Here is a 144,179-nt window from a genome sequence, read left to right as displayed (position 1 = left end):
CCCAAGTGCAAGTTCACTGCAGCACAGGAACGTCTCTTTATGTGCCATCTCTGGCTGCTTTCATCTGACAACAGCAGTTCTGATAAAAACTGGTGGTCCACCAACCCCTAGGCCAGGAAACACCTCATTCACCTCACAACTGCCAGATGCTGTATCTCCCAACCACGTTTGTACATGCAAGCCTCCTTGTCACACCAGATTCTGTACCCCACAGCATCACCAATCCTCATCTTCCCATGTGGATGACACCACTGTGCTGCTCCAAATCCCCAACAGGGCTCCCTGCCTGCAGCAGTGTTTTCCCAACTTGAACCCTTCCACCGACCAACCACCTCCACGGCTTTGACACATCCAAAGTCCCCCTACTTATGGCTCAGCTAATGTTTCTAAACTCACTTTCCACTTAAGTCAAACAAAAACTCTTCTATCAACACCAAAAGCAGGAAATCAGAATACCTGCCCTACACAGACGGCAACTCTACAAATCAACATAATGAAAACCCAACTGTAGCAGAAAACTCGAGGTGGGTGCTGTGCTGCTGTTGAAGTCTCAAGTCTCCTCTGCCATTGTTAAAAAGAGAAGCTAGAAGAAGGGATGAGGAAGACACCTCAGCTCCAAACTCAACGTGTCCTCCAGATGCAGTCACAAGACCCGAGTGAGAGTGAGAAGGGAATTGACAGGCGGTTCAGTCATACTTCCATGCCTATTCATCTTCATATTCCCCCGAAAATCAGCTCATGCCACTCTCTCATCATGTCTCCTGGATCTAAACCCCGCTTCCAGTGCCACTGGGAAACCTCCAGCCACTCTAACAAGATACATCATTTCTTGCTCTAAGTACTCAATATGCAGAAACTAACTAACAAACAAAAGTTTGGTTTTCAGCTGAAGACAATAATCTGGGAGAGAGAAAGACCCTGGAGCTGAAGGACCCTGAAAGAAGCAGAACTGTTCTCACTGAGGATGAACCATTTTAGAATGCCCTAAAACTTACTTGAGAGGTTGCAGGGGAAAGCCTAAAGAACACAGCTCAAACTCCACAGAAGAGAACTAGAAAAGTTAGTGCCAGATAATCTACCCAAAACAGCCTGCCAGGTTTTTCCTCGATAAGAAATATTTCTACAGAAAGATCACTTCCGTAGAAATGCTTTTCTCCTCTGAAGGCCTCCACGGAATGTGGATGCTGGGACCTCAGGGACAAGTTCACACAGTTTAATTTACTATGGTCATTTCTGAGGGCAGAAGAACTGTCCAAACCAAATGTATCTTCTGCCCCACCTCAGTTCAGCAATAGAAACTCTCTCTGTCTTTGATTCAGAACTGAAAAAAAACAAAACAAAACACAGCAAAAAAAAAAAAAAAAAAAAACCTAACACAAATAAGGTAAATTCTCAACTTGGAGAAATGCCTCAAAGCTGCTTGCTAAGCCATCCTTCACCTCTACTGACCAGCCCAGGGTTCCCTCAAAGATCCCTAAGGAACCACAGTTTGCAAACCACTTCCCTGAACCCTTCAGACTCCCCTGGAGGAGATGGCTCCCCTGCCCCTGCGGAACATGAGAGTACATACAACCATCAGGGGGCCATGTACCAGAGTCTAGCTTGGAGCATAAGAGAAAGGAGAGGGTATTTCCTTGGACCCAGAGAGGTCAAGGATCTAGAAACACAGAAAAAGACAGATGGAGCCAAGGCACTGTTTTAAACAGGGCCTCCCCAGTACCCCGCCCCAGGGAAGCCCGGGGATCCATAGGGGTGCTCATCATGGCCCCGACAACACCTTAAGGCCCTCTGCCTGGCATGCTCAGGGAGGGAAGGCCAGGCCAGTCAGTGTGGCCTAAGCCCTGTGCCCTTTTCTGCTCCATCTCCCTGGACACAGAACTAGGGAGGCCCCTTACTCAATGCTAGAGCCTCAGCTTCAAGAACACTGTTTGTCAACTCCCCCCTCTCTGGCCTATTCTACTCTCTGGATTTCTATCCTATCCCCAAAGGATGTACAGCCATCCCCCAGTACCCAAGGTGGAATGGTTCCAGGACCCCCCAAGGATACTAAAATCCAAGGACGTGCAAGTTCCTTATATAAAATGGCCTAGAAGGATGAATACAACTGTGCCTTTGTATCCAACGGTTCCACATTCATGTATTCAACCAAACAGAGGTGGAATTTTGGTTGTTTGCATGTACACATGAGAAATCCATGGATAGAGAAGGCTACCTATATACTAAATCATATTATATCAATTCACTCTTATTCCACAATAACCTCTTCCTAGGAAATGATATCAATAAAGTCAAAGAGGTTTGACTTCTGGGATGAATTGATGTTTTTCCCTGATACACACGAATTAAAATCATAATGACTACAAATGTAAAAAATGACCAATGTGTCCTGTAAAATAACATCTGCATGCAATCAATATGGCACCCCCTGGGAAAATCAGAAATTTGATGTCTGTGTCCAATATGGCAATCACCAGCCACCCATGGCTATTGTATCTACATTCATTATCATTAAATTAACCTGAAATCCAGATTTTGGTCACACTAGCCCCAGTTCAAGTGTTCATTGTTCAAGTGCCATATGAGGCTGGTCGCAGGTTTTCACAATGGGCAGAGGGGATGTAGAACATTCCCATCATCACAGAAGGTTCTACTAGAAAACCCTTGTCCTCTACATGCAGCCTGAAGACAGACAACTTCCCACATCACGGGAATCACCATGGTATTGGGAGGGGGCTGCTCTGAGATTCTGTTTGGCCCTAGGTGTGTGCGATGGATACTCACTGAGCCACTGTCCTTTCATTTCTCAGCTGGCGTCCCCTTCGCTTTCAAGGCGCTGGTTTACAGGGGGGCTGCCTGAGTTTGGGAGGAAGTGCCCTGGGATAACTTATTTAGTGTTTCCGTGTTCACATCGGGGACTACTTCCTGCTGAGGGGTGGTAGTTGAGTGCAGAGGGGGACAGAAGTCATATGTACGCCGAGCATAGTAGTTCCCAGGACTGCGGGGAACCCTGCTCTGTGCAAACCACCATGTGTTAAGACATGCCAACCAGCTCCACCCAGGTTACAGTGTGGTCCCTGAATAGCTGGATCGAAGCCTTCCCAGACACAGGAATTCCAGACTGTGTTTGAAGATATGTTCATTTTTAAGAGTGAGAGAGAAGAGTGAAATGGTTGACTGAAAGCTCAACGTTCAGAAAATTAAGATCACGGCAACTGGTCCCATCACTTCATAGGAAATGGATGGGGAAACAGTGTCAGACTTTTTTTTTTGTGGAGCTCCAAAATTACTGAAGATGGTGATTGCAGCCGTGAAATTAAAAGACACATATTCCTTGGAAGGAAATTTAGGACCAACCTAGATAGCATATTAAAAAGCAGAGACATTACTTTGCCAACCAAAGTCCATCTAGTCAAGGCTATGGTTTTTCCAGTAGTCATGAATGAATGGGAGAGTTGGACTGTGAAGAAACCTGAGCCCCGAAGAATTGATGCTTTAGAACTGTAGTGCTGGAGAGGACTCTTGAGAGTCCCTTGGACTGCAAGGAGATCCAACCAGTCCATCCTAAAAATCAGCCCTGGGTGTTCAATGAAATTATTGATGTTGTAGCTGAAACTCCAATTCTTTGGCCACCTGATACTAACGGTTGACTCACCAGAAAAGACCCTAACGCTGGAATAACTGGGAGCAGGAGGAGAAGGGGACAACAGGAGATGAGGTGGCTGGATGGCATCACCACCATCCAGCAGAGTTTGGGTAAACTCTGGGAGTTGCTGAACGACAGGGAGACCTGGTGTGGTGCCGTTCTAGGGGTAGCAAAGAGTGGGACATGACAGATTGACTGAACTGAAAGTCGCTCATTCGTGTGTGACTCTCTGCGACCCCATGAACTGCAGCACGCCAGGCCTCCCTGTCCATCACCAACTCCCGGAGTCCACCCAAACCCATGTTTATCGAGTAGGTGATGCCATACAACCATCTCATCCTCTGTCGTCCCCTTCTCCTCCCGCCCGCAATCCTACCCAGCATTAGAGCCTTTTCCAATGAGTCAACCCTTCGCATGAGGTGGCCAAAGTATTGGAGTTTCAGCTACAACATCAGACCTTCCAATAAACACCCAGGATTGATCTCTTTTACGATGGATTGATTGGATCTCCTTGCAGTCCAAGGGACTCTCAAGAGTCTTCTCCAACACCACAGTTCAAAAGCATCAGTTCTGTGGCACTCAGCTTTCTTCACCGTCCAACTCTCACATCCATACATGACCACTGGAAAAACCATAGCTTTGATTAGACGGACTTTTGTTGGCAAAGTAATGTCTCTGCTTTTAAATATGCTATCTAGGTTGACCATAACCTTCCTTCCAAAGAGTAAGTGTCTTTTAATTTCATGGCTGCAGTCACCATCAGTTTTATTAAATCATTCTGGAGATATAAGCATGTTCGTGAAGCAAATAGTACGACTGTTCCAATTTCATAATTTCCTTTTTCAGACGAGTGTGCACCCCCATGCACTTGCTATCACCCTGTTACAGCATAGTTGAAAGGTTTTCACAGACCACATGGACCACAAATCCTAAAACGTTTATTCTCTAGACCTTCTTAAAAAAAGCTTACGAACCCCTGCCTAAGCTTCTCAAACTTGGGTCATTTATCTACCACCCTTGAAAAATTTAGCAATCCACTGACACATTTCCTTGTCACATTATTTATGTTATTTGTGTTTAAATATATTCTTTGAAGTGGAGACTTCTTCTAAACACAGAACTCTAGTATTGGGCATAAATGAGCACTAAGTATAAAATATTACTAATACATATTATTAATCAAGTCTTACTAGGTGGTGTCTCCAGCTAGAGTTTCTTGGCCTGGGATCTGCTTGCTGTGTTTTGGAAAGAGATTTAAAAGGCAGATTAGTTCCAAAGCAGCACTTTGTCCTTCACATAAGCACTAGTGATTGTTATAGCCTTGAGTCCAAGATGGGCTCCATGGTGGGGGCTGTCTAGTATATTGTACATTGTGCATTGCAGAATGGGGTAGAAGATGTGTTTGATTTGTGTGTGTGTGTGTGTGTGTCTGCTTAGTCACTCACATTTCCGACGCTTTGCAACCCCATGAAAAGTAGCCTGCCAGACTCCTCTGTCTGCGGCCTTCTCCAGGCAAGACTACTGGAGTGTGTTGCCATTTCGTTCTTCAAGGGATGTTCTCGACCCAGGGATCAAATCCAGGTCTCCTGCATTGCAGGCAGTTTCTTTACCACCTTAGCTACCAGGGATGACCACATTGCTTGGGGCAGAGACAAATATTGCCCCAAGCAGGGAACCACAGCAAACCACATGAAGCTAAAGTCATCTGGGCTGTCATTACAAGCTCCATTCACACAAGTGAATGCATCCAAGTAAACTGGAGGGTGGAGACAATGGTGCCTGGAGACTCGGCTATGTGTCTGCCTGCTACTCTCGTGTATGTAGGAGTCATTTGTGGTGAGTGAGCGTGGCAAACGCCCTGTGATCCAGGAGGAGCCAAGGACCCGTCCACCACAGTCGGGTCCAGGGGACACTCTTAGTCCCACATGACTGGGTGCAAGACTTCATGTGCTCGGGCAAGTGGGCCTTCTGGCAGGGGTAGTCAGAGTAGCTGGTATTCCACAGCACTAGAAAACATCCTCCTTCTTGCAGTTGGTACAACACAGCTTCCTCTTGGTCTCGGCCACTGCCTGCTGCTTCTCCAGCTCCAGTTGCTTCTTCACCTCAGCAATGAGCTGAGAATGGTCCTGCTCCTGTTCTAGGCTCTGCCGCATCTCTGCCTTTTTCAACTCTGCCAGAGGAGGGGAGGGGAGAGGATACTGACTTCATCGCCCATCCCAAGCCATGGGTTCATTCACACCAGGTCAGAAGGTGAATCCTAACAGGTGTGAAACCTTGGGTCGGGGATGCCCTGGTCATATGAGCCCGTGCAGAGAATCACCCAGCTTCCCTGAGCTCCAATGTCTTCATCTGTAAAATGGGCATCCACCACGCTGACCACGAATGTAAGCATGATCATGAACGTCAGTTCTTGAGGATTCTGAAAATGGGGCCCTGCGGTGATTCTGTAGGAAGTACTCACATAAAACCTCTGAAAAATGTCCACTGAATTCACTTTGAAATTTATCATTTGTATAAGCTTTTTTCTCTATCAAATACAGAGTACCTATGATCTGTAGGCACTGTTGTAAACACTTTATAAATGTGAACTCTTTTAATCCTTACTCCAACCTTAAGGAGGTGTATACTCCTAGAATACCCATTTCACAGATGAGGAAACTGAGGCACACAGCTAAGACGAGCAGAGCTGGGGCTACAACTTGGATATATTTCTTTTCTGATGTGTTTAGTGGCAGCAGATCTAATCTTCCAGACAGGGCATCAGGACTGATCATTGGGCTGACAGGACAATGATCAAACTGCTCAGGCTACTGAGATTTCTCTCAGTTTTACAACAGGTCAGAGCTCACAAGCAGGAGAAGCTACCACAGTTGTTGTCATGAATTTGTTGCTGATGTTGGTATTTGGAAGAGAGGAAAACGGGTTTCTGCCAGCTCCTGCTTCATACCTGGTTTCTCCAGGTTAGACTCCCTAAGATGCTGTGTTCTCCCTAAGATTGGTAAGGCGGCCTGGACTACTTTTGACTGAGTGCACATTTGGGCCTAACTCTAGACATGCCAAGAAGTTCCTATCCAAACCTTTGTCAGTGGAGGCCAGGTCAGCAGCACTTACCCAAGTTGTATTTCATGTCCAAGAGCTCCTTTTGCTGCAGCCACTGGATATTCCCCCCCATGCAGTTATATATTTATTCCTCATTCAAATTCTCCATTATTATATTTTTTAATTTTTTTAAATATAAATTTATTTATTTTATTTGGAGGCTAATAACTTTCCAATGTTGTAGTGGTTTTGACATACATAGAGATGAATCTGCCACGGGTGTACATGTGTTCCTCATCCTGAACCCACCCCACACCTCACTTCCCATCCCATCCCTCTGGGTCATCCCAGTGCACCAGCCCCGAGCACCCTGTCTCATGCATCAAAAATGGACTGGTGATTCATTTTGCATGCGATGATATACATGTTTCAATTCCATTCTCCCAAATCATCCCACACTTTCCCTCTCCCAAAGCGTCTAAAATACTGTTCTATACCTTTGTGTCTCTTTCCCTGTCTGTCTCGCATTTAGGGTTATCATTACCATCTTTCTGAATCATATATATATATATGTATATATGCATTAGTATGCTGTATTTGTGTTTTTATTTCTGGCTTACTTTACTCTGTATAATAGGCTCCAGTTTCATCCACCTCATTAGACCTGATTTAAATGTTTTTTGTTGTTGTTGTTGTTGTTTTATAAATTTATTTATTTTAGTTGGGGGCTAATTACTTTACAATATTGTAATAGTTTTTGCCATACATTGACATGAATCAGCCATGGGTTTACATGTGTTCCCCTTCCTGGACCCCCCACCCACCTCCCTCCCCATCCCAGCCCTCTGGGTCATCCCATTGCCCTGGCCCTGAGCCCTTGTCTCATGCATCGAACATGGAATGGTGTTCTGTTTCACATATGATAATATACATGTTTCAATGCTATTCTCCCAGAACGTCCCACCCTCACCTTCTCCCTCAGAGTCCATACAATTGTTCTATGCATCTGTGTCTCTTATTCTGTCTCGCATATAGGGTTATCATTACCATCTTTCAAATTCCATATATATGCATTAGTATACTGTATTGTTGTTTTTCTTTCTGGCTTACTTCACTCTGTATAATGGGCTCCAGTTTCATCCATCTCAGTAGAACCGATTCAAATGTATTTTTTTTAATGGCTGAGTAATATTCCATTGTGTATATGTACCACAGCTTCCTTATCCATTCGTCTGCTGATGGACATCGAGGTTGCTTCCATGTCCTGGCTATTGTAAACAGTGCTGTGATGAACATTGGGGTACACGCGTCTCTTTCAATTCTGGTTTCCTGGGTGTATATGCCCAGCAGTGGGATTGCTGGGTCATATGGCAGTTCTAGTCCCAGTTTTTTAAGGAATCTCCACACTGTTCTCCATAGTGGCTGTACTAGTTTGCTTTCCCACCAACAGTGTAAGAGGGTTCCCTTTTCTCCACACCCTCTCCAGCATTTATTGCTTGTAGACTTTTGGATAGCAGCCATTCTGACTGGTGTGAAATGATACCTCATTGTGGTTTTGATTTGCATTTCTCTAATAGTGAGTGATGTTGAGCATCTTTTCATGTGTTTGTTAGCCATCTGTATGTCTTCTTTGGAGAAATGTCTGTTTAGTTCTTTGGCCCATTTTTTGATTGGGTCGTTTATTTTTCGGGAATTCAGCTGCAGAAGTTGCTTGTATATTTTTGAGATTAATTGTTTGTCTGTTGCTTCATTTGCTATTATTTTCTCCCATTCTGAAGGCTGTCTTTTCACCTTGCTTATAGTTTCCTTTGTTGTGCAAAAGCTTTTCATTTTAATTAGGTCCCATTTGTTTATTTTTGCTTTTATTTCCAATATTCTGGGAGGTGGGTCATGGAGGATCCTGCTGTGATTTATGTCGGAGAGTGTTTTGCCTATGTTTTCCTCTAGGAGTTTTATAGTTTCTGGTCTTACGTTTAGATCTTTAATCCATTTTGAGTTTATTTTTGTGTACGGTGTTAGAAAGTGTTCTAGTTTCATTCTTTTACAAGTGGTTGACCAGTTTTCCCAGCACCACTTGTTAAAGAGATTGTCTTTTCTCCATTGTATATTCTTGCCTCCTTTGTCGAAGATAAGGTGTCCATATGTGCGTGGGTTTATCTCTGGGCTTTCTATTGTGTTCCATTGATCTATATTTCTATCTTTGTGCCAGTACCTTACTGTCTTGATGACTGTGGCTTTGTAGTACAGCCTGAAGTCAGGCAGGTTGATTCCTCCAGTTCCATTAAGGAAACATTATCCTCAATGGTGAAAAATTGAAAGCATTTCCCCTAAAGTCAGGAACAAGGCAAGGATGCCCACTTTCACCACTACTGTTCAACATAGTTTTGGAAGTTTTGGCCACAGCAATCAGAGCAGAAAAAGAAATAAAAGGAATACAGATAGGAAAAGAAGAAGTAAAACTCTCACTGTTTGCAGATGACATGATCCTCTACATAGAAAACCCTAAAGACTCTACTAGAAAATTACTAGAGTTAATCAATGAATATAGTAAAGTTGCAGGATATAAAATTAACACACAGAAATCCCTTGCATTCCTATACTCCAATAATGAGAAAACAGAAAGAGAAATTAAGGAAACAATACCATTCACCATTGCAACAAAAAGAATAAAATATTTAGGAATATATCTACCTAAAGAAACAAAAGACTTATATATAGAAAACTATAAAACACTGATGAAAGAAATGAAAGAGGACACAAAAAGATGGAGAAATATACCGTGGTCATGGATTGGAAGAATTAATATAGTGAAAATGAGTATACTACTCAAAGCAATCTATAGATTCAATGCAATCCCTATCAAGCTACCAATGGTATTGTTCACAGAACTAGAACAAATCATCTCACAATTTGTATGGAAATATAAGAAACCTCGAATAGCCAAAGCAATCTTGAGGTAAATGCATTCTTTTTAATGGCTGAGTAATATTCCATTGTGTATATGTACCACAGCTTTCCTACCCATTTGTCTACTCATTGACATCTAGATTGCTTCCATATCCTGGCTATTATGAACAGGGCTGCAATGAACACTGGGGTATACGTGTCTCTTTCAATTCTGGTTTCCCCTTTGTATCTCAATCCTCAGCCTGTGGATCTGTATGGAGACAGAAAGACTTATAAAGTGCATCTGGGCGTTTGCTGTCAATAGGGCTTGGAAGCTCCAGCTATCACGATAGGGTTAATGTCATGTGTTGAGTCAAAGAGCGGGAAGCCTGGTCTCTGCTCGCCCCCCCCAGATGGTTGTCAGTTGGTTAATTCAAATTCATGAGAAATTCTGCTTAAAAAAACAAACAAACAAATAAAAAACAAATACCAGTGGTCCATCTTTTCTAAGAGATGCTCCAGTAAAAGCCATTTAAAGTCAAAAAGACCAGATTTTCAAAATAAATAGTACAGTGAGTGACCTACTTATGAACAGGTTCCATTCCTAGAGCATGTTCCTAAGTCCAATTTCTTTGTAGAAGTCCAACAAAGTTAGCCTAAGCAACCAACTAACACAATCAGCTAGATAGTACAATACCAGGTACATCACTGCTGCTTTTATGCTTTCTTATGGACATCCTGGGCTTGAAATAAAGATACTGTAATACTGCACTCTGTACAGTAAAGCACACAAAGCACAACGACTTGTAGAGGATGTGTGCGGGTGACGATGTACGCCAGGGAGGTGAACTAACTTACAGGATTAAACATGCAAACATTCACGTCTTTCAAAATTCCCAACTTGAAGGTTCACACATAAGACACTTCAGTTCCATTCAGCCCCTCAGTCATGTCCAGCGCTCTGCAACTCCGTGAACTGCAGCACGCCAGTCCTCCCTGTCCATCACCAACTCCCGAAGTCCACCCAAACCCATGTTCTTTGAGTCGGTGATGCCATCCAACCATCTCATCCTCTGCCGTCCCCTTCTTCTCCTGCCTTCAATCCTTCCCAGCACCAGGGTCTTTGCAAATGAGTCAGCTCTTTGCATCCAGTGGCCAAAGTATTGGACTTTCAGCTTCAGCATCAGTCCTTCCAATGTACGCCCAGGACTGATCTCTTTAGCATGGGCTGGTCGGATCTCCTGCAGTCCAAGGGCCTCTCAAGTGTCTTCTCCAACACTACAGCTCAAAAGCTTAAATTCTTCTGTTCTCAGCCCTCTTGTTATCCCAATTCTCACATCCACACACGCCCACTGAAGAAACCATAACCTTAACTAGACTGACCTCTGTTGACAAAGTGATGTCTCTGTTTTTTAATATGCTGTCAAGCTTGGTCATAACTTTCCTTTCAAGGTGCTGGGAAAGCTGGTCAACCACTTGTAAAAGAATGAAACTAGAACACTTCCTAACACCATACACAAAAATAAACTCAAAAAGGAGTAAGCATCTTTTAATTTCATGTCTGCAAACAGCATCTGCAGTGATTTTGGAGCCCAGAAAATGTAAGTCAGCCACTGTTTCCACTCTTTCCCCATCCATTTGCCAAGAAGTGATGCCAGCAGATGGCATGATCTTAGTTTTCTGAATGTTGAGCTTTAAGCCAACTTACAGAAAAATACATATGCATACGTGAATTAGAAAAAGACCTTATGGTTAACAATACCTCTGAGAAAGGGTGGAGAATGAAATATGAATTCAATCAAGACTGTAGATTTTTGTGTGTCTAGGCATCCATTTCACTTCATTCTAAGAAGACATGTATGCACTGTTTGTAAAATGAGAAAAGAAAAGTAAAACAGCAAGCTGCAAATTAATTTTTAAAAATAATGCCAAATGGAATGTGTCAGACCTCTAGGATACAGTGGCCAGGCAACCAAGGGGAAGTAAACAAATAAAACAAGGACTATTTTTCTCCTGTCCATGTGGCAAAAAAAGAGCTGGTGCCATGGAGTGCAGAGTAGGGAGGCTCGGTACATTTCACAGCCTGTCTGTTCTGATATCTCGTCCTCTTGGAAGACTGAGGCTGCTGCTGCTAGCTTTGCTGCTGCTTCTGCTGGTGCTGCATCTTCTGCATGTGCCTCTTTTGGGAGGACGTTTGAAACTTACTTGATGAGTTCCACACAACCTGCTGCATGGCCAGGGCAGTCTCCTTTGGTAAAACTGGCCTCTGCTTTTTCACTGGGTTTCTCATGCTCCTGCTGTTGCTGCTGGTGGTGGTGGTTGCTGGGCCGTGACTGTGCAGACGGTGCCATTGGTGGGCGTGACCCCAGCCGTGGAAGTTTGGGAGGATGAGTGGGTGAGGACCAGCATTTCGGGGGGAGACTGGCTGCCCACTGTTGTGGATGATGGAGCTTCACCTACGACGGAAGCCAACACATGAAAAAACAAAACAGAAAGTAGACGGGACTCAGGCTGACCTGCAGGGTCTCCAGGTCAGTGAGTTCTAGGTGACCATCCCAGGCTGTCATGCCAAGGGCCTCCCCATGAATGGGCATATCCTTGCTTCATATGCTTAGGCCACTTCTTCAGCATGTGCAACTTCAAATATCAGACTCCTTGGGTTACTCAAATGTGGGCTTGCTCACATTTGAGAAACTTGTCAAGGCCTCTGAGGGACTGAGGCCAACATGACCCACCCCTTGGCCTGGAGTTGCCCACCTGTTAGTCGATGACCCACTGGCTGAACAGAATCGCTGCAAGTACCTTGTTTCACAGTTAGAGTTCAGTAAGCACTTTGAGAAAGACTTAGCCAAAGTCCGTCTGGTCATTAACAGGAATCCTTTGCTTGGACAGGAAACCTACAGAGCATGTACCCCAAGGAACCAGACAGCCTCCCAGTGGCCAAAGCACTGAATACCAATGAACCACCCAGAATGAAGAGTGTTCCCTTTCATCTCTTCTAATTCCTTCCCGAAGAGTCTCAGTGTGGTCCTGGCAGTCTTGACACCTACCACTCAAGGGAACTCCACACCAAGGACAGAACCATCCCCAGCACAATGGTATTTATGGAGACTTTAGAAGCCTTGCTTTCGTTTTGACTGTAGTTCTCCATTTTGCATCTTTTATGCACAGCACAAAATACTGTTTTCCCTACTGTGTGCTAGTTAAGTTTCAGTTCCAAATTGAGTTCATTTTTTTTTTAAACAGCTGCTGCTTCAGATAAAAAATATATACTAGGGCAATAAGTGAACAAGCAGGTTTTGGGAATGACAAAAATAATGACTACGAGTGGCTGAGTTTGAAAAATGCTGCCTTTTGGAGTGCATCTACTGGGAGAAAATGAGCTATGAGAGTGGAGGGCAGGATTTCAACAGACAGCAGGGAAAATTTGGAAGAGAACAGTTTTAGCCAAGACATGCCCAGGAATAGGCAGAATTTTGGAGGGTGAGGTCAGGCAGTGAGAAGGGCTGGCCCGGGGGTGACCACAGGAGTGTTCATCTGTAAGCGAAGGGGTCCGTTACGACTGCAGGGGCCCCAGGCACTGGACAGATGAACATCCATCCCCAGAGAGGATTCCCTCGGGTTCACACAAAAAAACACGGATGCAAGTCAGCATCCTTGGTCTCAGACGATGTGCCTGGACATAAAACTAGGTTTAATAAGGACTGAAAGTGAGTTCGCTCCGTCGTGTCCAACTCTTTTGCAACCTCATGGACTGTAGCCCTCCAGGCTCCTCTGTCCATGGGATTTCCCAGGCAAGAATACTGGAGTGGGTTGTTATTTCTTTCCCCAGGGTATCTAACCAACCCACGGAAAGAAACCTGGGCCTCCAGGATTGCATGCAGATTCTTTATTATCTGAGTCACCAAGCAAGCCCTTAATGACAACACCTTTTTTGGGGGGCTCAGCATGCTTCCACTGCATGACTCCATGCCTGTCATTTTTAGATTTCTGTCACCCAGAAAAGACGTGAGTTCTTGATTATTCTAGGGGAAATTTTCAGTTAACTGTTGTTCTAGGAAAACCAAGGAGTGTGAAAGGAGAAGAGTGCTGACAGGCTGACTTTTCCACCCGAGGGGGGAGGGGGTCTTGGTGGTTACACAACTGACTGGCCCTCTTGCTCCTCCGGGGAAGAATTCAGCCCAAGGCCTGGGCCAGAACACAGGGTGGGACTGAGAGAAGATCTCTACCTAGAGTGAGGTTGCCCCCACCCGTTCCCAGGACAACCTTTCAGATATCGGTCACAGCCTCTGCCCCTTCCCCTTGCAGGGGCAGAAGTGGCTTTGAGCTTGCCCCTTTTAAAAGGCAGAGATCCCACAGGCAAGACTTCTAACTTGCAAAAGCAACGTTAGTGCCTCTCTTTTCTGCCATGTGATTAAGAAATATACTGTCCTTGTGGATAAGCTAGTCTGATACCTTCTTGGGCAGAGGGCAACCACAAAAAGGCCCTTTCTCCCTCTCATCTTGCAAAAGTAAACAACTGGCTTTGTAGAGTGGTAACTTCTCTGGAAGAGTCCCATTCGGGCTCTTTTTCAAATTAAAATAACAAACAAACAAACAACAACAACAAAGCAGGAGTATGCAATCTGAAAACTTTCCAGGCTTGACACACTTTGGGGGAGTTTTCATTTAGTCACTAAAACGCTTTAATTTCTAAAGGATATGGAAGGTTTACTGGGACGGTGGGGAGGAAGAGGAAAGGCCATGGAAAATTCCATTGGTCCTAAAAATTTTGGAGTATATACTCACCTGCAGTCTCAAAAAGAAGTGACTTTCTTAAAAGTCAACACTCCAAAGGCGAACCCACCCAACTAGCCTACTTATATCAGACTTTGGTTACTGTCTTGTACATTAAAAAAGGACTTTTTCAGAGAAGGCTGGAAACGACTGATATGACACATGTAAGTGGAGTCAAGGTCCTGAAGCGAGCTCCATTAGCCTCTGCTCTGGCATCTCTAGCTAGAAAAGCCATCTTTCGATCTGAGGATTCAGTTTCTCTGTATAAGCTGCACTTCTAACTGAAGATCACTTGGAGGTCACCAAGCACTCTTCAAAGCACCAGTCACTTAATAAACACATAAGTGAAATCACACCTTTGAAAAGATGCTCAACTGCAGAGTCTGACATGAAGCCAATTCTTCAAGACCGAAATCATCCTCAGGTGGCTCTGGATTTCAACTTCTGTGAAGTTCCTCTAACTGACCTATTGTTTCAGAATCATCCTCTACATAAAATTCCCACCACGTTCAAAGGATCCTAGAGAAACTTCCTTCCGACACCAGTGAGAGGAACAGCTCAGCTTCATTTTATCACCTGGAGTGCCTTGTATTTGTGGGGGGGGGGGGATGAGCTCTTTTAAAGCACTCATATGTTTTTTCCCGTTTCATTTCAACTGCAGGAAGCTCAGGGCCAAAAGGGAAGAGTGACTTTGCTAATTCTGAAGGCTGACATAGTTATTTCTGTATGTAAAATTTCCCTACATCTCTCACTATTTCATGTTCATTTTTCTCGGTGTCTTGATTTCCATTTTATCAGTATATCTGAAATCCTTTCTGGAAGCAGTGAAAAAATCCACAACTAAACAAACAGTCGACTTCAGAAAGAAAGGAATAGTTTAAATCTATCACTCATAGGAACACTGCCATCTGGGACCCAACAATTCCACAAACTTCATGGAAAAAATGCTACTCCTGTTGCTATCTGCAGCATCAGAAGTGGTCCCTCAAACCGCAGTCCACACAGAATTGGATGTTTCAGATGCCACTCATAATTTTAAGGGATGAGCAGGTGATCCATCCTTCCTGACCAACTCAACTGCTCTCTATCATCCTACCCTGCATCACTGAGAGATATTCCATCCTCTTTCAATGAATTCCAGGAACTGAGGTTCAGGAACAGTTCACAATGATACAAACTCAGAGGATAAAAGCTCAAAACCCATCCCCTCTCCTGCTTTAAGCAGTGAGACTAAGAAAACCCCAGGGCACACACAACTGAGAAGATGGGTCCTATCAGAAGCTGCCCATTGTCTGTTTTGTCACTAAGTCGTGTCCAGCTCTTTTGTGATCCCATGGACTATATAGACCACCAGACTCCTCTGTCCATGTAATTCTCCAGGGAAGACTACTGGAGTAGGTTGTCACTGCCTTCTGGGGATCTTCCCAATCCAAGGATCAAATTTGCGTCTCCTGCATTGGCAAGCAGATTCTTTACCACTGAGCTACATAATTAAAACAGGCTATCCGTGTATGTAACTCACAAAGTACAAGAGGTTTTATGGCTAAAATCTCCAACTTGTTCTTAGGCCATGTTTCTCCTGGGCTCTTAATTAATTCTTATCTTTCTTGGGCATATCAACAGCCACTTGCCAAGCCAGCAGAGAAATTCACTGACTGCTTCACCAACGGGCCAAATATCTTTTAAATCATTCCTATGTTCCACTGGTATGGATCTAACAGAAGCAGAAGATATTAAGAAGAGGTGGCAAGAACACACAGAAGAACTGTACAAAAAAGATCTTCACGACCCAGATAATCACGATGGTGTGATCACTCACCTAGAGCCAGACATCCTGGAATGTGAAATCAAGTGGGCCTTAGAAAGCATCACTATGAACAAAGCTATTGGAGATGATGGAATTTCAGTTGACCTATTTCAAATCCTCAAAGGTGATGCTGTGAAAGCGCTGCACTCGATATGCCAGAAAATTTGGAAAACTCAGCAGTGGCCACAGGACTGGAGGAGGTCGGTTTTCGTTTCAATCCCAAAGAAAGGCAATGGCAAATAATGCTGAAACTACCGCACAATTGCACTCATCTCACAGGCTAGTAATATAATGCTCAAAATTCTCCAAGCCAGGCTTCAGCAATACGTGAACTGTGAACTTCCAGATGTTCAAGCTGGTTTTAGAAAAGGCAGAGGAACCAGACATCAAATTGCCAATATCCGCTGGATCATCGAAAAAGCAAGAGAGTTCCAGAAAAACTTCTATTTCCGCTTTATTGACTATGCCAAAGCCTCTGACTGTGTGGATCACAATAAACTGTGCAAAATTCTGAAAGAGATTGGAATACCAGACCATCTGACCTGTCTCTTGAGAAACCTGTATGCAGGTCAGGAAGCAACAGTTAGAACTGGACATGGAACAACAGACTGGTTCCAAATAGGAAAAGGAGTACGTCAAGGCTGTATATTGTCCCCCTGCTTATTTAACTTCTCTGCAGAGTACATCATGAGAAACGCTGGGCTGGAAAAACACAAGCTGGAATCAAGATTGCTGGGAGAGATATCAATAAACTCAGATATGTGGATGACACCACCCTTATGGCAGAAAGTAAAGAAGAACTAAAGAGCCTCTTGATGAATTTGAAAGAGGACAGTGAAAAAGTTGGCTTAAAGCTCAACGTTCGGAAAACTAAGATCATGGCATCTGGTCCCATCACTTCATGGGAAATTAATGGGGAAACAGTGGAAAGAGTGTCAGACTTTATTTTTTGGGCTCCAAAATCATTGCTGCTGGTGATTGCAGCCATGAAATTAAAAGACGGTTACTCCTTGGAAGGAAGGTTATGGCCAACCTAGATAGCATATTTTAAAGCAGAGACATTACTTTGCCAACAAAAGTCCGTCTAATCAAGGCTATGGTTTTTCCAGTGGTCATGTATGGATGTGAGTGTTGGACGGTGAAGAAAGCTGAGTGCCACAGAATTGATGCTTTTGAACTGTGGTGTTGGAGAAGACTCTTGAGAGTCCCTTGGACTACAGGAGATCCAATCAATCCATCCTAAAAGAGATGAATCCTGGGTGTTCATTGGAAGGTCTGATGTTGTAGCTGAAACTCCAATACTTTGGCCACCACATGCGAAGTGTTGACTCATTGGAAAAGACCCTAATGCTGGGTAGGATTGGGGGCGGGAGGAGAAGGGGACGACAGAGGGTGAGATGGATGCATGGCATAACCGATTCGATGGACATGGGTTTGGGTAGACTCTGGGAGTTAGTGATGGACAGTGAGGCCTGGCGTGCTGCAATTCATGAGGTCACAAAGAGTCAGACACGAATGAGCAACTGAATTGAACTGGACTGATGTTCCACTGTAGGGTCTACCAACATGCCTGGGGTTTCTCAAGTTTGAAAGAAGCCACTGCTGGTTCAGTCTCTAACAGCAGTAAAGGGAGAACTGCTAAGACTCAGGCAGCAGTTCACAACTAGGTGAGATTTAGCTTTGTCAAGACACTTTTGAAGTCCTCCACTGGGTAGATGCTACTGACATCCGGTTGGTAAAGACCAGGGATACTGCTAAACATCCTTCAATAAACAGGACAAAGAACTGTCCAGCATAAAATGTCAATAGCGCCAAGGTTGAGAGGCCTTGGGCCCATGTCAGCTAAATGCAAATATGGCAGAAAACAGGCTCTGGTGCGCATCATACAATGCCCCTCGGATTTCTACAGACCTGAAGAAGAACTCAGCAGTCTGGTGCCGCTCACCCGGAAAACCTTACACTCTAGTAAGAAAATGTATTTTGAGATGCCTGGGCAGTGTGAGGGGAGGTAAGGGAGAATAAACTCATCAAGGTCTTTGAACTGGACGCTTTTCTCAATTTCAGCCCTGTCCAACGTCTTAGCATTGATAACCACTTGAGGCATGTAAGTGAACATATTGGAAAGGAAACTGCTTAGGTTCAAAATGACCTGACTGCTGGAAGCACCTATTACTTTCTAAGAGACTTCTTCTCCTGTGCTCAAAATCAACCACATTGGGTATCAAGAAGGTTAAAGGTAGGCAGGCCCAGCTCAAGTCCTTGTCCTGCTCAGTAACTAGCTAGGTGACTTGGAGATACCCCAAGCTTTGTTGTGCACACTTCATGATGTCTGAGGGTGACATGACATGTGATAGTATAAATGGCAATGTGGCATTCTAAAACCAAATCAAGAAAGCAGAAACTGATACAGTCACTTACCCTCCTGCTTGGGAGATGTTTCTTTGGGTTCCTTCCTAGGTTTTCAACTCTCCAGTGCAGAAAGGTCTTGTCTTAAATCTGTGACAAATCCGCTCTCTGAATCAGAATCCAGGCCCAAATGCACTCTTGGGGAGTCAGTCTCACCTTTTCCCTTCAGCTTATCCTTTGTGGGATGAGGAAAGAATTTTGCTTTGTCTGAAAAGTCCTTCTCAAGCTGGGGGCTCATCTTCTCCTTGACTGATCTTGCCTTTCTCACTGGCTGGTGACATGCTTTCAGCTCCTCTTCTATCTCTACTGGGTTTGCCAATTTGGACTTTCTTCTTTTCTTTCTTTTTTTTTTTTTTTTGAAAGCAGATGGCTCTTTTCCCATCTGAGATAACTGTGTGTCTTCAGCAACTTCTGGCTCATTCTTGGACCTCTACTCCTCATCAATGATAGGGTCACTTTCGCTACTATCTGACTTTTCTGTATTCCTGGAATCGCTGGGCTTGACAGTCATATAAACACCTTCTGAGATTTCATTTATGCCTACATTAAAAAAAAGAAAGAAAGAAAACAGGATGTAGCATGCTCACAGAAAAAGGAGCAGGACCAGAAAACCACAAATATTTAACATGCTCAATGCTGAAATTAAAAAAAAAAAATCACATTGCCTCACACTGTCCTGGTGGCATTAGCAGTAGACTTAAGTTGCAAGTGAATACAAGTGACAAATGGAACTTGCCTGGAGAGTGTTCCAGTTACTGACATTCAAAAATGACATTGGACAAAACCACTTGTATTTCTAATTTATATAGAGCTCAATCTTGGCAGCATAGGTAAGTACTGGGAAACATAGAATGGGAGGGATGGAAGGGAACACTACACAGGATTTGTTAAAACTGATCAATTTTCAATTCAGTTGAGTTCAGTCGCTCAGTCTCGTCTGACTCTTTGCAACCACATTAACAGCAGCACTCAAGGCCTCCCTGTCCACCACCATCCCCCGGAGTGCACCTAAACTCATGTCCATTGAGTCGGTGATGCCATCAAACCATCTCATTCTCTGTTGTCCCCTTCTCCTCCTGCCCCCAATCTTTCCCAGCATCAGGGTCTTTTCTAATGAGTCAGCTCTTCGCATCAGGTGGCCAAAATATTGGAGTTTCAGCTACAACATCAGTCCTTCCAACGAACACTCAGGACTGATCTCCTTTAGCATGGACTGTTTGGATCTCCTTGCAGCCCAAGGGACTCTCAAGAGTCTTCTCCAAAACCACAGTTCAAAAGCATCAATTCTTCAACTCTCAGCTTTCTTTATAGTTCAACTCTAGCATTCACACATGACAACTGCAAAAGCCATAACCTTGACTAGACAGACCCTTGTTGACAAAGTAATGTCTCTGTTTTTAATATGCTGTCTAGCTCCATCATAACTTTCCTTCCAAGGAGTAAGTGTCTTTTAATGACATGGCTGCAATCAGCATCTGCAGTGATTTTGGAGCCCAGAAATATAAAGTCAGCCACTGTTTCCTCATTTATTTGCCATGAAGTGACGTGACCGGATGTCATGATCTTAGTTTTCTGAATGTTGAACTTTAAGCCAACATTTTCACTCTGCTCTTTCACTTTCATCAAGAGGCTTTTTAGTTCTTCTTCACTTTCTGGCATAAGGGTGGGGTCATCTGCCTATCTGAGGTTATTGATATTTCTCCCAGCCATCTTGATTCCAGCTTGTGCTTCTATTTTACAGATTAGAAATAAAAGAGGGCCTGAGAAATCCCTTGTCCTGGGACACAAAGAAAACCAAGACAGAGAGGCGTGGCTAGAGACATGGATTCTTGAGTCACCACTTGGGCTCTTCCCACATATTCCCAAAGTGTTAAGTCTTTCACTCTTTCTGTCCATGACTCAAAGAAATAAGCCAAGCCTTAAAGCAGGGATTGCAAACTCACAGCGCAAGAGCCACGTGGGGCAAGCAGACGTGTTATTTAGGAAGCAATGATTTGACCCATTGCTTTCCAATCTTTCGTTATTTGTCGCTTTTAACTTAGAATGTGCTGGCCAATTCAGAAACCCGGAAGTTTCACACAGAAATTAAGATTTTAGGCTTGCCTGAAAGAGCAGAAGACCTGGCCATTCTCGGTCACAGGGCTTCAAGCCTGGCTGGGGCTGAGAACTACTGTCCCATTTCGGTTGGGGGAGCACTGTCTCCAGGTCACCCAGCTGCCCAGTCCACATCTTGCTCCCTGCCCTGAAGCAGAGTCAACCATCATTGTGCTTCTACTGTTTTTCTACTGGTAACTGAGTCCAGAGGAAAGGCACCCATTTCCATGTCTCAAGCAAAAGGAAAAACGATAAAACAACAGGAGTTTCCTACATATACAAGCAAAAATTGGCAAAAGTCTATTTCTAACAATAATTTCATTTAACCTGTTTGTATTTCCTACTCCCAATAGTGAGCGTCATCCATCTGTAGGTAAATAATCCGTTACCCTACAAACTTGAAAAGAGGAAATCCCCATCAACTCTGTATTGTCTTCATTCTAGAGCAATGGTTACCATGAGTGGGATCACGGAAGAGAAAATCGTAAAAGGGCAAGAGCCACAAACAGCCCAGCAGGATCAGGAGTGAACTATATCCACCTCCTCCAGGGCTCAAAGGGAAAGAATCAAAAAATCCAATCTGGTTTGATTTCTGGATCTCAGGGCTGGTGCAGTTGGTAACTAATGTTCGGACCCAAGAATGACAAGCATGACCACATTTGCTTGGATACTGGAGCCCAAAGGAGGTGAATTCAGATCCTGCTCCTCTGCTTCTATTAGTTGTGTGACCCTGAACGGGTGGACTACCTCTCTGAGCCTCAGTTTCTTCCCCTGGACAATGGGTTTGATAACATTATCAACCTTCCAGGACAATCTTTGCACAGTGCCGGGGGGATAGGAAGTCCTCCGTAACTCCTTATTGACAATAACAAATCGAGGAGCTAGACTAGCTGCCTGGAAGAACCCAAGAAAGATATGGACTGCATAGTTCATCCACGTCACTCAATGTCCTAACCAAATGAGCAATCCAGCAAGGAGTGCTTTGGTTAGACAGCCTAGGTGACATCCAACTACAGCTCCTTTCTCACCCAAAGGTCCAGAGCACCCAGTGACAAAGAAATCTGAAGATTCCTTTAAAAACTGTAAATAGAATGGCCACACGACCCAGCAATCCCATTGCTGGACTTACACACCGAGGAAACCAGAACCGAAAGCGACTCGTGTACCCCAATGTTCATCGCAGCCGTGTTTACAATAACTAGCACATGGAAGCAACCTAGATGTCCATCGGCAGATGAATGGAGACGAAGGCTCTGACCCATACGCACAATGGAATTTTACTCAGCCATTAAAAAGAATGCATTGGAATCAGTTCTAATGAGGTGGATGAAACTGGAGCCTATTATACAGAGTGAAGTAAGCCAGAAAGATAAAACACCAATACAGTAAATTAACGCATATATATATGGAACTTAGAAAGATGGTAATGATGACCCTATATGTGAGACAGCAAAAGAGACACAGATGTAAAGAACAGACCGCTGGACTCGGCGGGAAAAGGCGAGGGTAGGATGATTTGAGAGAATAGCATTGAAACATGTATAGTATGTGAAATAGATCACCAGTCCAGGTTTGATGCATGAGACAAGGTGCTCAGGGCTGGTGCACTGGGATGAATGACTCTGAGGGATGGGATGGGGAGGGAGATGGGAGGGTCGGGACGGGGAACGCATGTACACCCAGGGCTGCATCATGTGAATGTATGGCAAAAGCCACTACACTATTGTAAAGTAATTAGCCTCCAATTGCTATAAATTTTAAAAAAGAGGTAAAAAATAAAAAGAAAGATTAGAAAATATTTTAACTAAGTGATAATAAAAACACAGCGTATCAGAATTCATGAGATGCATGTCTAGAAGTGTTCACAATTTTAAATGCTTCTATTAAAAATGAATAAAAGCCTAAGGCAATGGAAAAAAGAAAAAACAAAAACAAAAACCTCCCTCAAAGCATTCAGCAAAGGCTACGTATAGGAAAGGTGAGGGATAGGTGTGATTAGCTCTTGCAAATTTCTTGCTGTCAGATCTTATGTTCTTGAAGTAAGGTGGTGGTCAGCTAACTGTGTTCCTGTAATCCTTGAGGGAAGCAAATATTATTCCCTATTCCCTATTTCCTGAAAAGATAGGTCCCAAGCTTGACGTTCACCCTCCATGGTCCTGGTTGGGGGGGAGGGGTCCCTGTGCAGGCTGGTTTTTCTAGTCATGGAGCATTCATCTAGCACCCACTCTTGTTACTTCCAGCAGTGCTCAGTCCTAGGTGGAAGAGGTAATTCTCAGTTCTCTGTGCCCTCCTCTTACCAAGGCCCCCATACACTGCCCAGCCACCTTCAATGAGGGAGCCAGGTACCCAGCATGTAGCTGACCCTCAGCCTCCTCAGTCTACCCAGTTGGAGAGCTGGGTCCTGTAGACTGTGACCCATGCAGATTGCCACAACCATTCGGTCATGGAGGTGGGGATGGAACACGTTGGCCATTGCTTTCAAACCTGGTCCAGACCAGTCAGTGGCTTCAGCAAGGGCTCTGGGACTCTGCAAGACACAGCCTGTTCCCAAGCTCCACAGTTCATTCCCCATCCCAAGGCCCAAGGGCCTAGAGGGCTCTATGGGAAGGCTGTAATATATCTCACTACACTCTGCTCAGAGGCTTTCTGTTGGTGGTATTGGGGTTTCTAATGCCACTAAAGGTCTTGGGCTGAGGTCTGCAGCACCGTTTTCCACCCTGCCTCTATTACAGTACCTTCCTTGATGAGCTTATTCAACTGGGACTAAAAGTTGGTAACTTGGACCATCACGGACCATTTCCAGTAGCCCAAGGATCACATTCTACTCTGTTTCTATAATGAAGGGATTTCAACTTCACAATGTCATGTGATGTAAAAGATTTCTTCTTCCTTTAACTGAAATATTTAACATAGAATAATGTCTCAATGGATATATATTGCAAACGAGGCTACCAGTTATTTATTCACTGCTGGAATTATACTTGATGTGTAAGGTGATTGAAACAATTATCATTGGGGTATAGTTGCATTACAATGATGCTTTAGTTTCTGAGTACGTATGTCCAAGTGAATCCATTTTAGGTGTACACATATCCCCTCGTTTTTGGATTTCCTTCCCATTTAGGTCACCACAGAGCAGAGTCGAGTCCCCTTGTTCTTTCACTTTTCTCATACTGTAACATTTTCGTAAATGTTAACTGGAGGTTAATTACTATACAATATCGTGATGGTTTCTGCCATGCATCAACATTAAGAAGCTGTAAGTATGAAATATGTAATTTTCTTTATCTCACATGTGAGAACATGGGTGCAGATTTTTCTACGTGAAATAGGAAATATGTACTTCATGTTTGAAAATCTACTTGTATAGTTTGAAAATCTACTTGTATAATTTTTCCATCATATATGGAATCTTGTCTGTTTCACATGTGGATATCTGTGCACACTTTTTCCTACATGAATGGGGAATTCCAGATAGTTCAGATATGAAAAGTTGAGCATATGCTTTCCTGTCTGACCTCTGAAGTTGTATCCATTTCCTATGTAAAAATCTCAATGAAATTTTACTGACATGAAGTATGCAATTAAGATATGGGAACCAACAGGAAATTGGAATTCTATTTCATAAAAGAAATTCTGGGCACCACTGTTTCTTCATGAAATACTTAATTCTTTGTATTTCTTACATAGAAAACAATGACTGTCCACCATGAAATAGGGAGATCTCTGTATTAACTGCATCAAAATCTAGGCACTAATTTTCCTTCATGAAACTTGAACTTCTCTATATTTCACATCTGATAATCAGAATGAACATTTCCCTATGAGAAATAAGGAAATCTCTGCATTTCATGTAAACCATTGGTTCTTCAGTCTCTGAAACACCTGTTTGCATTTGTGTCCCTGTGTGTTACATGTGTGTGTGTACACATATGTGCTTGTGTCACCTGTTCCTGTGTGTGTGTGTGTGTGTGTGTGTGGCCTAATGTAGGTGCTCAGTGTGAAACACCAGACATCCTAGGAGGCAGAGTGTGAGCATTGCATCTATCCAGGCACTTAACGTGAGTGTGCCCACGTTAGCTATGTGGCCGAGAGGAAGAGAGTAAGCAATGGTCAGGAGGAGCACTTTACTCCACTTGAAACACTTGCAAGAGGAGCTCTGCTTCTCTGGGAATTGCATCCGCAGGAGCACATCCTTAGCCGCTGGGGTGCCTGCTTTAAGCCGTGGGCCAGGGGAAAGGCCAAGAGCTGACAGACAGCAGGCCAGGGGCTCCAGGGTGGTTTGGCTTGGGGCTGCATTGTGGGGCCCAAAGAGCGAGCCAAGGAAAGTGTGCTGCTTCATCCTCAGAGTATGGCTGCATTCCTGACACTGCTCAAGCCTAAGGCACACGGTTAGGGACGGACTCTGCAGGCGGTGAACTTTGGTGAGGTCAGCGGTAACAGCGCCTCCCCCGCCGATCCCCACCCCCCACCAAACCCACCCACGCTCTGCCCGTGGCTTGCCGTTTAGATCCAAGGTGAGCACCTGTGTCCCTGACGTACCCACGAACCTTGTGTCACCTGTGTGAACCCCTGAGCACACAGAGTCGCCCGCTCCCCCAGTGGCAATTTCAAGCTTGACGGTGGCTGCAGTGTCACCTTCAGATTCCTTGCCTTCGACTCCAGCTGGCCTGGCTTGCCCAGTCGCTGGTCTGGCATATCTATACTGTTGGTCAGGCAAACGGCTTGTGTGGACCGGCGCACCGTGCACTGAGCCAAGTTGGGCCCCTGCGTGCCCAGAATTCCAAGGGGTGTGTCTGTCCCGTGAATGAACGCCTTTTGACTCCATTTGATTGGTTCTGTGATGAGGTCTGGAGGTCAGGGTATAGAGTTCAGCTCCTTCCCGCCACCATATGACCCGTGCGTGGTGGCACATGGTTCTGCGCATGCCTGTCTCCCTTTCCCTGCTCATTGGCTGTGGGCAAGTAACCAGTTGGTTGTGCCACGTAGACTGCGGCTGGTTGGCGGGCTTTGCCGGCCGCCAGCTGTGCTCTCACGTCCAGCTTCTTTGTGGCTCTGGGCTACGGCCAGAACACCATGGAGAGTGAGACGGGGCCAGAGGAAGGCGGCAGCACCCCGGGATCCTGGGTCTTAGTTGTGAGCCCGGGTCTTCTTGAGGGAGGGACCCTGGGGCCTACCAGCGCGGTGGGGGCGGCAGAGGCAATGCAGGCCGCAGGTAGTGCACCAGGCGAAGAGGCCGCCCTCTTCTGGGTGGAGGCGGTAGGGAAAGGTGCAGCCCTGGAGGAGGGAGAGTTGGCGGGATTCGGGCAGGAGTTCCAGCTGCTGGTGTTAGACATCATGGAGGAGGTGGAGGTGGTGGCCTACGAGGAGCAGGAGCAGGTGTCCTCGCAGGAGCAGGGCCAGGAACATCCAAGCCCCAGAGCCCCCAGGGATCAGCCCGCACTGGAGGCCCTGACAGCCCTGCAGCTGGAGCTGGATTTCGTGAATAAGAAAGCCCAAAGGGCCCGCGCTCGCCTGAAACACAAGAACTGCCAGAGGCGGAAGCTGCGTCTAGAACACAGAAGTGCCATCATCGAGGGAATCCGTGGATTCTGGGTCTAAGTTGTATCCCTTGGTGTGGTGCTTGTGATTTTTTTTTTTTTCAATCTGGGTAATTGCAGAAGCAGTTTAGAGATCTGGCAGTTCTGGTACAAAATGTATTTTTTGGATACTGAGTATTGGTTACCGTTCTGTGTATCTGTTCCCGATATAAGGTGTGATGTCCTTGCTGTTCTGGGTAGCACAAATTGCTACTTGGGCTTTATTTGCAGAGGTCCCAATCAGAATTGTCATTAGCACCAGGGACTCTTCAGAGAAAAGGCTTGTCTGGGATCCACGTCTTCTCTGAAAAGCTGCGTGAATTTGGCGGTGAGGTTGGGATGTGTAAATGCTCATGCTGCTTGTACGTAGGAGTGCCTGTTTTCCAGAAGTAAGCTAAGTTTCAGGAGGCTGAGATGGAGCTTAGGGCCTTTCCTGTTAGGAACAGAACCTGCTCTGGTAGTGCATTTATAGGCACAGCCTTGGGGCTTGTCATGCCTTCATACAGTCTGCGTTAACAGAAATGTGACGAGTTAACTCGTCGCAAGATGAAGTCAGACAGCGCCATTCTACACTTTAGGCTAGATTTGTCCTTCCAGCACTTTTTTCCTCTAGCATCTAGAGGCTCCTTGACCTAAAGCAGTTTATGAACCACCCTCAAATGTCAGCTATGATGGCTGACCAAGATGAAGACATACTTCACTTCATGACCAACTTAAAGGTCAGGCAGGGGACACTGATAATTGTGGGGGGAAGGTGACTGCGGAGGGGAGAGGACATGATTTACCCCTGAAAACAGGAAAGGACAGCTCTTCTGTAAAGGGGTTTCACACCCATCCACCCCTACCCTACTCCCCACACTTTGTCCTGGCAGGTGGAGGAACTCAGGCATCCCTCTCATCACTGCAAGATCACATTGTCCTTCTGGAAGAATAGGTATTTCCAGAATGAAGTGATTGTTAAGGATTATCTCATTAATGTCACTGGTAAGAGGCAGCTCCTTGGATTCGGTGGGTGGGGGCAGAAAAGTGTAGGTTGAATTGGAAAGTGATTTAGGTCTTTCTCCCATACTCCTTTTCCTGCAGGATATCGAGCATCTCATTCCACCCTAATTCACTGGAACCAGGGATTTGAACGCAAGGCATACAGCCGCAGGCACCATGACAGCAGCGTTAACTTCTTCAACTGGTTCTTTGACGACAATTTCACAGGATCTGACCGGATTGCTGAGGTAGGGTCCCACGCGGCCACTGGGCCAGAACTGGTGATGTATGTTGGAATTCTTGGCCGTGTACAGGAGGGTTCAGGGTCTGGCCAGCCCCGTGCTGACCTAGCTCATTGCCCTGACAGTTCATCATAAAGGATCTCTGGCCCAATCCCGTGTGGTACTATATGAGGAGGAAGGCTCTGACACGAGAGGTACTGGGAGGACGAGAGGCGAGGAGCCCAGGGATTGGGCACTGGCATAAGTGTTTTCCAGAAACTTGGGTCACTTATTTCACTTGTGGGGAAAGTGAGACTCTGTGGAATGCAGAGTAACACCATGGAATGAGGGAATCAGCAAGAGACAGCAGAAGTAGAGAACTGTAGTGAAAAACAGGTTCTAAGTAGAGAAGCTTGAGGTAGATGAAGTGTCCTGGTCAGGGCAATGTCACTCCAATTTATATCTGGCTCAGCTGCACATCTCTGAACTGGCATTCCATGACCAACAAGGCAACCCTCAGGCTCCTCTTAAATTGGGGGCCACCTACTATTGAAATCCCCTTTCTACAACGGTCTGCGAGTCTCCTTTCTGCTAGGCTGTTCCCCACTGACCATCATTTGATTCCATTTTCATCATCACACTTGTTTCTATTTTTGTTTTCTTTTACATTTTTTCCACATGCCACTCTCATTCTGAGAATACTGACCACTGTGTAGGATTATGGAGAATAGTCTTTTAACTTATTTATTTTACCTGGAGGATGATTACTTTACAAAACCATGATGGTTTTTTTCATACATTGGCCAACATGAATCACCAATAGATATACACGTGTCCCCCCAAATGCTGAACCCAACCCCCACCGCCCTCCCCTACCTGTCTTTCTGGGTTGTCCCACAACATGACTTTGGTTGCCTTGCTTCACGCATCAAATTTGCGCTGGTCGTCTATTTTGCATAAGGTAATGTAAATGTTTGAGGGCTATTTTCTCAAATTAACCCAGACTCACATTCCACCACGGAGTCCAAATTCTGTTCTTTATATGTCTGTGTCTTATTTGCTGTTCTGCATGTTCGATATCCGGTACCACCTACGTGGTCCTAAACTCCATATATTTGTACTAACGTGCAGTATTTCCTTTTTCTCTTTCTGACTTTCTTCACACTCTTAATAGGCTCCATATTCATTCCAACTCATTAGGACTGAGTTCAAGGCATTCCTTTTGAGAGCTGAGAAACATACCATTGTGTATATGTACCCCAACTCCCTTAACCCTTCATCTGCCGATGGCCATATAGGTTGCTTGCATATCCTAGCTCTTGTAAATAGTTGTACAGTGAAGATTGGGGTGCGTGGTTTAAAAACCTGTATGCAGATCAGGAAGCAACAGTTCGAACTGGACATGGAAAAACAGACTGGTTCCAAATAGGAAAAGGAGTACATCAAGGCTCTACGTTGTCACCCTGCCTGTTTAAGTCTCTATGCAAAGTACATCATGAGAAACGCTAGGCTGGAAGAAACACAAGCTAGAATCAAGTTTGCCAGGAGAAATATCAATAACCTCAGATATGCAGATGACACCACCCTTATGGCAGAAAGTGAAGAAGAACTAAAGAGCCTCGTGATGAAAGTGAAAGAGGAGAGTGAAAAAGTTGGCTTAAAGCTCAACATTCAGAAAACTAAGATCATGGCATCTGGTCCCATCACTTCATGGGAAATAGATGGGGAAACATTGGAAACGGTGTCTGACTTTATTTTGGGGGGGTCCAAAATCACTGCTGACGATGATTGCAGCCGTGAAATTAAAAGACACTTACTCCTTGGAAGGAAGGTTATGGCCAACCTAGATAGCATATTTAAAAGCAGAGACATTACTTTGCCAACAAAAGTCCATCTAGTCAAGGCTATGGTTTTTTCAATGGTCATGTATGGATGTGAGAGGTGGACGGTGAAGAAAGCTGAGTGCCGAAGAATTGATGCTTTTGAACTGTGGTGTTGGAGAAGACTCTTGAGAGTCCATTGGACTGCAAGGAGATGCCATCAGTCCATCCTAAAGGAAATCAATCCTGGGTGTTCATTGGAAGGATTGATGTTGAAGCTGAAACTCCAATACTTTGGTCACTTCATGCAAAGTGTTGACTCATTGGAAAAGACCCTAATGCTGAGTAGGATTGGCGGGAGGAGGACAAGGGGACTACCGAGGATGAGATGGTTGGATGGCATCACTGACTCGATGGACATAGGTTTGGGTAGACTCCTGGAGCTGGTGATGGACAGAGAGGCCTGGACTGCTGCAATTCATGGGGTCACAAAGAGTCAGACACGACTGTCCGACTGAACTGAACTGAACCGAACTGAGAGAGGAAATGTAAAAGTTCACAGACTCTCTCTCCTGGAAACTGACTTGAAAGGTTAAAGCTGTCTTTAGTGTTGTTCCGGGAGGCTAGGTTGACATATATGTATCTGTTTCTCTGTCCGTTTTGAAAGGAAACCCCCGATTTTGAGAAACTTATGTTGGAGTGTCCCCCTTTACCTAAAATAGAAAACCTAAGAAGGTGCTTCACATGAAGATCAATGGCCAACTAGTCCTCTCTGACATGAAAGTAATGAAGAGTGGTGTGCTGGTGAAACAGATCGAGAGGGAGAAACCAATAAACATGAAATAATTCTGAAGGATAAATAGAAAGCATCAACCATATATGTCTGTGTATTGTTTGGCCAGGTCCTCAGGACAGATACTTCAACTCCATGTAGGATTCTCACTTTAACGCGTGGGAATTACCAGACCATGGAGAGTTATAGAGGGGGTTAAGTCATATGTTGGGGTTGTGTCAGGGGACAAGTTCTTCCTGTGGGGTGGGGTTGGGGAGGAAGGAGAAGGAAGAGGAGGGGCCATTAACTGTGGGTCTGGCAACTTGACAAGGGAAATGTGGATGTTCATGGAAAGGGTCTGGTGAACAAGAGCCAGAGATCGAAATAGTGGGACACAACTTTGTTGGAAGGTGGTGCCCCAGGTATCATCACTGTTGGATATCATCAGGCATTTTAAGAGTACAGGACAAGGAAAAAGCCTTAACATTCAACTCACTATGAACCACATAGCCTCCTTGTGTATATGACTGCACAGTTCACCTTTTCTCAGAGTCAGCTTCCCAGGCCTAGGGTTCCAGGTAACATCTTAGGGGATGGGGCATAAAGTATATGGAGGGGCTGTGGCCCAGAGCAAAAGCGAGGGGGTGGGAAGGCAGTTAGGATATTAATTTCTGGCAAAAGTGACCAGGGGAAAAGATAAATCAACAGGAAACAGACAAACAAAAACAGATCCCATCGTGTATGTTTGAGCTCATGTGAACTCTGTTCTTTTTTCCAAGAACTCAGTTTAGGTACAAAGTCTGCAGGGGCAGAAGTCAGGGGAATGGGGATGTTAAACAGGCAAAGTCCAGCCTACCCAGCCGTGCACTCTGTGTCGCATGATGGCTCAGTGCTTAATATCCTTTTTTCCAGGAAGGCTTAAGCTCTGTGCCCAAGGCCCTCTGTCAGGCCTAGGTGCAGAAATAACATTTTTCCACAAACCCTCTGGTGACAGGGTCTATTCCTTGCTGAATGGCTCAGCACAGGCTGTATAAAACCACAAGTGGCCTTCTTCTGGGCTTTGTCGCTACTCTGTGGGCCAAGGGCCAGTGGGAACACCTGGAGAATACAGAGCTTACAGAGGGACTGGTCGAACTTAGGGTGGCCCTTTCCAGGTAGATGGCTGCTTTCCGGAATCACGTCCACCTCTGGATTGGGCAAAGGACAGACTGGCACAAAGGGAGTAGGGAGAGGTCAACGTTTGTCCTCTCACCTCAGATACAATGGCTCCAACGTGGGCATTTCTGTGGGTGATATTTCTGTCTCACATGGAGTTCTCACTCCAAAAATTGTCTCCCGACAGCAGCATCTCTTTGGAGGGCAAAGGGTAAAGGATGAACGTCAAAGTTCATGGGTTTATGTATGCCCCCTTCAAGGTGCACTGAATGAGATCTCCTGCTCAGGGCCAACTTTTGCATTTGAATATCTTCACCCTAGTATTCCCCTTCTACAGAGGAGCATCTACAGTTCCAGAAGGCAAGGCTTGTCGTTCTCTGGGTGCTTTCTGTACAAGCAGTGCAGCAAACAATGGAAACATATCTTCTTACTTTCTTAATCTGTAATCTTCAAAGGATCCTGGGGGCTCCGGCAGGCTGGTACCTGTCTTTCTCAGCGCCAGTTCAAAACAAAACAACACAAAGCAGAAACTATGCTGTAATAACTCTGCTGTGGGTGTGGGATGGTGTATTGGTGCATGTTTTGGGGGACATTAGACTGGGCTCATTCTAGGGGCTGCATGGTAGTTATCCACATTCAGAAGTTTTAGTAAGGCATTTCAAAGAAGTTATAGACAAGAAACGTTAAGGACAGGGTTCCCCAACACCTACTATATCCTGTCTTCAGTACCAGTGCTTCAGTACCAGGGGTGGCTTTAGCTCTAACCTGTCGTGGAGTGAAGAGTGAAGAGATAGTCATGGATCGGTTAGTAAACCTGAACTATGCATGGTTGACTTGATGGTCATTCTCTGGAAACTTGCCATGACATGTGTCCCCATGTCTTTCGGGCTTTCACTTGGGCCCTAAGGTCTAGGCGCTATTAGATTTGACTGCACACTTGGACGTGTTGTGTAAGGTTTTCTTCCACTGAATATCAATGCGTGTGAGACTTGGCGGATTACTGATAATTTCTTGAGCATTCTGGCTCAATCACCCTGAGCTGCATTTGTTTCCTGTTCCCTGGATATGTTCATGTTTTCCTCTGTTTAGAATGAAGATTGGGTGTCTCTGTTGTGCCTGCCCATGAATGTGAGTTGATGTTTCTTCCCGTGGGTCTGCCTATGACTCCTGTCTTCTTTGATGTGGCACCGATGCCTGTGCCATTATACATAGCTCTGCTGCAATAGCTATGTCAGTTCTTGCATGGCCCTATTCAACATACATGAATTGTATTGCTTGTATTCACTTTTGTTTTTTAAGTTTGTGTGTCTTTGTCAGATTGTGTGTGAATTGGATGATTTCTTTCATTCCTGGATCAAATGTTTCCAACATCTTGAATTGTGACTTTTTTTTTTTTTAAGAGATACACGATATTTGTGAACAGCAAGAAATGCTTTATTGCAGGAATAGTTAACAGTGACCCACGTTTGGAAACAACAATACCCACATACTTACAGAAATGCCCGTTGGGCAAGAATATCACTCGTTGAAATGAGAATATGAATCAGGATCACAAAAGGCAAAGATGTTGCAGGAATGCATCTGTCAGAAAATTTTTCGTCTGTCAGGAGAGATTTGGGGTTGATTGTTAAGTGTTCTATAAACACTGCTGCAGAAAAGGAGGACATTGACTATTACCACTTCTTGCAGTGATCGTTAACCTGACATTACCCATGCAGAATTTCTTCATGATTTTAAGTGAAGCATCACTCAGGCAGTAAGAGTTGGGGCTTGCCTTTCTGTGAATAGGAATTTGTTAAAGAATTCTTGTCCTCAGTGACCTTCTATAGCCTGGGGAAAGGGGCTTGCATGATCAAGTACAAGTTCAAAGCCCCTTGCTATTTCTGTGCTTTTTCTGGAAGGAAAGCACAGGGAATGGAATGATGCCAACATGATTGGCACTGTGAACCAGTCTGTTGTGATGGGAGTAGAGATCAGAGGCACACGTCACTCAACCGTCCACAGTGAGGACTTCCAGCCCTGCCAAACTCTTTGAATGTCAGTCCCCCTCATGAGAAAATCCCATTCACCTTCCAGGATTATCATAGAAGTAGAATAGGATGCTGATTTGATCAACTAGTGAGGGAAAAAAATAATAATAACTGGGCCAAAAAAAGAGGGGTGCTTACCAAAGTCCATTACACTGGACAAGTAAGCAATTAGTTGCACATATGTGCAAGTTTCTTTTCAGGATTGTTTGTGTGTGTATGTGGGTAGGTGGGTGGGTGAGCATGCACACACATGTGCGCTGACACAAATGTGTGTGTGTGAGCTGTCTGAACTGGTCTGGCTGGGGGATGGAAGAATGGACACTGAAAACGCGAAAGAGCTTGTGTAAGATGTAAAGATCATAGGGCAGCAGAAGCACTGACACCATGGAAAAAAGCCCAGGGATCTCACCGACAGAGCAAGCTAGAAGTGTAAACAGGCTTGTTAGTGTAAACATGGATCCCTGAGCAGAAAGGAGAGGCAAGAACAAAGCACCTGGGTGCAGTCAGGGAGGATGCGAAGGAGCAGAGAAATGGAGTGGGCCAGATTCCCAGGCACAGAAGAGGGGCTATGCACAGCCCCTAGGACACCCAGCTACAAAGGGTTTTCTGTCCTTCTCAAGTGCAGGACCATTCTATCCTCGACATCACCAGGCATCTGAGCACAGCTTGCCCTTTTCTGTAAGGTTTGGGAGACTGGTGGCACTGTAGCATAAGCACCTGCTACATGCAGTTTGTCAGTTTGAAACATCACTCCTTAAAAGGGTGTCTTGGGTTGATCCTCTCACCCCTCCCAGTCCCACAGGCCTGGGCTGATGGTGTAGGCTGGGCTGTGTTCTCACGGGGAGGCTGGATGAGAACAGAAACACTTTGAAAGGGCCTCTGCACGATCAATGGACAGACTTCAATTCCTCTGGCAATGGAGAGCCGTGGCCCTTGGTGGGGCGCTATCCTTAGCATCTCTGTATAAATTTCTCTCAACAGAGAGAATTCCATGTCTGTATCACATTTAGACATGAGGGCAAAAGTGTTCTATGTGAAGCATGGAAGTTGGTATTTCACATCTGAATACATGCATGTAGATTTCCTGAATGAAATACAGAATTCGCTGCATTTCGCCTGTGAATATCTCACCACAAACTTTCCAAATTGAGAATGGAATTCCCTATATTTTACAGTATGAAAATGTATGCACATATTAAAACATAATGTGACACACATGAGAAGCAAACTACTAAACGATGGAAAAGATAAAAGATATACTCGCTCTATATATCCTAGCAAATCAGCTCATGACAAAGTTTCCAAAATAATGAGTAGTCCTCAAGTAAGACCTGATGAAAAACTTTGTCACACTTTGTCCTAAATTCACCTGGTAACTAGGAGAGCTCTCAGTGTCTGTTAACTTGCTTCACACACAAGAAAAAAACTGCTCATCCTTTTATGAGTGTATGTGGTTTTGAAGTGAGACATTATCTCGAGAGATTCTGTTAACCTCCATAGACTTAAGAGACAAGGTGTTACTGTAACTAAATACCCCTGTACCCAACAACCTTGGGCCAAGCAATATCGAAACATTAAAGTTTAAAGCAGAGTATGTTTTACTGCAGAGCCATGCAAGAAGTGTGGCTTATGCCTTTAAAAATCTCAATCTACCTAAAGAGAAAAAAGAGCTACATATAGAAAAGTATAAAGCACTGATGAAAGAAATCAAACAGTACACAAATAGATGGATAAATATACCGTGTTCATGGATCAGAAGAATCAATATAGTGAAAACGAGTATACTACCCAAAGCAATCTATAGATTCAATGCAATCCCTATCAAGCTACCAGCGGTATTTTTCAGAGAACTAGAAAAAATAATTTCACAATTTGTATGGAAATACAAAAAACCTCGAATAGCCAAAGAAATCTTGAGAATGAAGAATGGAATAGGAGGAATCAACCTGCCTGACTTCAGGCTATGCTACAAAGTAACAGTCATCAAGATAGTATGGTACTGGCATGGAGACAGAAACATAGGTCAATGGAACGCAATAGCAAGCCCAGAGATAAATTCATGCACCTATGGACACCTTATCTGTGACAAAGGAGGAAAGAATATAAAATGGAGAAAAGACAATTTCCTTAATACGTGGAGCTGGGAAAACTGGTCAACCACTTGTAAAAGAATGAAACTAGAACACTTTCTAACACCGTACACAAAAATAAACTCAAAATGGATTGAAGATCTGAATGTAAGACCACAAACTATAAAACTATAAGAGTCCTAGAGGAAAACATAGGCAAAACACTATCCGACACAATTCACAGCAGGATCCTCTATGACCCACCTCCAAGAATAATGGAAATAAAAGCAAAAATAAATAAATGGGACCTAATGAAACTTAAAAGCTTTTGCACAACAAAGGAGACTAGAAGCAAGGGGAAAAGCCTGCCTTCAGAATGGGAGAAACTAATAGCAAACGAACCAACTGACAAAGAATTAATATCAAAAGTATGCAAGCAACACCTGCAGCTCAAGTCCAGAAAAATAAGCGAACCAATCAAAAATTGGGCCAAAGAACTAAACAGACATTTCTCCAAAGAAGACATACAGATGGCTAACAAACACATGAAAAGATGCTCAACATCACTCATTATCAGAGAAATGCAAATCAAAACCTCAACGAGGTAGCATCTCACACTGGTCAGAATGCCTGCCATCCAATAATCTACAAACGATAAATGCTGGAGAGTGTACGGAGAAAAAGGAACCCTCTTACACTCTCAGTGGGAATGCAAACTAGTACAGCCACTATGGAGAACAGTGTGGTGGTTCTGCCATATAACACAGTGAACCCACTGATGGGCATATACACCGAGGAAGCCAGAACTGAAAGAGACATGCTGCTGCTGCTGCTGCTAAGTCGCTTCAGTCGTGTCCGACTCTGTGCGACCCCATAGACGGCAGCCCACCAGGCTCCGCCTTCCCTGGGATTCTCCAGGCAAGAATACTGGAGTGGGCTGCCATTTCCTTCTCCAATGCATGAAAGGGAAAAGTGAAAGTGAAGTCGCTCAGTCGTGTCCGACTCTTAGCGACACCTTGGACTGTAGCCTACCACGCTCCTGCGTCCAGGGGATTTTCCAGGCAAGAGTACTGGGGTAGGGTGCCATTGCCTTCTCCGGAAAGAGACATGTGTACCCCAATATTCATCGAAGCCCTGTTTATAATAGCCAGGACACAGAAGCAACCCAAATGGCCATCAGCAGACGAGTGGATAAGAAATCTGTGATACATATACACAATGGAATATTACTCAGCCATTAAAATGAATGCATTTGAATCCCTTCTAACGAGGTGGATTAAACCGGAGCCTATTATACAGAGTGAAGTAAATCAGAAAGCAAAACACCAATACAGTATACTAACACATATATAAGGAATTTAGAAAGATGCTAGCGATAACCCTATATGCAGGACAGCAAAACAGACACAGATGTATAGAACAGATTTTTGGACTCTGTGGGAGATTGCAAGGGTGGAATGATTTGGGAGAATGACCTTGAAACATGTATATTATCATATGTCAACCCAGATCATATGCCTTATCATATCATATGCCAGGCCAGATTTGATGCATGAGACAAGGTGCTCGGGGCTGGGGCACTGGGAGGACCCAGAAGGATGGGATGGGGAGGGAGGAGTGAAGGGGCCTCAGGATGGGGAACACATGTGCACCCGTGGCGGATTCATGTCAATGTATTCAGAAACCACTTAGATATTGTAAAGTAATTAGCGCCCAATTAAAATAAATAAATTTATATTAAAAAATAAAAGTTACCTGAAAATAAACTACTTACATTTTCGTCAAAAAGAAAAAAAAAAAAAAAGAATGCTCTAGAACTAACAAGTCTTGGGAACTGAACTTCGTGCCATTCTGCCCCTTCAGTTTGGACTAGGCATCAGGTTTTTTTTGTTTGTTTCTTTGTTTGTTTGTTTTTTGACTACTGAAAAGATGGAGTAGATTTCCTTCCAGTCTTTACATCTACTTAGACATAATCTTTCACATTTTTTTAATGAAACAATGCATCTATTTCTGTTAAAATGTTTATTGTGAGCAAAAACCAACCAAACAAACAACAAAAAAGAAATTGGTGCCCAGATTTTCACATGAGAAACAGAGATAATGCCATCATTCATGCAGGAAAATCTGCACCCTGATTTTCACATGTGAAATATAAATAAGTCCATAATTTATGTAATGAAAACTGTGCTGTGATGTAGATGTTGGAAAATTTGTGAAATTCATATTTAATATAGGAAAATGGATGCCCAGATTTTCTGATGTGAAATACACAGCATTTCAAAACTTCTTGTAGTAATACAGACATGCAGATATTCATAAATAAAATACAGAGAATTTCATATATTACGCTGAAAAAAAAATGGCTTCCAGAGTCTCATATGTGACATATACAGAGGTGCATTTTTCATATGGGAAAATCAAAACCTAGAAATACAAATGTCACTCCAGTTATTTACGCAATTCATGTAGAAATATTGGCACCCAGATTCTCATGTGTGAAATATAGATTATTCTATATATCATGCAAGGCAGCCTTCATGCAGATTTTCAAAAGTGAAATCCAGAGAATTCCAAACTTCAATAGGGAAATCTGTGGCCAGATTTTCATATATGAAATATAGTTGATTCTATATTTGACTGCCTGGCCCAGATATCAATTTCTGAATCACGGAAAATTGCATATTTTATATGTCAAAATCTGACACAAATATTCACATGTGAATAACTGACATTTTGTATCTCACATGAGAAAATATGTCCCCAGATTTTCCAATGCAAAATATACAGAATTCCATATTTCATACTGAAGAGCTTCATGCAAGTTTTCTTGGGTGAAATACAGAGAGTTTCACACCTCAAGCATGAAAACCACTTCATATATGAAATAGAAATTTCTACATTTCTTTAGGAAAATCGAAGCCAAGTGTTTCAATTGTTAAATATACAGTATTTTGTAGCTCATGAAGCAAAGCCAATATCCGCTGCATCATCGAAAAAGCAAGAGAGTTCCAGAAAAACATCTATTTCTGCTTTATTGACTATGCCAAAGCCTTTGACTGTGTGGATCACAATAAACTGTGCAACATTCTGAAAGAGATGGGAATACCAGACCATCTGACCTGTCTCTTGAGAAACCTGTATGCAGGTCAGGAAGCAACAGTTAGAACTGGACATGGAACAACAGACTGGTTCCAAATAGGAAAAGGAGTACGTCAAGGCTGTATATTGTCCCCCTGCTTATTTAACTTCTCTGCAGAGCACATCATGAGAAACGCTGGGCTGGAAGAAACACAAGCTGGAATCAAGATTGCCGGGAGAAATATCAATAACCTCAGATATGCAGATGACACCACCCTTATGGCAGAAAGTGAAGAAGAACTAAAGAGCCTCTTGATGAAGGTGAAGGAGGAGAGTGAAAAAGTTGGTTTAAAGCTCAATGTTCAGAAAACTAAGATCATGGCATCTGGTCCCATCACTTCATGGGAAATAGATGGGGAAACAGTGGAAACAGTGTCAGACTTTACTTTTTTTGGCTCCAGAATCACTGCTGATGGTGACTGCAGCCATGAAATTAAAAGACGCTTACTCCTTGGAAGGAACATTATGGCCAACCTAGATAGCATGTTTAAAAGCAGAGACATTACTTTGCCAACAAAAGTCCGTCTAGTCAAGGCTATGGTTTTTCCAGTGGTCATGTATGGTTGTGAAAGTTGGACGGTGAAGAAAGCTGAGCACTGCAGAATTGATGCTTTTGAACTGTGGTGTTGGAGAAGACTCTTGAGAGTCCCTTGGACTGCAAGGAGATCCAATCAACCCATCCTAAAAGACATCAATCCTGGGTGTTCATTGGAAAGTCTGATGTTGCAGCTGAAACTCCAATACTTTGGCCACCTCATGCAAAGGGTTGACTCATTGGAAAAGACCCTAATGCTGGGTAGGATTGGGGGCGGGAGGAGAAGGGGACGACAGAGGACGAGATGGTTGGATGGCATCACCGACTCAATGGACATGAGTTTAAGTGCACTCCGGGAGATGGTGGTGGACAGGGAGGCCTTGAGTGCTGCTGTTAATGTGGTCGCAAAGAGTCTGACGAGACTGAGGGACTGAACTCAACTGAACTGAAAATTGATCAGTTTTAACAAATCCGGTGTAGTGTTCCCTTCCATCCCTCCCATTCTATGTTTCCCAGTACTTACCTATGCTGCCAAGATTGAGCTCTGTATAAACGAGAAATGCACGTGGTTTGGTCCGATGTCATTTTTGAATGTCAGTAACTGGAACACTCTCCAGGCAAGTTCCATTTGTTACTTGTATTCACCTGCAACTTAAGTCTACTGCTAACGCCACCAGGACAGTGTGAGGCAATGTGATTTTTTTTTTTTTTAATTTCAGCATTGAGCATGTTAAATATTTGTGGTTTTCTGGTCCTGCTCCTTTTTCTGTGAGCATGCTACATCCTGTTTTCTTTCTTTCTTTTTTTTAATGTAGGCATAAATGAAATCTCAGAAGCTGTTTATATGACTGTCAAGCCCAGCGATTCCAGGAATACAGAGAAGTCAGATAGTAGCGAAAGTGACCCTATCAGTGATGAGGAGCAGAGGTCCAAGAATGAGCCAGAAGTTGCTGAAGACACAGAATTGTCTCAGATGGGAAAAGAGCCATCTGCTTTCAAAAAAAAAAAAAAAGAAAAGAAGAAAGTGCAAATTGGCAAACCCAGTAGAGATAGAAGAGGAGCTGAAAGCATGTCACCAGCCAGTGAGAAAGCCAAGATCAGTCAAGGAGAAGATGAGCCCCCAGCTTGAGAAGGACTTTTCAGACAAAGCAAAATTCTTTCCTCATCCCACAAAGGATAAGCTGAAGGGAAAAGGTGAGACTGACTCCCCAAGAGTGCATTTGGGCCTGGATTCTGATTCAGAGAGCGGATTTGTCACAGATTTAAGGGAAGACCTTTCTGCACTGGAGAGTCGAAAACCTAGGAAGGAACCCAAAGAAACATCTCCCAAGCAGGAGGGTAAGTGACTGTATCAGTTTCTGCTTTCTTGATTTGGTTTTAGAATGCCACATTGCCATTTATACTATCACATGTCATGTCACCCTCAGACATCATGAAGTGTGCACAACAAAGCTTGGGGTATCTCCAAGTCACCTAGCTAGTTACTGAGCAGGACAAGGACTTGAGCTGGGCCTGCCTACCGTTAACCTTCTTGATACCCAATGTGGTTGATTTTGAGCACAGGAGAAGAAGTCTCTTAGAAAGTAATAGGTGCTTCCAGCAGTCAGGTCATTTTGAACCTAAGCAGTTTCCTTTCCAATATGTTCACTTACATGCCTCAAGTGGTTATCAATGCTAAGACGTTGGACAGGGCTGAAATTGAGAAAAGCGTTCAGTTCAAAGACCTTGATGAGTTTATTCTCCCTTACCTTCCCTCACACTGCCCAGGCATCTCAAAATACATTTTCTTACTAGAGTGTAAGGTTTTCCGGGTGAGAGGCACCAGACTGCTGAGTTCTTCTTCAGGTCTGTAGAAATCCAAGGGGCATTGTATGATGCGCACCAGAGCCTGTTTTCTGCCATATTTGCATTTAGCTGACATGGGCCCAAGGCCTCTCAACCTTGGCGCTATTGACATTTTATGCTGGACAGTTCTTTGTCCTGTTTATTGAAGGATGTTTAGCAGTATCCCTGGTCTTTACCAACCGGATGTCAGTAGCATCTACCCAGTGGAGGACTTCAAAAGTGTCTTGACAAAGCTAAATCTCACCTAGTTGTGAACTGCTGCCTGAGTCTTAGCAGTTCTCCCTTTACTGCTGTTAGGGACTGAACCAGCAGTGGCTTCTTTCAAACTTGAGACACCCCAGGCATGTTGGGAGACCCTACAGTGGAACATCAGTCCAGTTCAATTCAGTTGCTCATTCGTGTCTGACTGTTTGTGACCCCATGAATTGCAGCACACCAGGCCTCTCTGTCCATCACTAACTCCCGGAGTCTACCCAAACCCATGTCCATCGAATCGGTTATGCCATCCATCCATCTCACCCTCTGTCGTCCCCTTCTCCTCCCGCCCCCAATCCTACCCAGCATTAGGGTCTTTTCCAATGTGTCAACACTTCGCATGAGGTGGCCAAAGTATTGGAGTTTCAGCTACAACATCAGACCTTCAAATGAACACCCAGGATTCATCTCTTTTAGGATGGATTGATTGGATCTCCTGTAGTCCAAGGGACTCTCAAGAGTCTTTTCCAACACCATAGTTCAAAATCATCTATTCTTCGGCACTCAGTTTTCTTCAGCGTCCAACACTCACATCCATACATGACCACTGGAAAAACCATAGCCTTGACTAGACGGACTTTTGTTGGCAAAGTAATGTCTCTGCTTTTAAACATGCTATCTAGGTTGGCCATAACCTTCCTTCCAAGGAGTAAGCATCTTTTAATTTCATGGCTGCAATCACCAGCAGCAGTGATTTTGGAGCCCAAAAAATGAAGTCTGACACTCTTTCCACTGTTTCCCCATTAATTTCCCATGAAGTGATGGGACCAGATGCCATGATCTTAGTTTTCTGAACGTTGAGCCTTAAGCAAACTTTTTCACTGTCCTCTTTCAAATTCATCAAGAGGCTCTTTAGTTCTTCTTTACTTTCTACCATAAGGGTGGTGTCATCCACATATCTGAGTTTATTGATATTTCTCCCAACAATCTTGATTCCAGCTTGTGTTTCTTCCAGCCCAGCGTTCCTCATGATGTACTCTGCAGAGAAGTTAAATAAGCAGGGGGACAATATACAGCCTTGACATACTGCTTTTCCTATTTGGAACCAGTCTGTTGTTCCATGTCCAGTTCTAACTGTTGCTTCCTGACCTGCATACAGGTTTCTCAAGAGACAGGTCAGATGGTCTGGTATTCCCATCTCTTTCAGAATTTTGCACAGTTTATTGTGATACACACAGTCAGAGGCTTTGGCATAGTCAATAAAGCAGAAATAGATGTTTTCCTGGTACTCTCTTGCTTTTTGGATGATCCAGTGGATATTGGAAATTTGATGTCTGGTTCCTCTGCCTTTTCTAAAACCAGCTTGAACATCTGGAAGTTCACAGTTCACGTATTGCTGAAGCCTGGCTTGGGAATTTTGAGCATTATATTACTAGCCTGTGAGATGAGTGCAATTGTGCGGTAGTTTGAGCATTATTTGCCATTGCCTTTCTTTGGGATTGAAATGAAAATTGACCTCCTCCAGTCCTGTGGCCACTGCTGAGTTTTCCAAATTTTCTGGCATATCGAGTGCAGCGCTTTCACAGCATCACCTTTGAGGATTTGAAATAGCTCAACTGAAATTCCATCACCTCCAATAGCTTTGTTCATAGTGATGCTTTCTAAGACCCACTTGATTTCACATTCCAGGATGTCTGGCTCTAGGTGAGTGATCACACCATCATGATTATCTGGGTCGTGAAGATCTTTTTTGTACAGTTCTTCTGTGTATTCTTGTCACCTCTTCTTAATATCTTCTGCTTCTGTTAGATCCATACCAGTGGAACATAGGAATGATTTAAAAGATATTTGGCCCGTTGGTGAAGCAGTCAGTGAATTTCTCTGCTGGCTTGGCAAGTGGCTGTTGATATGCCCAAGAAAGATAAGAATTAATTAAGAGCCCAGGAGAAACATGGCCTAAGAACAAGTTGGAGATTGTAGCCGTAAAACCTCTTGTACTTTGTGAGTTACATACACGGATAGCCAGTTTTAATTATGTAGCTCAGTGGTAAAGAATCTGCTTGCCAATGCAGGAGATGCAAATTTGATCCTTGGATTGGGAAGATCCCCAGAAGGCAGTGACAACCTACTCCAGTAGTCTTCCCTGGAGAATTACATGGACAGAAGAGTCTGGTGGTCTATATAGTCCATGGGATCACAAAAGAGCTGGACACGACTTAGTGACAAAACAGACAACGGGCAGCTTCTGATAGGACCCATCTTCTCAGTTCTGTGTGCCCTGGGGTTTTCTTAGTCTCACTGCTTAAAGCAGGAGGGGGGATGGGTTTTGAGCTTTTATCCTCTGAGTTTGTATCATTGTGAACTGTTGCTGAACCTCAGTTCCTGGAATTCATTGAAAGAGGATGGAATATCTCTCCGTGATGCAGGGTAGGATGATAGAGAGCAGTTGAGTCGGTCAGGAAGGATGGATCACCACCTCATCCCTTAAAATTATGAGTGGCATCTGAAACATCCAATTCTGTGTGGATTGCGGTTTGAGGGACCACTTCTGATGCTGCAGAAAGCAACAGGAGTAGCATTTTTACCATGGAGTTTGTGGAATTGTTGGGTCCCAGATGGCAGTGTTCCTATGAGTGATAGATTTAAACTATTCCTTTCTTTCTGAAGTAGACTGTTTGTTTAGTTGTGGATTTTTTCAATGCTTCCGGAAAGGATTTCAGATATACTGATAAAATGGAAATCAAGACACCGAGAAAAATGAACATGAAATAGTGAGAGATGTAGGGAAATTTTACATACAGAAATAACTATGTCAGCCTTCAGAATTAGCAAAGTCACTCTTCCCTTTTGGCCCTGAGCTTCCTGCAGTTGAAATGAAAAGGGAAAAAACATATGAGTGCTTTAAAAGAGCTCATGCCCCCCCCCACAAATACAAGGCACTCCAGGTGATAAAATGAAGCTGAGCTGTTCCTCTCACTGGTGTCGGAAGGAAGTTTCTCTAGGATCCTCTGAACGTGGTGGGAATTTTATGTAGAGGATGATTCTGAAACAACAGGTCAGTTAGAGGAACTTCACAGAAGTTGAAATCCAGAGCCACCTGAGGATGATTTCGGTCTTGAAGAATTGGCTTCCTGTCAGACTCTGCAGTTGAGCATCTTTTCAAAGGTGTGATTTCACTTATGTGTTTATTAAGTGACTGGTGCTTTGAAGAGTGCTTGGTGACCTCCAAGTGATCTTCAGTTAGAAGTGCAGCTTATACAGAGAAACTGAATCCTCAGATCGAAAGATGGCTTTTCTAGCTAGAGATGCCAGAGCAGAGGCTAATGGAGCTCGCTTCAGGACCTTGACTCCACTTACATGTGTCATATCAGTCGTTACCAGCCTTCTCTGAAAAAGTCCTTTTTTAATGTACAAGACAGTAACCTAAGTCTGATATAAGTAGGCTAGTTGGGTGGGGTCGCCTTTGGAGTGTTGACTTTTAAGAAGGTCACTTCTTTTTGAGACTGCAGGTGAGTATATACTCCAAAATTTTTAGGACAAATGGAATTTTCCATGGCCTTTCCTCTTCCTCCCCACCGTCCCAGTAAACCTTCCATATCCTTTAGAAATTAAAGCGTTTTAGTGACTAAATGAAAACTCCCCCAAAGTGTGTCAAGCCTGGAAAGTTTTCAGATTGCATACTCCTGCTTTGTTGTTGTTGTTTGTTTGTTTGTTATTTTAATTTGAAAAAGAGCCCGAATGGGACTCTTCCAGAGAAGTTACCACTCTACAAAGCCAGTTGTTTACTTTTGCAAGATGAGAGGGAGAAAGGGCCTTTTTGTGGTTGCCCTTTGCCCAAGAAGGTATCAGACTAGCTTATCCACAAGGACAGTATATTTCTTAATCACATGGCAGAAAAGAGAGGCACTAACGTTGCTTTTGCAAGTTAGAAGTCTTGCCTGTGGGATCTCTGCCTTTTAAAAGGGGCAAGCTCAAAGCCACTTCTGCCCCTGCAAGGGGAAGGGGCAGAGGCTGTGACCGATATCTGAAAGGTTGTCCTGGGAACGGGTGGGGGCAACCTCACTCTAGGTAGAGATCTTCTCTCAGTCCCACCCTGTGTTCTGGCCCAGGCCTTGGGCTGAATTCTTCCCCGGAGGAGCAAGAGGGCCAGTCAGTTGTGTAACCACCAAGACCCCCTCCCCCCTCGGGTGGAAAAGTCAGCCTGTCAGCACTCTTCTCCTTTCACACTCCTTGGTTTTCCTAGAACAACAGTTAACTGAAAATTTCCCCTAGAATAATCAAGAACTCACGTCTTTTCTGGGTGACAGAAATCTAAAAATGACAGGCATGGAGTCATGCAGTGGAAGCATGCTGAGCCCCCCAAAAAAGGTGTTGTCATTAAGGGCTTGCTTGGTGACTCAGATAATAAAGAATCTGCATGCAATCCTGGAGGCCCAGGTTTCTTTCCGTGGGTTGGTTAGATACCCTGGGGAAAGAAATAACAACCCACTCCAGTATTCTTGCCTGGGAAATCCCATGGACAGAGGAGCCTGGAGGGCTACAGTCCATGAGGTTGCAAAAGAGTTGGACACGACGGAGCGAACTCACTTTCAGTCCTTATTAAACCTAGTTTTATGTCCAGGCACATCGTCTGAGACCAAGGATGCTGACTTGCATCCGTGTTTTTTTGTGTGAACCTGAGGGAATCCTCTCTGGGGATGGATGTTCATCTGTCCAGTGCCTGGGGCCCCTGCAGTCGTAACGGACCCCTTCGCTTACAGATGAACACTCCTGTGGTCACCCCCGGGCCAGCCCTTCTCACTGCCTGACCTCACCCTCCAAAATTCTGCCTATTCCTGGGCATGTCTTGGCTAAAACTGTTCTCTTCCAAATTTTCCCTGCTGTCTGTTGAAATCCTGCCCTCCACTCTCATAGCTCATTTTCTCCCAGTAGATGCACTCCAAAAGGCAGCATTTTTCAAACTCAGCCACTCGTAGTCATTATTTTTGTCATTCCCAAAACCTGCTTGTTCACTTATTGCCCTAGTATATATTTTTTATCTGAAGCAGCAGCTGTTTAAAAAAAAAATGAACTCAATTTGGAACTGAAACTTAACTAGCACACAGTAGGGAAAACAGTATTTTGTGCTGTGCATAAAAGATGCAAAATGGAGAACTACAGTCAAAACGAAAGCAAGGCTTCTAAAGTCTCCATAAATACCATTGTGCTGGGGATGGTTCTGTCCTTGGTGTGGAGTTCCCTTGAGTGGTAGGTGTCAAGACTGCCAGGACCACACTGAGACTCTTCGGGAAGGAATTAGAAGAGATGAAAGGGAACACTCTTCATTCTGGGTGGTTCATTGGTATTCAGTGCTTTGGCCACTGGGAGGCTGTCTGGTTCCTTGGGGTACATGCTCTGTAGGTTTCCTGTCCAAGCAAAGGATTCCTGTTAATGACCAGACGGACTTTGGCTAAGTCTTTCTCAAAGTGCTTACTGAACTCTAACTGTGAAACAAGGTACTTGCAGCGATTCTGTTCAGCCAGTGGGTCATCGACTAACAGGTGGGCAACTCCAGGCCAAGGGGTGGGTCATGTTGGCCTCAGTCCCTCAGAGGCCTTGACAAGTTTCTCAAATGTGAGCAAGCCCACATTTGAGTAACCCAAGGAGTCTGATATTTGAAGTTGCACATGCTGAAGAAGTGGCCTAAGCATATGAAGCAAGAATATGCCCATTCATGGGGAGGCCCTTGGCATGACAGCCTGGGATGGTCACCTAGAACTCACTGACCTGGAGACCCTGCAGGTCAGCCTGAGTCCCGTCTACTTTCTGTTTTGTTTTTTCATGTGTTGGCTTCCGTCGTAGGTGAAGCTCCATCATCCACAACAGTGGGCAGCCAGTCTCCCCCCGAAATGCTGGTCCTCACCCACTCATCCTCCCAAACTTCCACGGCTGGGGTCACGCCCACCAATGGCACCGTCTGCACAGTCACGGCCCAGCAACCACCACCACCAGCAGCAACAGCAGGAGCATGAGAAACCCAGTGAAAAAGCAGAGGCCAGTTTTACCAAAGGAGACTGCCCTGGCCATGCAGCAGGTTGTGTGGAACTCATCAAGTAAGTTTCAAACGTCCTCCCAAAAGAGGCACATGCAGAAGATGCAGCACCAGCAGAAGCAGCAGCAAAGCTAGCAGCAGCAGCCTCAGTCTTCCAAGAGGACGAGATATCAGAACAGACAGGCTGTGAAATGTACCGAGCCTCCCTACTCTGCACTCCATGGCACCAGCTCTTTTTTTGCCACATGGACAGGAGAAAAATAGTCCTTGTTTTATTTGTTTACTTCCCCTTGGTTGCCTGGCCACTGTATCCTAGAGGTCTGACACGTTCCATTTGGCATTATTTTTAAAAATTAATTTGCAGCTTGCTGTTTTACTTTTCTTTTCTCATTTTACAAACAGTGCATACATGTCTTCTTAGAATGAAGTGAAATGGATGCCTAGACACACAAAAATCTACAGTCTTGATTGAATTCATATTTCATTCTCCACCCTTTCTCAGAGGTATTGTTAACCATAAGGTCTTTTTCTAATTCACGTATGCATATGTATTTTTCTGTAAGTTGGCTTAAAGCTCAACATTCAGAAAACTAAGATCATGCCATCTGCTGGCATCACTTCTTGGCAAATGGATGGGGAAAGAGTGGAAACAGTGGCTGACTTACATTTTCTGGGCTCCAAAATCACTGCAGATGCTGTTTGCAGACATGAAATTAAAAGATGCTTACTCCTTTTTGAGTTTATTTTTGTGTATGGTGTTAGGAAGTGTTCTAGTTTCATTCTTTTACAAGTGGTTGACCAGCTTTCCCAGCACCTTGAAAGGAAAGTTATGACCAAGCTTGACAGCATATTAAAAAACAGAGACATCACTTTGTCAACAGAGGTCAGTCTAGTTAAGGTTATGGTTTCTTCAGTGGGCGTGTGTGGATGTGAGAATTGGGATAACAAGAGGGCTGAGAACAGAAGAATTTAAGCTTTTGAGCTGTAGTGTTGGAGAAGACACTTGAGAGGCCCTTGGACTGCAGGAGATCCGACCAGCCCATGCTAAAGAGATCAGTCCTGGGCGTACATTGGAAGGACTGATGCTGAAGCTGAAAGTCCAATACTTTGGCCACTGGATGCAAAGAGCTGACTCATTTGCAAAGACCCTGGTGCTGGGAAGGATTGAAGGCAGGAGAAGAAGGGGACGGCAGAGGATGAGATGGTTGGATGGCATCACCGACTCAAAGAACATGGGTTTGGGTGGACTTCGGGAGTTGGTGATGGACAGGGAGGACTGGCGTGCTGCAGTTCACGGAGTTGCAGAGCGCTGGACATGACTGAGGGGCTGAATGGAACTGAAGTGTCTTATGTGTGAACCTTCAAGTTGGGAATTTTGAAAGACGTGAATGTTTGCATGTTTAATCCTGTAAGTTAGTTCACCTCCCTGGCGTACATCGTCACCCGCACACATCCTCTACAAGTCGTTGTGCTTTGTGTGCTTTACTGTACAGAGTGCAGTATTACAGTATCTTTATTTCAAGCCCAGGATGTCCATAAGAAAGCATAAAAGCAGCAGTGATGTACCTGGTATTGTACTATCTAGCTGATTGTGTTAGTTGGTTGCTTAGGCTAACTTTGTTGGACTTCTACAAAGAAATTGGACTTAGGAACATGCTCTAGGAATGGAACCTGTTCATAAGTAGGTCACTCACTGTACTATTTATTTTGAAAATCTGGTCTTTTTGACTTTAAATGGCTTTTACTGGAGCATCTCTTAGAAAAGATGGACCACTGGTATTTGTTTTTTATTTGTTTGTTTGTTTTTTTAAGCAGAATTTCTCATGAATTTGAATTAACCAACTGACAACCATCTGGGGGAGGCGAGCAGAGACCAGGCTTCCCGCTCTTTGACTCAACACATGACATTAACCCTATCGTGATAGCTGGAGCTTCCAAGCCCTATTGACAGCAAACGCCCAGATGCACTTTATAAGTCTTTCTGTCTCCATACAGATCCACAGGCTGAGGATTGAGATACAAAGGGGAAACCAGAATTGAAAGAGACACGTATACCCCAGTGTTCATTGCAGCCCTGTTCATAATAGCCAGGATATGGAAGCAATCTAGATGTCAATGAGTAGACAAATGGGTAGGAAAGCTGTGGTACATATACACAATGGAATATTACTCAGCCATTAAAAAGAATGCATTTACCTCAAGATTGCTTTGGCTATTCGAGGTTTCTTATATTTCCATACAAATTGTGAGATGATTTGTTCTAGTTCTGTGAACAATACCATTGGTAGCTTGATAGGGATTGCATTGAATCTATAGATTGCTTTGAGTAGTATACTCATTTTCACTATATTAATTCTTCCAATCCATGACCACGGTATATTTCTCCATCTTTTTGTGTCCTCTTTCATTTCTTTCATCAGTGTTTTATAGTTTTCTATATATAAGTCTTTTGTTTCTTTAGGTAGATATATTCCTAAATATTTTATTCTTTTTGTTGCAATGGTGAATGGTATTGTTTCCTTAATTTCTCTTTCTGTTTTCTCATTATTGGAGTATAGGAATGCAAGGGATTTCTGTGTGTTAATTTTATATCCTGCAACTTTACTATATTCATTGATTAACTCTAGTAATTTTCTAGTAGAGTCTTTAGGGTTTTCTATGTAGAGGATCATGTCATCTGCAAACAGTGAGAGTTTTACTTCTTCTTTTCCTATCTGTATTCCTTTTATTTCTTTTTCTGCTCTGATTGCTGTGGCCAAAACTTCCAAAACTATGTTGAACAGTAGTGGTGAAAGTGGGCATCCTTGCCTTGTTCCTGACTTTAGGGGAAATGCTTTCAATTTTTCACCATTGAGGATAATGTTTCCTTAATGGAACTGGAGGAATCAACCTGCCTGACTTCAGGCTGTACTACAAAGCCACAGTCATCAAGACAGTAAGGTACTGGCACAAAGATAGAAATATAGATCAATGGAACACAATAGAAAGCCCAGAGATAAACCCACGCACATATGGACACCTTATCTTCGACAAAGGAGGCAAGAATATACAATGGAGAAAAGACAATCTCTTTAACAAGTGGTGCTGGGAAAACTGGTCAACCACTTGTAAAAGAATGAAACTAGAACACTTTCTAACACCGTACACAAAAATAAACTCAAAATGGATTAAAGATCTAAACGTAAGACCAGAAACTATAAAACTCCTAGAGGAAAACATAGGCAAAACACTCTCCGACATAAATCACAGCAGGATCCTCCATGACCCACCTCCCAGAATATTGGAAATAAAAGCAAAAATAAACAAATGGGACCTAATTAAAATGAAAAGCTTTTGCACAACAAAGGAAACTATAAGCAAGGTGAAAAGACAGCCTTCAGAATGGGAGAAAATAATAGCAAATGAAGCAACAGACAAACAATTAATCTCAAAAATATACAAGCAACTTCTGCAGCTGAATTCCCGAAAAATAAACGACCCAATCAAAAAATGGGCCAAAGAACTAAACAGACATTTCTCCAAAGAAGACATACAGATGGCTAACAAACACATGAAAAGATGCTCAACATCACTCACTATTAGAGAAATGCAAATCAAAACCACAATGAGGTATCATTTCACACCAGTCAGAATGGCTGCTATCCAAAAGTCTACAAGCAATAAATGCTGGAGAGGGTGTGGAGAAAAGGGAACCCTCTTACACTGTTGGTGGGAAAGCAAACTAGTACAGCCACTATGGAGAACAGTGTGGAGATTCCTTAAAAAACTGGGACTAGAACTGCCATATGACCCAGCAATCCCACTGCTGGGCATATACACCCAGGAAACCAGAATTGAAAGAGACGCGTGTACCCCAATGTTCATCGCAGCACTGTTTACAATAGCCAGGACATGGAAGCAACCTCGATGTCCATCAGCAGACGAATGGATAAGGAAGCTGTGGTACATATACACAATGGAATATTACTCAGCCATTAAAAAAATACATTTGAATCGGTTCTACTGAGATGGATGAAACTGGAGCCCATTATACAGAGTGAAGTAAGCCAGAAAGAAAAACAACAATACAGTATACTAATGCATATATATGGAATTTGAAAGATGGTAACGATAACCCTATATGCGAGACAGAATAAGAGACACAGATGCATAGAACAATTGTATGGACTCTGAGGGAGAAGGTGAGGGTGGGACGTTCTGGGAGAATAGCATTGAAACATGTATATTATCATATGTGAAACAGAACACCATTCCATGTTCGATGCATGAGACAAGGGCTCAGGGCCAGGGCAATGGGATGACCCAGAGGGCTGGGATGGGGAGGGAGGTGGGTGGGGGGTCCAGGAAGGGGAACACATGTAAACCCATGGCTGATTCATGTCAATGTATGGCAAAAACTATTACAATATTGTAAAGTAATTAGCCCCCAACTAAAATAAATAAATTTATAAAACAACAACAACAACAACAAAAAACATTTAAATCAGGTCTAATGAGGTGGATGAAACTGGAGCCTATTATACAGAGTAAAGTAAGCCAGAAATAAAAACACAAATACAGCATACTAATGCATATATACATATATATATATATGATTCAGAAAGATGGTAATGATAACCCTAAATGCGAGACAGACAGGGAAAGAGACACAAAGGTATAGAACAGTATTTTAGACTCTTTGGGAGAGGGAAAGTGTGGGATGATTTGGGAGAATGGAATTGAAACATGTATATCATCGCATGCAAAATGAATCACCAGTCCATTTTTGATGCATGAGACAGGGTGCTCGGGGCTGGTGCACTGGGATGACCCAGAGGGATGGGATGGGAAGTGAGGTGTGGGGTGGGTTCAGGATGAGGAACACATGTACACCCGTGGCAGATTCATCTCTATGTATGTCAAAACCACTACAACATTGGAAAGTTATTAGCCTCCAAATAAAATAAATAAATTTATATTTAAAAAAATTAAAAAATATAATAATGGAGAATTTGAATGAGGAATAAATATATAACTGCATGGGGGGGAATATCCAGTGGCTGCAGCAAAAGGAGCTCTTGGACATGAAATACAACTTGGGTAAGTGCTGCTGACCTGGCCTCCACTGACAAAGGTTTGGATAGGAACTTCTTGGCATGTCTAGAGTTAGGCCCAAATGTGCACTCAGTCAAAAGTAGTCCAGGCCGCCTTACCAATCTTAGGGAGAACACAGCATCTTAGGGAGTCTAACCTGGAGAAACCAGGTATGAAGCAGGAGCTGGCAGAAACCCGTTTTCCTCTCTTCCAAATACCAACATCAGCAACAAATTCATGACAACAACTGTGGTAGCTTCTCCTGCTTGTGAGCTCTGACCTGTTGTAAAACTGAGAGAAATCTCAGTAGCCTGAGCAGTTTGATCATTGTCCTGTCAGCCCAATGATCAGTCCTGATGCCCTGTCTGGAAGATTAGATCTGCTGCCACTAAACACATCAGAAAAGAAATATATCCAAGTTGTAGCCCCAGCTCTGCTCGTCTTAGCTGTGTGCCTCAGTTTCCTCATCTGTGAAATGGGTATTCTAGGAGTATACACCTCCTTAAGGTTGGAGTAAGGATTAAAAGAGTTCACATTTATAAAGTGTTTACAACAGTGCCTACAGATCATAGGTACTCTGTATTTGATAGAGAAAAAAGCTTATACAAATGATAAATTTCAAAGTGAATTCAGTGGACATTTTTCAGAGGTTTTATGTGAGTACTTCCTACAGAATCACCGCAGGGCCCCATTTTCAGAATCCTCAAGAACTGACGTTCATGATCATGCTTACATTCGTGGTCAGCGTGGTGGATGCCCATTTTACAGATGAAGACATTGGAGCTCAGGGAAGCTGGGTGATTCTCTGCACGGGCTCATATGACCAGGGCATCCCCGACCCAAGGTTTCACACCTGTTAGGATTCACCTTCTGACCTGGTGTGAATGAACCCATGGCTTGGGATGGGCGATGAAGTCAGTATCCTCTCCCCTCCCCTCCTCTGGCAGAGTTGAAAAAGGCAGAGATGCGGCAGAGCCTAGAACAGGAGCAGGACCATTCTCAGCTCATTGCTGAGGTGAAGAAGCAACTGGAGCTGGAGAAGCAGCAGGCAGTGGCCGAGACCAAGAGGAAGCTGTGTTGTACCAACTGCAAGAAGGAGGATGTTTTCTAGTGCTGTGGAATACCAGCTACTCTGACTACCCCTGCCAGAAGGCCCACTTGCCCGAGCACATGAAGTCTTGCACCCAGTCATGTGGGACTAAGAGTGTCCCCTGGACCCGACTGTGGTGGACGGGTCCTTGGCTCCTCCTGGATCACAGGGCGTTTGCCACGCTCACTCACCACAAATGACTCCTACATACACGAGAGTAGCAGGCAGACACATAGCCGAGTCTCCAGGCACCATTGTCTCCACCCTCCAGTTTACTTGGATGCATTCACTTGTGTGAATGGAGCTTGTAATGACAGCCCAGATGACTTTAGCTTCATGTGGTTTGCTGTGGTTCCCTGCTTGGGGCAATATTTGTCTCTGCCCCAAGCAATGTGGTCATCCCTGGTAGCTAAGGTGGTAAAGAAACTGCCTGCAATGCAGGAGACCTGGATTTGATCCCTGGGTCGAGAACATCCCTTGAAGAACGAAATGGCAACACACTCCAGTAGTCTTGCCTGGAGAAGGCCGCAGACAGAGGAGTCTGGCAGGCTACTTTTCATGGGGTTGCAAAGCGTCGGAAATGTGAGTGACTAAGCAGACACACACACACACACACACACAAATCAAACACATCTTCTACCCCATTCTGCAATGCACGATGTACAATATACTAGACAGCCCCCACCATGGAGCCCATCTTGGACTCAAGGCTATAACAATCACTAGTGCTTATGTGAAGGACAAAGTGCTGCTTTGGAACTAATCTGCCTTTTAAATCTCTTTCCAAAACACAGCAAGCAGATCCCAGGCCAAGAAACTCTAGCTGGAGACACCACCTAGTAAGACTTGATTAATAATATGTATTAGTAATATTTTATACTTAGTGCTCATTTATGCCCAATACTAGAGTTCTGTGTTTAGAAGAAGTCTCCACTTCAAAGAATATATTTAAACACAAATAACATAAATAATGTGACAAGGAAATGTGTCAGTGGATTGCTAAATTTTTCAAGGGTGGTAGATAAATGACCCAAGTTTGAGAAGCTTAGGCAGGGGTTCGTAAGCTTTTTTTAAGAAGGTCTAGAGAATAAACGTTTTAGGATTTGTGGTCCATGTGGTCTGTGAAAACCTTTCAACTATGCTGTAACAGGGTGATAGCAAGTGCATGGGGGTGCACACTCGTCTGAAAAAGGAAATTATGAAATTGGAACAGTCGTACTATTTGCTTCACGAACATGCTTATATCTCCAGAATGATTTAATAAAACTGATGGTGACTGCAGCCATGAAATTAAAAGACACTTACTCTTTGGAAGGAAGGTTATGGTCAACCTAGATAGCATATTTAAAAGCAGAGACATTACTTTGCCAACAAAAGTCCGTCTAATCAAAGCTATGGTTTTTCCAGTGGTCATGTATGGATGTGAGAGTTGGACGGTGAAGAAAGCTGAGTGCCACAGAACTGATGCTTTTGAACTGTGGTGTTGGAGAAGACTCTTGAGAGTCCCTTGGACTGCAAGGAGATCCAATCAATCCATCGTAAAAGAGATCAATCCTGGGTGTTTATTGGAAGGTCTGATGTTGTAGCTGAAACTCCAATACTTTGGCCACCTCATGCGAAGGGTTGACTCATTGGAAAAGGCTCTAATGCTGGGTAGGATTGCGGGCGGGAGGAGAAGGGGACGACAGAGGATGAGATGGTTGTATGGCATCACCTACTCGATAAACATGGGTTTGGGTGGACTCCGGGAGTTGGTGATGGACAGGGAGGCCTGGCGTGCTGCAGTTCATGGGGTCGCAGAGAGTCACACACGAATGAGCGACTTTCAGTTCAGTCAATCTGTCATGTCCCACTCTTTGCTACCCCTAGAACGGCACCACACCAGGTCTCCCTGTCGTTCAGCAACTCCCAGAGTTTACCCAAACTCTGCTGGATGGTGGTGATGCCATCCAGCCACCTCATCTCCTGTTGTCCCCTTCTCCTCCTGCTCCCAGTTATTCCAGCGTTAGGGTCTTTTCTGGTGAGTCAACCGTTAGTATCAGGTGGCCAAAGAATTGGAGTTTCAGCTACAACATCAATAATTTCATTGAACACCCAGGGCTGATTTTTAGGATGGACTGGTTGGATCTCCTTGCAGTCCAAGGGACTCTCAAGAGTCCTCTCCAGCACTACAGTTCTAAAGCATCAATTCTTCGGGGCTCAGGTTTCTTCACAGTCCAACTCTCCCATTCATTCATGACTACTGGAAAAACCATAGCCTTGACTAGATGGACTTTGGTTGGCAAAGTAATGTCTCTGCTTTTTAATATGCTATCTAGGTTGGTCCTAAATTTCCTTCCAAGGAATATGTGTCTTTTAATTTCACGGCTGCAATCACCATCTTCAGTAATTTTGGAGCTCCACAAAAAAAAAAAAGTCTGACACTGTTTCCCCATCCATTTCCTATGAAGTGATGGGACCAGTTGCCGTGATCTTAATTTTCTGAACGTTGAGCTTTCAGTCAACCATTTCACTCTTCTCTCTCACTCTTAAAAATGAACATATCTTCAAACACAGTCTGGAATTCCTGTGTCTGGGAAGGCTTCGATCCAGCTATTCAGGGACCACACTGTAACCTGGGTGGAGCTGGTTGGCATGTCTTAACACATGGTGGTTTGCACAGAGCAGGGTTCCCCGCAGTCCTGGGAACTACTATGCTCGGCGTACATATGACTTCTGTCCCCCTCTGCACTCAACTACCACCCCTCAGCAGGAAGTAGTCCCCGATGTGAACACGGAAACACTAAATAAGTTATCCCAGGGCACTTCCTCCCAAACTCAGGCAGCCCCCCTGTAAACCAGCGCCTTGAAAGCGAAGGGGACGCCAGCTGAGAAATGAAAGGACAGTGGCTCAGTGAGTATCCATCGCACACACCTAGGGCCAAACAGAATCTCAGAGCAGCCCCCTCCCAATACCATGGTGATTCCCGTGATGTGGGAAGTTGTCTGTCTTCAGGCTGCATGTAGAGGACAAGGGTTTTCTAGTAGAACCTTCTGTGATGATGGGAATGTTCTACATCCCCTCTGCCCATTGTGAAAACCTGCGACCAGCCTCATATGGCACTTGAACAATGAACACTTGAACTGGGGCTAGTGTGACCAAAATCTGGATTTCAGGTTAATTTAATGATAATGAATGTAGATACAATAGCCATGGGTGGCTGGTGATTGCCATATTGGACACAGACATCAAATTTCTGATTTTCCCAGGGGGTGCCATATTGATTGCATGCAGATGTTATTTTACAGGACACATTGGTCATTTTTTACATTTGTAGTCATTATGATTTTAATTCGTGTGTATCAGGGAAAAACATCAATTCATCCCAGAAGTCAAACCTCTTTGACTTTATTGATATCATTTCCTAGGAAGAGGTTATTGTGGAATAAGAGTGAATTGATATAATATGATTTAGTATATAGGTAGCCTTCTCTATCCATGGATTTCTCATGTGTACATGCAAACAACCAAAATTCCACCTCTGTTTGGTTGAATACATGAATGTGGAACCGTTGGATACAAAGGCACAGTTGTATTCATCCTTCTAGGCCATTTTATATAAGGAACTTGCACGTCCTTGGATTTTAGTATCCTTGGGGGGTCCTGGAACCATTCCACCTTGGGTACTGGGGGATGGCTGTACATCCTTTGGGGATAGGATAGAAATCCAGAGAGTAGAATAGGCCAGAGAGGGGGGAGTTGACAAACAGTGTTCTTGAAGCTGAGGCTCTAGCATTGAGTAAGGGGCCTCCCTAGTTCTGTGTCCAGGGAGATGGAGCAGAAAAGGGCACAGGGCTTAGGCCACACTGACTGGCCTGGCCTTCCCTCCCTGAGCATGCCAGGCAGAGGGCCTTAAGGTGTTGTCGGGGCCATGATGAGCACCCCTATGGATCCCCGGGCTTCCCTGGGGCGGGGTACTGGGGAGGCCCTGTTTAAAACAGTGCCTTGGCTCCATCTGTCTTTTTCTGTGTTTCTAGATCCTTGACCTCTCTGGGTCCAAGGAAATACCCTCTCCTTTCTCTTATGCTCCAAGCTAGACTCTGGTACATGGCCCCCTGATGGTTGTATGTACTCTCATGTTCCGCAGGGGCAGGGGAGCCATCTCCTCCAGGGGAGTCTGAAGGGTTCAGGGAAGTGGTTTGCAAACTGTGGTTCCTTAGGGATCTTTGAGGGAACCCTGGGCTGGTCAGTAGAGGTGAAGGATGGCTTAGCAAGCAGCTTTGAGGCATTTCTCCAAGTTGAGAATTTACCTTATTTGTGTTAGGTTTTTTTTTTTTTTTTTTTTGCTGTGTTTTGTTTTGTTTTTTTTCAGTTCTGAATCAAAGACAGAGAGAGTTTCTATTGCTGAACTGAGGTGGGGCAGAAGATACATTTGGTTTGGACAGTTCTTCTGCCCTCAGAAATGACCATAGTAAATTAAACTGTGTGAACTTGTCCCTGAGGTCCCAGCATCCACATTCCGTGGAGGCCTTCAGAGGAGAAAAGCATTTCTACGGAAGTGATCTTTCTGTAGAAATATTTCTTATCGAGGAATAACCTGGCAGGCTGTTTTGGGTAGATTATCTGGCACTAACTTTTCTAGTTCTCTTCTGTGGAGTTTGAGCTGTGTTCTTTAGGCTTTCCCCTGCAACCTCTCAAGTAAGTTTTAGGGCATTCTAAAATGGTTCATCCTCAGTGAGAACAGTTCTGCTTCTTTCAGGGTCCTTCAGCTCCAGGGTCTTTCTCTCTCCCAGATTATTGTCTTCAGCTGAAAACCAAACTTTTGTTTGTTAGTTAGTTTCTGCATATTGAGTACTTAGAGCAAGAAATGATGTATCTTGTTAGAGTGGCTGGAGGTTTCCCAGTGGCACTGGAAGCGGGGTTTAGATCCAGGAGACATGATGAGAGAGTGGCATGAGCTGATTTTCGGGGGAATATGAAGATGAATAGGCATGGAAGTATGACTGAACCGCCTGTCAATTCCCTTCTCACTCTCACTCGGGTCTTGTGACTGCATCTGGAGGACACGTTGAGTTTGGAGCTGAGGTGTCTTCCTCATCCCTTCTTCTAGCTTCTCTTTTTAACAATGGCAGAGGAGACTTGAGACTTCAACAGCAGCACAGCACCCACCTCGAGTTTTCTGCTACAGTTGGGTTTTCATTATGTTGATTTGTAGAGTTGCCGTCTGTGTAGGGCAGGTATTCTGATTTCCTGCTTTTGGTGTTGATAGAAGAGTTTTTGTTTGACTTAAGTGGAAAGTGAGTTTAGAAACATTAGCTGAGCCATAAGTAGGGGGACTTTGGATGTGTCAAAGCCGTGGAGGTGGTTGGTCGGTGGAAGGGTTCAAGTTGGGAAAACACTGCTGCAGGCAGGGAGCCCTGTTGGGGATTTGGAGCAGCACAGTGGTGTCATCCACATGGGAAGATGAGGATTGGTGATGCTGTGGGGTACAGAATCTGGTGTGACAAGGAGGCTTGCATGTACAAACGTGGTTGGGAGATACAGCATCTGGCAGTTGTGAGGTGAATGAGGTGTTTCCTGGCCTAGGGGTTGGTGGACCACCAGTTTTTATCAGAACTGCTGTTGTCAGATGAAAGCAGCCAGAGATGGCACATAAAGAGACGTTCCTGTGCTGCAGTGAACTTGCACTTGGGAAAGCAGGCATTGGGCTGGATTTTGCCTGTGGACCATCATTGGTTGACCACCCGACCTGAAGCACCCTAGTGTGTGAGGGGATGAAAAGGGAGGGTGGAGAGAAGAGGTAAGGGTCTAGAGATGCTGGTGAGTTGGTGCAGAGGCTGGAGTAGGAGAAGAACATCTCAGGGAGCCTGATGACTAGAGGGGACAGAGGGAAGGAGCCTCAATTGTCAGCATTTATTAGGGAGTGTTTCAGGATTATTCTAGAGTGTGAGCTGAGCTGGAGGTTCCTGGATGCCTGATCAGGACTGTGAGCTCACGCCTGTTCATTTCCCCCTGTTTGCACTCCACAGCCTTCTGGCTGAAGGCTTGTGTCAAAGCAGACAGACCAGCTCATTTTCTCATTCCTCATATGCCTGACGACTTCTGTATGTGCTCACTGCTTGCTGACAGTGTAGGTGGAAGCTGGAGGAAAGCTGAGCGTTACAAACATGGAGGTTCCTGTGCTCTTTATCAACCTCTGGAACCAGGCTGGTTAAGATGAGGGTCTAGTTGAGAGAAAGAAAGGTTAAACAGGAGTTAGGAACTTCCTTTGGGTGTCCATATCACTCTCCTGTTCACTTGTCTCTTCATCTTAAGATTTTAAAGTGATGCATGCATATCGAGTTGACCCTTGAACAACATGGGTTTGGATTATGCAGTCCAAATCTGAGCGGAATTATGTTCCTGTAATGAATGAATTTCTACACAATCTGTAGCTGGTTGAATCTGTGGATGTGGATATGGAGGGCTGGCCATGAGATTAAGTTTCCATGCAATCTGGTGTCCATGGTGGGTCGTGGGATGAATCCCCTGTACCATCCCTGATACGACGGGATGTGTGTAGTCAGAGAAAGTAAAATCACACAGGGAAAAACAATTCCTTGCCCCAGTCTTCATGGCTATTTTTTGCATCCTGTACTTATTTATAGATAACTTATTTCCTCATATTGCTGTTTCTTGACTTTATCTAGACGTTGTGTGTTGACTTGTGACTTTTGAAGATGAGAATTGGGGTCACTTATCACCTCTCTTCTCCCCTCTCCCCAAGACCACTCTGTCACTGTTTGACGTGCTCTATAGGCTTCCTTGCTCCAGTACAACACTTATTCCTTAGTCCTTGTTCTCCCAGCTGGAGGAAACTGTCTCTGGACCCCTCTCTTGGTGCACATTTATTCCCTCACCTCTCCTCCACTGTCATTTTCAGACTTTTCCATTTTCCTGCTCTGAGTTCCCATCACCAAGGTGGAGAGATCTTGTGCATTCTATTCTATAACTGCAGATGGCCCACCTCAGTTCCGGCTGTTGGCTGAGTCATAAACGTTGCCGGATGACCATCTGTGTGTCCATCATTATGGTCGTGCTGTTGGTCTCAGAGTCAACTAGTGCACTGTGATTACATTTCCATCTCTGTATAGCCTTACTTTTCCCTGGGTGTTTTTTCTCCCCGCTCACCACTCGCATATCTTCAACCATTTCCCTGCCAAATTCTTTGCCATAAGGGTTGTTTTCTTGAGACACTTCATGGCGCACATTTTGGGCTCTTCCATTTCAAATAAGTATGTGTCTGAGTCCTACCATCATGGCTGAGGTATGGTCCAGTAAAATCTCACCTGTGGCTCCTTCCTCATCCCTTGTCACTCCATGCACCTCCATCACACTCTCTTTCCTGATCTCTCATCAGCCTTGGCAGTAGATTCATGATTATACTTAGCCTAAATAATCTAGGTTCCTTTGATGGAGCCTTGCCACCTAAGTGTGGTGGAGCCAGCGCCTACAGTTTCCCTGGATGAACTAAGCTCTTGGCAGAGTGGTTCTGAAGGAAATTTGCTTTCAAACTTCTGGGAATTTATGGCTTTTACATCATGGTATGCCTTATTTCCACCTGTAATCTCGTTCAGCGTCCAGTGATCTTAGTTCATGGTTTAATATACATTTGTAAAAGCCTTAGTCTTCTATGACTGCCTCAATTTGGAAAATGGCAACACTGACTCAGAAGCTCTCCAGTTCTAAGATCAGTAGCCTGTTGGACAGCAGGATAGAGAGCTGGTGGGTTTGTACGGACTTGAGCTCTCTTCCAGACTCTAGCTCTCTGCCAGTCTCTGACGTTGCCTTGCTGTATGTTCAGTTAGCAACAGGTGTGACAAACCACCTGCCTCTGCCCCCAAACATCACAGAGCACCAGCCTCACACAAACTACCCAGTGCAGAAGTGGAAGTATGAACCAACTTCATGACAGCCAACGGGGATCTTTTCCCAGCAGGCAGTGTGCTCGTCTCCTGAGGGAATGTGTGTGTGTGTGTGTTTTCTTTGTGAGCATGTATGTTTCTGAGTGATGGGTCTTGGCTTTGCCTGGTTTCTTCCTCACGGTGCTCCTGATGGCCATTGGAAACAGCAGGAGGATATGAGAGAGAGAGGATGGATGGTCTGGCTTCTCTCTCTCTCCTGCTTTTATTTTATTTTATTTATTTATTTATTTTTTGACCATGCTAACCAGCTCATGAGATCTTAGTTCCCCAAGCAGAGATTGAACCTGTACCCTTGGCAGTGAAAGCACGAGGTCCTAACCACCGAACTGCCAGGGAATTCCCGATCTGGCTTCTTGAAGGGGCTTCATCCTTGCTATTTTCATGGTGAGTGCTGAAGTAACACCCATTTCCTCTGCAGTGATTGGCTGAATCAGCCAGCGTGCCCTGTCCTGTCCATGGGAGAGGTCAGGCTCTGCACTTACTCAGGTGGCCTGGCTCTGGGATGTGGCTCCTGTGCTAAGTAAGCTAAGCCCCACTGCCTAGCTGTTCTCTGCCTTCAGCAGAGCTGGGGAGATTCGATGTGACTTGAGTACACCTTTGTCAGAGCTGGGGAGATTCGATGTGACTTGAGTACATTGTTGTCAGAGTTTCCGTGTCGTGATGACCAGCTCAATCACCGACTTTCCAGAGGACTAACAATGTAGGTGTCACGAGTAGGGAAGAATGTCCAAGAAGGGGTGGATTTGGCCTCAAGAACCCTAAGATAGCTCCACCCTGGAACCCAGCTCTGCCCACCACAATAGCGCTCCCTTTGGGTCATAGATACAAGTGACGAGAATGTGTTCTCTCCTGAGTGAATATGTGACTTGGGAGATCCTTATCACTGTCTTTGCTGCTTCTCTTCTCGAACCAGAGCTCAGAACCACACACATTCTGCCTATCACTAGGCGATGATAAGAGTACTTACCCTTCTAGGTGATGATCTGGTCCCTTGCTCCCCTACTCTGATTCTGTCTCTAAGCTTGATAGTCGACCTCTTGTGTTCATATATTATCATCCCAACTCAAGAAGTTTAAAAAAAAAAAAGTTTTGTCCCAATCTGTCTGAACTTGGTAAACGATCTAATATATGATGAGATCTCAGTGATGTGCTGGTGGGTCTCTCAGAGTCGGCCATCCCACTGAGCCTGCAGGCTGGGTGTCTCCCCGCTGAACAGACACCTCATTTGGCTCTTCCTTCAGTGTCCTCACGTCTTACTCATCCACGATGTAGCTCCTTATGGTGCACGTGTCCTTGAAACTCCCTTAGCCCTTACTGTGGTTCTTCCATCCTCTGTTGACCCATTAGCTTGTCCATACTCGGAGCCAGTTGGGCTTAACCGTTAAGCCCAGGTGGGCTTAACCATTCTGGTCTTCACTCTTTTTCCTTTGGCTGGTTGAGGTATAAGTCTGCTTTCAAGTTGTCTATACAGTGATGAAAGAAACTCCGTTAACAGGATTAAGTAGACTGAACACCAAATCTCAGTGCCTTTCTTGGTGCCCAAGGTTAAATATAACAAGAGCTTGGGGTTCTTTGTGTCTACACATGCAGTAAGAGTGCCTGGTCCCAATTACTGCATAAGAAACCCCTTTCTCGATACGTTAGTACGTTTCCCCCCTCATCTTTATTTTTTCTGAGCACAAAGCCCTTCTGTTTTTCCAACCAGCTCTTGTTAAATCCTTAAAGACCCAAAAATCCAGATCAGTAAACAGTGGCAGGATTTCCCCCCTGTGTGTTGGAGAGTTGGGAGGGGAAGGTGGCTTCCTGGGGAAGCAGGTGCAGATCAAGTAGAAGGGGGTGGGCAGGAATGGCCAGGGATGGGCAGGAAAGCTAAATCTCCCTTTCCCCTTGGCTTTCCCCCTCCCAGACCATTCCCAGAGCAGTAAATCCACTTGCTGGAGCGGCAGTGAGGAGAAGCGAGGCTCAGCCCGCTCTGAGCAGAACACTGGTACCAGTTCAAGGAGCCTCATCCTGAAAGAGTCCTACCTGGACACCTTCTGTGCCTAGGGACATGCTAGGACACACACCACCCACTCCATAGAGGGAAAAAATCCAGACACCAGGGAAACCAGAAATGGCAAAGAAACATGAGACAGGAGGACTGCCACCCTCTGACTTGGCCTCTGCACCTGGCATGGAGGGCAGGGCACATTATATCATGTCTGGCATTACCCTTCACTGTGGAATGTTCCACCCACATGAAATCTTTGCTTTAGATGTAAATAATATACAATTTGTGACTGTCATCAAGCCTAGAGTACCTTCCCCTTTTCACACTTGTACTAACTTTAACTTCTTTAAAAGAGAGAGAGAGAGAGAGAGAGAGAGAGAGAGAGAGAGAGAAAAGCAAAACAAAACAAAACAAAAGACACACACAACAACAAAAAGACTGTTTGGATGCTGAAGAAAGGATGGTCACCCAGCCAGTCTGACACAGGGGTACAGAGAGGGGACAGGGGTTGCTTTACGGTGCACAGCTCCTTCTCTGTGACACCCTGTGAGCTGTTTCCATTTTATGTCTGTACACAGCACATTGGGATCAGGAATTTCCAGCACGGAGTTTAGTGCTGCTATGGACACATCACATGCACCCACTGGCCCATTTCAAGTACTATGTTACCATGTTTTAAAAGGGAAGCTCTCTGGACCAGAAGAGCACATAGATGTGCTCATTAATCTGATGTGATTTCCATGATGACTCTACTCCAATAAAAGGGACAAAAGAAAAAAAGGAAAAACCCATATCTTTGTTTACAGATGGTTAACTAGAAACAACCCCGCTCACCGCAGTTTGCAGAAGAGAAGACCGTAGAAAGCATTCAAGTCCGAAGCTCCAAAACAGAGATTTTCTTTGCTTTGTGGTTCCTTTAAAGACACTCACACCTTCTTGGTAAGAGATGGCCATGCTTCATAGAAGTGAAAAGTCAAAGGCGAGACACACTCGGAGGACATTTGAGCCTGAGATGAAGCATGTATGTAATATTTATACGATGGAATTTTAGGTTTATATGTCAATATGAAACAAAAGCAGTTTGAGGGGAAGCAGGACACCACTCTGCCGTTACACTCTGTATGCTATAGTACCATTTTGTATGTATGTTCAAGAAGCATTGAACAAAGCAAAAAGGTGATGTATGTATAGGATAAAAATTAATTGTACGGTATCATTTCAGTACATTTTGTTGTACACTTTAATCTTGTTTCCTTTCTCTTCATTATTGATAAGAGGATGTGAACTGTATAGTTTCCAGCTAGTTACTCATAATAAAAAGAAATAAAAAAGAGGGTACTAGAGGAAAACAAGAAAGAACATTTGTCAATTGCAGTTGTCAAAAGAAACAAAAACCTAGCCTTATTTGTGAAGCATAATTGCTTTTTGCATACTGAAGTATTTTTTTCACAATTTCTTTGTATAACATTTGTATGAAACTTAAATATCTTCTTTGATGAGGGTGTTTCTTTGTGACTGAACCAGTAGATTCACGAGGTATGTTCTTATGGGTTCTCCCCACCCCCTAATTTTTTCAGAATCTTCACCTTTTTTAAATGAAGCTGTTTTGGAAAAAATATGCCTTGCTCTTCCTCGAACTGACAGTTTTCCATTTGGTCAGGATGGATGTATCAGGTTTGGGCCAAAGACGGAGACGGGGTCACATGAGGTCAGGAAGGTTTCTCTCCACATTATAAATAAATGTCCCCACTTGGAGCTTTCCTGGGAAGTTCAGTTCTAGAGAATTTACTGACAGAGATGGAGACAGAAGGGAAATCTGGGGTCAGTCTCAGAAGAACACTGGGAGGGAATGAATTTGCCTTTCAGTAGCCAAGATGGCAACCTGAGCTACAAGGAGCTCGGCAGGCAACGTGTGACCTTGACTCTGCCCAGGCACATCCTGGTCATTTCATCTTCATGGGTCACATAAGTATTTTTTTTTCCATCATTTAAACATGGGAACACTCCTCAGCTCCATAGCTAGACAAAAGCAGGGCATGTTTGGCCCCTCAAGCCATCCCTGGCTGGTGTTGTGAAAGGAATGGAATGGAACTGGTTTAGAGAAGACCTTACAAGAGCTTCCTTATTCTTCTCTCGGGGTATGGGAGCCTGCCACGTGGAGGGTGGCAGTGTGTGTCACAACTCCCAGTTGATGGATATTCAGGTTGTCTGCTGATACCAGCCATGGCCAGCAGACCAGCCTTGTGTGCAAGTCATCAGCTAGGTGAGGGACCTATGGAATTCATCTCAGGAGGTTACATCCAGGGCTCAGGGACCGGCCAGGACTTGGAGGTTCCAGACAGGGAAGCAGGACCTTCTGCCTCTGACTTTAGTCTGAGTGGGCTGTTTTCAGGGCTCAGTGGCTCAGAGTCTAGAAATGAGGAGGAGAGGGAGGCCACCAACTGTCTGCCGTGGTCGTTTCTCCTTTCTCTGAGCAATGGCTAAGCACAGGGCAGGATGGGCCCCACCACCTACCCCCTTCTACCACTGCCCCGACCTGCACAGTTGGCCTGGTAGGTCTCCTGCTGCTGCTAAGTCCCTTCAGTTGTGCCCGAGTCTGTGGGACCCCATCAATGGCAGCCCACCAGGCTCCCCTGTCCCTGGAAATCTCCAGACAAGAACACTGAAGTGGGTTGCCATTTCCTTCTCCAATGCATGAAAGCGAAAAGTGAAAATGAAGTTGCCCAGTCGTGTCTGACTCTTCACGACTCCATGGACTGCAGCCTACCAGGCTCCTCCATCCATGGGATCTTCCAGACAAGAGTACTGGATTGGGTTGCCATTGCCTTCTCCATTGGTGGGTCTAGAGATGACCTTTAATGCAGACAGGCACTATCGCCACCTAATGGTCGTCATGGAGAACTGCAGCCCTTAGAGCGGAAGCTAGACCCAGGAGGGCACCGGTGGAGGGTCATTCATGAAACAGTTGTGTGCTGAGCATCTGTGGTGAACCAAGCACTGAAGACACAGGCTCTGCCTTCATCCATCTGACATTCTCACTGGGAAGCAGATCTGTATATGATAGAATCTTAGGTGGGACAGAATAAAATATGTAGCATATGGAAGGGAAGTAGTTGGTGTGATTGGGGACGGCCTCTTGTAGAACTGGCCTTTGAACTGAAACCTTTATGTGGGAACTGAGCATGATGTCTTCAGCAGTGATTTAGTAGTGCCGGCTGAATGTTAGAAGTGCCTGGCAAGTATTAAAACAACAATAAATGTTCAGGTGCCACCCTCTTTCCCCCAAGTAACGATATCTGACTCTCTCAGGTGGGGTTGGGGCATTCATAAGTTCTTCAGGTGATTCTGCTGGGCAGCTAGATCTCAGAGCCTGTACCTTTATTGGAAGAACACCCAAGGTAGAAGGGAGAGCAACTAAAAAAACCTGAGGGGGCTTCTGGATCTTCTCAGAATAGGAGAAAGTTGAGGGGGCCAGAATGAGGGATTCAGCATTGGAGATGGAGCTGATGAGATCAGAGAATGAAAAGAAATCAAGGGGTATGGGGGTTGAATTATGATCAGAAGGACCTGGGAAGCCAGGTTGGTTGACATTTTAAAACGGATTTATTGAGATAGCATTTAAAGTGTATAATTGCTTTGGGTATTTCACATTTTTTTTTTAAATATGGTAAAAGAGATGTAACAAAATTTGTCCTTTTCATCATTTTTTAAGTGTGTTAGTCAAGGTTGGGGTTTAAACATGTAAATCAGCAGGAAAGGAAGATGATAAATGTGCACCAAATCAAGCAAAAGAGGAGGAGATAGAGAGTCTTCCGGAAAAAGAATTCAGAATAAGGAGGTTAAAAAAGATCCAAAATCTGGAAGACAAAATGGAGTTACAGATAAATAGCCTGCAGACAAGGATTGAGATGATGGTGAATCATTGAACAGGGACCTAGATGGAAAAAAAAAAGAGCCAATCAATAATGGATAATGGAATATATGAGATCAAAAACTCTCTGGAGGGAAAGAAAAGTAGAATAACAGAGGCAGAATATAGGATAACTGAGGTAGAATTGAATGGTAGAAATAAATGAAGCAGAGAGGAAAATAGGAAAAAAAAGAATTAAAAGAATAGAGAACAACCTCAGAAACCTCTGGGAAAATGCTAAAGCCACCAACATTTGAATCAGAGGAGTCCCAGAAGGAGAAGAGAAAAAGAAATGCCATGAGAAAATACTTGAGAAGATAATAGTTGAAAAATTCCCTAAAAAGGGAAAGGAAATAGTCACCCACATGCAAGAAACCCAGAAAGTCCCAGGCTGGATAAACATAAAGTGAAACACCCCAAGACACATATTAATCAAATTAACAAAGATCAAACACAAAGAGCAAATATTAAAAGCAGCCAGGGAAAAACAACACATTACACACAAAAGGATTCTCCTAAGAATAACAGCTGATCTTTCAACAGAAACTCTTCAGGCCAGAAGGGAATTGCAGGACATGCTTCAAGTGATGAAAGAGAAAAACTTTCAACCCAGATTACTGTACCCTGCAAGGATCATAGTCAAATATGAAGGAGAAATCAAAAGCTTTACAGACAAGTAAAAGCGGAGAGAATTCAGCACCACCAAACTAGCTCTTCAACAAATACTAAAGATCTTCTCTAGGCAGGAAAAACAGAAAGGTTGCATAAACCTGAACCGAAAATAGTAAAGCAAATGGCAACAGGATCATACCTGTCAATAATTACCTTACATGTAAATGGGTTGAATGCCGCAATCAAAAGACAGAGACTAGCTGAATGGATACAAAAACAAGACCGCTACTTATGTTGTCTACAAAAGGCCCACCTCAAAACAAGGGACACATACAGACTGAAAGTGAAGGGTTGGGGGAAAAAAAAAAAAACAGAAGAAAGCAGGGGTAGCAATACTCATATCATACAAAATACACTTTAAAATAAAGCCTGTGGAAGAGACAAAGAAATACACTATATAATGATCAAAACATCAAACCGAGAAGAAAATGTAATGATTAAAAATACATAAACACCCAACATAAGAGAACAGCAATATGTAAGGAAAATGCTAACAAGCATGAAAGGGAAGATTAACAATCACACAATAATAGTGGAAGATTTTAATACCACACTCACACCTATGGATGGATCAAGTAAACAGAAAATCAACAAGGAAACACAAACTTTAAATGATACATTAGAACAGAGAAACCTAATTGATATCTATACTAATTTTACACCGAACAATGAATTTCACATTTTTTCTCAAGTACACATGGAAATTTCTCCAGAAGAGATCACATCCTTGGCCATAAGTCCAGCCTTGATAAATTCAAAAAACCTTGAAATCATTCCAGGCATATTTTCTGATCACAATGCAGTAAGACTAGATGTCAACTGCAGGAGAAAAACTGTTAAAAATTCAAACATATGGAGGCTGAATGTCACGCTGGTAAATAACCAACAAATCACAGAGGAAATCAAAAAGACATCAAAATATGCATAGAAGCAATTGAAAATGAAAACACAACAAGCCAAAACCTATGCGGCATTGTAAAATCACTGCTAAGGCGAAGGTTCAGAGCAAAACAGCCTTACCTCAAGAAACAAGAAAAAAGTTAAACAAATACCCTAACCCTCTGCCTAAAGCAACTAGAAAAGTAAGAAATGAAGAACCCCAGGATTAATAGAAGCAAAGAAATCATAAAATAGGGCACAAATAAATGTAAAAGAAACAAAAAAGACTAGAGCAAAAATCAACAAAGCTAAAAGCTGATTCTTTGAGAAGATAAATAAAATTGACAAACCATTAGCCGGACTCATCAAGAGGCAAAGGGAGAAGAATCTAATCAACAAATTAAAAATGAAAATGGAGAGATCACAACAGACAACACAGAAATACAAATGATTATAAGAGACTACTATCAGTAACTATATGCCAATAAAATGGACAACTTGGAAGAAGTGGACAAATTCTTAGAAAAGTACAACTTTCGAAAACGGAGTCAGGAAGAAACAGAAAATCTTTACAGACCCACCACAAGCACGGAAATGGAAAGTGTAATCAGTAATCTTCCAGCAAACAGAAGCCCAGGACCAGACGGCTTCACAGCTGGATTATACCAAAAATTGAGAGAAGAGCTAATATCTATAGTAGTCAAACTCTTCCAGTTGCAGAGGAATGCAGACTTCCAAACTCATTCTATGAAGCCACCATTACCCTACTACCAACACCAGACAAAGATGCCACAAAAAAAGAGATAACTACAGGCCAATATCACTGATGAACATAGATGCAAAATCCTTAACAAAATTCTAGCAAGCAGAATCCAACAGCATATTAAAACGATCATATATCATGACCAAGTGGGCTTTATCCCAGGGATACAAGGGTTCTTCAATATCTACAAATCAATCAACATAATACACCACATTAGCAAATTGAAAGATAAAAAAACATATGGTTATCACAATAGCTGCAGAGAAAGTCTTGAACGAAATTCAACATCCATTTATCATCAAAACACTCCAGAAAGCAGGCATAGAAAGAACATACCTAAACATAATTAAAGCTATATATGGCCAACCCACAGCAAACATTATCCTCAATGATGAAAAATTGAAAGCATTGCCCCGAAAGTCAGGATCAAGATAAGGATGTGCACTCTCACCACTACTATTCAACATAGTTTTGGAAGTTTTGGCCAAGAGGGATCAGAGCAGAAAAACAAATACAAGGAATCCGGATTGGAAAAGAAAAAGTAAAACTCTCACTGTTTGCAGATGCCATGATCCTCGACATAGAAAACCCGAAACACTCCACCAGAAAATTACTAGAGCTAATCAACGAATATAGTAAAGTTGCAGGATACAAAATGAACACGCAGAAATCCCTTGCATTCCTGTACACTAACAAGGAGAAAACTGAAAGAAATATTAAAGAAACAATTCCATTCACCATTGCACCGAAAAGAATAAAATAGTGAGGACCATATTTACCTAGAGAAACAAAAGTCCTGCATATAGAAAACTAGAAAACACTGGTGAAAGAAATCAAACTGGACACAAAGAGATGGAGAAATAGACCATGTACATGCATTGAAAGCATCAATATACTGAAAATAGGTATACTACCCAAAGCAAACTATAGATTCAATGCAATCCCTATCAAGCTACCGACGGTATTTTTCAGGGAACTAGAAGAAATAATTTCACAATTTGTATGGAATTACAAAAAACCTCTAATAGTCAAAGCAATCTTGAGAAAGAAGAATGGACCTGGAAGAAATGCCCTGCCTGATTTCAGGCTATACTACAAAGCTACAGTCATCGAGACAGCGTGGTCCTGGCACACACACAAAAAAGATATATAGATAAATGAATCAAAATAGCAAGCCCAGAGATAAATCCACGCACCTATGGATACTTTATCTTTGACAGAGGAGGCAAGAATGTACAATGAAGACAAGACAATCTCTTTAACAAGCATGCCGGGAAAACTGGTCAACCACTTGTAAAAGAATGAAACTAGAACACTTTCTAACACCGTACTCAAAAATAAATTCAAAATAGATTAAAGATCTAAACGTAAGACCACAAACTATAAAACTCCTAGAGGAAAACACAGGCAAAATACTTTCTGACAGAAATCACAGCAGGATCCTCTATGACCCATATCCCAGAGTAATGGAAATAGAAGCAAAAATACACAAATGGGACCTCATTAAACTTAAAAGCTTTTGCACAAAGAAGGAAACTCTAAGCAAGGGAAAAAGATGGCTTTCACAATGGGCGAAAATAATAGCAAACGAAGCAACTGACAATGAATAAATCTCAAAACTATACAAGCAACGCCTGCAGCTCAATTCCAGAAAAATAAGCGAGCCATTCAAAAAATGGGTTAAAGAACTAAACAGACATTTCTCCAAAGAAGACATACAGATGGCTAACAAACACATGAAAAGATGCTCAAATCACTCATTATCAGGGAAATGCAAATCAAAACCATAATGAGGTACCATCTCACACCAGGCAGAAAGGCTGCTATCCAAACGTCTACAAACAATAAATCCTGGAGAGGGTGTGGAGAAAAGGGAACCCTCTTACACTGTTGTTGGGAATACAAACTAGTAGAGCTACTATGGAGAACAGTGTGGAGATTGCTTAAAAAAAAAAACTGGAAATGGAACAGCCATATGTAACAGCAGTCCTACTCCTGGACGTAAGCCCCAAGGGAACCAGAACTGAAAGAGACACATGTGCCCCAATGTTCATCGCAGCACTGTTTATAATAGCCAGGACACGGAAGCAACCCAGATGTCCATCAGCAGAAGAATGGATAAGAAAGCTGTGGTATATATACACAATGGAATGTTACTCATATATCCAAAAGAATGCATTTGAATCAGTGTTAACGAGGTGGATGAAACTGGACCCTATTATACAGAGTGAAGTAAGCCAGAAAGAAAAGCACCAATAACACACACACACACACACACACACACATACATATGCCATATGTATATATATATATATATATATATATATATATGGGCTTCAGAAAGATGGTAATGATAACCCTATATGCAAGACAGGAAAAGAGACACAGATGTATAGAACAGTCTTTTGGACTCTGTGAGAGAAGGCAAGTGTGGGGTGGATTCGGAGAATAGTGTTGAAACATGTATATTTCCATATATGAAACAGACCTCCAGTCCAAGTCCGATGCATGAGATAGAGTGTTCAGGGCTGTGGCACTGGGGTGACCCAGAGGGATAGGATTGGACGGGTGAGGGGTTCAGGATGGGAAACACATGCACAACCGTGGCTGATTCATGTCAATGTGTGGCAAAACCACTACAATATTGTAGACTAATTAGCCTCCAATTAAAATAAATAAATTAAAAAAAGAAAGAAAACTAAAAAATTCAAAACGAAAAACATGTAACTGTTTTCTAAACTGCAGTGTTCACAGACCATCTTCATCTTGGACTACATGAGGACACCACCTCTATTATTACTGATTTTTTTTTAATCCAGCAAAAGAAAGGTGACTCTCATTCCTTCTAGCATCACTGGTGTGGGTGTATCCCACGTGCTGAGCTGTGTGGTTGAGCGATTGCTCCGTACAGGAATCTTTTGGTCTCCATGACAACCCGAGGAGGCAAGTACTAATCATAGTCCACTGTCAAGATGAGGAAAGTGATATGCTCCATGTCACACAACAGGTCAGTCAGCACCACAGCCTGGATTCAAATGGGTCTACCCGACTCACAACCCAGGTCAGTGACCCCCTCAGAGGGACACTGGCCCAGAGTCTGTGGCACTATAATAATTTGACAAAATGCCTCTCCCTGACTCCACTGCCCATGGGGTTGGACATTGTTCCTTACTTAGTCTAGTTTTGCAAAGAGGCTTGATGGTTAAATGAAGTTAGAGGGGTGTCAGCTTTCTACTTGTAAAGAATAAAATCCATTACAGGTAACTTTGAGCAGGAAAGAAACTTATTAAGAATATTAAGTGACACAGATTTCTGGGAGGGAAGGCTGGAGAGGCAGCCATGACAATGTAGAAATTAATTGCAGGATCTTCTGTCACTCATTGGAAAAGACCCTGACGTTGGGAAAGATTGAGGGCAGGGGAAGAAGGGGATGGCAGAGGATAAGAAGGTGGGTTGGCATCGTCAACTCAATGGACATGGGTTTGGGTGGACTTTGGGAGTTGGTGATGGACAGGGAGGCCTGGCATGCTGCAGTTCATGGGGTCGCAGAGAGTCGGACTCGACTGAGTGACTGAACTGAACTGAACTGTCACTACCACTGGCTTCAGACACAGCGGCTGTCACTAGTGAGATGGCTTATGTCTCTTGCACCTCTGCTAGATTGAATTCTATGCATCAGAATCCACTGGCATTGCTTTCACCTGTAGGTGTATCCATTGGTTAAGCCTGCATTCCATGTGGCTGTAGTAATTGAGTCTTAGGTGCCATCTGGATGTATTTGATTGGCTGAGCCTGGGTACCATCTAGGTGCATCACATGAGCCTATATCACATGGTTACATTCTGACTGCAAAGGAGGTGGCAAAAATGAGATTCTGACTGTTTCTAGTGCAGATTTGTAAGATGGACAATTAAAGCATTGACTAAAAAGTCTCCTCCCTGCAGACTTGTCCACAGTCTCTTTATCAGTCAGGTCAGCTTTTCAAAGCTCAATTCATCCTACTAAGTAAAGCAGAAGGGTTTAGTAAGTCAAGTGGTCTGTGCTCCGCTGTGTTAATTTGTCTAGGCTAGTTCTACATTTCCTAGAATCCCTTTCTTTGATTTTGAGTTCAGTCAGTCTGTTCAGTGGCGTAGTTGTGTCCATTTCTTTGCGAGCCAATGGACTGCTTCAAGTCAGGCCTCCCTGTCCATCATCAACACCCCGCAGTTTACTCAAACTCGTGTCCATTGAGTTGGTGATGCCATCCAACCAACTCGTCTTCTGTTGTCCCCTTCTCCTCCCACCTTCAATCTTTCCCAGCATCAGGGTCTTTCGAATCAGTCAGTCCTTCATGTCAGATGGCCAAACTATTGGAGTTTCAGCTCAGCATCAGTCCTTCCAATGAATATTCAGGACTGATGTCTTTTAGGGTGAACTGGTTGAATCTCCTTGCAGTCCAAGGGATTCTCGAGAGTCTTCTCCAATACCACAGTTTCACAGCATGAATTCTTTTGGTTCTCAACTTTCTTACTACTCCAGCTCTGACATCCATACATGACTACTGGAAAAACCATAGCTTCGACTATGCTATTCCTCTGCCTTTTGTAACACCAGCTTGAACATCTGGAAGTTCATGGTTCACATATTGCTGGAGCATGGCTTGGATAATTTTGAGCATTAATTTACTCGTGTGGGAGATGAGTGCAATTGTGCGGTAGTTTGAGCATTCTTTGCAACTGCCTTTCTTTGGGATTGGAATGAAAACTGAACTTTTCCAATCCTGTGGCCACTGCGGAGTTCTCCTGATTTGTTGGCATATTGAGTTCAGCACGTTCATAGCATCATCTTTCAGGATTTCAAAATAGCTCTACTGGAATTCCAGCACCTCCACTAGCTTTGTTCCTAGTAATGCTTTGTAAGGCCCACTTGAATTCATATTCCAGAATGTCTGGTTCTAGGAGAGTGATCACACCATTGTGATTATCTGCATCGTGAACATCTTTTTGTACAGTTTTTCTGTGTATTCTTGCGACCTCTTCTTAATATCTTGTGGTCTAGAGGCACACAGATATCGTCTATGCCTGTCCAGCGGCTCCCTACCAGAGACTTCAGTGCTCAGACCACTGGATGGGAAATGATCTGAAGCTACTCTTCCATAGCCTCTTAAAAAAAAAAATTCACAGAAAAGAGGTTGAAAGAAATTAAAAAAAAAAAAAAACAACAAAGTCATGTAGCAAGATGAGAACGTTGACAGTAGAGAAGGAGGAGCATGTGGCAAAAAGCATAGGTTCTTCGGGAATAGGATTGTCGTTAGTAACGACATTTGCATTTCAAAACTTAGGAACGTGGCGTCTTACAAAGTATCTTCCTAGGGACATGGTCCTTGTATTATAATTTATCAAAATCCACTGACTTTCATAAAAAGTATGAATTTTTACAACATATGCAAAAAATTCTAGTCAAATCTCACTCATTAGGTTAGTCATATCCATGGTTTTAAATACTATTTCAAAACGGAAAATATTAAATTTCAGGAAAAAGGGTTTTAATATTTTTATAAAGCATCATGAAATATCCAAAAACTTTCCCTTACTGTATCAACGGATACAAAAACATAAAATTCCCTTTATTTGATAAAATAATGAGTTAAAAGTGAAAAAAAAAAAGAGTAAGAGGCCTTGTAGTTGTCTATATACAAGAAGCTAGGTGATGATTTCCATTTTACGTTAGTCATAGTGGTGGTCACTCTAATGAGAAGTAACCTTATATTTTTCAAAACATCCAATAAATCAAAATTCTCAGGTGAAAAGAAAACTCATAGGTTCTGGAAGAGAGAAGCCCTGGTGGGATAAAGTCACATAACCCCTTCCTCATAAAGTTAAGAATGTGCTCAAAAAGTGACAAGCACAGTGAGTAATCCTCACTAAATGGCTCTCTGTCTTTCTGATTAGATGTTGTCTGCTCCCTTTCAGTAGTTGGCGGTATTTTCTTTCTCTTTAGCCCCAGATTACTGCCACCCAAGGGAGGGGATGAGAAAAAAGTGATAGCAACACCTCTGTGTAATAAACCCACTGGTATCTCTCGTGGAGAAGAAGAAGGATTTCATAATTTCACTTTCTAGTACTCAAGGAAGATGGTCCCAGCATAGGCAGGGCTTCCTGGCCAGCATCCACTACATCAGATCCACTGTGGAGGCTCCCTTGTGGTGCATGGATGGTGGGGAGGAGAGTCTGCACACAGAACAGCAGTGGGCGTGTTAACCCAAGTGTCTCTGGGAGACACAGGCGGTCAGCTCTGGGAACAGAGTCATACCGGCAAGTTATTAGAACAGCCACAACTTATCTTCATGCAGAAAACATTTTTTGGTGATCTTCTCAAGATCTCAGAAGTTAGGATGTTCAATACCATGATATCAAGCTACTGGTCTATCAAGTTAATTGCACACGATTTTTGTTTGATTATTCTTTTTTTTTTGTCATGCTACAGAGCTTATGGGCTCCCTGTACCCTGACCAGAGAATGAACCCACACCCTCAGCAGGGAACGCACGGAATCCTAACCACTGGATTACCAGGGAATTCCTCATCTTTTTAAATCTGAGTAATTCGGTAAAGAGCAGAGCAGAGACTGTGATCACCCCTATTCCCACCATCTCCAAAACACCACTTCCTGACATTATCACTTTCTTGCTTCCAATCTTGTACACACTCACAAATGTCTGTGAAAAACGACTAAAGTGAAAGTGTATGTGCTTGAGTGTATGTTTACTGGGCATATTGGCAAGAATTTGAAGATATCTGAAGAACAGCTTCTGTCAGCCCGTTGGTATCTCTGTGATTGTCTTTCCAGCCTCTCCTGGAGAGAACGCTAGAGTCTGCCACTGAGCCCTTTCAGAATAAGTCAGCGTTCTTCTGGTCTGCCTGCCCCAGTGGTGAAATTTGCTTTTGAAGTTGAGGTATCACTCAAGGCATCTCTGTGGATCCTGCAGGGATTTTGTTGTCTCCGGTTTGATATTCAAGCTGAGCCTAAAGCACAGGAGAGAATGATCCTGTGCTTCCCATTTCCAAATTCGTTTTCTCTGTGGCAGCACTGGCATTAATCTGGGAATACCTTAGGTACAATTCCCAAGCATTTTTTTCATTCCTAGTACATCATATCTCTACCCTTAAACTCATCACAGAAAATCCAGAAACAGCAAAATAAGAGAAAAAGAAAAGTGTCAGCCAAATCCACCCATTAAGAGGCCCTGGTGTACCATGCTGACTGCTCCCCACCCAGGCTTTTACTCTCTGAAAAGTTTTTTTGAAGTTTTTGGTCTACACATTGCCTTGGGATGTCCAGTGATTTTGCAGACCTATACCAGGCTTCTGGTGGAGGGAAAGAAAATCACCGGTGTTCCATGAGAGCTGGGATTTTCATTTTCATACTCTAGCTGCTATCGGTGACAAATTTCCCACAACTCCCTTTCTGGCTCTCAGCTGCCACTCCTGTCATTAACTTCCCATGACACTCGGATGTGTTCCCAGGGCATGCTTCATGCTGAAGGAGGGTACTGTATGCAAAGTACTCTGTACGTATGCAATTGACTCTGCCTGATTATTATTATTGTTATTATTATTATTACTTTTTTTTTCTTTTTTGCCTCAACACCGTGAACAGGCTTTCTATAGTTAGGGCAAGCAGGAGCTACTCCTCATTGCAGAGTGCAGTCTTCTCATTGAGGTAGCTTCTCCTGTTGTGGAGCAAAGGCTCTAGAATATGTTGTCAGTAGTTGTGGCCTGGGGGCTTAACTACTCTATAGCATGTGAAATCTCCTGGGGCCAGGGATTGAACCTGTGTCCCCCTGCATTGCCAACTGGATTCCCAACCACTGGGCCAGCAGAGAAGTCTGACTCCGCCTAATTGAAAAGATAAAATTAACATGAGGAATGCCTATAGAAAGATACGGAGATGCTCACAAAATAGGAAGAAAGGGTTAGCAGCCAGGCCTTTCAAGGCATGTGAAACAAGCAAATTTGGGGAACAAAATATCAAGAGCCCACTGGTATTTTCTTCTGCACCCTACTCTTGGGATGAACTAAGGCCAACCACATTTTGTAATTGTGTTCGTGCCCCAAAGCCCAAAGTGGGAGGTAGAGGGATTTTCTTTGGCTTGGTCACTCAGTGCATGCAGGGGACTGGATGACTGCCCCTCAAAAAACCAAAGATGTTCTTTGATACCGGAAGAAAAGAGAATGGAGGCTGACTGGGCATGAGCACAGGGAGCCACTGTTGTTTGGGAAGTTAATGGAAGCTCTGATCCTGCTTCTCCCAGAAGACAGATACTCACAGTACTCTCACGCACTCGGGGACAGAGTGAAACACAGCCCTAAGCCCACCCATGGGTCTCCTGGTAAAAAGCTCCCAGCTCCCCACAGTGACACTGTCTCTTCTCCATCCCCCTGCCCTCTTCCGTCTCCCCAGCACTTGCAACTTCTCCACTGATGGCTTCCACAGTTCCGCCCCGGGAGCCAGCTTGTGCCTAGGTTCTAGTGTGCACTATGCTGTGGACTGGATCAGAAAGCTGGCCTTCTGCGACCATTGGGTGAAGGAGATATACAATGCCTACAGAAACAGTGTCGGCAGTGAGTGGGCCAGGGAGAGGGCCATCCATGGTGGTTGAAGGGTCTGTCTGCCTGGGCTCCAGGAGCACCCCAGGACCAAGGGAAATTCATTAAGAATGGATGCTATCATTCATATCCCACCTGCTCGGTGCCAGCTTCCAAGAGGCTTACAAATCCTAGCTCACTCAGTGTTGCCCTCATGACACCCTCTGGGAGAGGATCTCATCATCCCCACTTTGGGTCTGGGGAAGCTGACGGAGAGATGACTTGTGTTGCCCGTCCATGATTATGCCTCCAGCCCCACTTTGGTGCTCCACATGTGGTCCTTGGACCAGCAGCATCAGGGTCACATGCAGGGTCTTGGAAATGCAGATTCTTTGGTCCCCATCTCAAACCTGTCAGATTGACAGCTCTGGGGTGGGATTTGGCCCTCTGAATCTTAACTGGAGCTCCAGGTGATTCTGATGCTTGTTGGAAGTTGAGGACCTCGGGCTTCGCCCTGACTACTCAGACTGTGGTCCCTGGAGCAGCCACACGAGTTCATCTCCTGGGAGCTTGTTAGAAATGTGGACTCCAAGCCCCTCCCAAGGCATCTGGGTCAGATCTGTGTCTTTAACAAGACTCCCAGGTGATTCGTGAAAACATTGGTTCTCAAGCTTGACTCCTATTGGGATCCCCTGACGAATTTACCGTTCTGCTTTTTTGGCCTAGCTGCTGCTTGGCATTGGGACTTACTGAGTTCCCTGGGGGATTCTAATGTGTGGACAAGTTATGAAAGCCACCAGCTTCAGTGTCAGGGGAGGGTTGGTTTATCATATTGTACAAGAAACCTGGAAGGTGCTGGAGGCAGGGTTGATTCACCAATGACCCTTGATCACTATTTCTGGAGTTCTCTAAGTCTTTGACTCTTTACAGGTGAGGCTGCTTCTCCCCCAGGAGGCACATGGGGATGTTTTTGATTATCATGATGACTCTAAGCAGCTACTGGCTGGTAAAGGGAATACAATTTGAGTAGGCGGATAATAAAATGTGCCATCTACACCTTGACCCCGTTCTCAGAAAGAGTAAAGTCCCAGGAAGAACTTCAGGCCTCTGACTGGATAAAACCCATTTCTAGTCCCAATGCTGCCACTTTCTTACTCCCCAAGCCTTAGTTTCTAAGTCGGTGAAATGGGGATAAAAATACATATACCGTTCCAGCCTCCTGGAAGGCTCCTCCCCTTGCCCAGCTCTTTGGACTCATCCTTTTCCAGCTCCGGCTCACTCTAGAGGAAGCATTCCCTCCCAGCTCGCACTCCCACCCTCCAGCTCAGCCAGGCCTGCCTGCAATTCCCTCCACCAGCTCCCAATATTTCTCCTCCTCTCTTGTCAAGAAACATTTACCCTTGTGACACATGGTTTCATCAACGACCCTCCATGTGGAATGTAAGTTCCATTAGCTGAGCACCTACTGTGTGCTGGCCTCTCATGCACAGTCACTGTGCATGGGCAGTGAGCAGAACACAGAGGCCGTCTCATTCTTCACTAAGCTCACAGCCTGGCTACAAGCAGTCAGCACCTAAGTGTAACAAGTGTGTCAATTGACCACCAGATCTTTGGAGAAAAATAAAGTGGAGAATGGAGAACAGAGGAGTGTCTAGGGGTGGTCGGGATGGGAGGGTAGGTGGTGATCAAGGCCGGCCTGGTTTCGAGGTGACAGCAGGACACAGGTGGGAGGAGAGGAAGTAAGCCCAGTGAGCATAAGAAGGACGGAATTTCCCGAGAGGAAGCAAGGAGTTCAAAGGTCCAAAGGCTGGAGCTTCCTGTGGAGAGCCAGAGTGCCCTCAAGGATGCACCAAGCAAAAGGCAAGGGGTGGGGTGGGGATGGTGGGGTCATGGAGGTGCCTGGGGCCTTCAGAGGCACTTCAACTTTTTGTCCAAGCACTTCTTTTTAAAGAAGATTTCTTTAACTTTAACAGTGAATTGATATAGAGGAATTTTGTTACCTGTCTGTCCTTAACACTGGTGGTTCAGGGACCCCAATGCAGGGGCACAGGTTTGACGCCTGCTTGGGGAACTGAGATTCTGCACGCCACATGATATGGCATGGCATATATTCAGTTTGGAGGAGACAATATTAATAATAGCTATAAGGATGACCATGAGAAAAGCTGAGCACCGAACAATTGATGCTTTTGAACTGTGTTGCTGGAGAAGACTGTTGAGACTCCCTTGGACTGCAATGTGATCCAGCCAGTCCATTTTAAAGGTCATCCATTTGGAATATTCATTGGAAGGACTGATGCTGAAGCTCCAATACCTAGGCCACGTGATGGGAAGTAGTGACTGATTGGAAAGGACTCTGATGCTGGGAACGATTGAAGGCAGGAGGAGAAGGGGACGACAGAGGATGAGCTGGTGGGATGGCGTCACTGACTCAATGGACAGGCGTTTCAGCAAACTCTGGGAGTTGGTGATGGACAGGGAAGTGTACGGAAGGGTGTACTGCATTCCATGGGGTCGCAGAGAATCAGACATGACTAAGAGAGTGAACTGACTGATAAGGGTGATATACCAGGGTCTGAACAAATCAGTGGTGCGAACCTAATGAATTACCACATGGTTCCAGAACGGGTGTACCGGGTCGAGAGCTGGTCTCAGGTGAGCCTATGTGAAGCCCTCTGCTGGGGTAGGAGGGGGAGTCTAGAGCCCCTTTTCCAAGTACAGATCTAATTGAGAAGAAACTCTACCCTGAGCATGTGAGAGTGATCAAAAGAAACTTTGCTTCTATCAGTTAGATTGAGGACCTGCTTAGGCTCCTGGTCGTGGACACCCCACTACCTGCCCTCTCATTCTTACCTGGAGAATGACAGAGAAGTCCATAGAGCTGTCACTGCTATTCACTTGCCTTCTCACATTAAAGGGGGTTTCCTAGGGTGGTGTAGCAGATGTTTTGAAATGATCATTTACTATCCTGAAATGAAATACTGATGGATAATAAAACCATCTTAAAACCAAAATGTTCTGTCCCAGGAAATTAAAAAAAAAAACAAAACTGTCCTGGAGATCAACATCCAGTAACACAAAGTGAAATAGGGAGTGAACTGCCTGGTGGTCCAGTGCTTAAGACTTGACCTTCCAATGCAGCGGGTGCAGCTTATATCCACATGGAGCTAAGATCCCACGTGTCTCAAGACCAAAACATAAAACAAGTGTTTATGTTATCATAAACATAAAAGAAGTGATGATAACAAATTAAATACAGAGCTTAAAAATGGTCCACATATTTTTTTTTTTTTTAAAGAACTAAGAATAGGTCATTTATACTCAAGGATTCAGTTCCTCAGGTGGCGGTAGTGAGACACAGGTTTGATCCCTGGGTCAGGAAGGTCCCCTGAAGGAGGCCATGGCAACCCACTCCAGTATTCTTGCCTGGAGAATCCCAGGACAAAAGAGCCTGGGGTCTATAGCATCACGAAGAGTTGAACACAACTGAGCACACGCATGTATTTATACTCACAACAATGCATGCTCCCGTAGGTAAATGTTTGAGGACTCACACTTGCACCCAAATGTGCCCTCACTGAGGATTCAGCCTGGCAAATGCAGGAGGACACACGTGTGCAGTCTCGGCCATTCACAAAGCCATCGAGGTACTGTGGCCATCATGTGATTGCCACAAACTGCAAAGCAACCCATGGTTAGGCTCTGAATAAAACAAAATATCGACTTCTCCAGTTTGCACCATAATTGCAGCCCTGGAAATCTTTTATTAAACTTATGGGACAAAGTGCAGATAAGGGCCTCCACTCGGGGTATTATGAATGGGTTTGGACTTACCTAAATATCTGGCAGGACATTTGAGAATCATTCACGTCTAACGTGTATGCCATGAAGCAGGCACCTGCCCCCATGTGTAGTGGCCCCCCATATCATGACAACAGTCAAAAACCACACCCCTAGAATTTGTCACAGTCACTCCTTCTTCTTCAAGAACTGCTGGTCTAAGGCCGCCCTCCCTTAGTGAGCCACGAAGAGGTAGAGCTGACAGAGATGCCACTTTATAAACTGAAGTGAAGTGAAGTGGATTCGCTCAGTCATATCGAACTCTTTGTGATCCCTTAGGCTATATTGTTCATGGAATTCTCCAGGCTGGAATACTAGAGGGGGTGTCCTTTCTCTTCTCCAGGGGATTTCCTGACCCAGGGACCAAACCCAGGTCTTCTGCATGGCAGGCAGTTTCCTTACGAGCTGAGCCACCAGGGAAGCCCAAGAATCCTGGATTAGGTAGCCTATCCCTTCTCCGGGGGATCTTCCCAACCCAGGAACTGGGGTCTCCTGCATTGCAGGCAGATTCTTTACCAACAGAGTTATGAGGAAAGCTGAATAAAATAGTTCCTTTTTCTTTTTTTTTTTTTGAGATCTTAGTTCTCCAAGTAGAGCTTGAACCAATGCCCCCTGCAGTGAAAGCACAGAGTCTGAACCACTGGACACCCAGGGAAGTCCTGGAGGTGCCTCTTTCAATTCTGTGTCCCAGGGCTCTTCCTCACTTCACCCTACAGCCACCTGCCTCTCACAGAAACAGGTGACAAGGAGAGCGCATTTTGCCCTGAATCCTTGCTCTGCCATTGTTAGCTGTGTGGCCTTCAGCCAGTGGCAACCCTCTCTGAACTGCCTTTTTCTCTGTCACACCTACAGAGAACAGACGCCAAGGGGGCCAGCAGAGGACCTGTGCAGAGTTAGCCCTCAGGAACCCAAAGAGGGTGTCATTAATACTCCCTGGGCCTGTGGGGGTGGGGGAGAAAGCTAAATCCATCTGCAGAAACTCAGAGGAGGGTCTCTCTCCAGGGGAGTCAGCAGAGAAAGAAAACAGGAACCTGACTTTGCACATAACAAAGGGGAAAGGCTGAATGAGCAAAGAATGTAATTAAAAATAAAGCAAAGAAGAGGGGAATTCCTTGGGGGCTCAGTGGTAAAAAATCCACCTGCCAATGCAGGAATCACTGGTTCCATCCCTGATCCAGGAGAATCCCATATGCCATGGAGCAGCTGAGCTCATGCATTCCAACTACTGAGTCTGTGTTCTAGAGCACGGGAGGCTTAATTACTGAGTCCACTTGACCTGAGCCAATGCTGGACAACAACAGAAGCCACTGCAATGAGAAGCCTCAACGCCACAACTAAAGAGTAGCCCCTGCCACCTTAAGCTAGAGAAAGCCCTCATGGAAATGAAAACCAACACATGCAAAGATAAATACATTTTTAAAATATGGCAAAGAAGTGATACAAGAAAACAAGGGAAGTCTGACAAATAGAAGACACAAAGTAAACTGATATCCAAAAAAGCCAAATTTCATCACAATAAATGGGAATAAGGCAAAGTTTCAACGCAAGAGATTTTCTGACAGTTTCTTTTTTCTTTGTTTGTTTAAAGCTGGCTAAATATGAAAGATTCCTAATATATACAACAGTTGAAAAATACACAATAAGAATATATATATATATATACTGACAATGAAAGCCAATGCAGCTGTACTCAGTATCGTTTAGTTGCTCAATCATGTCCGACTCTTTGTGACCCCATGAATCGCAGCACGCCAGGCCTCCCTGTCCATCACCAACTCTCGGAGTTTACCAAAACACATCTCCATCGAGTCGGTCATGCCATCCAAACATCTCATCATCTGTCTTCGTCTTCTTATCCTGTCCCAAATCCTACACAGCATTAGGGTCTTTTCCAATGAGTCAACTCTCACATGAGGAGGCCAAAGTATTGGAGTTTCACCTTCAACATCAGACCTTTCAATGAACACTTAGGACTGATTTCTTTTAGGATGGACTGGTTGGATCTCCTTGCAGTCCAAGGGACTCTCAAGAGTCTTCTCCAGCACCACTGTACAAAGGCATCGATTCTTCCGCTCTCAGCTTTCTTCACCGTCCAACTCTCAATCCATACATAACCACTGGGAAAACCATAGCCTTGACTAGATGGAACTTTGTTGGCAAAGAAATGTTTCTGCTTTTAAATATGCTATCTAAATTGGACATAAGCTTCCTTCCAAGGAGTAAGCGTCTTTTAATTTCATGGGGGCCATCACCATCAGCAGTAATATTTGAGCCCCCCCCCCAAATAAAGTCTGACACTGTTTCCACTGTTTCCCCATCTATTTCCCATGAAGTGATGGGACCAGATGCCATGATCTTGATTTTCTGAATGTTGAGTTTTAAGCCAACTTTTTCACTCTCCTCTTTCACTTTCATCAAGAGCCTCTTTAGCTCTTCTTCACTTTCTGCCATAAGGGTGGTGTCATCTGCATATCTGAGGTCATTGATATTTCTCCTGGCAATCTTGATTCCAACTTGTGTTTCTTCCAGCCCAGGGTTTCTCATGACCTACTCTGCATATAACTTAAATATACAGGGTGACAATAGGCAGCCTTGACGTACACCTTTTGCTATTTGGAACCAGTCTGTTGTTCCATGTCCAGTTCTAACTGTTGCTTCCTGACATGCATACACGTTTCTCAAGAGACAGGCCAGATGGTCTGGTATTCCCATCGCTTTCAGAATTTTCCCCAGTTTATTACTGTCAAGCAAATGGATTTTAAGGTGAAAAAGCATTACTAAAATTTAGAAGTATAAAAGGATTCATTTGAGCTAAATTTGCAAGTACCTATACAGTCAGCAAAAACAAGACCGGGAGCAGACTGTGGCTCAGATCATGAACTGCTTATTGCCAAATCCAGACTTAAATTAAAGAAAGCAGGGAAAACCACTAGACCATTCAGGTATGACCTAGATCAAATCCCTTATGAGTATACAGTGGAAGTGACAAATAGATTTAAGGGACTAGGCCTGATAGACAGAGTGCCTGATGAGCTACGGACACAGGTTCGTGACATTGTAGAGGAGACAGGGATCAAGAAAATCCCCATGGAAAAGAAACACAAAAAAGCAAAATGGCTGTTTGAGGAGGCCTTACAGATAGCTGGGAAGAGAAGAGAAGCAAAAAGCAAAGGAGAAAAGGAAGGATATTCCCATCTGAATGCAGAGTTCCAAAGAATAGCAAGGAGAGATAAGAAAACGATCAGTGCAAAGAAATAGAGGAAAACAACAGATTGGGAAAGACTAGAGATATCTTCAAGAAAATTAGAGATACCAAAGGAACATTTCATGCAAAGATAGGTTCGATACAGGACAGCAATGGTATGGACCTAACAGAGGCATAAGATATTTAGAAGAGGTGGCAAGAATACACAGAAGAACTGTACAAAAAAAGATCTTCACGACCCAGATAATCACGATGGTGTGATCACTCACCTACAGCCAGACATCCTGGAATGTGAAATCAAGTGGGCCTTAGAAAGCATAACTATAAACAAAGCTAGTGGAGGTGATGGAATTCCAGTTGAGCTATTTCAAATCCTCAAAGGTGACGCTGTGAAAGTGCTGCACTCGATATGCCAGCACATTTGGAAAACTCAGCAGTGGCCATAGGACTGGAAAAGGTCAGTTTTCTTTCCAATCCCAAAGAAAGGCAATGTCAAAGAATGCTCAAACTGCAGCACAATTGCACTTATCTCACATGCTAGTAAAGAAATGCTCAAAATTTTCCAAGCCAGGCTTCAGCAATATCTGAACCGTGAAATGCCAGATGTTCAAGCTGGTTTTAGAAAAGGCAGAGGAACCAGAGATCAAATTGCCAATATCCGCTGGATCATCGAAAAAGCAAGAGAGTTCCAGAAAAACATATATTTCTGCTTTATTGACTATGCCAAAGCCTTTGACTGTGTGGATTACAATAAACTGTGGAAAATTCTGAAAGAGATGGGAGTACCAGACCATCTGACGTGTCTCTTGAGAAACCTGTATGCAGCTCAGGAAGCAACAGTTAGAACTGGACATGGAACAACAGACTGATTCCAAATAGGAAAAAGGAGTACATCAAGGCTGTATATTGTCCCCCTGCTTATTTAACTTATATGCAGAGTAGATCATGAGAAATGATGGGCTGCAAGAAACGCAAGCTGGAATCAAGATTTCCAGGAGAAATATTAATAACCTCAGATATGCGGATGACACCACCCTATGGCAGAGAGTGAAGAAGAACTAAAGAGCCTCTTGATGAAGGTGAAGGAGGAGAGTGAAAAAGTTGGCTTAAGGCTCAACGTTCAGAAAACTAAGATCATGGCATCTGGCCCCATCACTTCATGGGAAATAGATGGGGAAACAGTGGAAACAGTGTCAGACTTTATTTTTTGGGCTCCAGAATCACTGCTGATCGTGACTGAAGTTAAAAGATGCTTACTCCTTGGAAGGAAGGTTATGGCCAACCTAGAAAGCATATTTAAAAGCAGAGACATTACTTGGTCAACAAAAATCCATCTAGTCAAGGCTATGGTTTTTCCACTGGTCATGTATGAATGTGAGAGTTGCACGGTGAAGAAAGCTGAGCACGACAGAATTGATGCTTTTGAACTGTGGTGTTGGAGAAGATTCTTGAGAGTCCCTTGGACTGCAAGGAGATCCAATCAATCCATCCTAAAAGAGATCAACCCTGGGTGTTCATTTGAAGGTCTGATGTTGAAGCTGAAACTCCAATACTTTTGGCACCTCATGCGAAGGGTTGACTCATTGGAAAAGACCCTAATGCTTGGTAGGGTTGGGGGCGGGAGGAGAAGGGGACCACAGAGGATGACATGGTTGGGTGGCATCACTGACTCAATGAACATGGGTTTGGGTGGACTCCAGGAGTTGGTGATGAACAGGGAGGCCTGGCGTGCTGCAATTCATGGGGTTGCAAAGAGTTGGACACGACTGAGCGACTGAACTGAACTGAATAATTAAACAAGAAGAAAAAAAAATCTGCCCTCATAACGAAAACTCACCTCAACGTCTTGTTTGTGCAAAGTCCACAGGAGCAGTGTGTCACTGAATGCAGGCTGAGGGAGTGGATGAGGTAGTCCCCAACAGGGCCAGTTTCTGTCAAATTGACTTTGTGTTGCCAGAGATGCCAGCCAGCAGCTGAAAAAATCGAGAGCTGTCTCTTTGTCTCATTAGCTGCCTATAGAGCTGGAACAGCACCAGGGAAACAGGCGCCCTCTGTCTTGATGCTCTGCCAATCCAAGTACTGTTCTTACCACACAGTCCAAGGTGGCTTCTCAGCCCTCAAGTTCTGCACTCCCCCTGCACCAGGAAAGTAAAGGGGGAGGGGAGAGGGATGGACTCTTCTTCCCTTTAAGAGCACAGCTGACACAGTTCAACATCGCTGTTGCTCAAATCCCAATGGCCAGATTTGTGCATCAGAAAATCACACCTTACCACAAAAGGAGCTGGAAGATGTAGCCTTTATTCTCAGCCACTCCTGCCTAGCGAGGAAACAAACAAATACGGGAGCATTTTCTGAGAGAGAAGGGGAGAACGAATGTAGGGAGCCAGCCAGTAGGCTCCATCACAGCCAGCAGGTGGGGGGGGGGGGCTGTAATTGCCACCCTACCTAATCCCAGGCCTTACCCATTACTCTTTATTTACGAATAAATATTTATTTATTTAATCCTCCAATCCCTCCCCTGACAAAGTGGGCACCATCCCACTTCATTTTATAAAGGACATGTTTGAGATTCAGAAAGATTAATTAATTTCTTTAAAGTCACACAGCTGGTACAGGTAAACTGCTATCTGTTTTGCTCCATACACCTAGTAGGAAGGAGGTGGACTTAGGAATATCAAACACTGTTGTTCTGCACCCCTGAGCTGGTTAGAAGAGAGTGGAGTCCACCAAAGAAAACTAGGATACAGCACCCCCATATGACAAGCTCCCCTGAAAATTCCCACCAGTGTCTCAAGCAGCAGCTTCTGCCCGCTGATGAGAAAGTCTGTGTGCCAGCAGCTCTCCCAGCCTGATGGATGGGCCTCATTATCCCAGGCCATGGGCACCTGAGCAGTGTGAAACACGGTGACAGGACAGGGGGCTTTGGCTGTTCCGGCTGACAGTATTGTTAATATCTCCATTTTAGCAGGTTATTTGTCTCCACCTCTCCACCAGTTGCAAATCCACCTGGGTTCTGCAGCCACCAGGTCTAGCACGGAGGCTGCTGAGATAGTCTCTTCCCCTTTGCTCATATCCTCCAGGAAAAATAAATTACATAGTTTAAACAGGGACTGGATTGGCCATGCAGCCACCAACATCCATCTTTGCAGAGAATGAAAGGCTCAGCCAGGCTGAGGGGAGGAGAGTGGGGGAGCTGAAAGGCATTAAAGAGAGGGCATCTGTTGCCCATGATGGATCACTTTTTGCTTCATTTCCAGCATGATTGTCTTTTCCAATGAGTCAACCCTTCACATTAGGTGGCCAAAGTATTGGAGTTTCAGCTTCAACATCAGTCCTTCCAATGAACACTCAGGACTGATCTCCTTTAGGATGGACTGGTTGGATCTCCTTGCAGTCCAAGGGACTCTCAAGAGTCTTGTCCAGCACCACAGTTTAAAAGCATCAAGTCTTCGGAGCTCACCTTTCTTCCTCATCCAACTCTCACGTCCTTACATGACCACTGGAGAAACCATAGCCTTGACTAGATGCACCTTTGTTGGCAAAGTAATGTCTCTGCTTTTAACTATGTTTTAACTAGTTTGGTCATCACCTTCCTTCCAAGGAGTAAGCCTGTTTTAATTGCATGGCTGCCATCACCATCAGCAGTGATTTTGAAGCTCCCCCACCCCCAAAGTATGACACAATTTCCGCTGTTTCCCCATTTTTCCCCATGAAGTGATGGGACCAGATGCCATGATCTTAGTTTTCTAAACTTGTAGAGCTTTAAGCCAACTTTTTCACTCTCTTCTTTCACTTTCGTCAAGAGGCTCTTTAGTTCTTCTTCACTTCCTGCCATGAGGGTTGTGTCGTATGCATATCTGAGGTTATTGATATTTCTCCCGGCAATCTTGACTCCAGCTTGTGCTTCTTCCAGCTTTGACTACCTACCCTTCTATTTGCATGGCCCCAGCCTTCCCCTTCTCTGGCACTTACTTAAATGTCACCCCTCCAGAGAGGCTGTCCTGACCCAGCTATCAAAAGTGTAGAGCCCCCAGAGGCAGGAAAGGGTGTATGGTGCTCCTGGAACCAAAAGGACACTTGTATAGTTTCTACCCTGTAGGCATACAACCTCACAGTGCACGGAACTGGGGGCATTCATGTATATTCATCAAGCACCCTCTATTCACTCAGTAAAAAATTGAAGGCCGGTGACTATCTTGAGCTGGCCTCGAGTATCTTTTAGCTGTAATGAAGACGTAAACACTTGCTCATCTAACACGATTAGACCTAGGTGTATCTTAGGTTGATTCAGTTGAGTTCAGTTCCGTTCAGTCGCTCAGTCATATCCGATTCTTTGCAACCCAATGAAGCACAGCACACCAGGCCTCCCTGCCCATCACCAACTCCCAGAGTCCACCCAAACCCAGGTACAAAGAGTCAGTGATGCCATCCACATCCATGCATGACCACTGGAAAAACCATAGCCTTGACTAGATGGTGGAGAAGGAGGTGGCACCCTACTCCAGTACTCTTGCCTGGAAAATCCCACGGATGGAGGAGCCTGGTAGGCTTCGGTCCATAGGGTTGCAAAGAGTTAGACACGGATGAGCGAACTCTCACTTTTCACTCCCATGCACTGGAGAAAGTAATGGCAATCCACTACAGTGTGCTTGCCTGCAGAATCCCAGGGACGGCAGAGCCTGGTCGGCTGCCGTCTATGGGGTCGCACAGAGTCGGGCATGCCCGATGCGACTGAGCAGCAGCAGCAGCAGACCAGACGGACGTTTGTTGACAAAGTAACATCTCTATCTTTTAATATGCTGCCTAGGCTGCTCATAACACTCCTTCCCAGGACTAAGTGTTTTTTAATTTCATGGCTGCCATCACCATCTGCAGTGTTGTTTCAGTTGGTCCAAAAATTCATCAAGCATCCCTATCCACCAGACCTCCTGTCCTGCCTCTTGAGAAATCTGTATACAGGTCAGGAAGCAACAGTTAGAAATGGACATGGAATATCAGACTGGTTCCAAATAGGAAAAGGAGTACGTCAAGGCTTTAATTTGTCCCCCTACTTATTTAACTTGTATGCAGAGTACATCAAGAGAAACGCTGGGCTGAAGGAAGCACAAGATGGAATCAAAATTACCGGGAGAAATATCAATAGCCTCAGATACGCAGATGACACCCCCTATATGGCAGAACCTGAAGAAGAACCTAAGAGCTTCTTGATGAAAGTGAAAGAGGAGAGTGAAACAGTTGGCTTAAAGCTCAACATTCAGAGGCCTTAGATCATGGCATCTGGTCCTATCACTTTATGGCAAACAGATGTGGAAACAGTAGAAACATTGGCTGACTTTCTTTTTCTGGACTCCAAAATCACTGAAGATGGTGACCGCAGCCATGAGATTAAAAAACGCTTCCTCCTTGGAAGGAAAGTTATGACCAACCTAGACAGCATATTAAAAAGCAGTGAAGTTATTTTGCCAACAAAGTTCTGTTCAGTCAAGGCTATGGTTTTTCCAGGGGTCGTGTAAACAAGTGAGAGTTGGAGTATAAAGAGGGCCGAGCGCAGAAGAATTGATGCTTTTGAACTGTGGTGTTGGAGAAGCCTCTTGAGAGTCCCTTGGTCTGCAAGGAAATCCAACCAGTCCATCCTAAAGGAGATCAGTCCTGGGTGTTCACTAGAAGGACGGATGTTGAAGCTGAAACTCCAATACTTTGGCCACCTCAGGCGAAGAGCTGATTCACTAGAAAAGACCCTGATGCTGAGAAAGATTGAGGGCGGGAGGAGAAGGGGTCGACAGAGGATGACCTGGTTGGATGGCATTACTGACTCTATGGACATTGGCTTGGGTGGACTCCGGGAGTTGGTGATGGACAGGGAGACCTGGTGTGCTGTGGTTCACAGTGTCTTAATTCGTCATATAACACAGAGTGACTGAAGTGTATTGATGACTAAATGGTGATACGGTGAGGTGGACAGATGGATGCTTGTCTGGATGTGTGAGTGGTTGTATGGTGAGATGGAAAGTTGGATAGACGCTTAAGTGGATGAATGAGTGGCTAAATGCATGGATGAGTAATGGAATGGGTAGGTGGATAGAATGACTAATGGTTGATGGGTGATTGATAGTAATACTGCGATGGTTGGATATGTAGTTGCAAGAATGATATAATGGTTAGATAGACAGATAGTTAAATGAAGGTAAAGAATCCCTCGAGTTAGCTGGCAAAAACACGGATCAACCTCACTGTAATCTGCTGAATTAGTTTCTTCTAATGAGTGTAAATGTTGTACTGAATGAATTGACTTCTGGCTCGAGAAGAAAGAGACTGCAGCAGAACCACCCAGGGAATCAGTGATGTGCTCCTGGATCCTCCCAGTTTTCTCATTGTTTGATAACCTAGGCACCTCGGTACCCACTTTTAACCACGTGCTATCCACTCGTCCCTTCCAGCCACCATCACACCTGCTGTCAGATAGAGAACAGAGTTGTAGTTGCCAAGGATGGAGGGGATAGGGATGGGCTGGGAATCTGGGGTTGGTAGATGCAAACTACTACGTTTCCAGTGGATACACAACAAGGTCCTAATGGATAGCACAGGGGACAATATTCAGTATCCTGTGATAAACCGTAATGGAAAAGAATGTAAAAAAAGAATGTGTACATGTGTATAACTGAGACACTTTGCTGATTTGCAGACTGACACGGCACTGTAAATCAAGTATATTTTAACAAATTGAAAAAAAAACAAACCAAGAATAAAGTTCTCCTACCTTTTTTCAGCCCTACTGATAAAAGAGAAACAAAAAAAAGAAATGCTTTCAAGAAAAATTCTGTTGAGAATTAACAAAGACTAAATCACTTAATAAAAAAAGAAATTGTATTTTAAAAGGCTTCCATTAGTGTCACGAATAGTAGATTCTTGAAGCTGTCCACACAGAGAGAGGTTTGGGGTGAAACAGACCTGTTCTTTATTTCTGAAATTAACTGCCTAGGTGGTCACCTACTTTTCTATTGTGATGATTGAATGTTGAAGGCTGGTGCTGACAGTCCACAGTCTGTAAATGTTTCATTCTGAATTCTGGGATGACTCAGAGCTCTCAGTGGACAAAGGCACTATCTTTCTCAATGTATAAGAGAGATAGCAATTAATGAATGTTGGATGATAGATGGATGGATGAATGGATGATGGATGGATTGGAGGGTGTTGGGTAGATGGATGGATGGATGGATGGATGGATGGATGGATGGATGGATGGGTAGCTAAGTTTCAGTGGTCCCAGGCTTCTTGCCTTCACTCTTTATCCAACAGTATCTTTCAGGCCTCTGGAATCCTCTTAGAAGTAGAGTAGCTGCATTATGCAAAACTCCCAAACAAAAACCCTTGGCTTTCTAGAAGTGTGAGCATGACACCAGAACTTCCTGGCTAGCTCAGCAGAAGGACAGAAAATCAAAGAAGTTTTCAGGTCAAACTCCAGGGATGAAGGTGTTTGTTTCACAAGCGAGTTAGAAGTCAGAGAGCTAACATGGGATTTTTTCAATGGCAAATAGCATAAGTACCATCAAAGTGGATTTAAAAGAAATTGGCCTACTTGGCTGAAAGGTTGAGGAATGTGTGATCTCAGACCCCATGACCACCAACACCCCAAATGCAGAATTCAAGGAGTATCTTTAAATTCTTTTAAATTCAGTCTCTTTGTCTCTATCCCTGGACACTGTTTCCTCTAACTTGGCTTCATTTGTAGACAATAATCTACATGAGGTAAAAGATGTGGCAGAAATGATTAAACAAAGATTTCTATTAATTGAACATTGGTTAATTCTTAGAAGGACAAGTGCTTAGGAAAGATAGGTTAAATGTATGCTGTGAGATTAAAATGTCCTTATGGTTGAAATATTTTGAGTTTCTTCTTCCTTAGTTATTTGCAGCCAAAAGCATCCCAATATATATAACACATAATAAATAGTAGTATTATATCTCATGGACTCAGATGTCTACTTACAAAACCAATCATTCAAGTGGAGCGGATATTTTTACTCCATCAGATATTAATTGAGCATCTACAATGCACCGGCAGTGTCCCAAGAACAATAGACGCATATTTGAATAAGACATGGTGCTTCCAAACAAAACAAAACAAAGTTGAGACATTTGACACCTTAAAAAAGTTACTAAAATACATAAGTAAGGCTTCCCTGGTGCCTCAGTGGTAAAGAATCCACCTGCCAATGCAGGAAATGCCAGTTCGATATCAGGTTTGGGAAGTTACTACATGTCCAGGGGCAACTAGACCCATGCACTACAACTTACTGATCCTGTGCTCAGAGCCCAGGAGCCCCAGCTACTGAAGCCCACTTGCCCTACAGCCTGTGCTCCACAACAAGAGAAGCCACTGCAATGAGAAGCCTGTGCACCACAACTAGAGAGGAGGCTCGAATTCCCCAACTAGAGATAAGCCCTGGCAGCAATGAGACCCAGCACAGCCATAAATAGATACTATTATAAAAATAAAAATATGAGACAAAAGTCAAATTGAAATTCAAATCACAGACAACAGCGAGTGTTAATCCCCCTTGATATATAAAAATCTCTTACAAATAAAGAGTAAACCAGCAACCCAAATAAAAAAAAAAGATCCTAGGGCATGTACACACATTTTAATATATTTGTTAAAAGTGCAACTGTTCCTTAAACTTATACAAAGATGTTCAAAATCGCTCATTGTAAGAGAAATGCAAATATACTGAGATACAACTTTTCGCATCGGATTGACAAACGTTTGAATCTTTAATGACTCACAGTGCTGGTTGAGCTGTGGGGCTTCGTGCATTGCTTGTGGAAGCTGAAACTGGTACAACTCCTAAGGAGAAAAGTTGGCAATATCTATGCAATTTGTAAGTTCGACTCAGTAATTCCACTTCTGAGTATCTATCGACAGATATATTTAAGTAAGCATGCATATTCTGTATAGAGTTCTTTTCTACAACACCGTCTGTAATAGCAAAGAATGAAAACAAGCCGAATATCCACCAGCAGTGGACTGATATTTATTGGCTGTGGGACTTTTTATTCGGTTGGAGTTTGGATCTTCTTCCAAATCCAGTGAGAAGACGCCAGAGAGTTTAAAGGAGGAGACGGGCATAATCCGACTTCTATTTTGAAGAATCATCCTGATCTGGGGGATTGGTACCCAAGTTTAATCATCTGTAAGAAAATATCATGATGATAACCACTTGAGCTTGGTTCAGTACACTGTGTGTAGGGTATCAAATGAGAGAATGCCTTCACATTCCTGAGACAGCCCATAACCAGCTGTTTTTGACCAGACACCGTGCTTCCATCCTTCCCGCTGGAAACCATTCTCTCCCGACGCAGATGAGGACGGACGACGTCCCCAGGTCCCGTAAAGGGCCCCTCGTGGTCCTTCCTAGCTTCTCCCGTGCCTTCCACCTTGCTTTTGATTTCTGTCACCCCAGATCTCCAAGCCCTTATAAACGGACCCATAGACAATACAGCCTGCCATTTTTACTCACAGGGATTTGGGGAAACTCCTAGGATGTGGATAGACAGACAATTCTTTCTGGGTAAAGGGAAATCTGAGTTCAGAGCGCTCCGCCACTCTGCTGCAGCGCCCACAGCACCGAGGATGGGGCCGGATCAGCACCCGTGAAGCTGTGCTCCCCAGTGACCACCAGAGGGCAGTGCGACCCTGCCATCGGCCCGAACTGCCTGCAGGGGCCACCCAAAGTTAGGCATGGAAATAGCACTGCAAGGATTCCAGAAGTATCTTCTTGGGCTGCGCCCCTGCTTTGCGGGAGTGCTTCCCTGATATTGCAGCACCTTCGAGGATCTGTTCAGGCCCCAAAGTTAAGGATTAAGTGACCTGCTGTGGTGCCTCAAGAGCCATCAGCAGCCACAACCCCGGAAGCACTTCTTGCCACACTCAGCCCGACTATAAAAGATAACTGCTCTAATGTTTAATAACACCGTCACCGTGATAGTTTAAATTGTTTGACAAAATGGTGTGTGTGTGTGTGGGGGGGGGTTAATCCATAAATTCAAGATAGCAAAATATGTAGCAGTTCATTCAAGGATTACGGATAAGCCAGCTCCAACCAAATAGTGATTTTAAAACGTAACCATCAAGTATTTGGGCAACAATGTGTATTGGGGGAACTCGGACTACAGGGTGGGGGTGTCTCTTTGCCCTTATACCCTCTTCACCGCCCGACGGGTATCAGGACCGCAGAAGCCCAGCCCCACTCTCTCTCATAGCCCATGGGTTCCTATACACCACATGGTGTGGCTGAATAAGGAGCTGCACACACAGGTCTGGCTTCTACATTTATTCAACACCTGCTCTGTCCCAGGCACCCAGCTAAGCCCTTGACTTGCGTTAACTCCTTCATCGTGATCACACAGTTGCTGTCTGGAGAGGTCAGATAGCACATGGTTCAGATGTGGCCTGGGGTCAAGCCCCAGCTATTCCTTTTCCTGTTTGTGGGAACTTCACTCCCTGCACTTCAGCGTTCTCACCTGTAAAATGGGGTTGAGGTGAAAACCCACCTCACAGAAATGTTGCCAGCACTGAGCGCATTAAGACATGAACAACACTTTGTTTGAAAGCTTCCCTTTCAGTCCCTCTGCATAAGAAATGAATATTACATCAAGACCCAGTATGATATAGATACATGTGTGTGCATATTATGTGTGTAAGCTAAAATATGTTCCACAAGGCAATGCTAACATATAATACCATGATATATCCACTTAGTTTCCATCCTGTCTTGTTTTCTATTTAAAAGATGCAAGTAACAATCTACTAAATTGACTCTATGACCCACCGTTTAGAAAATATTGGTTTAGTAAAGGGTTTGGCAGACCATGTGGTTCTCAGAAGTCCCATTTTACAGAATGGGAAACTGAGGTCCAGAAAGTGTTGTGGCTTGCCTCTGACCCCAGCTACTGGAAGGCAGCAGAGCCCAGACTGCAACCCAGCATCTCTGATGCCTAAATTAAGGCTCTTCCACACAAGATGCAAACTGACAGCTCACAGGCCAGATCTGACCCACAGAGACGTTGGCCTAATTTTCACAATAGGTTTGCAAGTTTTGTTACAACTATATAAAATGTATCATTGGAAGACATAACTCAAAATATGAATTTTCAACTTATCATTGAAAGTGGGCAATCTGGCAACATGTGGACCTAGGTATGCACGTGACCAGCAGGAGCCACACCCAAACTGCCACTTCCAGCTGCTCTCCAGGTTCATTACTTTGCCACAGTCCCCACCGTGCATGGACAGAGGGTCCTGGCAAGTTTCAGTCCATGGCATCTCAAAGAGTCGGACACAACTTAGCAACTAAAAAACAACAATCACTATGCCATTTTGTGTCCCAGACACTGAGACAAACCATCAATTGCCATAGTCTGTGTTTTTTTCAGATGGGAGAAATATTTTTCAAGAAGGAAAGACAGGACTTTCCTGGTGGTCGAGTGGTTAAGAATCTGCCTGCCAGTATAGAGGACACAGGTTCGACCATTGATCTGGAAGATTTCACATGCTGTGGGACAACTAAGCCCATGAAAACTACTGAACTTGCATTCTAGAGCCCATACCCTGGAACAAGAGAAGCCACCACAAGGAGAGGCCCATGCACCGCAACTAGAGAAAGCTCTCTCTTGGCAACGAAGATCTGGCACAGTCCAAAATAAATATATTTTCCAAAAAAGGAAAAACAAAAGCTAAACCAAGGGACCTCCATTTCAAAACAAAAAAAGTAGATGCACAAATCTTTTCTCACATATTTAAATACAAAGAAACCACATCAATATCAACTTAACCCCAAATCTGTTTCTAGTCCCTGACTTGTTGAGCGTTTACAAACCCCATCTCAACCAATACCCTTTATCTACCGCCACCTGTTTTGCCCACCATCATGTCCCCAGCACCTGAAACTGCTAAGCCAAGGAAAAGTGCCTAATTAGAATGAACGGCTTTTATACAAAAGCTTCTCCCAATATCAGCAGGCATACAGTAATGGTGAGGAGCAGGCATTCTTTGGTCCACAGGATGGCTCAGGTCCAGCTTCTGCCATAACTAGCTGTGTTACCTGAGGTAGTTTCCTCAGTCTCTTTGGGTCTGATGCGTCCTCAGCTGCAAAATGCATGGGATGAGGCGCTATGTACATAAGTGACCAGGAATGTGAATAACGCTGGGTAAATAAAGTTCGCTTCTCCTCCTTCATTTCATCAAGGTGAACCAAGGTGAGTACTGGTTCATATTAACGAGTCTGGTGACCAGTTAGCCTGGCCTTGGATTATCTGCAGGGCTGGGGAGGCAAAGATCTCCCACTACCATCATAGCCTGGCAAGGAAACCCTGGGCCAGATGGTAACGTCAAAGATTCGATCCCCAGGCATATCTCTGTGTGAGAAATGGCTTTTCAACATGCATTCCTCTTGCTGCTCACCCTCCTGAATTGAAGAGGCTGGAGCGATGAAAATTCCATTTCCCAGACTCCCTTGCAGCCAGGGATCTGAAGCCTTTAAGGCTCCACTCATCAGCTGTGTCCATGAGACAACTGCACTTATGCAAAGTTAAGAAAGGAAAAATTGCTGGGGAGAGGAGTAGGGCCTCGTGATCCTGTGGCAGTGGTCCCTTGGGGCCCAGTCCTGCAGTGTGTCTTCCTGAGCCTTCCTGTGAGTCTGTAAATACTCATAACGTTATCATTCATGCCCTAGGAAATTTGAACAAAGTCACGGAGAAAGTGGAGGAGAGAGGAGCCTGAGATGCTGCAGTCCACTGGATTGCAAAGAATTGGAAAGACTTACTGACTGAACAACAATCAGTCACACCCAAGAAGGGAAGCTAGATCCAGCCCATGTGTTTGGGGTATGGTACTAGTGATGAAGAAGCCACGTGCAGGAGATGCAAAAGATGTGAGTTAATCTTGTCACTGTGTGGAGAAGATTCCCTGGAGGAGGACATGGTAACCCATTGCAGTATTTTTGCCTGGAGAATTCTATGGACAGAGGAAGCCAGAGGTGGGCTACAGTGCACAGGGCCACACAGAGTCGGACATGACTGAAGCGATTTAGGACACACATGTGCATGCACATATTATTCTGAGAATTATTAATGAGCCTTCTATGTCAGCTGTGGGAGCAGGTTGAGAAGTGAGGTCTGAAAAGGGACTTCCGGAGCCACCAACCAGGCAAACGGAGAGGCCATAGAGTCTAGTCACCAAAGTGAGGCTGCTGAGGGCCAACAGTAGAGAAATGGAGAGGAAACCATTACCTCTGCAGCCAAGTGTCCAGTGACAGGGTGGGTGCTGATGCCCAGGAGTCAGGAGGGAGTTGTGGATGCATCCCAGACGACAGCAAGGACACGCCAGAGCCTGCAGGCATGTCTGCGCCTACTTGTCACCACATCAAAGCACAGCACCCTTGCAAGAGGAGAGACTGCTGCTCCCTTTCCACTTTCAAACCCTCTCTCAAGTTACTCTTTTGGTCAATTCTACCTCGGAACTTTTCCATACTGTCCATGGGGTTCTCAAGGCAAGAATACTGAAGTAGTTTGTCATTCCCTTCTCCAGTGGACCACGTCTTGTCAGAACCCCATGAACAGAAATAAAAACAGGACACTGAACAACGAGCTCCCCAGGTCAGTAGGTGTCCAAAATGCTACTAGAGATCAGTGGAGAAATATCTTCAGAAAGAATGAAGGGAAGATGCCAAAGCAAAAACAACACCCAGTGGGGGATGAGACTGGTGATGGAAGTAAAGTCCGGTGTTGTAAACAGCAATATTGCAAAGGAACCTGGAATGTTAGGTCCCTGAATCAAGGCAAATAGGAAGTGGTCAAACAGGAGACGGCAAGAGTGACCATCGACATTTCCAGAATCAGCAAAGTAAAATGGACCTGAATGGGTGAATTTAACTCAAGTGACCATTATATCTATTACTGTGGGTAGGAATCCCTTAGAAGAAATGGAGTAGCCTTGATGGTCAACAACAGAGCCTGAAATGCAGTACTAGGATGCAATCTCCGAAAGGGCAGAACGATCTCTGTTCGTTTCCAAGCCAAACTATTCAATATCATGATAATCCAAGTCTACGCCCCAACACGTAATGCTGAAGAAGCTGAAGTTGAACGGTTCTATGAAGATCTACCTGGCCTTCTAGAGTTAACACCCCCAGAAGACGTCTTTTTCATTATAGGGGCCTGGAATGCAAAAGTAGGAAGCCAGGAAGGACCTGGAGTAACAGGCAATGTTGGCCTTATAGCACAGAATGAAGCAGGACAAAGGCTAAGCGAGTTTTGGCAAAAGATGGCACCAGTCTCAGCAGACACCCTCTTCCAGGAACACAAGAGAAGACTCTACACATGGGCATCACCAGAGGGTCAATACTGAAATCAGATTGATTATGTGCTTTGCAGCCAGAGAGGGAGAAGCTGTACAGGGTCAGCACAAACAAGACGTGGGGCTGACTGTGACTCTGATCATGAACTCCTTATTACCAATTTCAGACTTACCTTGAGGAAAGTAGGGAAAACCACTGGACCATTCAGATATGACCTAAATCAAGTCCCTGTGATTCGATTACACAGTGGAAGGGAGAAATAGATTCAAGTGGTTAGATCTCATAGAAAGAGTGCCTGAAGGACTATGGACAGAGGTTCATGACATTGTACACGAGGCAGGGATCACGGCCATCCCCAAGGAATAGAAACGCAAAAAGGCAAAATGGTTCTCTGAGGAGGCCTTACAAACAGCTATGAAAAGATGAGAAACGGAAGGCAAAGTAGGAAAGGACAGATATACTCATTTGAATGCAGAGATCCAAAGAAAAGCGAGGAGAGGTAAGAAAGCTTTCCTCAGCGATCAATGCAAAGAAATAGTGGAAAACAATAGAATGGGAAAGACGAGAGTTCTCGTTGAGAAAATTCGAGTGACCAACTTTACACGCAGGAACTTTTCATGCAAAGAAGGGCACAATAAAGGGCAGAAATGGCATGGACCTAACAGAAGCAGAGGATATGAAGAAGAGGTGGCAAGAATACACAGCATAATACAGAAAGGATCTTCAGGACCCAGATAAACACGATGATCTGATCACTCCCCTAGACCCAGACATCCTGGAATGTGAAGTCAAGTGGGCCTTCGGAAGCATCACGACAAACAAAGCTAGTGGAGGTGATGGAATTCTAGTCGAATTATTTCCAATCCTAAAAGATGATGCTGTGAAAGTGCTGCACTCAGTAGGCCAGCAAATCTTTCCACAGGACTGAAAAAGATGAGTTTTCAATCCCAAAGGAGGGCTATAGCAAATAATGCTCAACTACTGCACAATTGCACTCATCTCACATGCTAACAACTTAATGTTCAAAATTCTCCAAGCCAGGCTTCAACAGATTGTGAGCCATGAACTTCCAGATGTTAAGCTGGATTTAGAAAAGGCAGAGGAACAAGAGATCAAATTTCAAACCTCCACTGGACCAACGAAAAGCAAGCGAGTTCCAGGAAAACATCTATTTCTACTTTATTCACTATGCCAAAGCCTTTGTGTGGATCGCAACAAATGGTGGAAAATTCTTCAAGACATGAGAATACCAGACCACCTGATATGCCTCCTGAGAAATCTGTAGGCAGGTCAAGAAGCAGCAGTTACAGCTGGACATGGAAAAACAGACTGGCTCCATATCAGGAAGGAGTACATCAAGGCTATATATTGTCACCCTGCTTATTGATCTTATATGCAGAGTACCTCATGAGAAACGCTGTGCTGGAGGAAACACAAAGTGGAATCAAGATTGCCGGGAGAAATATCAATAACCTCAGATATGCCGATGACAGCACCCTTATGGCAGAAAGCATGAACAAAAGAGCCTATTGATGCAAGTGACAGAGGAGATTGAAAAACTTGGCTTAAAACTGAACATTCAGAAAAATAAGATTATGGTATCTGGTCCCATCCCTTCTTGACAAATAGAAGAGGAAACAGTGACAAATAATACGTTGGTCTCCAACATCAATACAGATGGTGATGGTAGCCACGAAATTAAGAGATGCTTGCTCCCTGGAATAAAAGGTATGAGCAGGCTAGACAGCTCATTAAAAAGCAGAGGCATTACTTTGTCAAAAAAAAAAAAGTCCCTCTAGTCAGTTCAGTTCAGGTCAGTTTAGTCGCTCAATCATGTCCGACTGTTTGTGACCCCATGAATCACAGCATGCCAGGCCTCCCTGTCCATTGCCAACTCCTGGAGCTCACCCAAACCCACGTCCATCGAGTCGGTGATGCCATCCAGTCATCTCATCCTCTGTCGTCCCCTTCTCCTCCTGCCCGCTATCGTTCTCAACATCAGGGTCTTTTCCAATGAGTACACTCTTCACACGAGGTGGCCAACTTATTGGTGTTTCAGCTTCAACCTCAGTCCTTCTAATGTACACCCAGAACTGATCTCCTTTAGGATGGACTGGTTGGATCTCCTTGCAGTCCAAGGGACTCTCAAGAGTCTTCTCCAACACCACAATTCAAAAGCATCAATTCTTCGGCGCTCAGCTTTCTTCACAGTCCAACTCTCACATTCATACATGACCACTGGAAAACCATAGCCTTGTCTAGATGGAACTTTTTTCGCAAAGTAATGTCTCTGCCTTTTGATATTGTGCCTAGGTTGGTCATAACTTTCCCTCTAAGGAGTAAGCGTCTTTCAATTTCAGGGCGAGAGTCACCATCTTCAGTGATTCTGGAGCCCCCCAAAATAAAGTCTGACACTGTTTCCACTGTTTCCCCATCTATTTGCCACGAGGTGATGGGACCAGATGCCATGACCTTAGTTTTCTGAATACTGAACTTTAAGCCAACTTTTTCACTCTCCTCTTTCACTTTCATCAAGAGGTGTTTTAATTCCTCTTCACTTTCTGCCATATGGGTGGTGTTATCTGCATCCCTGAGGTTATTGATATTTCTCCCAGCAATCATGACTGCAGCTTGTGTGTCTTCCAGCCCAGGGTTTCGCATGATGTGCTCTGTATATAAGTTAAATAAGCAGGGGGACAATATACAGCCTCGACGTACTTCTTTTCGTATTTGGAACCAGTCTGTTGTTCCATGTCCAGTTCTAACTGTTGTTCCTGAGCTGCATACAGATTTCTCAAGAGAAAGGTCAAGTGGTCTGGTAATCCAATATCTTTCAGAATTTTCCACAGTTTATTGTGATCCACACAGTCAAAGGGTTTGGCATAGGCAATAAAGCAGAAATAGATGTTGTTCTGGAATTTTCTTGCTTTTTTGATGATTCAGCGGACGTTGGCAATTCCATCTCATTCAGGTTTGTCCTCAATCAAATCCTTTATGATTATACAACATAAATGAGAAATAGATTAAAGGGACTAGATCTGATAGACAGAGTGCCTGATAATCTATGGACGGAAGTTCGTGACTGAAGACCATCCCCATGGAAATGCAATGCAAAAAAAGGAAAATGGCTGTCTGAGGAGGCCTTACAAATAACTATGAAAAGAAGAGAAGTGAAAAACAAAGGACAGAATGAAAGTAATTCCCATTTGAATTAGAGCTCGAAAGAATAGCAAGGAGAGATAAGAAAGCCTTCCTCAGCGATCAATGCAAAGAAATAGAGGAAAACAACAGAATGGCAAAGATTAGAGATCTCTTCAAGAAAACTAGAGTTACCAGGGGAACACTTCATGCACAGATGGGCTCGATAACGGACAAAAATGATAGGGACCTAGCAGAAGCAGAAGCTATTAATAAGAGGTCGCAAGCATACACAGAACTGTATATATCTATATTTCTATATCTTCAAGACGCAGATAAGCACAGTGGTACGATCACTCACCTAGAGCCAGACATCCTGGAATATGAAGTCAAGTGGGCCTTACAGAGCATCACTAGGAACAAAGCTAGTGGAGGTGCTGGAATTCCAGTTGAGCTATTTTGAAATCCTGAAGGATGATGCTGTGAACGTGCTACACTCAATACGCCAAAAATTTTGGAGAACTCCGCAGAGGCCACAGGACTGGAAAAGGTCAGTTTTCATTCCAATCCCAAAGAAAGGCAGTGCCAAAGAATGCTCAAACTACCGCACAATTGCACTCATCTCCCACGCTAGTAAATCAAGGCTCAAAATTCTCCAAGCCATGCTCCAGCAATATGTGAACTGTGAACTTCCGGATGGTGAAGCTGGTTTTAGAATAGGCAGAGGAACCGTCCAGTCGAAGCTATGGTTTTTCCAGTAGTCATGTATGGATGTCAGAGCTGGAGAAGAAAGAAAGTTGAGCACCAAAGAATTGATGCTTTGAAACTGTGATGTTGGTGAAGACCCTCGAGAGTCCTTTGGACTGCAAGGAGATCCAACCAGTCCACCCTAAAGGACATCAGTCCTGCATGTTCATTGGAAGGACTGATGCTGAAGCTGTAACTCCAATAATTTGGCCACCTGATGCGAAGGACTGACTGATTAGAAAGACCACCCTTATGGCAGAAAGTGGAGAAGAACAAAAGAGCCTCTTGATGAAAGTGAAAGAGGAGAGTGAAAAAGTTGGCTTAAAGCTGAACGTTCAGAAAACTAAGATCATGGCATGTGGTCCCATCACTTCATGGGAAATAGATGGGGAAACAGTGCAAAGAGTGTCAGACTTTATTTTGGGGGGCCCCAAAAGCACTGTTGATGGTGATTGCAGCCATGAAATTAAAAGATGCTTACTGCTTGGAAGGAAGGTTATGGCCAACCTAGATAGCATATTTAAAAGCAGGGACATTACGTTGCCGACAAAAGTCCGTTTAGTCAAGGCTATGGTTTTTCCACTGGTCATGTATGGATGTGAGATTCGGACGGTGAAAAAGCTGAGTGCCGCAGAATTGATGCTTTTGAGCTGTGGTGTTGGAGAAGACTCTTGAGTGTTCCTTGGACTGCAAGGAGATCCAGTCAATCCATTCTAAAGGAGATCAATCCTGGGTGTTCATTGGAAGGTCTGATGATCCGGCTGAAACTGCAGTACTTTGGCCATCTCATGCGAAAAGTTGACTCTTTGGAAAAGACCCTAATGCTGGGTAGGATTGAGGGCAGGAGGAGAAGGGGATGACAGAGGATGAGACGGTTGGATGGCATCACTGACTCAATGGATATGGGTTTGGGTAACCTCCGAGAGTTGGTGATGGACAGAGAGGCCTGGTGTGCTGCAATTCATGGGGTCGCAAAGACTCGGACACCATTGAAAGACTGAACTGAACTTAACTGATGCTGGGAAAGATCAAATGTGGGAGGAGAAGGGGACAACAAAGGACAGGTGGGTTGGATGGCATCACCAACTCAATGGACATGAGTTTGAGTAAACTCTGGGGCGTTGGTGATGGACTAGGAGGCCTGACTTGCAGCAGTCCATGGGCTCGCAAAGACTCGGACATGACTGAAAGACTGAACTGAACTGAACTGATGCTGGGAAGGACCAAAGGTGGGAGGAGAAGGGGACAACAAAGGACAGGTTGGTTGGATGGCATCACCAACACAATGGACATGAGTTTGAGTAAACTCCGTGGTGTTGGTGATGGACAAGGAGGCCTGACTTGCAGCAGTCCATGGGCTCGCAAAGGATCGGACACAACTAAGCCACTGAACAGACTGACTGAACTCAAAATCAAAGAAAGGGATTCTGGGAAATGTAGCTCCAGACTAGGCAAATTAACACAGCGGAGCACAGAGCACTTGACTTACTAAACCCTTCTGCTTCACTTAGTAGGGTGAGCTGAGCTTTGAAAAACCGACCTGACTGATAAAGAGACTTTGGACAAGTCTGCAGTGAGGAGACTTTTAGTCACTGCTTTAATTTTCCATCGTACGAATCTGCACTAGAAACAGTCTGGATGTCATTTTCCCCACCTGCCTTGCAGTCAGAACGTAACCATGGGACCTAGGCTCAATCAATTAGACGCACCCAGATGGTACCCAGGCTCAGCCAATCAAATACATCCAGATGGCACTTAAGACCAATTAGGTACAGCCACATGAAATGTAGGCTTAGCCAATGGATACACTTACAGGTGAAAGCAGTGCAACTGGGTTCTGATGCATAGAATTCAATCTAGACGAGGTGGAAGGGACATAAGCCATGTCACTAGTGACAGCCACTGTGTCTGGAGCCAGTGGTAGTGACAGTTCAGTTCAGTCACTCAGTCCAGTCCGACTCTCTGCGACCCCATGAACTGCAGCATGCCAGGCCTCCCTGTCCATCACCAACACCTGAAGTTCACCCAAACCCATGTCCATTGAGTTGGTGATGCCATCACACCATCTCATCCTCTGTCATCCCCTTCTTCTCCTGCCCTCAATCTTTCCCAGCATCAGGGTCTTCTCCAATGAGTGACAGAAGATCCTGCACTCAAACTCTATATTGCTCATGGCTGTCTCTCCAGCCATCCCTCTCAGAAATCTCAGTCACTTAATATCCTTTAATAAGTTTCTTTCCTGCTCAAAGTTACCTCTAATGAACTCTATTCTTTCCAGTAGAAAGCTGACACCCCTCTAACTTCATTTAACCATCTAGCCTCTTTCCAAAACTAGATAAAATAAGGAACAATGTCCACCCCCATGGGCAGTGGAGTCAGGGAGATGCATTTTGTCAAATTACTATGGTGCCACAGACTCTGGGCCAGTGTCACCTGTGAGGGGGTCACTGACCTGGGTTGTGAGTCGGGTAGACCCATCTGAATCCTGGCTGTGGTGCTGACTGGCCTGTTGTGTGACATTGTGCATATCACTTTCCTCATCTCGAGAACTGACTGTGCTTAGTGTTGCCTCCTGGGGATATCATAGAGACCAAAAGATTCCTCTACGGAGCAATCTCTCAACCACACAGCTCAGCATGTTGGACACACCCACACCAGTGATGATAAAAGGAATAAGAGTGACCTTTCTTTTGCTGGATTAAAGAAAATAAATAATAATAGAGGTGGTGTCCTCATGTAGTCCAAGATGAAGATAGTCTGTGAATGCTGCAGTTTAGAAAAGTTACAGGTTTTTGGTTTTATATTTTTTAGTTTTCTATTTTTGTATTATATTTATTTTAATTGGAGGCTAATTATGGTACAATATCGTAGTGGTTTTGCCATGCATTGACATGAGTCAGCCACGGGTGTACATGGGTTTCCCATCCTGAACCCCCTCACCCCAATTCCATCCCTCTGGGTCATCCCAGTGCACCAGCTCTGAGCACCCTGTCTCATGCATTGCACCTGCACTGGAGGTCTGTTTCACATATGAAAATATACATGTTTCAATGTTATTCTCTGAATCCATCCCAGACTTGCCTTCTCTCACAGAGTCCAGAAGACTCTTCTATACATCTGCGTCACTTTTCCTGTCTTTCACATAGGGTTATCATCACTATCTTTCTGAATTCCATATGTGTGTGTGTGTGTGTGTTATTGGTGTTTTTCCTTCTGGCTTACATCGCTCTGTTTAATAGGGTCCAGTTTCATCCACCTCGTTAAAACTGGTTCAAATGCATTCTTTTGAATGGCTTAGTAATATTCCATTGTGTATATGTACCACGGCTTTCTTAGCCATTTGTCTGCTGTTGTACATCTGGGTTGCTTCCGTGTCCTGGCTATTATAAACAGTGCTAGGGTGAACATTGGGGTACACGTGTCTCTTTCAATTCTGGATTCCTCGGGGTGTATGCCCAGCAGTAGGACTGCTGAGTCATATGGCAGTTCCATTTCCAGGTTTTTAAGGAATCTCCACACTGTTCTCTATAGTAGCTCTAATAGTTCGCATTTCCATCAACGGTGTAAGAGGGTTCCCTTTTCTCCACACCCTCTCCAGGATTTATTGTTTGTAGACGTTTGGATAGCAGCCATTCTGACTGGTGTGAGATGGTACCTCATTATGGTTTTGCTTTGCATTTCTCTGATAATGAGTGATGTTAAACATCTTTTCAAGAGTTTGTTAGCCATCTGTATGTCTTCTTTGGAGAAATGTCTGTTTAGTTCTTTGGCCCCTTTTTTGATTGGCTCGCTTAGTTTTCTGGAATTGAGCTGCAGGCGTTGCTTGTATAGTTTTGAGATTAATTCATTGTCAATTGCTTCGTTTGCTATAATCTTGGCCCATTCTGAAGGCAGTCTTCTTCCCTTGCTTATAGTTTCCTTCACTGTGCAAAAGCTTTTCAGTTTATTTAGGTCCCATTGGCGTATGTTTGCTTTAATTTCCATTACTCTGGGAGGCGGGTCATAGAGGATCCTGCTGTGATTTCTGTCAGAAAGTGTTTTGCCTGTGTTTTCCTCTAGGAGTTTTCTACTTTGTGGTCTTACATTTGGATCTTTAATCCATTTTGAATTTATTTTTGTGTACGGTGCTAGAAAGTGTTCTAGTTTCCCTCTTGTACAAGTGGTTGACCAGTTTTCCCAGCACAACTTGTTAAAGAGATTGTCTTGTCTTCATTGTATATTCTTGCCTCCTCTATCAAAGATAAAGTGCCCATAGGTACGTGGCTTGGACCTCTGGGCTTGCAATTTTGATCCATTTATCTATATTTCTGTCTTTGTGCTAGAACCACGCTGTCTTGATGACTGTAGCTTTGTAGTATAGCCTGAAATCAGGCAGGGTGATTCCTCCAGGTCCATTCTTCTTTCTCAAGATTGCTTTGGCTATTCGAGGTTTTTTGTAATTCCATACAAATTGTGAAATTATTTCTTCTATTTCCCTGAAAAATACCGTTTTTGGGTTGATAGGGATTGCATTGAATCTATAGATTGCTTTGGGTAGTATACTCATTTTCACTATATTGATTCTTTCACTCCATGAACATGGTATATTCCTCCATCTATTTGTGTCCTGTTTGACTTCTTTCACCAGTGTTTTATAGTTTTCTATATGTATATATAGGTCTTTTGTTTCTTTAGGTAGATATATTCCTCAGTATTTTATTGTTTTCATTGGAGTGGTGAATGGAATGGTTTCTTTAAGTTTTCTTTCAGTTTTCTCCTTGTTAGTGTATAGGAATGCAAGGGATTTCTGCGTGTTCATTTTGTTTCCTGCAACTTTACTATATTCATTGATTAGCTCTAGTAATTTTCTGGTGGAGTGTTTAGGATTTTCTCTGTAGAAGATCATGGCATCTGCAAACAGTGAGTGTTTTACTTCTACTTTTCCAATCCGGGTTCCTTTTATTTCTTTTTCTGCTCTGATCGCTGTGGCCAAAACTCCCAAAACTATGTTGAATAGGAGTGGTGAGAGTGGGCACCAATGTACTGATCCTTACTTTAGGGGCATTGCTTTCAATTTTTCACCATTGAGGATAATGTTTGCTGTGGTTTTGTCGTATATATCTTTTATTATGTTGAGATTTGTTCCTTCTATGCCTGCTTTCTGGAGGGTTTTGGTGATAAATGGATGTTCAATTTTGTCCAAGTGTTTCTCTGCATCTATTGAGATAATTACATGACTTTTATTTTTCATTTTGTTAATGTGGTGTATTGTGTTGATTATTTTGTGGATATTGAAGAATCCTTGCATCCTTGCATATTGGGGAAAACCTCACTTAATTAAGCTGTTGGATACTTTTAATGTGCTGTTGGATTCTTCTTGGGAGTATTTTGTTGAGGATGTTTGCATCTATCAGGGTGATGCTGTACTCGTAGGATGAGTTTGTGCATTTTCCTACCACTGTAGTATTTTGGAAGAGTTTTAGAAGTGTATGTGTTAACATTTCTCTTAATGGTTCATAAAATTTATCTGTGACACCATCTGGACCTTGAGTTTGTTAACTGGAAAATTTTTTATAACAGTTTCAATATTAGAGCTTGTAATGCTGTGTTCATATTTTATGTTTCATCTTACTTGAGTTCCGAAGAATTAGTCTGTGGCTTCCAGATTCTACATTTTATTGGCTTAAACTTGTTTGTTGTAGTCTCTTATGATCCTTTGATGTTTCTGTGGTATTGGTTATAATGTCTCCTTTCTCATGTCTAACTTTATTGATTAGAGTGTTCTCCCTTTTTTTGTTGATGAGTCTGGCTCATGATTTATGTATTTTCTTTATGCTCTCCAAGAGCTCCCTTTTAGCATTATTGATCTTTGCTATTGTTTACATTTTTTCTCTTGTTTTCCTGTTCTAGTCTCAGTGACTTTTTTTTTTTCCCAAAACTAATTTGGGTTTTCTGTTTCTTCTTCTTTCTCTAATTGTCTCAGTTGTACTGTTAGGTTGATTACTTGAGACATTCCTTTATTATAATATTTACTCTTTTAGTGTTTTATCCTGTTTCATAGGTTTTATGCAATCGCAATTTTATTGTCATTTGTTTCTATGAATATATATATATACATATATATATATTTTTTTTTTCTGTCTGATTTTTCGTGTATTTCTTGGCCATGAAGAGGTATATGCATGAGACTGAATGTATTCAGGTGTTTGTTTGTTTGTTTGTTTTGTCTTTGTTATTTATATTTTTGTTTGTTTTTTTTTGTTTTGTCCCCAACACACACCATGACTGACATTAAAATCGTAACATATATTGCAGTAAAAAAAAAAAAAAAAGCTTGATAACATTTTGATTAACTTAAATTTGCGAAGGCCTGATTTGTGATCCGGTTTCTGATTTATCCGGACATATTTCATTTGCCCTTGAAAAGGAACTGCCTTCTGCTGGTTTTTCGAAGAAATCTACTTAAGTTTCAGTTGAATTGCCAGGTCTGTTGTGTTATTTAAAGTCTGTTTTTCTTTTACTACTTCGTTTTTAATTTGGAAGATAATTATTTTCCAATGTTGTTCTGGCTTCTGCTGTACAAAGGCATGGATGAGCCTACAGCACACATACAGCAGTTATTGTGCTATCATTCACACACCCTTCTTAAATGTTTCTTGCATGATTTACATTTATTTTCTGAGATGTTTGATCATCTTTACTATCGTTCCTCTCAATTCTTTTTCAGTGACAATTCCTATTTCCTCTTTAATTATGTCTCATGTGTTTTAACATTGTTTCTTTGCCTGCAACGTACTTGACTTTCTTCACATTTGTTTATCTTACTATGTTAATGGTCTTTTCTTCCCAGGGTGCAGGGTTGCAGTTCTTGCTTCCAAATGCACCCTGACTGGATAAGTTTGGTGCAGTGGTTTCTGTGTCCTTGGAGGGGGAGGGACTGGCAACTATATTCTCTGGCATCTATATTCCACAGCTGACACTTCTCTCTCTCACGGTGGTATCTTTTGCAGGTATGTACGGGTTTAGTCTGACTTTAGGCAGTCCATCTGTGGATGATATGGCTTGTGTTTCTGTTCTGCTTTTTTGTGTGGCATGAGGCATCAGCTCTGGATAATATAGCCTTTTGAGTGGAATTGGTTCTTAGTTTGCGATTGAAGCCTTCATAGACACTCTCACCAATTAATATTCGCTGGAACCAGGAATTCTCTGGTAGTCTATGGTCTTCGATATGGTGCTGAAACTCTAGAAGAACAGGCCCAACTTCTGGTCAGAGAACCAAGATCACATAGTAAAAGATTAGACAGAGGAAACAAAGGAAGTCAGACAAATTCTAAGAAACCAAAATCAAAGAAAAAAATAATAATAACAAAAAAAGAAAATAACACAAGCAAAAATCACAATAGGGAAGAACACAGAACCAATAATACAATTAAGCGAATAACTTGCAAGACATAAAACAACACTAGAGCAGAGTGCCACGTAAAAAATAAAGAAAGAAATCTGACAAAAATGACAAGAGCTTTCCCACAGAACAACAGAAAATCACAGTTAACATAGAAATATATACCTATTAAAACAAACATGACAAGAAACGACATCAACAAAAGGCACAGAAAGCAGGAAAACAAAGTACGTGTTATATACATACAAAAAATAAATATATGCATTAGTATACTGCATTGTTGTTTTTCTTTCTGGCTTACTTCACTCTGTATAATGGGCTCCAGTTTCATCCATCTCAGTAGAACCGATTCAAATGTATTTTTTTTAATGGCCGAGTAATATTCCATTGTGTATATGTACCACAGCTTCCTTATCCATTCGTCTGCTGATGGACATCTAGCTTGCTTCCATGTCCTGGCTATTGCAAACAGTGCTGTGATGAACATTGGGGTACACGCGTCTCTTTCAATTCTGGTTTCCTGGGTGTATATGCCCAGCAGTGGGATTGCTGGGTCATATGGCAGTTCTATCCCCAGTTTTTTAAGGAATCTCCACACTGTTCTCCATAGTGGCTGTACTCCCACCAACAGTGTAAGAGGGTTCCCTTTTCTCCACACCCTCTCCAGCATTTATTGCTTGTAGACTTTTGGATAGCAGCCATTCTGACTGTTGTGAAATGATATGGAATTTGAAAGATGGTAACGATAACCCTATATGCGAGACAGAATAAGAGACACAGATGCATAGAACAATTTTATGGACTCTGAGGGAGAAGGTGAGGGTGGGACGTTCTGGGAGAATAGCATTGAAACATGTATATTATCATATGTGAAACAGAACACCATTCCATGTTCGATGCATGAGACAAGGGCTCAGGGCCAGGGCAATGGGATGACCCAGAGGGATGGGATGGGGAGGGAGGTGGGTGGGGCGTCCAAGAAGGGGAACACATGTAAACCCATGGCTGATTCATGTCAATGTATGCCAAAAACTATTACAATATTGTAAAGTAGTTAGCCCCCAACTAAAATAAATAAATTTATTAAAAAAATAAAAAAATAAATATGTGATGTAAACAATCTTAAGACAGTAAATAATCAAGAATAATGAGAAAGCCTACAAGTGAGAAAACGAGTGAACCAGCCACACAGCGTAGCAAAACATGGTCAGTATAATGAATGTTATTAGGGTCCCTGCTGTCAGTGTTCTGGTCCTGAACACGAGCCACAGCACAGCTCCACCTCTTGAGAAAGCGTGCCCAAATGAGGGCAGAAATAACTTTGGATCTTCAGTAGGGAGAGGTCAGACCCTAATCTGGGATAACTCCTATTTGCTTTTAGTGCTGCCAGAGCCTGAATATTTTCATTCATTGGAAATCTATTGTCCCTTTTGTATGCCATAGACAAAGAGTCTGCAACCACAGGCAGAAAATTTATGGCCCTACTGGGATCGTTTTCTAGCCTGTGGTGGCAGAAGCATGAGTGTTAGTTCTAGCTAGTTGTTTTCTATTGCCTGATAGTAGGTCTCAGCTTGTGGGAAAGGGTGGGGGTGGGGAGGGGGAGGATTCAATGGTGTTACCTCCTCTGTGTGACTGAACCCTAAGGTCCCGCTTCTCTGTCAGTTTGGGATTTTTCAAAAAGCATTCCTTCCTATGCACTTTGACATCCCAGATCCATCACTCCATCTCTACGTAGTCAAACGCAGTTCACTCCCAGGTTGGCTTTCTAACCCCACGTTTCATCTTCCAGGCCCTATGAACACTGGTTGACCTGCATGGCCGTTTGGGACATGTAGGACCACACCACACATTCTCTGTTTGATTCTCACTCTAGACAAGCTATATTTCATCAGCTTCTTCACCTTGCTTCCTTTCAGTCAAAAGTAATTTAAGTTTACTGAGGTGACTTACCTGAATCCTCAATCTATCCCCTGCTTCTCCATCTCCCACCACAAGACACAGGTTTGGTTCTATTCCTCTCATCCTCCTTCTCCCATCTTCCTTCCATTCTTCTCAGTTATGTCTTGTTCCCATATAGTTGAGCAAGGTCGTCTGCTAATATTCATTGGATGCGCTCGGGGAACTGTTGCCTTTATAGAAGTATTATTTGTGATGCCCCCATGAAGAGAGTTGCTCTCAACATCTTCTTATTATCTGCCCAATCAGAACTTCTGATTTTCTTTCTAGGCAGGCTCTGTAATTCATTTATGCATGCCAGTAAAGCAACAAACTTTAGTTGATGTGAATTTATCTGTTTAATGGGAGCTTTCGTGCATACACACGTAACTGGTACAATATTGACTTCGAACATGCAGATAAGCCGAGTTATTTTTCCTGAAATTTCTGCTAATGAGGAATTGTCATCAGTTTGAGGAAACATAGTTCCTTTCCAGATAAAAGATGATACAGATATTGGGCTCAAAAAGTCCGTTCCTGAAAATATCTAGCTATTTGTCAAATTGTCCCGACATTTTCCCGGAGCACAGATTCCTTATTTCTGCTCTGGAAACTTAACTGTTTCAAGTGGGTGTCAAAGGTCAGAGATGGGCATGGTCATAATTTAATATTAACTTTCCAGGCAAGCGTACTGGTATGGGTTCCCATTTCCTTCTGCAGGAGATCTTCCCGACCCAGGGAGTAAACCCAGGTCTCCAGAGTGCAGGCAGTTGCTTTGCCAACTGAGCCACCAGGAGAGCCCACAAGAAGATGGCAAGTGCCCAGGAATGTAACAGTTGGTAGATGATAGCTTGAAAAATGGAGAAGGCAATGGCATCTCACTCCAGTACTCTTGCCTGGAAAATCCCATGGGCGTAGGAGCCTGGTAGGCTTCAGTACATGGGGTCGTGAAGAGTCGGACACAACTGGGTGACTTCACTTTCGATTTGCACTTAAATGTATTGGAGAAGGAAATGGCAACCCACTCCAGTGTTCTTGCCTGCAGAATCCTAGGGACGGAGGAGCCCGGTACGCTGCCGTCTCTGGGGTCGCACAGGGTCGGACACGACTGAAGCGACTTAGCAGAAGTAGCAGCAACAACTTGAAACAGAGAAAGAGCGAGCAGGCAGGTGTAGTTAGTCATTTAATCTTAATAGGTAAACCTTAATTGGAGTCTGGATCATAGAAAAAGCAAGGGTGTTTCATAAAGTCATTTACATCTCCTTTATTGTCTCTGTTAATGGCTTAGACTGCATGTGAAAGTGAGGTCATTCATTTGTGTCTGACGCTTTGCGACCCCATGGACTGTAGCCTACCATTTCTTTCTCCAGGGGATCTTCCAGACCCGGCGATCGAACTTGGGCCTCCCCCATTGCAGGCAGATGCTTTACCATCTGAATCACAGGGGAAGCCCTTAGACTGTGTGGGTCACAACAAACTGTGGAAAATTCTTAAAGAGATAAGAATATAAGACCACCATACCTGTTTCCTGGGAAAGGTGCACGCAGGTCAAGAAACAACAGTTGGAACTGGAGAAGGAACAACGGACTGGTACAAAATAGGGAAGGAAATACATCAAGGCTATATATTGTCACCCAGCTTATTTGACTTCTGTGCAGGGTATACCATGGACAATAACTTGCTGAAAGAATTTGAAGCTGGAAACAGAATTACTGTGAGAAGTGTGAATAACCTTAGTTATAAGATGACAACACACAAATGGCTGAAAAACACTAGGGACTAAAGAGCCTTCTGATGAGGTGACAGGAAAAGCTGGGTTAAAACTCAATCTAAACACAAACCAACGAACACTAAAAATAAGACCATGGAATGTGGTCCAAACATTTTGAGATCTAGCAATAGGATACAATTGACTCAGTGACAGGTTTCACTTTTTTGACCTCTGATATCACTGCGGGGAGTGACTTCAGCCACGAAACGAAAAGGCACTTGCCACTTGGATGAAAAGCTACGACCAGTCTAGACACCATGTTAATAAGCTGAGTGATTACTGAAAAAGATCCGAAAGGGCAAAGTTGATTTTCAGGAGTAACGTATGGAGGAGTGAGCAGGACCACAGGAACTGAGTGCCAAAATACCGATGCTTTGCAGTAGTGGGTCTGGAGAAGATGTGTGAGAGTTCCGTTGCGAGCATGGAGTTCAAACTAGCCAAGCATGAAGGAGTTCAACTCAGACTATTCACGGAAGTTCTGACGCTGACCATGAAGAGCCAATATATTGACCATCTAGGGCCTAGAGTGAAATCACTGGGAAGAAACTGATGCTGGGAAAGATTGAGGGAAGGACAAGAAGGGAATGCCAGAGGGTGAGATGGCTGCAAAGCATCAGTGACTCAAAAGTCATGGGTTTGAGTAAACTGGTGATTTGAAAGGCAGGGGAACCCAGGGTTCTTGCTGTACATGGAGTCACAAAGAGTCAGACAAGACTGAGTGGCTGAAGAACATCAAAAAATTGGTATTGGCAGTGCTTGGGAGACTTTGTCATTATACATGGGATGAAAAGTGAGACTGAGGACAATTAGAAAGAACACAACTCTTGTCGGTTTCCTTGTTTTCCACCCTCAAAGTATTCTTCTCACAACATCTCTTGAGAGCTTTCCAGAGAAGGAGAATCCCTGGGGAGTCATGTGGTATCCTGAGATGGAAACCGTACCCTATATGCCACTTGGATCTACAACCTTGGTCTTAGGCAGAAGCAGGCATTGTCTCTAAATATGTGCTAGAGCTGCCCATCTTCTGATGGGTTAACAGTTATGGTTTGTGATCTTAAGAATGGGATGAGAGGTAAACAAACTTACAGTTCTCAATCCAACTCTGTAATCCTGGGAGAAGCATCTTTGACTTGTGTATCCTAGTGGCCCTTAGGAATGCTTACAAGCGGTTACATTACTGAGCAGGGATGTAGGCAGGAAACTGCATCCATTTTGACTTTACCGCTGGCCTTCTCTGTGAATAGACCATTCCTCTTCTCTTAATGTCACAGTTTTTGTCTTCAGATGAAGGTTGAGCATTGTGGAAGTGTGTGAATGCATGTGAAATCCCCATAAAACTGAAGACAGGGAGTACACAGTTTTCCTATTTGAGTCAGATCTCAAAGACGTTTAGCTTTACAGATCCGCACTATCAATGCATCTCAAATATTCATAAAATTCTCATGTGATGATTGTCACACAGATTTGAGACCAGAAGACCTGTATCGTCAGCTGCTTAGTAGTGTGGTGGGGCTTGGACATTTCAGGTATTATGTAAGAAGAATGTGAGCCATGTTATAACTTCCTTTTATTTTAACTGTCTATCACATCCACTTGGGAAGGGGGAAGGGGACTTCCACCATGTGGGAAGAGAATTCCAGGTTTCGTCCTTAGTTTCATTTGATGCCTAAGAGTGTTCATTACTGGTGAGTGTGCAGCCTCCTATAGGAAGGTCGTATCCTATTACAGGAAGGCCTGGTTGAAACTCCAGGCCTCTACATGGCCTTCTTGAGTACTGCCGTATTAGAGGGTGGGTGTTTTGTTATTGCCAGACATCATAGATACCTAAGGTCCCACTCATCTTTTGCTGGGTTGATTGGGAGAGTACCATAGTTTTTAACTATGTTTGGGCGGAGTAGCTTGGTTATTATTGAAATGCTTTCAACCTTTGACGCATCCGTTTGTCTTGCACTTTGAAAAGAGAAAGAAGAGTTTTGAATGGGCAGTTTAATTTGTGCCTGGCTGTATTTTTGAATGAACTATTTCTTCAGCTGAAATTTCTAACATAAAAGTCCAAAAGAGAGCCCAGACATACACTCACAAACACATTCTTAATCTGATGCACACACACACACAAGCACAGTCACGATCTTGTATGCTTAAACACAATTACAAAAAGAAAAGAAAACCCAAGGACTCACTGGAGGACACCTATGAACTTCCCAAAGTTTCTCTGATACTTGTCTCTAGGCTTAATTTTGGAAATCATTTTCTACTTGAATGATATGTCTCTAGCGACATTTTAAATCAGAATGCTTTAAAAGATATACCTTTGTTGTGCATTCCATGGGATCTTAAAATACTTTGCATGTAAGACTATTCTGTGATTTGCTAAAATGAAAATAATTTGTAGGGTAACAATAGTGAAGTCATATTGAGCTATTTAGGCCCTGCAGTTACACATTTGCTTGTTCCATTATAAGCACCCAATTTCATCCTCTGATCTTCTCCCATCAATTTTTCTACCTCTTGTCTCAATCTTCTGTGTTTAACTCACTGCGTTAACTCACTTGAATTTTTGTTCTCACTTTTACTATTTTAGGCACAAATTATAAAATAAATAAGTACGGGAAAGAACACTGAACTCATGTATAATATTTCCCTACTGTATTGAGATACTTTCTCTATAAGCTTTTGAGAATTAAAGGTACTGATATGTTAAAGCCATATGGGAATTGATCACCAAGGTAATGCATCATGTAACCAGGCTTCCCGTGGTAGGACAATTGAGGTACAATTTAATACTATGTTTTCAGGAGGGAACAAAAACAGTAGCTTTCCCACATAATATATTGCATGTCCTTATCCATGCCTTTTCCAAGTTACCACAGAGCACTAAGGGAATTAATCCTATTCTTTTTGAGAAGGACCTGCCCCTCAAAGCAGAACAGGAAAAGAAGATCAAAGGGAGTGAGCAGGAATAATCAGTACACGGCAATGAAATAGAAGATGTGATTGCTTTTAAGGTGCTATTTCTCAAAGCATGCAAATTTGGCTCCATAGTAAGATGCCTGAAATCGAAAACCAGACCATTGGACTTTGCGCTTGAAAGGATAACTAAGGACACCGATTTCAATAACTCTTACAATTGCTGCAAAATGCTTACCTCTCTAAAGTATAGTGTTCTCAGCCAAATTTAATGAAAGTTTTCAGTGAAAGAAAAAGCGTGTGCTGTTTGGACACCTCCCTTATCTACACAAATAGTCCACAGCTTTCACTCTGCATTAGCCCCAAACATGAGAACGGTGAACTTAACTTGGTGTTGTCCTATGTGGGTTACCATACCAAAACAGGGCCATGACTTGATATTGCCACCACTGTCTAAAGAAATGGCCACAAAGTGGAGATTGCCAAGATTTCTAGGTAGTGTTCATGACAGTCTGGGGGGTCCAACTGGCAGACACTCTGCTCATCTTCTTTCATTGTGAACTATGTGAAGGACCAGCCATTGATTTTGATCCCTCCTTACTCCATGACTTTTCTAGAGAATTAAAATGAATGATTCTTTTTTGTTTGTTTGTTTGTTTTTTCATAAATATCTCTATAACTACTACTGAATTTTAGGGAACTGGGGCCTGAAACAACATGACTAGTATGGGTTGTTATAGACTGTAAACTTCATGAGAGCAGCAATCATTTTATAATTTGAATTCCCACATTTGACATTCATGAACATATAAGATATATATTTATCAACCGGGAAAAGATTCTCAGTAAGTAGGAAAGGTCAATTATGATAATAGTGCAGGTTATAAGATGTTGTTGAGTAATGTATATAGCATTTGATTCGTGATTACATTTCCTTGTTGATAATTCAGTAAGTACACGTTTTAGCTGATGTGAAAGCTACATAAAGAAAAGAGGGTAGACCCAAAACACATTGAAGACCTGACATCCGTGCTCACCTTGGTAGGAGGGCGAACCGAGGTTCCTTCCAACCCCAAGAAAGAGTTGAGGCAAAGTTGTGAGAAGGGGCTTAGCACATCTGAAAGCAGTGTGTGTGATTGTAGCTCCAGAAGCACGGTGTAAGAGAATGATACTGAAACTACTACGGAAAACAAATATCATGTCTTCAAAGAACTTGTTAACCATCCTGAGGTGCTGCAATCACCAGAGGAATTTATTTTGTCTCTGAGGGAACAGATAAGCAAAATCTAAATATGCATTAGGAAATATAGGGTGGAATCATGGTGGCAGGAAATAAAGGTACGCCTTAAGGAGAGCAGAGCTAAAATGACCCTATACAGTACCACTTGTAAAATACCTATCTTGTGCTGGCCATGGTCCAGTCACTGATTATGTCCTGTAATCGTTGGTATCACAGTGATGGTATAACGGTTCTCCTAATTTTGGACATGCTACAATATTTATATTTTCAAGTATGAAATGAATTTCTAGAATGAAGACAATCTCCTGTCTAATGTCTTAAGACTCTGCTGCTGCTAAGTCACTTGAGTTGTGTGCAACTCTGTGCGACCCTATGGACAGCAGCCCACCAGGGGCCCCTTTCCACGGAATTCTCCAGGCAAGAATACTGGAGCGGGTCACCATTTCCTTCTCTATCTTAAGACTCTACCGATACGTAATAGAATATCATGTAACTGTGAATGCACTAAGGTTCATACTGTGTAGGTGCACTTGTTTTGATTTTATTTGTATGTGTTCCTTCACCCGTACCCTCCTCATTTAGACACCCATTCATTTCAGCAGGGATGATTTCCCAAATCACTTTACATCCATTACCTCTTTTCCCTTTGTTCTCATTTTCTTGCTTAGAAACAATAGGCTAGGTGCCATTTACCTAGGATGCCTAACGGATGTTTTCTTGAACTGAAGAGTTTATAAAAGAGTGCAGAGAAATAGCCAGACATTGAAATAAAGCCTTAATTTGCTCTTCATTGTTTCAAAATAGAAAACAAAACTGTGCAGAGGAACGTGTAACTTTATTGTTCAAATACAAGAATTGTGGGTATTTGTTGACATCTCCCAACGTAAATTTTAATCTTCATTAGGTTCCATAAGCTGATACTTATTTGATAGGTCAGTTTTAATTAGCATGGTTTTCACATAAGGAATATCGTTGATGAATTGACTTGAAAGAGAGGAGGTGGGTGTATAAGCGATCGTTGGCACTGGGGACCTTGAGTTGCCTCTCTGTTGCTGGTTAGGAAGAGGACTGTCATGGGCTGACATCTTGCTATACCTGTCTGGAAATGTAGAAGGCTCCACCATCAGTCCAAAAGAACTGCTCCATAATGGAGATACGATGTGGTTCTGAGAAGTAGATGTAGCGGTAGTAGCAAAGTCCTCAACGTGGCCATTTGCTTGAGTGTAGGTGCTATGGAAGTGCCAATTAAAAATGCTCAACTGGTTTAAAACAGCAGGTTGATCTACCACGTTCTGTTCTCTTTGTCTAACTGATATTGATGGGGAAGGAAAGTCACACGGAAATAGGGCGCTTGTTTTAGGGACTATCTGGCTGGTATAAGTCTTTTGTGGGAAAGGCACACTTAAACTGCTGGAAGCTGAAAATGGACTCTCTCCACTAGTTTCAGCATGAAAATCAGAGTTACGATCATCTATGTTGACCCTTGCTTTAACATGCTTCTTCTCGTAATCTGGAACTAGTGAAGATTTCGGAAACACATTGCTAATCCCAACTCTTCTTTTCATTCTTCCTAAAAGTTGGGGATAACCTCTTTTGAAATTTGGATTATGGTAGATCTGTAACTAAAATCAAAGGATACAATTATTTAGTTTTTTATAAACTAAGGTAAAACTGACAAGCAAAGTTAAACTATAAAAATGTATTCCTTTAATGATGCCAATTAAATAGAATCAAAGACAACACCTCCATTAGTAGTTTTAACACCTTACATGTTAGAAACAAGTATGCTCCTCAACTAAAAAATATGTTGTATATATACAGTAAATACCACTTAAAGTAGCTTGAGGACATGTATCTGATTTCAAGTTGCTAGGAGAGTGTATTAAGTATCAAATATTTTAACCTCCAGCTGTTCTCAACTTCAAAAAATAAAACGTGTTCAACAGTTTGCTATCTCAATTTTAAATTCGGTTTTTGCTACATATGTGAACATGCTTTCTAAGTCACATGATTTAATCTTACATATTGACAGTAAGTGGAAATTTTGGATTACCTTGCTCAAAACAGAGACATTGTTTTCTTCTTCCAGAAAGTCAGGGAGTGAAGCAGATCTTTGAAAAGTTTGTCGCTTTTTACTAAACCCATAAAGTTTAAGCTGGCTAACTAAACTTTTCATACTATCAGTTTCAAATATTCTGAAAGGGGCCTTTCTTTCCAAGACTTCTTTCTTGAAGAGTTCTTCGTTGATCACTATAGAAGTGCCACTCTCATCCCACCAAATAGATTCAAACTGATCACTTTCAACTATAGTCCAGAGTTTTTGTGGAAAAGTGAGGGAAAGAAAATCATTCAACTCATTTCTTTCAGAGACAGAAAATGTGTAGTGTGGCCTTTTTATCCCAGCTTCCTGAGACGAAGCCTGAAAAGCATATTCTTCAAACATAGATCTCAAAACTGAGTCCCCAGTAAGTGTGTGATCACACGAAGACGATCCAATGGAGGTTTTGGAACCACTTGATATATCTTTACGAGGCACATCTTGAATTTCTGAAGGAATGTGTGCCATCTCAGAGAGATCTTTCTTCAGATACTTTTCTCATTTGTCTGACTTTACACACTCCAACTTCAAATGCTGCTTGGCTGGCGTACAGAGATAAACTCTCAAGACCATCAGCATGGTTCTCAAAGTCAAAAAGCTGTGACATCACAAAGTCACTGGTCTCCTAGCAATTGAAGAGTAGCTCTGACATCATAAAGTCACTGGTCTTCTAGCAATTGAAGGGCAATGTTCAACCAGTCTTTACTTCTACATCAACTTAAAATAAAGGCTGCTTACATAAACAGAGAATTGTAGGAATTTGTTGACATCTCCCAACATTAATTTTACACTTTGGTATCCTCCATAATCCAACACCTATTTGGTACATCAGTTGTATTAGGACAGTTTTCAAATAATGAAGATGGTTGATGAGTGGATCTTGAAAGAGAAGCAGCAGATGTATCAGGGATCTTTGGCACTGGGAAAGCTAAATTGCATGACTGTTGTAGTTTAGGAAAAGGACGGTCATGGGCTGACATATTACCATACCAACCTGGAAAGGTAGAAGGCTCCACCCTCGGTCCAAACTAACTGTTCTGTAATGGACATAAGTTGCGGTATGGAGAAACAGAAGTAGACATAGCTGCAAAATTTTCACTAGAGCCATTTGATTTAGTGCAGCTGCTATGTGAAATCCCATGACAAATGCTCAACCTAGATTGTGGGGTGGGGAGGGAGATGGGAGGGTACTCCCAGAGGGAGGGGATTATATGTGCCTCTATGGTTGATTTATTTTGAATTCTGACAGAATACAGCAAAATTCTGTAAAGCAATTTCTCTTCAATTAAAACAACAACAACAACACCTAAAGCAGCTGCAGATTGATGTATCACAGTATGCTCCTGTGGTCTAACTGATATTTACGATGGAGAAGAGAAATCATTTCAAGTTGGGGCACTTGTTTCAGCAGCTATCTGGATGGTAGAAGGCTTTCGTATGAATGGCACATTTAAACTTGTGCAGGCTGAAAATACACTCTGTCCTCAAGTTTCAGGATGAAAGTCAGAGTTTTGATCATCCACATCACCCCTTGCTTTAACATGCTTCTTCTTATTACCTCGGACTAATGAAGATACTGTAGAGACATCTATTCCCAACTCTTCTTTTCACTCTTCAACAAATGCTAAAGGATCTTCTCTAGGCAGGAAACACAGAAAGGTTGTATAAACTCAAACCCAAAACAGCAAATCAAATGGCAACAGGATCATACTTATCAACAGTTACCTTAAATGTAAATGGATCGCGTGCCCCAACCAAAAGGCAAAGACTAGCTGAAAGGATACACGAACAAGACCACTGTTTATGTTGTCTACAACAGACCCACCTCCAAACAAGGGGCACATACAGACTGAAAGTGAAGGGCTGGAAAAAAGGTATTCCAAGCAAATCGAGACCAGAAGAAAGCAGGAGTAGCAATACACATATCAGACAAAATAGACTTTAAAATAAAGCCTGTGAAAAGACACAAAGAGGGACACTACATAATGATCAAAACATCAATCCGAGAAGAAGATATAACGATTATAAATACATACGCACCCAACATAGGAGAACCACAATATGTAAGGCAAAGGCTAACAAGCATGAAAGGGAAATTAACGATAACACAGTCATAGTGGAAGACTTTACTACCCCACTCACACCTATGGATAGATCAAGTAAACGGAAAATTAACAAGGAAATACAAACTTTAAATGATACTATGGACGAGTTAGACATAATTGATATCGATACGACATTTCACCACAAAACAATGGGTTTCACCTTTTACTCAAGTACGTATGGAAACTTCTCCAGGACAGATCACATCCTCGGCCATAAGTACAGCTTTGGTAGATTCAAAAAACCTTGAAATCATTCCAAGCATAATTTCTGACCAAACAATGGGTTTCACCTTTTTCTCAAGTACATATGGAAACTTCTCCAGGACTGATCACATCCTCAGCCATAAGTCCAGCCTTGGTAGATTCAAAAAACCTTGAAATCATTCCAAGCATATTTTCTGACCACAGTACACTGAGACTAGATGTCAACTGCAAGAGAAACACTATTTAAAATTCAAACATATGAAGGCTGAATACCACGCTGCTAAATAAGCAACAAATCGCAGAGGAAATCCAAAAAGATATCAAAATATGCATAGAAACAAATGAAAATGAAAACGCAACAACCCAAAACCTATGGGACGCTGTAGAATGAGTGCAAAGGCGAAGGTTCATAGCAAAAGCGGCTTACCTCAAGAAAGAAGAACCAAGTCAAACAAATAACCTAACTCTACACCTAAAGCAACTAGAGAAGGAAGAATTCAAGAACCTCAGGCTTAGTAGAAGGAAAGAAATCATATAATAGAGCAGAAATAAATGTAAAAGCAACAAATGAGACCGTAGCAAAAATCAACAAAGCTAAAAGCTGGTTCTTTGAGAAGATATATAAAATTGACAAACCATTAGCCGGACTCATCAAGAAACAAAGGGAGAAGAATCAAATCAACAAAATTAGAAATGAAAATGGAGAGTTCTCAACAGACAACACAGAAATACAAAGGATCATAAGAGACTACTATCAACCCCTATATGCCAATAAAATGGACAACTTGGAAGAAGTGGGCAAATTCTTAGAAAAGTACCACTTCTGAAAACTGAGCCAGGAAGAAAAACAAAATCCTAACAAACCCATCACAAGCACGGAAATTGAAAGGGTAATCAGTAATCTTCCAGCAAACAGAAGCCCAGGACAAGACGGCTTCACAGCTGGATTCTACCAAAAATTGAGAGAAGAGCTAATACCTATCATACTCAAATGCTTCCAGGAAATTGCAGAGGAGGGAAACTTCCAAACTCATTCTATGAGGGCACCATCACCCTAATACCAAAACCAGACAAAGATGCCACGAAAATAAATAAATAAATAAATAAATATAACCACGGGGCAATATCACTGATGAACATAGATGCAAAAATCCTTTACAAAATTCTAGCAAGCAGAATCCAACAACATATTAAAACGATCATACATCATGTCCAAGTGGGCTTTATCCCAGGGATGCAAGGATTCTTCAATATCCACAAACTAATCAACACAATACACCACATTAACAAATTGAAAAATAAAAGTCATGTGATTATCTCAATAGATGCAGAGAAACCCTTGGACAAAATTCAACATCCATTTATCACCAAAACCCTCCAGAAAGCAGGCATAGAAGGAACAAATCTCAACATAATAAAAGATATATACGACAAACCCACAGCAAACATTATCCTCAATGGTGAAAAATTGAAAGCAATGCCCCTAAAGTAAGGATCAGTACAATGGTGCCCACTCTCACCACTCCTATTCAACATAGTTTTGGGAGTTTTGGCCACAGCGATCAGAGCAGAAAAAGAAATAAAAGGAACCCGGATTGGAAAAGTAGAAGTAAAACACTCACTGTTTGCAGATGCCATGATCTTCTACAGAGAAAATCCTAAACACTCCACCAGAAAATTACTAGAGCTAATCAATGAATATAGTACAGTTGCAGGAAACAAAATGAACACGCAGAAATCCCTTGCATTCCTATACACTAACAAGGAGAAAACTGAAAGAAAACTTAAAGAAACCATTCCATTCACCACTCCAATGAAAACAATAAAATACTGAGGAACATATCTACCTAAAGAAACAAAAGACCTATATATACATACAGAAAACTATAAAACACTGGTGAAAGAAGTCAAAGAGGACACAAATAGATGGAGGAATATACCATGTCCATGGAGTGAAAGAATCAATATAGTGAAAATGAGTATACTACCCAAAGCAATCTATAGATTCAATGCAATCCCTATCAACCCAAAAACGGTATTTTTCAGGGAAATAGAAGAAATAATTTCACAATTTGTACGGAATTACAAAAAACCTCGAATAGCCAAAGCAATCTTGAGAAAGAAGAATGGACCTGGAGGAATCACCCTGCCTGATTTCAGGCTATACTACAAAGCTACTGTCATCAAGACAGCGTGGTTCTAGCACAAAGACAGAAATATAGATAAATGGATCAAAATTGCAAGCCCAGAGGTCCAAGCCACGTACCTATGGACACTTTATCTTTGATAGAGGAGGCAAGAATATACAATGAAGACAAGACAATCTCTTTAACAAGTTGTGCTGGGAAAACTGGTCAACCACTTGTACAAGAGGGAAACTAGAACACTTTCTAGCACCGTACACAAAAATAAATTCAAAATGGATTAAAGATCCAAATGTAAGACCACAAAGTAGAAAACTCCTAGAGGAAAACACAGGCAAAACACTTTCTGACAGAAATCACAGCAGGATCCTCTATGACCCGCCTCCCAGAGTAATGGAAATTAAAGCAAACATACGCCAATGGGACCTAAATAAACTGAAAAGCTTTTGCACAGTGAAGGAAACTATAAGCAAGGGAAGAAGACTGCCTTCAGAATGGGCCAAGATTATAGCAAACGAAGCAATTGACAATGAATTAATCTCAAAACTATACAAGCAACGCCTGCAGCTCAATTCCAGAAAAATAAGCGAGCCAATCAAAAAAGGGGCCAAAGAACTAAACAGACATTTCTCCAAAGAAGACATACAGATGGCTAACAAACTCTTGAAAAGATGTTTAACATCACTCATTATCAGAGAAATGCAAAGCAAAACCATAATGAGGTACCATCTCACACCAGTCAGAATGGCTGCTATCCAAACGTCTACAAACAATAAATCCTGGAGAGGGTGTGGAGAAAAGGGAACCCTCTTACACCGTTGATGGAAATGCGAACTATTAGAGCTACTATAGAGAACAGTGTGGAGATTCCTTAAAAACCTGGAAATGGAACTGCCATATGACTCAGCAGTCCTACTGCTGGGCATACACCCCGAGGAATCCAGAATTGAAAGAGACACGTGTACCCCCAATGTTCACCCTAGCACTGTTTATAATAGCCAGGACACGGAAGCAACCCAGATGTACAACAGCAGACGAATGGCTAAGAAAGCTGTGGTACATATACACAATGGAATATTACTAAGCCATTCAAAAGAATGCATTTGAACCAGTTTTAACGAGGTGGATGAAACTGGACCCTATTAAACAGAGCGATGTAAGCCAGAAGGAAAAACACCAGTAACACACACACACACACACACATATGGAATTCAGAAAGATAGTGATGATAACCCTATGTGAAAGACAGGAAAAGGGACACAGATGTATAGAAGAGTCTTCTGGACTCTGTGAGAGAAGGCAAGTCTGGGATGGATTCAGAGAATAACATTGAAACATGTATATTTTCATATGTGAAACAGACCTCCAGTGCAGGTGCAATGCATGAGACAGGGTGCTCAGAGCTGGTGCACTGGGATGACCCAGAGGGATGGAATTGGGGTGAGGGGGTTCAGGATGGGAAACCCATGTACACCCGTGGCTGACTCATGTCAATGCATGGCAAAACCACTACGATATTGTACCATAATTAGCCTCCAATTAAAATAAATATAATAAAAAAATAGAAAACTAAAAAATATAAAACCAAAAACCTGTAACTTTTCTAAACTGCAGCATTCACAGACCATCTTCATCTTGGACTACATGAGGACACCACCTCTATTATTATTTATTTTCTTTAATCCAGCAAAAGAAAGGTCACTCTTATTCCTTTTATCATCACTGGTGTGGGTGTGTCCAACATGCTGAGCTGTGTGGTTGAGAGATTGCTCCGTAGAGGAATCTTTTGGTCTCTATGATATCCCCAGGAGGCAACACTAAGCACAGTGAGTTCTCGAGATGAGGAAAGTGATATGCGCAATGTCACACAACAGGCCAGTCAGCACCACAGCCAGGATTCAGATGGGTCTACCCGACTCACAACCCAGGTCAGTGACCCCCTCACAGGTGACACTGGCCCAGAGTCTGTGGCACCATAGTAATTTGACAAAATGCATCTCCCTGACTCCACTGCCCATGGGGGTGGACATTGTTCCTTATTTTATCTAGTTTTGGAAAGAGGCTAGATGGTTAAATGAAGTTAGAGGGGTGTCAGCTTTCTACTGGAAAGAATAGAGTTCATTAGAGGTAACTTTGAGCAGGAAAGAAACTTATTAAAGGATATTAAGTGACTGAGATTTCTGAGAGGGATGGCTGGAGAGACAGCCATGAGCAATATAGAGTTTGAGTGCAGGATCTTCTGTCACTCATTGGAGAAGACCCTGATGCTGGGAAAGATTGAGGGCAGGAGAAGAAGGGGATGACAGAGGATGAGATGGTGTGATGGCATCACCAACTCAATGGACATGGGTTTGGGTGAACTTCAGGTGTTGGTGATGGACAGGGAGGCCTGGCATGCTGCAGTTCATGGGGTCGCAGAGAGTCGGACTGGACTGAGTGACTGAACTGAACTGTCACTACCACTGGCTCCAGACACAGTGGCTGTCACTAGTGACATGGCTTATGTCCCTTCCACCTCGTCTAGATTGAATTCTATGCATCAGAACCCAGTTGCACTGCTTTCACCTGTAAGTGTATCCATTGGCTAAGCCTACATTTCATGTGGCTGTACCTAATTGGTCTTAAGTGCCATCTGGATGTATTTGATTGGCTGAGCCTGGGTACCATCTGGGTGCGTCTAATTGATTGAGCCTAGGTCCCATGGTTACGTTCTGACTGCAAGGCAGGTGGGGAAAATGACATCCAGACTGTTTCTAGTGCAGATTCGTACGATGGAAAATTAAAGCAGTGACTAAAAGTCTCCTCACTGCAGACTTGTCCAAAGTCTCTTTATCAGTCAGGTCGGTTTTTCAAAGCTCAGCTCACCCTACTAAGTAAAGCAGAAGGGTTTAGTAAGTCAAGTGCTCTGTGCTCCGCTGTGTTAATTTGCCTAGTCTGGAGCTACATTTCCCAGAATCCCTTTCTTTGATTTTGAGTTCAGTCAGTCTGTTCAGTGGCTTAGTTGTGTCTGATCCTTTGCGAGCCCATGGACTGCTGCAAGTCAGGCCTCCTTGTCCATCACCAACACCACGGAGTTTACTCAAACTCATGTCCATTGTGTTGGTGATGCCATCCAACCAACCTGTCCTTTGTTGTCCCCTTCTCCTCCCACCTTTGGTCCTTCCCAGCATCAGTTCAGTTCAGTTCAGTCTTTCAGTCATGTCCGAGTCTTTGCGAGCCCATGGACTGCTGCAAGTCAGGCCTCCTAGTCCATCACCAACGCCCCAGAGTTTACTCAAACTCATGTCCATTGAGTTGGTGATGCCATCCAACCCACCTGTCCTTTGTTGTCCCCTTCTCCTCCCACATTTGATCTTTCCCAGCATCAGTTAAGTTCAGTTCAGTCTTTCAATGGTGTCCGAGTCTTTGCGACCCCATGAATTGCAGCACACCAGGCCTCTCTGTCCATCACCAACTCTCGGAGTTTACCCAAACCCATATCCATTGAGTCAGTGATGCCATCCAACCGTCTCACCCTCTGTCATCCCCTTCTCCTCCTGCCCTCAATCCTACCCATCATTAGGGTCTTTTCCAAAGAGTCAACTTTTCGCATGAGATGGCCAAAGTACTGCAGTTTCAGCCGGATCATCAGACCTTCCAATGAACACCCAGGATTGATCTCCTTTAGAATGGATTGACTGGATCTCCTTGCAGTCCAAGGAACACTCAAGAGTCTTCTCCAACACCACAGCTCAAAAGCATCAATTCTGCCGCACTCAGCTTTTTCACCGTCCGAATCTCACATCCATACATGACCACTGGAAAAACCATAGCCTTGACTAGACGGACTTTTGTTGGCAAAGTAATGTCCCTGCTTTTAAATATGCTATCTAGGTTGGCCATAACCTTCCTTCCAAGCAGTAAGCATCTTCTAATTTCATGGCTGCAATCACCATCAACAGTGCTTTTGGGGCCCCCAAAATAAAGTCTGACACTCTTTGCACTGTTTCCCCATCTATTTCCCATGAAGTGATGGGACCACATGCCATGATCTTAGTTTTCTGAACGTTCAGCTTTAAGCCAACTTTTTCACTCTCCTCTTTCACTTTCATCAAGAGGCTCTTTTGTTCTTCTCCACTTTCTGCTATAAGGGTGGTCTTTCTAATCAGTCAGTCCTTCGCATCAGGTGGCCAAATTATTGGAGTTACAGCTTCAGCATCAGTCCTTCCAATGAACATGCAGGACTGATGTCCTTTAGGGTGGACTGGTTGGATCTCCTTGCAGTCCAAAGGACTCTCGAGGGTCTTCACCAACATCACAGTTTCAAAGCATCAATTCTTTGGTGCTCAACTTTCTTTCTACTCCAGCTCTGACATCCATACATGACTACTGGAAAAACCATAGCTTCGACTGGACGGTTCCTCTGCCTATTCTAAAACCAGCTTCACCATCCGGAAGTTCACAGTTCACATATTGCTGGAGCATGGCTTGGAGAATTTTGAGCCTTGATTTACTAGCGTGGGAGATGAGTACAATTGTGCGGTAGTTTGAGCACTCTTCGGCACTGCCTTTCTTTGGGATTGGAATGAAAACTGACCTTTTCCAGTCCTGTGGCCTCTGCGGAGTTCTCCAAAATTTTTGGCGTATTGAGTGTAGCACGTTCACAGCATCATCCTTCAGGATTTCAAAATAGCTCAACTGGAATTCCAGCACCTCCACTAACTTTGTTCCTAGTGATGCTCTGTAAGGCCCACTTGACTTCATATTCCAGGATGTCTGGCTCTAGGTGAGTGACCGTACCACTGTGCTTATCTGCGTCTTGAAGATATAGATATATAGATATAGATATATACAGTTCTGTGTATTCTTGCGACCTCTTATTAATAGCTTCTGCTTCTGCTAGGTCCCTATCATTTCTGTCCGTTATCGAGCCCATCTGTGCATGAAGTGTTCCCCTGGTAACTCTAGTTTTCTTGAAGAGATCTCTAATCTTTGCCATTCTGTTGTTTTCCTCTATTTCTTTGCATTGATCGCTGAGGAAGGCTTTCTTATCTCTCCTTGCTATTCTTTCGAGCTCTAATTCAAATGGGAATTACTTTCATTCTGTCCTTTGTTTTTCACTTCTCTTCTTTTCATAGTTATTTGTAAGGCCTCCTCAGACAGCCATTTTCCTTTTTTTGCATTGCATTTCCATGGGGATGGTCTTCAGTCACGAACTTCCGTCCATAGATCATCAGGCACTCTCTCTATCAGATCTAGTCCCTTTAATCTATTTCTCATTTACGTTGTATAATCATAAAGGATTTGACTGAGGACAAACCTGAATGAGATGGAATTGCCAATGTCCGCTGAATCATCAAAAAAGCAAGAAAATTCCAGAACATCTATTTCTGCTTTATTGACTATGCCAAACCCTTTGACTGTGTGGATCACAATAAACTGTGGAAAATTCTGAAAGAGATTGGATTACCAGACCACTTGACCTTTCTCTTGAGAAATCTGTATGCAGCTCAGGAACAACAGTTAGAACTGGACATGGAACAACAGACTGGTTCCAAATACGAAAAGAAGTACGTCGAGGCTGTATATTGTCCCCCTGCTTATTTAACTTATATACAGAGTACATCATGAGAAACCCTGGGCTGGAAGACGCATAAGCTGCAGTCATGATTGCTGGGAGAAATATCAATAACCTCAGGGATGCAGATAACACCACCCATATGGCAGAAAGTGAAGAGGAATTAAAACACCTCTTGATGAAAGTGAAAGAGGAGAGTGAAAAAGTTGGCTTAAAGTTCAGCATTCAGAAAACTAAGGTCATGGCATCTGGTCCCATCACCTCATGGCAAATAGATGGGGAAACAGTGGAAACAGTGTCAGAGTTTATTTTGGGGGGCTCCAGAATCACTGAAGATGGTGGCTCTCGCCCTGAAATTGAAAGACGCTTACTCCTTAGAGGGAAAGTTATGACCAGCCTAGCCACAATATCAAAAGGCAGAGACATTACTTTCGAAAAAAGGTCCGTCTAGACAAGGCTATGGTTTTTCCAGTGGTCATGTATGGATGTGAGAGTTGGACTGTGAAGAAAGCTGAGCGCCGAAGAATTGATGCTTTTGAATTGTGGTGTTGGAGAAGACTCTTGAGAGTCCCTTGGACTGCAAGGAGATCCAACCAGTCCATCCTAAAGGAGATCAGTTCTGGGTGTACATTAGAAGGACGGAGGTTGAAGCTGAAACTCCAATACGTTGGCCACCTCGTGTTAAGAGTGTACTCATTGGAAAAGACCCTGATGTTGAGAACGATAGCGGGCAGGAGGAGAAGGGGACGACAGAGGATGAGATGACTGGATGGCATCACCGACTCGATGGACGTGGGTTTGGGTGAGCTCCAGGAGTTGGCAATGGACAGGGAGGCCTGGCATGCTGTGATTCATGGGGTCACAAACAGTCGGACATGATTGAGCGACTAAACTGACCTGAACTGAACTGACTAGAGGGACCTTTTTTTCTTTTTTCTTTTTTGACAAAGTAATGCCTCTGCTTTTTAATAAGCTGTCTAGCCTGCTCATACCTTTTGTTCCAGGGAGCAAGCATCTCTTAATTTCGTGGCTACCATCACCATCTGTATTGATTTTGGAGACCAACATATTATTTGTCACTGTTTCCTCTTCTATTTGTCAAGAAGGGATGGGACCAGATACCATAATCTTATTTTTCTGAATGTTCAGTTTTAAGCCAAATTTTTCAATCTCCTCTGTCACTTGCATCAATAGGCTCTTTTGTTCATGCTTTCTGCCATAAGGGTGCTGTCATCGGCATATCTGAGGTTATTGATATTTCTCCCGGCAATCTTGATTCCACTTTGTGTTTCCTCCAGCACAGCGTTTCTCATGAGGTACTCTGCATATAAGATCAATAAGCAGGGTGACAATATATAGCCTTGATGTACTCCTTCCTGATATGGAGCCAGTCTGTTTTTCCATGTCCAGCTGTAACTGCTGCTTCTTGACCTGCCTACAGATTTCTCAGGAGGCATATCAGGTGGTCTGGTATTCTCATGTCTTGAAGAATTTTCCACCGTTTGTTGCGATCCACACAAAGGCTTTGGCATAGTCAATAAAGCAGAAATAGATGTTTTCCTGGAACTCGCTTGCTTTTCGTTGGTCCAGTGGAGGTTTGAAATTTGATCTCTTGTTCCTCTGCCTTTTCTAAATCCAGCTTAACATCTGGAAGTTCATGGCTCACAATCTGTTGAAGCCTGGCTTGGAGAATTTTGAACATTAAGTTGTTAGCATGTGAGATGAGTGCAATTGTGCAGTAGTTGAGCATTATTTGCTATAGCCCTCCTTTGGGATTGAAAACTCATCTTTTTCAGTCCTGTGGAAAGATTTGCTGGCCTACTGAGTACAGCACTTTCACAGCATCATCTTTTAGGATTGGAAATAATTCAACTAGAATTCCATCACCTCCACTAGCTTTGTTTGTCGTGATGCTTCCGAAGGCCCACTTGACTTCACATTCCAGGATGTCTGGGTCTAGGGGAGTGATCAGATCATCGTGTTTATCTGGGTCCTGAAGATCCTTTCTGTATTATGCTGTGTATTCTTGCCACCTCTTCTTCATATCCTCTGCTTCTGTTAGGTCCATGCCATTTCTGCCCTTTATTGTGCCCTTCTTTGCATGAAAAGTTCCTGCGTGTAAAGTTGGTCACTCGAATTTTCTCAACGAGAACTCTCGTCTTTCCCATTCTATTGTTTTCCACTATTTCTTTGCATTGATCACTGAGGAAAGCTTTCTTACCTCTCCTCGCTTTTCTTTGGATCTCTGCATTCAAATGAGTATATCTGTCCTTTCCTACTTTGCCTTCCGTTTCTCATCTTTTCATAGCTGTTTGTAAGGCGTTCTCAGAGAACCATTTTGCCTTTTTGCGTTTCTATTCCTTGGGGATGGCCGTGATCCCTGCCTCATGTACAATGTCATGAACCTCTGTCCATAGTCCTTCAAGCACTCTTTCTATGAGATCTAATCACTTGAATCTATTTCTCCCTTCCACTGTGTAATCGAATCACAGGGACTTGATTTAGGTCATATCTGAATGGTCCAGTGGTTTTCCCTACTTTCCTCAAGGTAAGTCTGAAATTGGTAATAAGGAGTTCATGATCAGAGTCACAGTCAGCCCCACGTCTTGTTTGTGCTGACCCTGTACAGCTTCTCCCTCTCTGGCTGCAAAGCACATAATCAATCTGATTTCAGTATTGACCCTCTGGTGATGCCCATGTGTAGAGTCTTCTCTTGTGTTCCAGGAAGAGGGTGTCTGCTGAGACTGGTGCCATCTTTTGCCAAAACTCGCTTAGCCTTTGTCCTGCTTCATTCTGTGCTATAAGGCCAACGTTGCCTGTTTCTCCGGGTCCTTCCTGGCTTCCTACTGTTGCATTCCAGGCCCCTATAATGAAAAAGACATCTTCTGGGGGTGTTAACTCTAGAGGCCGGGTAGATCTTCATAGAACCGTTCAACTTCAGCTTCTTCAGCATTACGTGTTGGGGTGTAGACTTCGATTATCATGATATTGAATAGTTTGGCTTGGAAACGAACAGAGATCGTTCTGCCCTTTCGGAGATTGCATCCTAGTACTGCATTTCAGGCTCTGTTGTTGACCATCAAGGCTACTCCATTTCTTCTAAGGGATTCCTACCCACAGTAATAGATATAATGGTCACTTGAGTTAAATTCACCCATTCAGGTCCATTTTACTTTGCTGATTCCGGAAATGTCGATGGTCACTCTTGCCGTCTCCTGTTTGACCACTTCCTATTTGCCTTGATTCAGGGACCTAACATTCCAGGTTCCTTTGCAATATTGCTGTTTACAACACCAGACTTTACTTCTATCACCAGTCTCATCCCCCACTGGGTGTTGTTTTTGCTTTGGCATCTTCCCTTCATTCTTTCTGAAGATGTTTCTCCACTGATCTCTAGTAGCATTTTGGACACCTACTGACCTGGGGAGCTCATTGTTCAGTGTCCTGTTTTTATTTCTGTTCATGGGGTTCTGACAAGACGTGAAGAAGGGAATGACAAACTACTTCAGTATTCTTGCCTTGAGAACCCCATGGACAGTATGGAAAAGTTCCGAGGTAGAATTGACCCAAAGAGTAACTTGAGAGAGGGTTTGAAAGTGGAAAGGGAGCAGCAGTCTCTCCTCTTGCAAGGGTGCTGTGCTTTGATGTGGTGACAAGTAGGCACAGACATGCCTGCAGGCTCTGGCGTGTCCCTGCTGTCATCTGGGATGCATCCACAACTCCCTCCTGACTCCTGGGCATCAGCACCCACCCTGTCACTGGACACTTGGCTGCAGAAGTAATGGTTTCCTCTCCATTTCTCTACTGTTGGCCCTCAGCAGCCTCACTTTGGTGACTAGACTCTATGGCCTCTCCGTTTGCCTGGTTGGTGGCTCCGGAAGTCCCTTTTCAGACCTCACTTCTCAACCTGCTCCCACAGCTGACATAGAAGGCTCATTAATAATTCTCAGAATAATTTGTGCATGCACATGTGTGTCCTAAATCGCTTCAGTCATGTCCGACTCTGTGTGGCCCTGTGCACTGTAGCCCACATCTGGCTTCCTCTGTCCATAGAATTCTCCAGGCAAAAATACTGCAATGGGTTACCATGTCCTGCTCCAGGGAATCTTCTCCACACAGAGAGAAGATTAACTCACATCTTTTGCATCTCCTGCACGTGGCTTCTTCATCACTAGTACCATACCCCAAACACATGGACTGGGTCTAGCTTCCCTTCTTGGGTGTGACTGATTGTTGTTCAGTCAGTAAGTCTTTCCAATTCTTTGCAATCCAGTGGACTGCAGCATCTCAGGCTCCTCTCTCCTCCACTTTCTCCGTGACTTTGTTCAAATTTCCTAGGGCATGAATGATAACGTTATGAGTATTTACAGACTCACAGGAAGGCTCAGGAAGACACAGCGCAGGACTGGGCCCCAAGGAACCACTGCCACAGGATCACGAGGCCCTACTCCTCTCCCCAGCAATTTTTCCTTTCTTAACTTTGCATAAGTGCAGTTGTCTCATGGACACAGCTGATGAGTGGATCCTTAAAGGCTTCAGATCCCTGGCTGCAAGGGAGTCTGGGAAATGGAATTTTCATCGCTCCAGCCTCTTCAATTCAGGAGGGTGAGCAGCAAGAGAAATGCATGTTGAAAAGCCATTTCTCACACAGAGATATGCCTGGGGATCGAATCTTTGACGTTACCATCTGGCCCAGGGTTTCCTTGTCAGGCCATCATGGTAGTGGGAGATCTTTGCCTCCCCAGCCCTGCAGATAATCCAAGGCCAGGCTAACTGGTCACCAGACTCGTTAATATGAACCAGTACTCACCTTGGTTCACCTTGATGAAATGAAGGAGGAGAAGCGAACTTTATTTACCCAGCGTTATTCACATTCCTGGTCACTTATGTACATAGCGCCTCATCCCATGCATTTTGCAGCTGAGGACGAATCAGACCCAAAGAGACTGAGGAAACTACCTCAGGTAACACAGCTAGTTATGGCCGAAGCTGGACCTGAGCCATCCTGTGGACCAAAGAATGCCTGCTCCTCACCATTACTGTATGTCTGCTGATATTGGGAGAAGCTTTTGTATAAAAGCCGTTCATTCTAATTAGGCACTTTTTCTTGGCTTAGCAGTTTCAGGTGCTGGGGACATGATAGTGGGCAAAACAGGTGGTGGTAGGTAATGGGTATTGGTTGAGATGGGGTTTGTAAACGCTCAACAAGTCAGGGACTAGAAACAGATTTGGGGTTAAGTTGATATTGATGTGGTTTCTTTGTATTTAAATATGTGAGAAAAGATTTGTGCATCTACTTTTTTTGTTTTGAAATGGAGGTCCCTTGGTTTAGCTTTTGTTCTTCCTTTTTTGGAAAATATATTTATTTTGGACTGTGCCAGATCTTCGTTGCCAAGAGAGAGCTTTCTCTAGTTGCGGTGCATGGGCTTCTCCTTGTGGTGGCTTCTCTTGTTCCAGGGTATGGGCTCTAGAATGCAAGTTCAGTAGTTTTCATGGGCTTAGTTGTCCCACAGCATGTGAAATCTTCCAGATCAATGGTCGAACCTGTGTCCTCTATACTGGCAGGCAGATTCTTAACCACTCGACCACCAGGAAAGTCCTGTCTTTCCTTCTTGAAAAATATTTCTCCCGTCTGAAAAAAACACAGACTATGGCAATTGATGGTTTGTCTCAGTGTCTGGGACACAAAATGGCATAGTGATTGTTGTTTTTTAGTTGCTAAGTTGTGTCCGACTCTTTGAGATGCCATGGACTGAAACTTGCCAGGACCCTCTGTCCATGCACGGTGGGGACTGTGGCAAAGTAATGAACCTGGAGAGCAGCTGGAAGTGGCAGTTTGGGTGTGGCTCCTGCTGGTCACGTGCATACATAGGTCCACGTGTTGCCAGATTGCCCACTTTCAATGATAAGTTGAAAATTCATATTTTGAGTTATGTCTTCCAATGATACATTTTATATAGTTGTAACAAAACTTGCAAACCTATTGTGAAAATTAGGCCAACGTCTCTGTGGGTCAGATCTGGCCTGTGAGCTGTCAGTTTGCATCTTGTGTGGAAGAGCCTTAATTTAGGCATCAGAGATGCTGGGTTGCAGTCTGGGCTCTGCTACCTTCCAGTAGCTGGGGTCAGAGGCAAGCCACAACACTTTCTGGACCTCAGTTTCCCATTCTGTAAAATGGGACTTCTGAGAACCACATGGTCTGCCGAACCCTTTACTAAACCAATATTTTCTAAACGGTGGGTCATAGAGTCAATTTAGTAGATTGTTACTTGCATCTTTTAAATAGAAAAGAGGACAGGATGGAAACTAAGTGGATATATCATGGTGTTATATGTTAGCATTGCCTTGTGGAACATATTTTAGCTTACACACATAATATGCACACACATGTATCTATATCATACTGGGTCTTGATGTAATATTCATTTCTTATGCAGAGGGACTGAAAGGGAAGCTTTCAAACAAAGTGTTGTTCATGTCTTAATGCGCTCAGTGCTGGCAACATTTCTGTGAGGTGGGTTTTCACCTCAACCCCATTTTACAGGTGAGAACGCTGAAGTGCAGGGAGTGAAGTTCCCACAAACAGGAAAAGGAATAGCTGGGACTTGACCCCAGGCCACATCTGAACCATGTGCTATCTGACCTCTCCAGACAGCAACTGTGTGATCACGATGAAGGAGTTAACGCAAGTCAAGGGCTTAGCTGGGTGCCTGGGACAGAGCAGGTGTTGAATAAATGTAGAAGCCAGACTTGTGTGTGCAGCTCCTTATTCAGGCTATTCCTATACAGCATGTGGTGTATAGGATCCCATGGGCTATGAGAGAGAGGGGGGCTGGGCTTCTGCGGTCCTGATACCCGTCGGGCGGTGAAGAGGGTATAATGGCAAGAGACACCCCCACCCTGTAGTCCGAGTTCCCCCAATACACATTGTTGCCCAAATACTTGATAGTTACGGTTTAAAATCACTATTTGGTTGGAGCTGGCTTATCCGTCATCCTTGAATGAACTGCTACATATTTTGCTATCTTGAATTTATGGATTAACCCCCCCCACACACACACACCATTTTGTCAAACAATTTAAACTATCACGGCGACGGTGTTATTAAACATTAGAGCAATTATCTTTTATTTATTTATTTATTTATTTATTTATTTATTTATTTTTTTATAAATTTATTTATTTTAGTTGGGGGCTAATTACTTTACAATATTGTAATAGTTTTTGCCATACATTGACATGAATCAGCCATGGGTTTACATGTGTTCCCCTTCCCGGACCCCCCACCCACCTCCCTCCCCATCCCATCCCTCTGGATCATCCCATTGCCCCGGCCCTGAGCCCTTGTCACATGCATCGAACATGGAATGGTGCTCTGTTTCACATATGACAATACACATGCCTCAATGCCATTCTCCCAGAACGTCCCACCCTCACCTTCTCCCTCAGAGTCCATAAAAATTGTTCCATGCATCTGTGTCTCTTATTCTGTCTCGCATATAGGGTTATCGTTACCATCTTTCAAATTCCATATATATGCATTAGTATACTGTATTGTTGTTTTTCTTTCTGGCTTACTTCACTCTGTATAATGGGCTCCAGTTTCATCCATCTCAGTAGAACCGATTCAAATGTATTTTTTTTAATGGCTGAGTAATATTCCATTGTGTATATGTACCACAGCTTCCTTATCCATTCGTCTGCTGATGGACATCTAGGTTGCTTCCATGTCCTGGCTATTGTAAACAGTGCTGCGATGAACATTGGGGTACACGCGTCTCTTTCAATTCTGGTTTCCTCGGTGTATATGCCCAGCAGTGGGATTGCTGGGTCATATGGCAGTTCTATTCCCAGTTTTTTAAGGAATCTCCACACTGTTCTCCATAGTGGCTGTACTAGTTTGCATTCCCACCAACAGTGTAAGAGGGTTCCCTTTTCTCCACACCCTCTCCATTCTACCCAAAGCAATCTACAGGTTCAATGCAATCCCTATCAAGATACCAATGGTATTTTTCACAGAACTAGAACAAATCATCTCACAATTTGTATGGAAATATAAGAAACCTCGAATAGCCAAAGCAATCTTGAGGAAGAAGAATGGAACTGGAGGAATCAACCTGCCTGACTTCAGGCTCTACTACAAAGCCACAGTCATCAAGACAGTATGGTATTGGCACAAAGATAGAAATATAGATCAATGGAACAAAATAGAAAGCCCAGAGATAAACACACGCACATATGGACACCTTATCTTCGACAAAGGAGGCAAGAATATACAATGGAGAAAAGACAATCTCTTTAACAAGTGGTGCTGGGAAAACTGGTCAACCACTTGTAAAAGAATGAAACTAGAACACTTCCTAACACCGTACACAAAAATAAACTCAAAATGGATTAAAGATCTAAACGTAAGACCAGAAACAATAAAACTTCTAGAGGAAAACATAGGCAAAACACTCTCCGACATAAATCACAGCAGGATCCTCCATGACCCACCTCCCAGAATATTGGAAATAAAAGCAAAAATAAACAAATGGGACCTAATTAAAATTAAAAGCTTTTGCACAACAAAGGAAACTATAAACAAGGTGAAAAGACAGCCTTCAGAATGGGAGAAAATAATAGCAAATGAAGCAACAGACAAACAATTAATCTCAAAAATATACAAGCAACTTCTGCAGCTGAATTCCCGAAAAATAAACGACCCAATCAAAAAATGGGCCAAAGAACTAAACAGACATTTCTCCAAAGAAGACATACAGATGGCTAACAAACACATGAAAAGATGCTCAACATCACTCATTATTAGAGAAATGCAAATCAAAACCACAATGAGGTATCATTTCACACCAGTCAGAATGGCTGCTATCCAAAAGCAATTATCTTTTATAGTCGGGCTGAGTGTGGCAAGAAGTGCTTCCGGGGTCGTGGCTGCTGATGGCTCTTGAGGCACCACAGCAGGTCACTTAATCCTTAACTTTGGGGCCTGAACAGATCCTCGAAGGTGCTGCAATATCAGGGAAGCACTCCCGCAAAGCAGGGGCGCAGCCCAAGAAGATACTTCTGGAACCCTTGCAGTGCTATTTCCATGCCTAACTTTGGGTGGCCCCTGCGGGCAGTTCGGGCCGATGGCAGGGTCGCACTGCCCTCTGGTGGTCACTGGGGAGCACAGCTTCACGGGTGCTGATCCGGCCCCATCGTCGGTGCTGTGGGCGCTGCAGCAGAATGGCGGAACGCCCTGAACTCACATTTCCCTTTACCCAGAAAGAATTGTCTGTCTATCCACATCCTAGGAGTTTCCCCAAATCCCTGTGAGTAAAAATGGCAGGCTGTATTGTCTACGGGTCCGTTTATAAGGGCTTGGAGATCTGGGGTGACAGAAATCAAAAGCAAGGTGGAAGGCACGAGAGAAGCTAGGAAGGACCACGAGGGGCCCTTTACGGGACCTGGGGACGTCGTCCGTCCTCATCTGCGTCGGGAGAGAATGGTTTCCAGCGGGAAGGATGGAAGCACGGTGTCTGGTCAAAAACAGCTGGTTATGGGCTGTCTCAGGAACGTGAAGGCATTTTCTCATTTGATACCCTACACACAGTGTACTGAACCAAGCTCAAGTGGTTATCATCATGATATTTTCTTACAGATGATTAAACTTGGGTACCCATCCCCCAGATCAGGATGATTCTTCAAAATAGAAGTCGGATTATGCCCGTCTCCTCCTTTAAACTCTCTGGCGTCTTCTCACTGGATTTGGAAGAAGATCCAAACTCCAACCGAATAAAAAGTCCCACAGCCAATAAATATCAGTCCACTGCTGGTGGATATTCGGCTTGTTTTCATTCTTTGCTATTACAGACGGTGTTGTAGAAAAGAACTCTATACAGAATATGCATGCTTACTTAAATATATCTGTCGATAGATACTCAGAAGTGGAATTACTGAGTCGAACTTACAAATTGCATAGATATTGCCAACTTTTCTCCTTAGGAGTTGTACCAGTTTCAGCTTCCACAAGCAATGCACGAAGCCCCACAGCTCAACCAGCACTGTGAGTCATTAAAGATTCAAACGTTTGTCAATCCGATGCGAAAAGTTGTATCTCAGTATATTTGCATTTCTCTTACGATGAGCGAACTTGAACATCTTTGTATAAGTTTAAGGAACAGTTGCACTTTTAACAAATATATTAAAATGTGTGTACATGCCCTAGGATCTTTTTTTTTTATTTGGGTTGCTGGTTTACTCTTTATTTGTAAGAGATTTTTATATATCAAGGGGGATTAACACTCGCTGTTGTCTGTGATTTGAATTTCAATTTGACTTTTGTCTCATATTTTTATTTTTATAATAGTATCTATTTATGGCTGTGCTGGGTCTCATTGCTGCCAGGGCTTATCTCTAGTTGGGGAATTCGAGCCTCCTCTCTAGTTGTGGTGCACAGGCTTCTCATTGCAGTGGCTTCTCTTGTTGTGGAGCACAGGCTGTAGGGCAAGTGGGCTTCAGTAGCTGGGGCTCCTGGGCTCTGAGCACAGGATCAGTAAGTTGTAGTGCATGGGTCTAGTTGCCCCTGGACATGTAGTAACTTCCCAAACCTGATATCGAACTGGCATTTCCTGCATTGGCAGGTGGATTCTTTGCCACTGAGGCACCAGGGAAGCCTTACTTATGTATTTTAGTAACTTTTTTAAGGTGTCAAATGTCTCAACTTTGTTTTGTTTTGTTTGGAAGCACCATGTCTTATTCAAATATGCGTCTATTGTTCTTGGGACACTGCCGGTGCATTGTAGATGCTCAATTAATATCTGATGGAGTAAAAATATCCGCTCCACTTGAATGATTGGTTTTGTAAGTAGACATCTGAGTCCATGAGATATAATACTACTATTTATTATGTGTTATATATATTGGGATGCTTTTGGCTGCAAATAACTAAGGAAGAAGAAACTCAAAATATTTCAACCATAAGGACATTTTAATCTCACAGCATACATTTAATCTATCTTTCCTAAGCACTTGTCCTTCTAAGAATTAACCAATGTTCAATTAATAGAAATCTTTGTTTAATCATTTCTGCCACATCTTTTACCTCATGTAGATTATTGTCTACAAATGAAGCCAAGTTAGAGGAAACAGTGTCCAGGGATAGAGACAAAGAGACTGAATTTAAAAGAATTTAAAGATACTCCTTGAATTCTGCATTTGGGGTGTTGGTGGTCATGGGGTCTGAGATCACACATTCCTCAACCTTTCAGCCAAGTAGGCCAATTTCTTTTAAATCCACTTTGATGGTACTTATGCTATTTGCCATTGAAAAAATCCCATGTTAGCTCTCTGACTTCTAACTCGCTTGTGAAACAAACACCTTCATCCCTGGAGTTTGACCTGAAAACTTCTTTGATTTTCTGTCCTTCTGCTGAGCTAGCCAGGAAGTTCTGGTGTCATGCTCACACTTCTAGAAAGCCAAGGGTTTTTGTTTGGGAGTTTTGCATAATGCAGCTACTCTACTTCTAAGAGGATTCCAGAGGCCTGCAAGATACTGTTGGATAAAGAGTGAAGGCAAGAAGCCTGGGACCACTGAAACTTAGCTACCCATCCATCCATCCATCCATCCATCCATCCATCCATCCATCCATCCATCTACCCAACACCCTCCAATCCATCCATCATCCATTCATCCATCCATCTATCATCCAACATTCATTAATTGCTATCTCTCTTATACATTGAGAAAGATAGTGCCTTTGTCCACTGAGAGCTCTGAGTCATCCCAGAATTCAGAATGAAACATTTACAGACTGTGGACTGTCAGCACCAGCCTTCAACATTCAATCATCACAATAGAAAAGTAGGTGACCACCTAGGCAGTTAATTTCAGAAATAAAGAACAGGTCTGTTTCACCCCAAACCTCTCTCTGTGTGGACAGCTTCAAGAGTCTACTATTCGTGACACTAATGGAAGCCTTTTAAAATACAATTTCTTTTTTTATTAAGTGATTTAGTCTTTGTTAATTCTCAACAGAATTTTTCTTGAAAGCATTTCTTTTTTTTGTTTCTCTTTTATCAGTAGGGCTGAAAAAAGGTAGGAGAACTTTATTCTTGGTTTGTTTTTTTTTCAATTTGTTAAAATATACTTGATTTACAGTGCCGTGTCAGTCTGCAAATCAGCAAAGTGTCTCAGTTATACACATGTACACATTCTTTTTTTACATTCTTTTCCATTACGGTTTATCACAGGATACTGAATATTGTCCCCTGTGCTATCCATTAGGACCTTGTTGTGTATCCACTGGAAACGTAGTAGTTTGCATCTACCAACCCCAGATTCCCAGCCCATCCCTATCCCCTCCATCCTTGGCAACTACAACTCTGTTCTCTATCTGACAGCAGGTGTGATGGTGGCTGGAAGGGACGAGTGGATAGCACGTGGTTAAAAGTGGGTACCGAGGTGCCTAGGTTATCAAACAATGAGAAAACTGGGAGGATCCAGGAGCACATCACTGATTCCCTGGGTGGTTCTGCTGCAGTCTCTTTCTTCTCGAGCCAGAAGTCAATTCATTCAGTACAACATTTACACTCATTAGAAGAAACTAATTCAGCAGATTACAGTGAGGTTGATCCGTGTTTTTGCCAGCTAACTCGAGGGATTCTTTACCTTCATTTAACTATCTGTCTATCTAACCATTATATCATTCTTGCAACTACATATCCAACCATCGCAGTATTACTATCAATCACCCATCAACCATTAGTCATTCTATCCACCTACCCATTCCATTACTCATCCATGCATTTAGCCACTCATTCATCCACTTAAGCGTCTATCCAACTTTCCATCTCACCATACAACCACTCACACATCCAGACAAGCATCCATCTGTCCACCTCACCGTATCACCATTTAGTCATCAATACACTTCAGTCACTCTGTGTTATATGACGAATTAAGACACTGTGAACCACAGCACACCAGGTCTCCCTGTCCATCACCAACTCCCGGAGTCCACCCAAGCCAATGTCCATAGAGTCAGTAATGCCATCCAACCAGGTCATCCTCTGTCGACCCCTTCTCCTCCCGCCCTCAATCTTTCTCAGCATCAGGGTCTTTTCTAGTGAATCAGCTCTTCGCCTGAGGTGGCCAAAGTATTGGAGTTTCAGCTTCAACATCCGTCCTTCCAGTGAACACCCAGGACTGATCTCCTTTAGGATGGACTGGTTGGATTTCCTTGCAGACCAAGGGACTCTCAAGAGGCTTCTCCAACACCACAGTTCAAAAGCATCAATTCTTCTGCGCTCGGCCCTCTTTATACTCCAACTCTCACTTGTTTACACGACCCCTGGAAAAACCATAGCCTTGACTGAACAGAACTTTGTTGGCAAAATAACTTCACTGCTTTTTAATATGCTGTCTAGGTTGGTCATAACTTTCCTTCCAAAGAGTAAGCGTTTTTTAATCTCATGGCTGCGGTCACCATCTTCAGTGATTTTGGAGTCCAGCAAAAGAAAGTCAGCCAATGTTTCTACGGTTTACACATCTGTTTGCCATAAAGTGATAGGACCAGATGCCGTGATCTAAGGCTTCTGAATGTTGAGCTTTAAGCCAACTGTTTCACTCTCCTCTTTCACTTTCATCAAGAAGCCCTTAGGTTC

Source organism: Giraffa tippelskirchi, chromosome Y (genome assembly GCF_054371585.1).
Source record: "Giraffa tippelskirchi isolate mGirTip1 chromosome Y, T2T-mGirTip1v1.2.pri, whole genome shotgun sequence".
Taxonomy (NCBI): Eukaryota; Metazoa; Chordata; class Mammalia; order Artiodactyla; family Giraffidae; genus Giraffa; species Giraffa tippelskirchi.
This window is presented reverse-complemented; position numbering follows the sequence as displayed.